Below are 144179 nucleotides of genomic sequence, written 5' to 3'. Positions count from 1 at the left end.
CTAGAGATCAATCAAACACTGTGTGGCACTCAGTCCACTACTCCACCCACATCGTTGCTACTGGAGGCTAGAGATCAATCAAACACTGTGTGGCACTCAGTCCACTACTCCACCCACATCGTTGCTACTGGAGGCTAGAGATCAATCAAACACTGTGTGGCACTCAGTCCACTACTCCACCCACATCGTTGCTACTGGAGGCTAGAGATCAATCAAACACTGTGTGGCACTCAGTCCACTACTCCACCCACATCGTTGCTACTGGAGGCTAGAGATCAATCAAACACTGTGTGGCACTCAGTCCACTACTCCACCCACATCGTTGCTACTGGAGGCTAGAGATCAATCAAACACTGTGTGGCTCAGGTTCACACTGACATAAAGCCTGGGCTTCTCCCCTCTCTGACATAAAGCCTGGGCTTCTCCCCTCTCTGACATAAAGCCTGGGCTTCTCCCCTCTCTGACATAAAGCCTGGGCTTCTCTTCTCTCTGACATAAAGACTGGGCTTCTCCTCTCTTTCTCTTATTTTCCTGTCTGTGCAGCTCCTGTCCTCCTCTCCTCCTGTCCTCCACACTGAGAAAACATTGTTTGAAGTAGGGACAGGAGGGAGGAGGGGTAAAGAATTGGGGAGAGGGGTAATGGACAGGGGGAGAGGGGTAATGGAGAGGGGGTAAGGGACAGGGGAGGGGTAATGGAGAGGGGTAAGGCATAGAGGGAGAGGGGTAATGGACAGGGGAGAGGGGTAATGGACAGGGGGAGAGGGGTAATGGAGAGGGGGTAAGGACAGGGGGAGGAGTAATGGACAGGGGGAAAGGGGTAATGGACAGGGGGAAAGGGGTAATGGACAGGGGAACGGGGTCATGGACAGGAGAAAGGGGTCATGGACAGGGGAAAGGGGTAATGGACAGGGGAGAGGGGTAATGGACATAGGGATAGGGGTAATGGACAGGGGGAGAGGGGTAATGGACAGGGGTGAGAAGGGGTAAGGAACAGGGGGATGAGGGTAAGGAACGGGGGAGGAAGGTAAGGAACGGGGGGGAGGAAGGTAAGGAACAGGGGGAGGAAGGTAAGGAACAGGGGGAGGAAGGTAAGGAACAGGGGGAGGAGGGTAAGGAACAGGGGGAGGAGGGTAATGAACAGGGGAGGAGGGTAATGAACAGGGGGAGAAGGGTAATGAACAGGGGAGGAGGGTAATGAACTGGGGAGGAGGGTAATGAACAGGGGGAGGAGGGTAAGGAAAGGGGGAGGTTGGTAATGAACAGGGGAGGAGGGTAATGAACAGGAGAGGAGGGTAATGAACAGGGGAGGAGGGTAATGAACAGGGGGAGGAGGGTAATGAACAGGGGAGGAGGGTAAGGAACAGGGGGAGGAGGGGGAGGAACAGGGGGAGGAGGGGAGGTACAGGGGGAGGAGGGTAATGAACAGGGGGAGGAGGGTAATGAACAGGGGAGGGGGTAATGAACAGGGGGAGGAGGGTAATGAACAGGGGGAGGAGGGTAATGAACAGGGGGAGGAGGATAATGAACAGGGGAGGAGGGTAATGAACAGGGGGAGGAGGGTAATGAACAGGGGGAGGAGGGGGGAACAGGGGAGGAGGGTAATGAACAGGGGGAGGATGGTAATGAACAGGGGGAGGAGGGTAATGAACAGGGGGAGGAGGGTAATGAACAGGGGAGGAGGGTAATGAACAGGGGAGGAGGGTAAGGAACAGGGGGAGGAGGGTAATGAACAGGGGGAGGAGGGTAATGAACAGGGGGAGGAGGGTAAGGAACAGGGGGAGGAGGGGGAGGAACAGGGGGAGGAGGGCAATGAACAGGGGGAGGAGGGTAATGAACAGGGGGAGGAGGGTAAGGAACAGGGGGAGGAGGGGAGGAACAGAGGGAGGAGGGTAAGGAAAGGGGGAGGATGGTAATGAACAGGGGAGGAGGGTAATGAACAGGGAGGAGGGTAATGAACAGGGGAGGAGGATAATGAACAGGGGAGGAGGGTAATGAACAGGGGGATGAGGGTAATGAACAGGGGGAGGGTAATGAACAGGGGGAGGATGGGGAGGAACAGGGGGAGGAGGGTAATGAACAGGGGGAGGAGGGGGAGGAACAGGGGGAGGAGGGTAAGGAACAGGGGGAGGGTAATGAACAGGGGGAGGAGGGTAAGGAACAGGGGGAGGGTAATGAACAGGGGGAGGAGGGTAAGGAACAGGGGAGAAGGGTAAGGAACAGGGGGAGGGTAATGAACAGGGGGAGGAGGGTAATGAACAGGGGGAGGAGGGTAATGAACAGGGGGAGGCGGGTAATGAACAGGGGGAGGAGGGTAAGGAACAGGGGGAGGGTAACAGGGGGAGGAGGGTAATGAACAGGGGGAGGAGGGTAATGAACAGGGGGAGGAGGGTAATGAACAGGGGGAGGAGGGTAATGAACAGGGGGAGGAGGGTAATGAACAGGGGGAGGAGGGTAATGAACAGGGTGGAGGAACGTAATGAACAGGGGGAGGAGGGTAATGAATAGGGGGGAGGAAGGTAAGGAAGGAGGGTAAAGCCGTCTGCAAGTTTCCATCTGAAACAGTCTACGCCCCTTCATCAGTGATTGGTCAACCGTAGGGATTCTTCAATCAAGTGTTTTATTGTCATTCAACGATAGAAGAATCGTTTTCATGAGAAAAAAAATTCACTTGAGAAATACTGCCAAACATCTTAGTTTGATGTAACTATTTTGAGGAAGTGTATACTGGCTATGGCGTCTCAAGAGGGACAAACAGTACTATTGCTGCTTTTAACTTGTTTTTTAAGCGACAGTGTTTTTAGGGGCGTGGCGAGACACAGACATTCACTTGGCCTGACTGAGTTCTGCTAGGAGCAAACCCAACCTAGTAGGTAGATGCCCTTAAGGGAGAAGGACGCGGTGGAAAGAGCTCTTCGCCTGAACTGAAACCTAGTCCGTATCTAAAATGGCACACTATTCACCTACATAGTGCTTTAGGCGCTGGTCAAACGTAGGGAATAGGAAGCAATTGGAGACGCAGGCCTTGCTTTCTCACACTGGGGAATGCAGAGCAGTCAGGCTGAGATAAAGAAAGGCCAATCTCCCAGGCACAGAATCACAAATGACCTGGAAATGATCTATAGTGAACTGTGGAGCAATGACAAGGACCTGGCTGGGGAACAGAGCAATGACAAGGACCTGGCTTCACTGCTTTTGAACCAGAACATGTCCCTGTTTATTTATGCATGCACACACACACACGCACACACACACACACACACACACACACACACACACACACACACACACACACACACACACACACACACACACACACACACACACACACACACACACGGAAGTAGAAGCACACACCTTGCATGGTCACATCATATAAGTCCCTAATTTGTTCTCTCCAATGGAACCAACCGAGCTAGTAGGGAGGGAAGCTGGAGTATAACATCACATGTATGGACTGGGGCTGGTGAGAGGATGGTCTGGGGCTGGTGAGAGGATGGTCTGGGGCTGGTGAGAGGATGGACTGGGGCTGGTGAGAGGATGGTCTGGGGCTGGTGAGAGGATGGTCTGGGGCTGGTGAGAGGATGGACTGGGGCTGGTGAGAGGATGGTCTGGGGGATGAGAGGATGGACTGGGGCTGGTGAGAGAGGATGGTCTGGGGCTGGTGAGAGGATGGACTGGGGCTGGTGAGAGGATGGTCTGGGGCTGGTGAGAGGATGGACTGGGGCTGGTGAGAGGATGGTCTGGGGGATGAGAGGATGGACTGGGGCTGGTGAGAGGATGGTCTGGGGCTGGTGGGAGGATGGTCTGGGGCTGGTGAGAGGATGGACTGGGGCTGGTGAGAGGATGGACTGGGGCTGGTGAGAGGATGGACTGGGGCTGGTGAGAGGATGGTCTGGGGCTGGTGAGAGGATGGACTGGGGCTGGTGAGAGGATGGTCTGGGGCTGGTGAGAGGATGGACTGGGGCTGGTGAGAGGATGGTCTGGGGCTGGTGAGAGGATGGTCTGGGGCTGGTGAGAGGATGGACTGGGGCTGGTGAGAGGATGGTCTGGGGGGATGAGAGGATGGACTGGGTCTGGTGAGAGGATGGTCTGGGGCTGGTGAGAGGATGGACTGGGGCTGGTGAGAGGATGGTCTGGGGCTGGTGAGAGGATGGACTGGGGCTGGTGAGAGGATGGACTGGGGCTGGTGAGAGGATGGTCTGGGGGATGAGAGGATGGACTGGGGCTGGTGAGAGGATGGTCTGGGGCTGGTGAGAGGATGGACTGGGGCTGGTGAGAGGATGGTCTGGGGCTGGTGAGAGGATGGACTGGGGCTGGTGAGAGGATGGACTGGGGCTGGTGAGAGGATGGTCTGGGGGGGGATGAGAGGATGGACTGGGGCTGGTGAGAGGATGATCTGGGGCTGGTGAGAGGATGGACTGGGGCTGGTGAGAGGATGGTCTGGGGCTGGTGAGAGGATGGTCTGGGGCTGGTGAGAGGATGGACTGGGGCTGGTGAGAGGATGGTCTGGGGCTGGTGAAAGGATGGACTGGGGCTGGTGAGAGGATGGACTGGGGCTGGTGAGAGGATGGTCTGGGGCTGGTGAGAGGATGGTCTGGGGCTGGTGAGAGGATGGACTGGGGCTGGTGAGAGGATGGACTGGGGCTGGTGAGAGGATGGATTGGGGCTGGTGAGAGGATGGACTGGGGCTGGTGAGAGGATGGTCTGGGGGATGGAGAGGATGGACTGGGGCTGGCGAGAGGATGGTCTGGGGCTGGTGAGAGGATGGTCTGGTGAGAGGATGGACTGGGGCTGGTGAGAGGATGGACTGGGGCTGGTGAGAGGATGGACTGGGGCTGGTGAGAGGATGGACTGGGGCTGGTGAGAGGAAGGACTGGGGCTGAGGAGAGGATGGACTGGGGCTGAGGAGAGGATGGACTGGGGCTGAGGAGAGCATGGACTGGGGCTGGTGAGAGGATGGACTGGGGCTGGTGAGAGGATGGTCTGGGGGGATGAGAGGATGGACTGGGGCTGGTGGGAGGATGGTCTGGTCAGAGGATGGACTGGGGCTGGTGAGAGGATGGACTGGGGGGGGTGAGAGGATGGACTGGGGCTGGTGAGAGGATGGACTGGGGGGGGATGAGAGGATGGACTGGGGCTGGTGAGAGGATGGACTGGGGCTGGTGAGAGGATGGTCTGGGGGGGATCAGAGGATGGACTGGGGCTGGTGAGAGGATGGACTGGGACTGGGGCTGGTGACAGGATTGTATCGAGGCACAGATCTAGGGAAGGGTACCAAAAAATGACTGCAGCATTGAATGTCCCCAAGAACACAGTCGCCTCTATCGTTCTTAAATTAAAGCAGTTTGGAACCACCAAGACTCTTCTTAGAGCTGGCCGGCCTGACAAATTGAGCAATCGGGGGAGAAGGGCCTTGTTCAGGGAGCAGACCAAGAACCCAATGGTTACTCTGACAGAGCTCCAGAGTTCCTCTGTTGCGATGGGAGAACCTTCCAGAAGGACAACCATCTCTGGTGCCCTCCACCAATCAGGTCTTTATGGTAGAGTGGCCAATTGGAAGCCACTCCTCAGTAAAAGGCACATGACATCCCGTTTGGAGTTTGCCAAAAGGACTCTCAGACCATGGAGAAACAAGAATCCAAGATTCCAAGATTTAAGTATTTGGCCTGAATGTTTCTGGAGGAAACCTGACACCATTCCTACGGTGAAGCATGGTGGCAGCATCATGCTGTTGAGATGGTTTTACAGGGACTGGGAAACTAGTCAGGATCAAGGAAAAGATGAACGGAGAAAAGTACGGAGGGATCCTTGATGAAATCCTGCTCCAGAATCTGTGATTTACTGACCTCAGACTAGGGTGAAGGTTAATCTTCCAACAGGACAACGACCCTAAGCACACAGCCAAGTTAATGATCCTAAGCACACAGCCAAGACAATGACCCTAAGCACACAGCCAAGACAATGACCCTAAGCACACAGCCAAGACAATGACCCTAGGCACACAGCCAAGACAATGACCCTAAGCACACAGCCAAGACAATGACCCTAAGCACACAGCCAAGACAATGCAGAAGTGGCTTTGGGATATGTCTCTGAATGTCCTTGAGTGGCCCAGTCAGAGCCTGGACCGGAACCCGATCTAACATCTCTGGAGACACACGGAAATAGCTGTGCAGCGACGCTCCCTATCCAACCTGACAGAGTTTGGGAGGATCTGTGGAGAAGAATGGGAGAAGCTCCCCAAATACAGGTGTGCCAAGCTTGTAGCGTGATACCCAAGAAGACTCAAGGCTGTAATCACTGCCAAAAGTAAAGGGTCTGAATACTTATGTAAATGTGATATTTCAGTTTCTTAAAAAAATGTGTAAACTGTTTTTGCTTAATCATTATAGGGAATTGTGCGTAGATTGACGAGGGGAAAAAATACAATATAATCCATTTCAGAATAAGGCTGTAACGTAACAAAATGTGGAAAAAGTCAAGGTGTCTGAATACTTTCCGAATGCACATCATTTACACATATGGAACCTCTCTGCTAGAAATCCATTGAAGTCACCCATGATGATAATAATCATTATAATGGGTATAATCATTAGTTTACACAGCTTCAAAGTCAATAGAAAAACAATGTCACAGAGTTTACTAGCTGCATTAACATTCAAAATGAATAATGCCTTTTATTTTTCACACGGGCTGCGTTTCAGAGGACTTAGATCCGTTGTTTGGCCCATCATCTCTGGCTGCTCATGTGGTTGGTTGCTTTGAGCTGGCGGAGGGTGGTTCCTGTATATATTGTTTAAATGCCTATTTATTTTTGTTTGTTGCTAAAATGGTAAATAGGTAATCCGTCACAGAGGTTGACATGACACACTGGTTGTACGCCATCGTGGAATTTTTATGTCACAGGAAGCGCCTGCTATTAATATGCTTCGTCAAATAGCTCAAAGACACATTTACATAGAGCGAGTTCCAAATGGTACCCTATTCTCCATAGGCACCCTATTCCCCATAGGGCTCTCGTCAAAAGTAGTGTACTACATAGGGAATAGGGTTCCTCTGTGGGAATAGGATGTAATTTGGGACGCACACATACATACACTTTCAGAAGACTGTGCTCCCAATGTGACAGCGAGGGGGAAAGATAAGGGACCACAACATTAGAAATATGCTGGAAGGCACCAAGCACAATATTATTGAGAACTGACTATTTGATCAAGACAAAATAACATTGAAATATTTCAAAGGATCTTATCTGACAACGTGCAAAGTGGAGGCACTTTATTTTTTTTGCTTTTCTAACTTATATCCATTATATGAAAACGAGGTCACTGTACTGATGAAGAATGTTCATTACTTTGTTTTTAACCTTGCAACATAATTTATGAGTCCATGTTACTTGGTAGGCCTTGAGGTCGATTATGAATGAGGAACAGGGTTTGGGGTCAGTTCCTTTTCAAATCCAGTCATTTCAGACTGTTCAGACCAAACTTCAATGCAACATTTTCCTCATTGAAAAAGCATTGAAGATCATTTAGAATGTCACTGTACTTCCTGAATTGGTACCAACTCTGCTGAACAATACAACAGCATAGAAAGGCCTCTACCCACCGGGATCCACCACATCATTTCAACGTGGATAACTGGGTCATGATTGGTTGAGACGCTGACGAATGAGATTACAACCTGTATTCCGGCCACATTAAAAGACAGCCAAGAGTTAGTTGAATTTCCCAATGTTTTATCACAGTTCTCTCAACATTCTAAAAGCACAACCAAATTCCAATAGAGAAAAAACTATTTTTAGATATTTTGTTTATTTATACGACAGATTCAAATCAAATTGTATTTGTCACCTGCTGTGTAATCAACAGGTGTAGAGTAACAGTGAAATGCTCCCTGACGGGTCCTTTCCCAACAATGCAGAGGGACAAATATAGAACAAATAATAACTTAAGGAATAAAAACACAATGAGTAACGATAACTTATTCATTAAAACCCCCTAGAGTCCACTGATGCACCCATGCCTCACACGGTGACTTCATTTTGAATATTGAATAGCTTCCCATGTGTTTATGCTAGAGCAGGGTTGCCCAACCCTCTTCCTGGAGATCTACTGTCCTGTGGGTTCAGCCCAACCCTCTTCCTGGAGATCTACCATCCTGTGGGTTCAGCCCAACCCTCTTCCTGGAGATCTACCATCCTGTGGGTTCAGCCCAACCCTCTTCCTGGAGATCTACCATCCTGTAGGTTTACAGCCCAACCCTCTTCCTGGAGATCTACCGTCCTGTAGGTTTACAGTCCAACCCTCTTCCTGGAGATCTACCATCCTGTGGGTTCAGCCCAACCCTCTTCCTGGAGATCTACCGTCCTGTAGGTTTACAGTCCAACCCTCTTCCTGGAGATCTACCATCCTGTGGGTTCAGCCCAACCCTCTTCCTGGAGATCTACCATCCTGTGGGTTCAGTCCAACCCTCTTCCTGGAGATCTACCATCCTGTGGGTTCAGCCCAACCCTCTTCCTGGAGATCTACCGTCCTGTAGGTTTACAGTCCAACCCTCTTCCTGGAGATCTACCGTCCTGTAGGTTTACAGTCCAACCCTCTTCCTGGAGATCTACTGTCCTGTGGGTTCAGCCCAACCCTCTTCCTGGAGATCTACCATCCTGTGGGTTCAGCCCAACCCTCTTCCTGGAGATCTACCATCCTGTGGGTTCAGCCCAACCCTCTTCCTGGAGATCTACCATCCTGTAGGTTTACAGTCCAACCCTCTTCCTGGAGATCTACCATCCTGTAGGTTTACAGTCCAACCCTCTTCCTGGAGATCTACCGTCCTGTAGGTTTACAGTCCAACCCTCTTCCTGGAGATCTACCGTCCTGTCGGTTTTACAGTCCAACCCTCTTCCTGGAGATCTACCATCCTGTGGGTTTTCAGTCCAACCCTCTTCCTGGAGATCTACCGTCCTGTAGGTTTACAGTCCAACCCTCTTCCTGGAGATCTACCGTCCTGTAGGTTTACAGTCCAACCCTCTTCCTGGAGATCTACCGTCCTGTAGGTTTACAGTCCAACCCTCTTCCTGGAGATCTACCATCCTGTAGGTTTACAGTCCAACCCTCTTCCTGGAGATCTACCATCCTGTAGGTTTACAGTCCAACCCTCTTCCTGGAGATCTACCATCCTGTAGGTTTACAGTCCAACCCTCTTCCTGGAGATCTACCGTCCTGTAGGTTTACAGTCCAACCCTCTTCCTGGAGATCTACCGTCCTGTAGGTTTACAGTCCAACCCTCTTCCTGGAGATCTACTGTCCTGTAGGTTTACAGTCCAACCCTCTTCCTGGAGATCTACCGTCCTGTGGGTTCAGTCCAACCCTCTTCCTGGAGATCTACCGTCCTGTAGGTTTACAGTCCAACCCTCTTCCTGGAGATCTACTGTCCTGTAGGTTTACAGTCCAACCCTCTTCCTGGAGATCTACCATCCTGTGGGTTCAGTCCAACCCTCTTCCTGGAGATCTACCGTCCTGTGGGTTCAGTCCAACCCTCTTCCTGGAGATCTACCATCCTGTGGGTTCAGTCCAACCCTCTTCCTGGAGATCTACCGTCCTGTGGGTTCAGTCCAACCCTCTTCCTGGAGATCTACCGTCCTGTAGGTTTACAGTCCAACCCTCTTCCTGGAGATCTACCGTCCTGTAGGTTTACAGTCCAACCCTCTTCCTGGAGATCTACCATCCTGTAGGTTTACAGTCCAACCCTCTTCCTGGAGTTCTACTATCCTGTAGGTTTACAGTCCAACCCTCTTCCTGGAGATCTACCATCCTGTAGGTTTACAGTCCAACCCTCTTCCTGGAGATCTACCGTCCTGTAGGTTTACAGTCCAACCCTCTTCCTGGAGATCTACCGTCCTGTAGGTTTACAGTCCAACCCTCTTCCTGGAGATCTACCGTCCTGTAGGTTTACAGTCCAACCCTCTTCCTGGAGATCTACCTTCCTGTAGGTTTACAGTCAAACCCTCTTCCTGGAGATCTACCGTCCTGTAGGTTTACAGTCCAAACCTCTTCCTGGAGATCTACCGTCCTGTAGGTTTACAGTCCAACCCTCTTCCTGGAGATCTACCGTCCTGTAGGTTTACAGTCCAACCCTCTTCCTGGAGATCTACCGTCCTGTAGGTTTACAGTCCAACCCTCTTCCTGGAGATCTACCGTCCTGTAGGTTTACAGTCCAACCCTCTTCCTGGAGATCTACCGTCCTGTAGGTTTACAGTCCAACCCTCTTCCTGGAGATCTACCGTCCTGTAGGTTTACAGTCCAACCCTCTTCCTGGAGATCTACTGTCCTGTAGGTTTACAGTCCAACCCTCTTCCTGGAGTTCTACCATCCTGTGGGTTCAGTCCAACCCTCTTCCTGGAGATCTACCGTCCTGTAGGTTTACAGTCCAACCCTCTTCCTGGAGATCTACCATCCTGTGGGTTCAGTCCAACCCTCTTCCTGGAGATCTACCATCCTGTGGGTTCAGTCCAACCCTCTTCCTGGAGATCTACCATCCTGTGGGTTCAGCCCAACCCTCTTCCTGGAGATCTACCATCCTGTAGGTTTACAGTCCAACCCTCTTCCTGGAGATCTACCATCCTGTAGGTTTACAGTCCAACCCTCTTCCTGGAGATCTACCATCCTGTGGGTTCAGTCCAACCCTCTTCCTGGAGATCTACCATCCTGTAGGTTTACAGTCCAACCCTCTTCCTGGAGATCTACCATCCTGTAGGTTTACAGTCCAACCCTCTTCCTGGAGATCTACCGTCCTGTAGGTTTACAGTCCAACCCTCTTCCTGGAGATCTACCATCCTGTGGGTTCAGTCCAACCCTCTTCCTGGAGATCTACCGTTCCTGTAGGTTTACAGTCCAACCCTCTTCCTGGAGATCTACCATCCTGTGGGTTCAGCCCAACCCTCTTCCTGGAGATCTACCATCCTGTAGGTTTACAGTCCAACCCTCTTCCTGGAGATCTACCATCCTGTAGGTTTACAGTCCAACCCTCTTCCTGGAGATCTACCGTCCTGTAGGTTTACAGTCCAACCCTCTTCCTGGAGATCTACCGTCCTGTCGGTTTTACAGTCCAACCCTCTTCCTGGAGATCTACCATCCTGTGGGTTTTCAGTCCAACCCTCTTCCTGGAGATCTACCGTCCTGTAGGTTTACAGTCCAACCCTCTTCCTGGAGATCTACCGTCCTGTAGGTTTACAGTCCAACCCTCTTCCTGGAGATCTACCGTCCTGTAGGTTTACAGTCCAACCCTCTTCCTGGAGATCTACCATCCTGTAGGTTTACAGTCCAACCCTCTTCCTGGAGATCTACCATCCTGTAGGTTTACAGTCCAACCCTCTTCCTGGAGATCTACCATCCTGTAGGTTTACAGTCCAACCCTCTTCCTGGAGATCTACCGTCCTGTAGGTTTACAGTCCAACCCTCTTCCTGGAGATCTACCGTCCTGTAGGTTTACAGTCCAACCCTCTTCCTGGAGATCTACTGTCCTGTAGGTTTACAGTCCAACCCTCTTCCTGGAGATCTACCGTCCTGTGGGTTCAGTCCAACCCTCTTCCTGGAGATCTACCGTCCTGTAGGTTTACAGTCCAACCCTCTTCCTGGAGATCTACTGTCCTGTAGGTTTACAGTCCAACCCTCTTCCTGGAGATCTACCATCCTGTGGGTTCAGTCCAACCCTCTTCCTGGAGATCTACCGTCCTGTGGGTTCAGTCCAACCCTCTTCCTGGAGATCTACCATCCTGTGGGTTCAGTCCAACCCTCTTCCTGGAGATCTACCGTCCTGTGGGTTCAGTCCAACCCTCTTCCTGGAGATCTACCGTCCTGTAGGTTTACAGTCCAACCTCTTCCTGGAGATCTACCGTCCTGTAGGTTTACAGTCCAACCCTCTTCCTGGAGATCTACCATCCTGTAGGTTTACAGTCCAACCCTCTTCCTGGAGTTCTACTATCCTGTAGGTTTACAGTCCAACCCTCTTCCTGGAGATCTACCATCCTGTAGGTTTACAGTCCAACCCTCTTCCTGGAGATCTACCGTCCTGTAGGTTTACAGTCCAACCCTCTTCCTGGAGATCTACCGTCCTGTAGGTTTACAGTCCAACCCTCTTCCTGGAGATCTACCGTCCTGTAGGTTTACAGTCCAACCCTCTTCCTGGAGATCTACCATCCTGTAGGTTTACAGTCAAACCTCTTCCTGGAGATCTACCGTCCTGTAGGTTTACAGTCCAAACCTCTTCCTGGAGATCTACCGTCCTGTAGGTTTACAGTCCAACCCTCTTCCTGGAGATCTACCGTCCTGTAGGTTTACAGTCCAACCCTCTTCCTGGAGATCTACCGTCCTGTAGGTTTACAGTCCAACCCTCTTCCTGGAGATCTACCGTCCTGTAGGTTTACAGTCCAACCCTCTTCCTGGAGATCTACCGTCCTGTAGGTTTACAGTCCAACCCTCTTCCTGGAGATCTACTGTCCTGTAGGTTTACAGTCCAACCCTCTTCCTGGAGATCTACCATCCTGTGGGTTCAGTCCAACCCTCTTCCTGGAGATCTACCGTCCTGTAGGTTTACAGTCCAACCCTCTTCCTGGAGATCTACCATCCTGTGGGTTCAGTCCAACCCTCTTCCTGGAGATCTACCATCCTGTGGGTTCAGTCCAACCCTCTTCCTGGAGATCTACCATCCTGTGGGTTCAGCCCAACCCTCTTCCTGGAGATCTACCATCCTGTAGGTTTACAGTCCAACCCTCTTCCTGGAGATCTACCATCCTGTAGGTTTACAGTCCAACCCTCTTCCTGGAGATCTACCATCCTGTGGGTTCAGTCCAACCCTCTTCCTGGAGATCTACCATCCTGTAGGTTTACAGTCCAACCCTCTTCCTGGAGATCTACCATCCTGTAGGTTTACAGTCCAACCCTCTTCCTGGAGATCTACCGTCCTGTAGGTTTACAGTCCAACCCTCTTCCTGGAGATCTACCATCCTGTGGGTTCAGTCCAACCCTCTTCCTGGAGATCTACCGTTCCTGTAGGTTTACAGTCCAACCCTCTTCCTGGAGATCTACTGTCCTGTGGGTTTCAGTCCAACCCTCTTCCTGGAGATCTACCGTCCTGTAGGTTTACAGTCCAACCCTCTTCCTGGAGATCTACCGTCCTGTAGGTTTACAGTCCAACCCTCTTCCTGGAGATCTACCATCCTGTAGGTGTACAGTCCAACCCTCTTCCTGGAGATCTACCGTCCTGTAGGTTTACAGTCCAACCCTCTTCCTGGAGATCTACCATCCTGTAGGTTCTAGTCCAACCCTCTTCCTGGAGATCTACCGTCCTGTAGGTTTACAGTCCAACCCTCTTCCTGGAGATCTACCATCCTGTGGGTTCAGTCCAACCCTCTTCCTGGAGATCTACCGTCCTGTAGGTTTACAGTCCAACCCTCTTCCTGGAGATCTACCATCCTGTGGGTTCAGTCCAACACTCTTCCTGGAGATCTACCATCCTGTGGGTTCAGTCCAACCCTCTTCCTGGAGATCTACCATCCTGTGGGTTCAGTCCAACCCTCTTCCTGGAGATCTACCATCCTGTGGGTTCAGTCCAACCCTCTTCCTGGAGATCTACCGTCCTGTGGGTTCAGTCCAACCCTCTTCCTGGAGATCTACCGTCCTGTAGGTTTACAGTCCAACCCTCTTCCTGGAGATCTACCGTCCTGTAGGTTTACAGTCCAACCCTCTTCCTGGAGATCTACCATCCTGTAGGTTTACAGTCCAACCCTCTTCCTGGAGTTCTACTATCCTGTAGGTTTACAGTCCAACCCTCTTCCTGGAGATCTACCATCCTGTAGGTTTACAGTCCAACCCTCTTCCTGGAGATCTACCGTCCTGTAGGTTTACAGTCCAACCCTCTTCCTGGAGATCTACCGTCCTGTAGGTTTACAGTCCAACCCTCTTCCTGGAGATCTACCGTCCTGTAGGTTTACAGTCCAACCCTCTTCCTGGAGATCTACCATCCTGTAGGTTTACAGTCAAACCCTCTTCCTGGAGATCTACCGTCCTGTAGGTTTACAGTCCAAACCTCTTCCTGGAGATCTACCGTCCTGTAGGTTTACAGTCCAACCCTCTTCCTGGAGATCTACCGTCCTGTAGGTTTACAGTCCAACCCTCTTCCTGGAGATCTACCGTCCTGTAGGTTTACAGTCCAACCCTCTTCCTGGAGATCTACCGTCCTGTAGGTTTACAGTCCAACCCTCTTCCTGGAGATCTACCGTCCTGTAGGTTTACAGTCCAACCTCTTCCTGGAGATCTACCGTCCTGTAGGTTTACAGTCCAACCCTCTTCCTGGAGATCTACTGTCCTGTAGGTTTACAGTCCAACCCTCTTCCTGGAGATCTACCATCCTGTGGGTTCAGTCCAACCCTCTTCCTGGAGATCTACCGTCCTGTAGGTTTACAGTCCAACCCTCTTCCTGGAGATCTACCATCCTGTGGGTTCAGTCCAACCCTCTTCCTGGAGATCTACCATCCTGTGGGTTCAGTCCAACCCTCTTCCTGGAGATCTACCATCCTGTGGGTTCAGCCCAACCCTCTTCCTGGAGATCTACCATCCTGTAGGTTTACAGTCCAACCCTCTTCCTGGAGATCTACCATCCTGTAGGTTTACAGTCCAACCCTCTTCCTGGAGATCTACCATCCTGTGGGTTCAGTCCAACCCTCTTCCTGGAGATCTACCATCCTGTAGGTTTACAGTCCAACCCTCTTCCTGGAGATCTACCATCCTGTAGGTTTACAGTCCAACCCTCTTCCTGGAGATCTACCGTCCTGTAGGTTTACAGTCCAACCCTCTTCCTGGAGATCTACCATCCTGTGGGTTCAGTCCAACCCTCTTCCTGGAGATCTACCGTTCCTGTAGGTTTACAGTCCAACCCTCTTCCTGGAGATCTACTGTCCTGTGGGTTCAGTCCAACCCTCTTCCTGGAGATCTACCGTCCTGTAGGTTTACAGTCCAACCCTCTTCCTGGAGATCTACCGTCCTGTAGGTTTACAGTCCAACCCTCTTCCTGGAGATCTACCATCCTGTAGGTGTACAGTCCAACCCTCTTCCTGGAGATCTACCGTCCTGTAGGTTTACAGTCCAACCCTCTTCCTGGAGATCTACCATCCTGTAGGTTCTAGTCCAACCCTCTTCCTGGAGATCTACCGTCCTGTAGGTTTACAGTCCAACCCTCTTCCTGGAGATCTACCATCCTGTGGGTTCAGTCCAACCCTCTTCCTGGAGATCTACCGTCCTGTAGGTTTACAGTCCAACCCTCTTCCTGGAGATCTACCATCCTGTGGGTTCAGTCCAACACTCTTCCTGGAGATCTACCATCCTGTGGGTTCAGTCCAACCCTCTTCCTGGAGATCTACCATCCTGTGGGTTCAGTCCAACCCTCTTCCTGGAGATCTACCATCCTGTGGGTTCAGTCCAACCCTCTTCCTGGAGATCTACCGTCCTGTAGGTTTTCAGTCCAACCCTCTTCCTGGAGATCTACTGTCCTGTAGGTTTACAGCCCAACCCTCTTCCTGGAGATCTACCGTCCTGTAGGTTTACAGTCCAACCCTCTTCCTGGAGATCTACCGTCCTGTAGGTTTACAGTCCAACCCTCTTCCTGGAGATCTACCGTCCTGTAGGTTTACAGTCCAACCCTCTTCCTGGAGATCTACCATCCTGTAGGTTTACAGTCCAACCCTCTTCCTGGAGATCTACCATCCTGTAGGTTTACAGTCCAACCCTCTTCCTGGAGATCTACCGTCCTGTCGGTTTTACAGTCCAACCCTCTTCCTGGAGATCTACCATCCTGTGGGTTCAGTCCAACCCTCTTCCTGGAGATCTACCGTCCTGTCGGTTTTACAGTCCAACCCTCTTCCTGGAGATCTACCGTCCTGTCGGTTTTACAGTCCAACCCTCTTCCTGGAGATCTACCGTCCTGTAGGTTTACAGTACATCTTGAATAGTGAAACGCCAGCATATATTCACTCAAGTCAAGTGAAATGGCTACACATTCTAAATGTCTCATACCTTTTAAGGTGAACATTGTAGTTTGCATCCTTGAACCTTTTGTGTTGGTTGTCGAGAGAAACACAAGCTTTAACTGTCCATCACGTGTATGTTCTCTGGCTCATTCTAAAAACAACCTTCATATCAGTTACCCATTATCCATTACCATACATCTGACAGGCCAAGTGCGCCCCCCTTCCTGTTCATACAACGACCAATAGAAGAATCCTTTAGCATCTATGGTTGCCTGGTCTTTGGCGCCACCTGGTGGTTGAAGTCTTCCTGTCCCCATTCCAAATGGAACCCTATTCAAATCTAATGTTATTTGTCACATGCGCTCAATACAACAGGTGTAATAGACTTCACTGTGAAATGCTTACTATCAAGCCCTTAACTAACAACGCAGTTCAAGAAATAGTTTAGAAAATATTTAGTAAATAAACTAAAGTAAAAATAAATATATATATATATATAAAAATTAACAAGAAATGTACCTATTCCCTGTGTAGTGCACTACTTTAGGGCCTGGTCAAAAGTAGTGCACTGCATTATATAAGGAATAGTTAGCCATTTGGGACTCCCTTTTGACTGGATGAAGCCCAATCAGTAGGGTGTGATGGAGGAACAAGAACGGAGAGATTCCAGGAGAAATGAAAGGATCCCAAGCCATCTCTCTCTCTCTCTCTGTCTCTCTCTTTCTCTGTCTCTCTCTCTCTCTCTCTCTCTCTCTCTAGCTCTCTCTCTCTCTGTCTCTCTCTGTCTCTCTCTCTGTCTCTCTCTGTCTGTCTGTCTCTCTCTCTCTCTCTCTCTCTCTCTCTCTCTCTCTCTCTCTCTCTCTCTCTCTGTCTCTCTCTCTCTCTAGTCACTCTCTCTTAGTCTCTCTTTGTTTTTCTCTCTGTTTCTTGTGTGTGTCTCAGTCTCCCCTCCCTCCATCTCTCCCTCCCTCCACCCCCATGCCCCCTGTCTCTATAGAGTGGGTTTGCCTGCTTTAATCACCACTATATATTTGCATTGTGGGATTCTGGAAGTGTTTTCAGGGACAGCCAGCGTGTGGCATGCCCACCTTGGCCAGCGCATCAGAGCAATACTAATACCTTCAGAAATACAATCAATCCAGAGCTATCCAGCTGGAAAAAGTCCCTTCCACTTGGAATCGAAAGTATTTTAATGGTTTTTAGGCACTGAATTCATTACGGGCCTCCGGAGAGACTTGGAAACTGAAATTGTGCGAAAGGGAGACACAGACTTTCGAGAGAGAAATCTTTGGCTGGAGGAAGAAAAAAAATGGAATCGTTTTTTTTTCTTGATGACAGTAAATCCCTTCCATTAGTTCTACACAATAAGGCAACACGGGGGATTTATAAAGAGTGTATCGTCTCAGCATTCCTCTTACAACTGAAAGGAATTTGAATTCCAAGCCGATGGAAAGCCATAGACGTCAGAAATATGGTCTTGTTAAAATTGAGGGCAGTTGACTGTTCATTTCTTTGTAAATATTTCAATATTAAGTCATCTATTCTTCAAGCCAAGGCGTAGCCTGTATGTCTTGTACTGTACTAGGAAATGAAGAGTCCTGGTTGGTTCCTGTCTGGTTACACTTCATCATAACACTAGACTCACATTCTCTCTCTCTCTATCCCTTTCTCTCCCTCGCTCTCCAACTCTCTCTCCTCCTTCACTGAATAATGGAAAAAAAATGGATGAATAGAAACTACTGAGAGAGACTAGAGAGCGAGAGACTAGGGAGAGAGAGAGAGAGACTAGAGAAACTAGAGAGGTCAGAGACTAGAGAGAGACTAGAGAGAGAGAGACAAGAGAGAGAGACTAGAGAAAGAGAGACTAGAGAGAGAGACACTAGAGAGAGAGACTAGAGAGAGAGACTAGAGAGAGAGACACTAGAGAGAGAGACACTAGAGAGAGAGAGACTAGAGAGAGAGACTAGAGAGAGAGACTAGAGAGAGAGACTAGAGAGAGCGAGAGACACTAGAGAGAGAGACTAGAGAGAGAGAGAGAGACTAGAGAAAGAGACTAGAGAGAGAGAGAGAGACTAGAGAGAGAGTCTAGAGAGAGAGACTAGAGAGAGACTAGAGAGAGAGAGGCTAGAGAGAGACTAGAGAGAGAGAGAGAGAGAGAGAGAGAGAGAGAGCGAGACAGAGAGAGAGAGATAGACTAGAGAGAGAGTCTAGAGAGAGAGACTAGAGAGAGACTAGAGAGAGAGAGGCTAGAGAGAGAGAGAGAGAGAGAGAGAGAGTTACCATACCATTACAACAGGGAGATGAAAGGGACCTTTTACTTAACGAACAGTAAGATATTTCTGTCCTGCTAGAGCTTGAAGCTGACAATTGATTTGTGTTGGTGATAAAAACCTAAAAGCTAGCATTCTATAGACAAGATGTGGGGTGTGTGTGACTCGAGATAGAGAGAGCCTGGAAGAGTTAAGAACAATGCCTCATTGTCTCATCTTCCTGGCATCTGGGAAACTAGGTAAAAGACCATCCTGTGTAGATAACCAATGTGGCTTATGGGAAGTTTAGAAGTGACTGACTAAGCAATCTTAGGTATCAGCTATATAAAAACTGTGCATCGTCTGTAAAGGCTAGACTCTCAGCCTAACATTCAGTCATGACTGGTGGGCCGACGGTCTCATTATTGCAATAATATATTATATTATTATAAATAAATATATTATAAATATATTATATTATATATGATATTAAATAAAGATGATTGTTTTAAAGAAATGACCAAGAGCTAGTCTCTCTCAGTGCTGAATTTCCACGACGGGAGAGACCATCGTCATCCTCTACACTAGGGGCACGACAGGAGAGACCATCGTCATCCTCTACACTAGGGGCACGACAGGAGAGACCATCGTCATCCTCTACACTAGGGGCACGACAGGAGAGACCATCGTCATCCTCTACACTAGGGGCACGACAGGAGAGACCATCGTCATCCTCTACACTAGGGGGCACGACAGGAGAGACCATCGTCATCCTCTACACTAGGGGGCACGACAGGAGAGACCATCGTCATCCTCTACACTAGGGGCACGACAGGAGAGACCATCGTCATCCTCTACACTAGGGGCATGACAGGAGAGACCATCGTCATCCTCTACACTAGGGGCACGACAGGAGAGACCATCGTCATCCTCTACACTAGGGGGCACGACAGGAGAGACCATCGTCATCCTCTACACTAGGGGCACGACAGGAGAGACCATCGTCATCCTCTACACTAGGGGCACGACAGGAGAGACCATCGTCATCCTCTACACTAGGGGCACGACAGGAGAGACCATCGTCATCCTCTACACTAGGGGCACGACAGGAGAGACCATCGTCATCCTCTACACTAGGGGCACGACAGGAGAGACCATCGTCATCCTCTACACTAGGGGCACGACAGGAGAGACCATCGTCACCCTCTACACTAGGGGCACGACAGGAGAGACCATCGTCATCCTCTACACTAGGGGCACGACAGGAGAGACCATCGTCATCCTCTACACTAGGGGCACGACAGGAGAGACCATCGTCATCCTCTACACTAGGGGCACGACAGGAGAGACCATCGTCATCCTCTACACTAGGGGCACGACAGGAGAGACCATCGTCATCCTCTACACTAGGGGCACGACAGGAGAGACCATCGTCATCCTCTACACTAGGGGCACGACAGGAGAGACCATCGTCATCCTCTACACTAGGGGCACGACAGGAGAGACCATCGTCATCCTCTACACTAGGGGCACGACAGGAGAGACCATCGTCATCCTCTACACTAGGGGCACGACAGGAGAGACCATCGTCACCCTCTACACTAGGGGCACGACAGGAGAGACCATCGTCATCCTCTACACTAGGGCACGACAGGAGAGACCATCGTCATCCTCTACCCTAGGGGCACGACAGGAGAGACCATCGTCATCCTCTACCCTAGGGGCACGACAGGAGAGACCATCGTCATCCTCTACACTAGGGGCACGACAGGAGAGACCATCGTCATCCTCTACACTAGGGGCATGACAGGAGAGACCATCGTCATCCTCTACACTAGGGGCACGACAGGAGAGACCATCGTCATCCTCTACACTAGGGGCACGACAGGAGAGACCATCGTCATCCTCTACACTAGGGGCTCGACAGGAGAGACCATCGTCACCCTCTACACTAGGGGCACGACAGGAGAGACCATCGTCACCCTCTACAATAGGGGCACGACAGGAGAGACCATCGTCATCCTCTACACTAGGGGCACGACAGGAGAGACCATCGTCATCCTCTACCCTAGGGGCACGACAGGAGAGACCATCGTCATCCTCTACCCTAGGGGCACGACAGGAGAGACCATCGTCATCCTCTACACTAGGGGCACGACAGGAGAGACCATCGTCATCCTCTACACTAGGGGCAGGACAGGAGAGACCATCGTCATCCTCTACACTAGGGGCACGACAGGAGAGACCATCGTCATCCTCTACACTAGGGGCACGACAGGAGAGACCATCGTCATCCTCTACACTAGGGGCTCGACAGGAGAGACCATCGTCACCCTCTACACTAGGGGCACGACAGGAGAGACCATCGTCACCCTCTACAATAGGGGCACGACAGGAGAGACCATCGTCACCCTCTAAACTAGGACGACAGGAGAGACCATCGTCACCCTCTACACTAGGGGCACGACAGGAGAGACCATCGTCACCCTCTACACTAGGGGCACGACAGGAGAGACCATCGTCATCCTCTACACTAGGGGCACGACAGGAGAGACCATCGTCATCCTCTACACTAGGGGCACGACAGGAGAGACCATCGTCACCCTCTACACTAGGGGCACGACAGGAGAGACCATCGTCACCCTCTACACTAGGGGCACGACAGGAGAGACCATCGTCATCCTCTACACTAGGGGCACGACAGGAGAGACCATCGTCATCCTCTACACTAGGGGCACGACAGGAGAGACCATCGTCATCCTCTACACTAGGGGCACGACAGGAGAGACCATCGTCATCCTCTACACTAGGGGCACGACAGGAGAGACCATCGTCATCCTCTACACTAGGGGCACGACAGGAGAGACCATCGTCATCCTCTACACTAGGGGCACGACAGGAGAGACCATCGTCATCCTCTACACTAGGGGCACGACAGGAGAGACCATTGTCATCCTCTACACTAGGGGCACGACAGGAGAGACTATCGTCATCCTCTACACTAGGGGCATGACAGGAGAGACTATCGTCATCCTCTACACTAGGGGCACGACAGGAGAGACCATCGTCATCCTCTACACTAGGGGCACGACAGGAGAGACCATCGTCATCCTCTACACTAGGGGCACGACAGGAGAGACCATCGTCATCCTCTACACTAGGGGCACGACAGGAGAGACCATCGTCATCCTCTACACTAGGGGCACGACAGGAGAGACCATCGTCATCCTCTACACTAGTGGTACGACAGGAGAGACCATCGTCATCCTCTACACTAGGGGCACGACAGGAGAGACCATCGTCACCCTCTACACTAGGGGCACGACAGGAGAGACCATCGTCACCCTCTACACTAGGGGCACGACAGGAGAGACCATCGTCATCCTCTACACTAGTGGTACGACAGGAGAGACCATCGTCATCCTCTACACTAGGGGCACGACAGGAGAGACCATCGTCACCCTCTACACTAGGGGCACGACAGGAGAGACCATCGTCATCCTCTACACTAGGGGCACGACAGGAGAGACCATCGTCATCCTCTACACTAGGGGCACGACAGGAGAGACCATCGTCACCCTCTACACTAGGGGCACGACAGGAGAGACCATCGTCACCCTCTACACTAGGGGCACGACAGGAGAGACCATCGTCATCCTCTACACTAGGGGCACGACAGGAGAGACCATCGTCATCCTCTACACTAGGGGCACGACAGGAGAGACCATCGTCATCCTCTACACTAGGGGCACGACAGGAGAGACCATCGTCATCCTCTACACTAGGGGCACGACAGGAGAGACCATCGTCATCCTCTACACTAGGGGCACGACAGGAGAGACCATCGTCATCCTCTACACTAGGGGCACGACAGGAGAGACCATCGTCATCCTCTACACTAGGGGCACGACAGGAGAGACCATCGTCATCCTCTACACTAGGGCACGACAGGAGAGACCATTGTCATCCTCTACACTAGGGGCACGACAGGAGAGACTATCGTCATCCTCTACACTAGGGGCACGACAGGAGAGACTATCGTCATCCTCTACACTAGGGGCACGACAGGAGAGACCATCGTCATCCTCTACACTAGGGGCACGACAGGAGAGACCATCGTCATCCTCTACACTAGGGGCACGACAGGAGAGACCATCGTCATCCTCTACACTAGGGGCACGACAGGAGAGACCATCGTCATCCTCTACACTAGGGGCACGACAGGAGAGACCATCGTCATCCTCTACACTAGTGGTACGACAGGAGAGACCATCGTCATCCTCTACACTAGGGGCACGACAGGAGAGACCATCGTCACCCTCTACACTAGGGGCACGACAGGAGAGACCATCGTCACCCTCTACACTAGGGGCACGACAGGAGAGACCATCGTCATCCTCTACACTAGTGGTACGACAGGAGAGACCATCGTCATCCTCTACACTAGGGGCACGACAGGAGAGACCATCGTCACCCTCTACACTAGGGGCACGACAGGAGAGACCATCGTCATCCTCTACACTAGGGGCACGACAGGAGAGACCATCGTCATCCTCTACACTAGGGGCACGACAGGAGAGACCATCGTCATCCTCTACACTAGGGGCACGACAGGAGAGACCATCGTCATCCTCTACACTAGGGGCACGACAGGAGAGACCATCGTCATCCTCTACACTAGGGGCACGACAGGAGAGACCATCGTCATCCTCTACACTAGTGGTACGACAGGAGAGACCATCGTCATCCTCTACACTAGTGGTACGACTAGGGGCTCCCTTTGAAGATCTAAACTGAAGCTGGGGTCATTTTCACTACTGTCACGCCTCCTGCTGCTCTCCCTCTCCAGGTCTCCACGTCACTGGTCTACTAACCACAGGTCCTGCAACCATCATCACACACACCTGGATCTCATCACCTCGATTCCCTTCCCTCTATCTAGTCCTCTGTAGTCATCAGTCATCACACACACCTGGATCTCATCACCTCGATTCCCTTCCCTCTATCTAGTCCTCTGTAGTCATCAGACAGTATTGGGTTACATTCATTACTCTGCTCCTGTTGAACTATTATCTAGTCCTCTGTAGTCATCAGACAGTATTGGGTTACGTTCATTACTCTGCTCCTGTTTAACTATTATCTAGCCCTCTGTAGTCATCAGACAGTATTGGGTTACATTCATTACTCTGCTCCTGTCTAACTATTATCTAGTCCTCTGTAGTCATCAGACAGTATTGGGTTACGTTCATTACTCTGCTCCTGTCTAACTATTATCTAGTCCTCTGTAGTCATCAGTCATCAGACAGTATTGGGTTACATTCATTACTCTGCTCCTATCTAACTATTATCTAGTCCTCTGTAGTCATCAGACAGTATTGGGTTACGTTCATTACTCTGCTCCTATCTAACTATTATCTAGTCCTCTGTAGTCATCAGACAGTATTGGGTTACATTCATTACTCTGCTCCTGTCTAACTATTATCTAGCCCTCTGTAACCTCAGTCATCAGACAGTATTGGGTTACGTTCATTACTCTGCTCCTGTCTAACTATTATCTAGTCCTCTGTAGTCATCAGACAGTATTGGGTTACGTTCATTACTCTGTTCCTGTCTAACTAGTATCTAGTCCTCTGTAGTCATCAGACAGTATTGGGTTACATTCATTACTCTGCTCCTGTCTAACTATTATCTAGCCCTCTGTAACCTCAGTCATCAGACAGTATTGGGTTACATTCATTACTCTGCTCCTGTCTAACTATTATCTAGTCCTCTGTAACCTCAGTCATCAGACAGTATTGGGTTACATTCATTACTCTGTTCCTGTCTAACTATTATCTAGTCCTCTGTAGTCATCAGACAGTATTGGGTTACGTTCATTACTCTGTTCCTGTCTAACTATTATCTAGTCCTCTGTAGCCTCAGTCATCAGACAGTATTGGGTTACGTTCATTACTCTGCTCCTGTCTAACTATTATCTAGTCCTCTGTAGTCATCAGACAGTATTGGGTTACATTCATTACTCTGCTCCTGTCTAACTATTATCTAGTCCTCTGTAGTCATCAGACAGTATTGGGTTACATTCATTACTCTGTTCCTGTCTAACTATTATCTAGTCCTCTGTAGTCATCAGTCATCACACACACCTGGATCTCATCACCTCGATTCCCTTCCCTTTATCTAGTCCTCTGTAGTCATCAGTCATCACACACACCTGGATCTCATCACCTCGATTCCCTTCCCTTTATCTAGTCCTCTGTAGTCATCAGACAGTATTGGGTTACGTTCATTACTCTGTTCCTGTCTAACTATTATCTAGTCCTCTGTAGCCTCAGTCATCAGACAGTATTGGGTTACGTTCATTACTCTGTTCCTGTCTAACTATTATCTAGTCCTCTGTAGTCATCAGACAGTATTGGGTTACATTCATTACTCTGTTCCTGTCTAACTATTATCTAGCCCTCTGTAGTCATCAGACAGTATTGGGTTACATTCATTACTCTGTTCCTGTCTAACTATTATCTAGTCCTCTGTAGTCATCAGACAGTATTGGGTTACGTTCATTACTCTGCTCCTGTCTAACTATTATCTAGCCCTCTGTAGTCATCAGACAGTATTGGGTTACGTTCATTACTCTGTTCCTGTTTAACTATTATCTAGTCCTCTGTAGTCATCAGACAGTATTGGGTTACATTCATTACTCTGCTCCTGTCTAACTATTATCTAGCCCTCTGTAACCTCAGTCATCAGACAGTATTGGGTTACGTTCATTACTCTGCTCCTGTCTAACTATTATCTAGTCCTCTGTAGTCATCAGACAGTATTGGGTTACGTTCATTACTCTGTTCCTGTCTAACTAGTATCTAGTCCTCTGTAGTCATCAGACAGTATTGGGTTACATTCATTACTCTGCTCCTGTCTAACTATTATCTAGCCCTCTGTAACCTCAGTCATCAGACAGTATTGGGTTACATTCATTACTCTGTTCCTGTCTAACTATTATCTAGTCCTCTGTAGTCATCAGACAGTATTGGGTTACATTCATTACTCTGCTCCTGTCTAACTATTATCTAGTCCTCTGTAGTCATCAGACAGTATTGGGTTACGTTCATTAAAGCAAGGAAAACTGACTCTGTAATGGCACTGGCAATCTTTGTGACAATTGAGAAACATATGTGCTATCTTGATTAGGAAAATCTAAATCAAGATATTTTAAATTTTTTAAGCTCCATCTCTGATCCTTCTAAATGTTGGAAAAACAGTAAATGCACTGAAACGTATAAATTCCTCCTCTTCCCTTCCTGAGCAAGTTCTGTCTCTGGCACCACAACTGAGAAGAATTAAAGAAGTGATGTTTTTAATGATAATTGTATCGTGGCAGGCGTTTTGTTTGAGAGAAACGGTGGTGTAATTGATCCTGGTCAGTCCATCTACTGGTCTTCCCACTGCCAGCCTCTCAGCTGACTCAACGGTTAACCCATCAACTTCTAGTGAATCTTTCTTTTCATTTCAACAATTTACTATCTGTGATGTGCTACATACCTTGATTAAGATGTATGTTTAAAACAGAATCCACTGGGGAGGATATGCTTGATCCGTTTTGCTGCAGCTCTCTGCCCCCGATTGCTGATTCATTAACCCATATTTTTTTACCTGATGATGATATCTGGTACTATCTGGTACTATCTGGTACTATCCAGATATCTGGTACTAATGTTTGGAAGGCGGCCCAAGGTGGTGAACCTTGTGACCTAAATAATTAATCTCCCTATATCTTTCTTGCCTCGCTAAAATATAAAAAATATTCATAGATTCTCAGCTAAGACCTTTCTTATCCTTGAAATGTATTGTAAATGTAAATCAGTCAGGTTTTAGACCAGGTCATAGCAGTCATCTCTGCTGCATCCCTAGTTAGAAATAACGTGGTCATAGCACTATCTCTGCTGCATCCCTAGTTAGAAATGACGTGGTCATAGCACTTTCTCTGCTGCATCCCTAGTTAGAAATGACGTGGTTAACTGTATGGATAAAAGGCAGGGCTCCGGGCAGCCGAGCGGAAATGGAGGAAAACTCGCCTCCCTGCGGACCTGGCATCCTTTCACTCCCTCCTCTCTACATTTTCCTCTTCTGTCTCTGCTGCTAAAGCCACTTTCTACCACTCTAAATTCCAAGCATCTGCCTCTAACCCTAGGAAGCTCTTTGCCACCTTCTCCTCCCTCCTGAATCCTCCTCTCCCCCCTCCTCCCTCTCTGCAGATGACTTCGTCAACCATTTTGAAAAGAAGGTCGGCGACATCCGATCCTTGTTTGCTAAGTCAAACGACACCGCTGGTTCTGCTCACACTGCCCTACCCTGTGCTCTGACCTCTTTCTCCCCTCTCTCTCCAGATGAAATCTCGCGTCTTGTGACGGCCGGCCGCCCAACAACCTGCCCGCTTGACCCTATCCCCTCCTCTCTTCTCCAGACCATTTCCGGAGACCTTCTCCCTTACCTCACCTCGCTCATCAACTCATCCCTGACCGCTGGCTACGTCCCTTCCGTCTTCAAGAGAGCGAGAGTTGCACCCCTTCTGAAAAAACCTACACTCGATCCCTCCGATGTCAACAACTACAGACCAGTATCCCTTCTTTCTTTTCTCTCCAAAACTCTTGAACGTGCCGTCCTTGGCCAGCTCTCCCGCTATCTCTCTCAGAATGACCTTCTTGATCCAAATCAGTCAGATTTCAAGACTAGTCATTCAACTGAGACAGGTCTTCTCTGTATCACGGAGGCGCTCCGCACTGCTAAAGCTAACTCTCTCTCCTCTGCTCTCATCCTTCTAGACCTATCGGCTGCCTTCGATACTGTGAACCATCAGATCCTCCTCTCCACCCTCTCCGAGTTGGGCATCTCCCGGCGCGGCCCACGCTTGGATTGCGTCCTACCTGACAGGTCGCTCCTACCAGGTGGCGTGGCGAGAATCTGTCTCCTCACCACGTGCTCTCACCACTGGTGTCCCCCAGGGCTCTGTTCTAGGCCCTCTCCTATTCTCGCTATATACCAAGTCACTTGGCTCTGTCATAACCTCACATGGTCTCTCCTATCATTGCTATGCAGACGACACACAATGAATCTTCTCCTTTCCCCCTTCTGATGACCAGGTGGCGAATCGCATCTCTGCATGTCTGGCAGACATATCAGTGTGGATGACGGATCACCACCTCAAGCTGAACCTCGGCAAGACGGAGCTGCTCTTCCTCCCGGGGAAAGACTGCCCGTTCCATGATCTCGCCATCACGGTTGACAACTCCATTGTGTCCTCCTCCCAGAGCGCTAAGAACCTTGGCGTGATCCTGGACAACACCCTGTCGTTCTCAACTAACATCAAGGCGGTGGCCCGTTCCTGTAGGTTCATGCTCTACAACATCCGCAGAGTACGACCCTGCCTCACACAGGAAGCGGCGCAGGTCCTAATCCAGGCACTTGTCATCTCCCGTCTGGATTACTGCAACTCGCTGTTGGCTGGGCTCCCTGCCTGTGCCATTAAACCCCTACAACTCATCCAGAACGCCGCAGCCCGTCTGGTGTTCAACCTTCCCAAGTTCTCTCACGTCACCCCGCTCCTCCGCTCTCTCCACTGGCTTCCAGTTGAAGCTCGCATCCGCTACAAGACCATGGTGCTTGCCTACGGAGCTGTGAGGGAACGGCACCTCAGTACCTCCAGGCTCTGATCAGGCCCTACACCCAAACAAGGGCACTGCGTTCATCCACCTCTGGCCTGCTCGCCTCCCTACCACTGAGGAAGTACAGTTCCCCGCTCAGCCCAGTCAAAACTGTTCGCTGCTCTGGCCCCCAATGGTGGAACAAACTCCCTCACGACGCCAGGACAGCGGAGTCAATCACCACCTTCCGGAGACACCTGAAACCCCACCTCTTTAAGGAATACCTAGGATAGGATAAAGTAATCCTTCTCCCCCCCCCCCCCCAAAAGACCTAGATGCACTATTGTAAAGTGGCTGTTCCACTGGATGTTACACCACAGCAGACGCTCTTTCTAGAGCTGTGGTAGCCAGAGGCTTTAACGAACACCACAGCAGACGCTCTTTCCAGAGCTGTGGTACCCAAAGGCGTTAGTGAACACCATAGCAGATGCTCTTTCTAGAGCTGTGGTACCCAGAGGCTTTAACGAACACCACAGCAGACGCTCTTTCTAGAGCTGTGGTACCCAGAGGCTTTAGAGAACACCACAGCAGACGCTCTTTCTAGAGCTGTGGTACCCTAAGGCGTTAGTGAACACCACCGCAGACGCTCTTTCTAGAGCTGTGGTACCCAGAGGCTTTAACGAACACCACAGCAGACGCTCTTTCTAGAGCTGTGGTACCCAGAGGCTTTAGAGAACACCACAGCAGACGCTCTTTCTAGAGCTGTGGTACCCAAAGGCGTTAGAGAACACCACAGCAGACGCTCTTTCTAGAGCTGTGGTACCCAAAGGCTTTAGAGAACACCACAGCAGACGCTCTTTCTAGAGCTGTGGTACCCAGAGGCGTTAGAGAACACCACAGCAGACGCTCTTTCTAGAGCTGTGGTACCAAAAGGCTTTAGAGAACACCACAGCAGACGCTCTTTCTAGAGCTGTGGTACCCAGAGGCTTTAACGAACACCACAGCAGACGCTCTTTCTAGAGCTGTGGTACCCAAAGGCGTTAGTGAACACCACAGCAGACGCTCTTTCTAGAGCTGTGGTACCCAGAGGATTTAACGAACACCACAGCAGACGCTCTTTCTAGAGCTGTGGTACCCAAAGGCGTTAACGAACACCACAGCAGACATTCTTTCTAGAGCTGTGGTACCCAGAGGCTTTAACGAACACCACAGCAGACGCTCTTTCTAGAGCTGTGGTACCCAAAGGCGTTAGAGAACACCACAGCAGACGCTCTTTCTAGAGCTGTGGTACCCAAAGGCTTTAGAGAACACCACAGCAGACGCTCTTTCTAGAGCTGTGGTACCCAGAGGTTTTAACGAACATCACAGCAGACGCTCTTTCTAGAGCTGTGGTACCCAAAGGCGTTAGTGAACACCACAGCAGACGCTCTTTCTAGAGCTGTGGTACCCAGAGGATTTAACGAACACCACAGCAGACGCTCTTTCTAGAGCTGTGGTATCCAAAGGCGTTAGTGAACACCACAGCAGACGCTCTTTCTAGAGCTGTGGTACCCTAAGGCGTTAGTGAACACCACAGCAGACGCTCTTTCCAGAGCTGGGGTACCCAAAGGCGTTAGTGAACACCACAGCAGACGCTCTTTCCAGAGCTGTGGTACCCAAAGGCGTTAGTGAACACCACAGCACCCCCACCCCCCTTCTCACCCCCACCCCCCCTTAAAAGATTTTGATGCACTATTGTAAAGTGGCTGTTCCACTGGATGTCATAAGGTGAATGCACCAATTTGTAAGTCGCTCTGGATAAGAGCGTCTGCTAAATGACTTAAATGTAATGTAAATGTAAATGCAATATTGTGCTGCTCTTTTCATTGACAAATCAAATCAAAATCAAATCAAATGTATTTATATAGCCCTTCGTACGTCAGCTGATATCTCAAAGTGCTGTACAGAAACACAGCTTAAAACCCCAAACAGCAAGCAATGCAGGTGTAGAAGCACATAGATTCTCAGCTAAGACCTTTCTTATCTTTGAAATGTATTGTAAATGTAAATCAGTCAGGTTTTAGACCAGGTCATAGCACTATCTCTGCTGCATCCCTAGTTATAAATGATGTGGTTAACTGTGTGGATAAAAGGCAACATTGTGATGCCCATCTTCATTGACCTGTCAAAGGTTTTCAACACTGTTGATCCCTCACTGCTAATTCAGAGGCTTTTCTTCAATTAGCCTAGACCAGGCTGCATGTAACTGGTTTAGAAATGACTTGACAGATAGAACTCAACGTGTATCTACTGATGGTGTTAAATCAGGTTTCCTGGACATTACTAAAGGTATCCCACAGGGGTCAGTTCTGGGTCCTGTACATTGGTGTTAAATCAGGTTTCCTGGACATTACTAAAGGTGTCCCGCAGGGGTCAGTTCTGGGTCCTGTACATTGGTGTTAAATCAGGTTTCCTGGACATTACTAAAGGTATCCCACAGGGGTCAGTTCTGGGTCCTGTACATTGGTGTTAAATCAGGTTTCCTGGACATTACTAAAGGTATCCCGCAGGGGTCAGTTCTGGGTCCTGTACATTGGTGTTAAATCAGGTTTCCTGGACATTACTAAAGGTATCCCGCAGGGGTCAGTTCTGGGTCCTGTACATTGGTGTTAAATCAGGTTTCCTGGACATTACTAAAGGTATCCCGCAGGGGTCAGTTCTGGGTCCTGTACATTGGTGTTAAATCAGGTTTCCTGGACATTACTAAAGGTATCCCGCAGGGGTCAGGTCTGGGTCCTGTACATTTGAGTGTTTACATTAACAATATCGACTTGTCTTTTTAAAAACAATGTAACCTGTACTTGTATGCCAATGATACTGTTGCGCCCATGGTTGACAAGGCTCTATCTGAACTACAGTCTGCCTTCGTTGTATTAGAGAAACACTTTATTGACCTAAAATTAGTTTTTGAATGCAGGTAAAACTAAGTATATGTTGTTCTCTAGAGTGCATAAAAATAACTCTGATTTCAGCATATGTACTTCGGATGGTGTCCATAATGATCGTGTCCCTGCTAACAAATGTCTGGGCATCTGGAACGATGAAAGGCTTAGTGAAGACCCTGAGAATAAAAATGGGCTCTTTTAACAGAAATAGGTCCTGCCTCTCACTAAATAGTAGAACGCATATGATTCAGTCAACGTTCCCGTCGATCCTAGACTATGGCCAATCAAAATGAGTTTTTCCCGGACAAAAAGGGCTTTATTTCAGACATAAATACTCGTCAGTTTCAGCAGTTGTCCGGGTGGCTGGTCTCAGACGATCCCGCAGATGAAGAAGCTGGATGTGGAGGTCCTGAGCTCATAGTGCACTGTGCTTTATTACGGGTGACAGGTTTAGTACTGCGTTCCCTGCGTTCTCTACCAGAACGTTGGTTAGACCTCTTTGATGTCACGTAGGTTGATACATTGCTATGTTTTAATGTATAAAGCTATTTTTACAAAAAGTCCCACTGTGACCCTAACATCATTACTACACTTTAGACATACGAGTCATCACACTCTGGAAATGCCTCTACTGAGTTCGGTAAATCAGATTTAAATTTTCTTGCACCTTATTTGTAGAACTATCTTTAAAATGTTCTGAAATGTGATGTTCTGGTGCCTCTTGGTGATTTCAGAAAGATGATTGAGGTTCTTATTACTGATGAATGTGATGTTCTGGCGCCTCTAGGTGAATTCAGAAAGATGATCGAGGTCCTTATTACTGACGAAGGTGATGTTCTGGCGCCTCTAGGTGAATTCAGAAAGATGATCGAGGTCCTTATTACTGATGAAGGTGATGTTCTGGCGCCTCTAGGTGAATTCAGAAAGATGATCGAGGTCCTTATTACTGATGAACGTGATGTTCTGGCGCCTCTAGGTGAATTCAGAAAGATGATCGAGGTCCTTATTACTGATGAAGGTGATGTTCTGGCGCCTCTAGGTGAATTCAGAAAGATGATCGAGGTCCTTATTACTGATGAACGTGATGTTCTGGCGCCTCTAGGTGAATTCAGAAAGATGATCGAGGTCCTTATTACTGATGAACGTGATGTTCTGGCGCCTCTATGTGAATTCAGAAAGATGATCGAGGTCCTTATTACTGATGAACGTGATGTTCTGGCGCCTCTAGGTGAATTCAGAAAGATGATCGAGGTCCTTATTACTGATGAATGTGATGTTCTGGCGCCTCTAGGTGAATTCAGAAAGATGATCGAGGTCCTTATGTTCTTTATACTAGCATGTTGTATTTATATTGATGTGTGTATTCTCTGTCCCTCAGGGCTCATTTGTAAAAGAGACCTTGGCCTCAGTATGAAACCCTGATAAAATAAAGGGCCAATACATTTTTTTTTTGAATACATGATGTTTCTATGGCTGGGCCTATGTCATGATATTTCTATGGCTGGGACTATGTCATGATATTTCTATGGCTGGGCCTATGTCATGATATTTCTATGGCTGGTCCTATGTCATGATATTTCTATGGCTGGTCCTATGTCATGATATTTCTATAAATGTCATGATATTTCTATGGCTGGGCCTATGTCATGATATTTCTATGGCTGGGCCTATGTCATGATATTTCTTTGGGCCTATGTCATGATATTTCTATGGCTGGGCCTATGTCATGATATTTCTATGGCTGGGCCTATGTCATGATATTTCTATGGCTGGTCCTATGTCATGATATTTCTATGGCTGGGCCTATGTCATGATATTTCTATGGCTGGGCCTATGTCATGATATTTCTATGGCTGGGCCTATGTCATGATATTTCTATGGCTGGGCCTATGTCATGATATTTCTATGGCTGGGCCTATGTCATGATATTTCTATGGCTGGTCCTATGTCATGATATTTCTATGGCTGGTCCTATGTCATGATATTTCTATGGCTGGGCCTATGTCATGATATTTCTATGGCTGGGCCTATGTCATGATATTTCTATGGCTCGGCCTATGTCATGATATTTCTATGGCTGGGCCTATGTCATGATATTTCTATGGCTGGGCCTATGTCATGATATTTCTATGGCTGGTCCTATGTCATGATATTTCTATGGCTGGGCCTATGTCATGATATTTCTATGGCTGGTCCTATGTCATGATATTTCTATGGCTGGGCCTATGTCATGATATTTCTATGGCTGGGCCTATGTCATGATATTTCTATGGCTGGGCCTATGTCATGATATTTCTATGGCTGGGCCTATGTCATGATATTTCTATGGCTGGGCCTATGTCATGATATTTCTATGGCTGGGCCTATGTCATGATATTTCTATGGCTGGGCCTATGTCATGATATTTCTATGGCTGGTCCTATGTCATGATATTTCTATGGCTGGGCCTATGTCATGATATTTCTATGGCTGGGCCTATGTCATGATATTTCTATGGCTGGGCCTATGTCATGATATTTCTATGGCTGGTCCTATGTCATGATATTTCTATGGCTGGGCCTATGTCATGATATTTCTATGGCTGGGCCTATGTCATGATATTTCTATGGCTGGGCCTATGTCATGATATTTCTATGGCTAGGCCTATGTCATGATATTTCTATGGCTGGGCCTATGTCATGATATTTCTATGGCTGGGCCTATGTCATGATATTTCTATGGCTAGGCCTATGTCATGATATTTCTATGGCTGGGCCTATGTCATGCTATTTCTATGGCTGGGCCTATGTCATGATATTTCTATGGCTGGGCCTATGTCATGATATTTCTATGGCTGGTCCTATGTCATGATATTTCTATGGCTGGGCCTATGTCATGATATTTCTATGGCTGGGCCTATGTCATGATATTTCTATGGCTGGGCCTATGTCATGATATTTCTATGGCTGGGCCTATGTCATGATATTTCTAATGCTGGGCCTATGTCATGATATTTCTATTGCTAAATAGTCCGATAAAACATCTGTTAATGTAATCATTCGCAATGCATCTTAATAAACCAATATCCCACAAGTCAAAGAAGGGGTGGAACAGTTGTTTTTTTACGGTGGTCTCCAGAGCTCATCCTCACGATTTGGGATGATATAAAAACTCTGGAGGGAGTCTGAATATATTGACACCACGGCATCATCACCGCCAGCTCTGAGGAAACAGACAGATGCATATTTATAGCACCGGCTGCAGACAGACGGGGTGATAGAGCTTCTCTGGAGGGGAGAGCGTTCTATTCTAAAGACCAATCATGTCTGGACTCTCGGAAACATATTCTGCATGGAAAAATGGCTCAATGTAATGAGCATAAACCTGAATAGCTGAATCACAACTGGTAATGAGAGCACTTATCCAACAGTAGCCTAAAGGATGGACATTTATTTCTGGAAGCTACACACACACACAGTACTGACACAAAACGTGTCTCTCTCTCTCTCTCTAAATGTTACTTCCTGTCTAGAAAGCTATTTGAGCTCATGACATCTTTATGAATTGATATACATTTTAATCATGGGTCTGCACTGCAATTTAGGATTTAACAACAGTAGAAATTCCACCATTCCGTACAAGATTCCGTCCTAAAACCAATCTAAACAAACAATGAAAAATGCATGCAAAGATGGGGTATATAGTGGAACAGATCTGCATTATAATATACACTGCTCAAAAAAATAAAGGGAACACTTAAACAACACAGTGTCAAATCAAACTGTCCACTTAGGAAGCAACACGGATTGACAATAAATGTCACATGCTGTTGTGCAAATGGAATAGACAACAGGTGGAAATTATAGGCAATTAGCAAGACACCCCCAATAAAGGAATGGTTCTGCAGGTGGGGACCACAGACCACTTCTCAGTTCCTATGCTTCCTGGCTGATGTTTTGGTCACTTTTGACTGCTGGCGGTGCTTTCACTCTAGTGGTAGCATGAGACGGAGTCTACAACCCACACAAGTGGCTCAGGTAGTGCAGCTCATCCAGGATGGCACATCAATGCGAGCTGTGGCAAGAAGGTTTGCTGTGTCTGTCAGCGTAGTGTCCAGAGCATGGAGGCGCTACCAGGAGACAGGCCAGTACATCAGGAGACCTGGAGGAGGCCCTAGGAGGGCAACAACCCAGCAGCAGGACCGCTACCTCCGCCTTTGTGCAAGGAGGAGCAGGAGGAGCACTGCCAGAGCCCTGCAAAATGACCTCCAGCAGGCCACAAATGTGCATGTGTCTGCTCAAACGGTCAGAAACAGACTCCATGAGGGTGGTATGAGGGCCCGACGTCCACAGGTGGGGGTTGTGCTTACAGCCCAACACCGTGCAGGATGTTTGGCATTTGCCATAGAACACCAAGATTGGCAAATTCGCCACTGGCACCTGTGCTCTTCACAGATGAAAGCAGGTTCACACTGAGCACATGTGACAGTCTGGAGATGCCGTGGAGAACGTTCTGCTGCCTGCAACATCCTCCAGCATGACCGGTTTGGCGGTGGGTCAGTCATGGTGTGGGGTGGCATTTCTTTGGGGGGCCGCACAGCCCTCCAGGTGCTCGCCAGAGGTAGCCTGACTGCCATTAGGTACCGAGATGAGATCCTCAGACCCTTTGTGAGACCATATGCTGGTGCGGTTGGCCCTGGGTTCCTCCTAATGCAAGACAATGCTAGACCTCATGTGGCTGGAGTGTGTCAGCAGTTCCTGCAAGAGGAAGGCATTGATGCTATGAACTGACCCGCGTGTTCCCCAGACCTGAATCCAATTGAGCACATCTGGGGCATCATGTCTCCCTCCATCCACCAATGATGCTTTAGTCCAGGTCTGGGAGGAGATCCCTCAGGAGAACATCCGCCACCTCATCAGGAGCATGCCCAGGCGTTGTAGGGAGGTCATAGAGGAATGTGGAGGCCACACACACTACTGAGCCTCATTTTTACTTGTTTTAAGGACATTACATCAAAGTTGGATCAGCCTGTAGTGTGGTTTTCCACTTTAATTTTGAGTGACTCCAAATCCAGACCTCCATGGGTTGATCAATTTGATTTCCATTGATAATTCTTGTGTGATTTTGTTGTCAGCACATTCAACTATGTAAAGAAAAAAGTATTTAAAAAGAATATTTCATTCATTCAGATCTAGGATGTGTTATTTTAGTGTTCCCTTAATTTTTTTGAGCAGTGTATATACAGGCCCAGTCACAACATGTTGTTGGGTTATTGGACAGACTAAATGAGTGCTCCACCTGGTGGTTGATCTGGGGAATTACACATTGGTGTCTAAACACATTATAAACACATATTAACATCTAACAGCATCTCTCTCTGTCAGCACTCACTAACAGGCAGCATCTCTCTCTGTCAGCAGTCACTAACAGGCAGCATCTCTCTCTGTCAGCAGTCACTAACAGGCAGCATCAATCTGTCAGCAGTCACTAACAGACAGCATCTCTCTCTGTCAGCACTCACTAACAGGCAGCATCTCTCTCTGTCAGCAGTCACTAACAGGCAGCATCTCTCTCTGTCAGCAGTCACTAACAGGCAGCATCAATCTGTCAGCAGTCACTAACAGACTGCATCTCTCTGTGTCAGCACTCACTAACAGACAGCATCGCTCTGTCAGCAGTCACTAACAGACAGCATCGCTCTGTCAGCAGTCACTAAAAGACAGCATCACTCTGTGTCAGCAGTCACTAAAAGACAGCATCTCTCTCTGTCAGCAGTCACTAAAAGACAGCATCACTCTGTGTCAGCAGTCACTAACAGACAGCATCTCTCTCTGTCAGCAGTCACTAACAGACAGCATCTCTCTCTGTCAGCAGTCACTAACAGACAGCATCTCTCTCTGTCAGCAGTCACTAAAAGACAGCATCTCTCTCTGTCAGCAGTCACTAAAAGACAGCATCACTCTGTGTCAGCAGTCACTAAAAGACAGCATCTCTCTCTGTCAGCAGTCACTAAAAGACAGCATCTCTCTGTCAGCAGTCACTAAAAGACAGCATCACTCTGTGTCAGCAGTCACTAACAGACAGCATCTCTCTCTGTCAGCAGTCACTAACAGACAGCATCTCTCTCTGTCAGCAGTCACTAACAGACAGCATCTCTCTGTGTCAGCAGTCACTAACAGACAGCATCTCTCTGTGTCAGCAGTCACTAACAGACAGCATCTCTCTGTGTCAGCAGTCACTAACAGACAGCATCTCTCTGTGTCAGCAGTCACTAACAGACAGCATCTCTCTGTGTCAGCAGTCACTAACAGACAGCATCTCTCTCTGTCAGCAGTCACTAACAGACAGCATCTCTCTGTCAGCACTCACTAACAGACAGCATCTCTCTCTGTCAGCACTCACTAACAGACAGCATCTCTCTCTGTCAGCACTCACTAACAAGCAGCATCGCTCTGTCAGCAGTCACTAACAGACAGCATCTCTCTGTCAGCAGTCACTAACAGACAGAATCTCTCTGTCAGCACTCACTAACAGACAGCATCTCTCTCTGTCAGCACTCACTAACAGACAGCATCTCTCTCTGTCAGCAGTCACTAACAGACAGCATCTCTCTGTCAGCAGTCACTAACAGACTGGAATAACAACATGGCAATCTGAGTGATTTGGTGGAGAGGAGACAGTCCTCCTGAGCAGTCGTGTGGAGAGAGGATGTGTGTGTGTGTGTGTGCTAGTGTTTGAGAAAGGGAGCAAGAGAGAGCTGTGTGTTGAGTAAATGCCATGGTATGTGAGGAGGCTGGGATGAGTAGAGGTGGAAGAGGAAATTGAGGAGGGGAGGAAGAGAAGGAGGAGGAGGGGAGGGAGGGAGAGAAGGAGGGTAACACAGGGCCTCAGTCAGTCACACAGTGGAGAACCAGAATTACTTCAGGAGACACACAGATGTTCTCCAAGTCAGGAGAGGAAAATGAGGAGGAGTAGGGAGGATGAGGGGAAGATGAGGGTGGCTGTTCAGCCCTAATGGCACCACCACTGTGTGTGTGTGTGTGTGTGTGTGTGTGTGTGTGTGTGTATCAGGTGAGGTGAGCACACGGACACCCGGCTCACCACCGGCAATTAATATGAATGCTTTGTTTACTTTCATTGACTCCGGTGTGCAGAGCACCGACCGACCCACCGACACACACTTCATTACCCAGAGACTGTGGCTGTGGGTCTCACTCTGGATAAATGAGGGCCCTGCCTTTCCAGCATATGACTACATGTAACACCATCTCTTCTGTATTAAGTGATTGTGCATGCTTAAATACATAAAGGTTCAAGTAATAAAAGGTTGAATGAATAAAGGTTCAAGTAATAAAATGTTGAATGAATAAAGGTTGAATAAATAAAGGTTCAAGTAATAAAATGTTGAATGAATAAAGGTTGAATAAATAAAGGTTGAATAAATAAAGGTTAAAAAGGTTAAATAATGGTTGAATAAATAAAGGCTAAAAAGGTTAAAGAAAGGTTGAATAAATAAAGGTTTAATTGGTGGTTCCAAAATGCTTCCATTTAAAAATGGAGGCCACTGTGTTCTTGAAGACCTTCAATGCTACAGAATGATGGAGGCCACTGTGTTCTTGGGTCCCTTCAATGCTGCAGACATGTTTAGGTACCCTTCCCCAGATCTGTGCCTCGACACAATCCTGTCTCGGAGCTCTACGGACATTTCCTTCGACCTCATGGCTTGGTTTTTGCTGTCAAGCACTGTCAACTGTGGAACCTTATATAGACAGGTAAGTGCCTTTCCAAATCATGTCCAATGAATTTAATTTACCACAGGTTAACTTCAATCAAGTTGTAGAAACATCTCAAGGATGATCAATGGAAACAGAAACACAACCAAGCCGCACTGCCTCTTAACACAGCATCCAACCCGGGAGCCAGCCGCCAGTCAGTGTAGGAGGAAACATCGTGCCCCTAGCGACCTGGTCAGCGCGCATCCAACCCGGGAGCCAGCCGCCAGTCAGTGTCGGAGGAAACACCTTGCCCCTAGCGACCTGGTCAGCGCGCATCCAACCCGGGAGCCAGCCGCCAGTCAGTGTCGGAGGAAACATCGTGCCCCTAGCGACCTGGTCAGCGCGCATCCAACCCGGGAGCCAGCCGCCAGTCAGTGTCGGAGGAAACACCTTGCCCCTAGCGACCTGGTCAGCGCGCATCCAACCCGGGAGCCAGCCGCCAGTCAGTGTCGGAGGAAACACCTTGCCCCTAGCGACCTGGTCAGCGCGCATCCAACCCGGGAGCCAGCCGCCAGTCAGTGTCGGAGGAAACACCTTGCCCCTAGCGACCTGGTCAGCGCGCATCCAACCCGGGAGCCAGCCGCCAGTCAGTGTCGGAGGAAACACCTTGCCCCTAGCGACCTGGTCAGCGCGCATCCAACCCGGGAGCCAGCCGCCAGTCAGTGTCGGAGGAAACACCTTGCCCCTAGCGACCTGGTCAGCGCGCATCCAACCCGGGAGCCAGCCGCCAGTCAGTGTCGGAGGAAACACCTTGCCCCTAGCGACCTGGTCAGCGCGCATCCAACCCGGGAGCCAGCCGCCAGTCAGTGTCGGAGGAAACACCTTGCCCCTAGCGACCTGGTCAGCGCGCATCCAACCCGGGAGCCAGCCGCCAGTCAGTGTCGGAGGAAACACCTTGCCCCTAGCGACCTGGTCAGCGCGCATCCAACCCGGGAGCCAGCCGCCAGTCAGTGTCGGAGGAAACATCGTGCCCCTAGCGACCTGGTCAGCGCGCATCCAACCCGGGAGCCAGCCGCCAGTCAGTGTCGGAGGAAACATCGTGCCCCTAGCGACCTGGTCAGCGCGCATCCAACCCGGGAGCCAGCCGCCAGTCAGTGTCGGAGGAAACACTTTGCCCCTAGCGACCTGGTCAGCGCGCATCCAACCCGGCCCGCTACAGGAGTCGCTAGTGTGCGATGAGACAAGAATATCCCTACCGGCCAATTCTTCCCTAACCCGGACGATGCTAGGCCAATTGTGCGTCGCGGCCGGCTGCGACAGAGCCTGGGCTCAAACCCAGTATCTGGAGGCACAGCTGGCGCTGCGATGGTCTGAATACTTTCTGAATGCACTGTAACCATGTAAATGTAAGAAAACGATAAACAACACAATCTATAGCAGGGGTTCACAAACGTTGTCACTCAGGCCCCGCCTTCCAGTACTGGGGAACATTCTGCGTGCACCACGCCCATCTCTATGGAGGGAAGGGAGGGGTCCAAGGATCTGTGCACCACGTCCATCTCTATGGAGGGAGGGGCCCAATGACCTGTGCACCACGTCCATCTCTATGGAGGGAGGGGCCCAATGACCTGTGCACCACGTCCATCTCTATGGAGGGAGGGGAGGGGCCCAATGACCTGTGCACCACGTCCATCTCTATGGAGGGAGGGGCCCAATGACCTGTGGAAGGGCTGCCAGTCTACTCATTATGTCATCATTGACTTGAATGGGGAGGCCACTTCTATGTATTTGCTCTAGCTGCTGTGTTCTAAGGTTCTAGTTCTTTGCTCTGACTGCAGTGTTCTCTAAGGTTCTAGTTCTTTGCTCTGACTGCTGTGTTCTAAGGTTCTAGTTCTTTGCTCTGACTGCAGTGTTCTCTAAGGTTCTAGTTCTTTGCTCTGACTGCTGTGTTCTAAGGTTCTAGTTCTTTGCTCTGACTGCTGTGTTCTTTAAGGTTGAAAAGACAAATAAGGAAACCAGTCAGGTAGCATCATGGATGACTTTATTATATTTGCAGCTGATGGCAGAATGCAGGTTGATCAATCAGGTTCATTTGGACACCTGAGCCATGTTCAGAAAAATCAATGGATGGATAATATAATGTATTTCAGAGAGGGGGAGAGAAGAGGGAAGAGGGTAGAGAAGAGGATAGAGAGGGGAATAGGATAGAGAGGGGAAGAGGAGGGTAGAGAGAGGAAGAGGAGGGTAGAGAGAGGAAGAGGAGGGTAGAGGGGGGAAGAGGAGGGTAGAGAGAAAGAGGAGGGTAGAGAGAAAGAGGAGGATAGAGAGGGGAAGAAGAGGGTAGAGAGAGGAAGAAGAGGGTAGAGGGAGGAAGAAGAGGGTAGAGAGAGGAAGAAGAGGGTAGAGAGAGGAAGAAGAGTGTAGAGAGGGGAAGAAGAGGGTAGAGAGAGGAAGAAGAGGGTAGAGAGAGGAAGAAGAGGGTAGAGAGAGGAAGAAGAGGGTAGAGAGGGGAAGGAAGAGTGCAGTAGTCCATAGCTCATTCCCATCACAGTAACAGTACTACAGGAATCTAGCATTCACCCCTCAGGACAGAAGAAAGGTCTCCACTGTCTTTAAGCTCCTGTAAAAACACAGAACACATGTCAATACAGGTCTGACCTGTAAAAACACAGAACACATGTCAATACAGGTCTGACCTGTAAAAACACAGAACACATGTCAATACAGGTCTGACCTGTAAAAACACAGAACACATGTCAATACAGGTCTGACCTTCATACCAGCTGATACCTGAGAAAATAACAGCCTACTGGACCTGTCATGTAACCTTCCAACAGCATCAGAAACAAATACTCCATTGATGCACAATAACTATAACAGAGGACTACTGTCTCATTAAACTAACTATGTATAGAGACACAGAGAACTCCTGTCTCATTAAACTAACTATGTATAGAGACACAGAACTACTGTCTCATTAAACTAACTATGTATAGAGACACAGAGAACTCATGTCTCATTAAACTAACTATGTATAGAGACACAGAACTACTGTCTCATTAAACTAACTATGTATAGAGACACAGAGAACTACTGTCTCATGAAACTAACTATGTATAGAGACACAGAACTACTGTCTCATTAAACTAACTATGTATAGAGACACAGAACTACTGTCTCATTAAACTAACTATGTATAGAGACACAGAGAACTACTGTCTCATGAAACTAACTATGTATAGAGACACAGAGAACTACTGTCTTATTAAACTAACTATGTATAGAGACACAGAGAACTACTGTCTCATTAAACTAACTATGTATAGATACCCAGAGAACTCCTGTCTCATTAAACTAACTATGAATAGAGACACAGAGAACTCCTGTCTCATTAAACTAACTATGTATAGAGACACAGAGCACTCCTGTCTCATTAAACTAACTATGTATAGATACCCAGAGAACTCCTGTCTCATTAAACTAACTATGAATAGAGACACAGAGAACTCCTGTCTCATTAAACTAACTATGTATAGAGACACAGAGAACTACTGTCTCATTAAACTAACTATGTATAGAGACACAGAACTACTGTCTCATTAAACTAACTATGAATAGAGACACAGAGAACTACTGTCTTATTAAACTAACTATGAATAGAGACACAGAGAACTACTGTCTCATTAAACTAACTATGTATAGAGACACAGAGAACTACTGTCTCATTAAACTAACTATGTATAGAGACACAGAGAACTCCTGTCTCATTAAACTAACTATGTATAGAGACACAGAGAACTACTGTCTTATTAAACTAACTATGAATAGAGACACAGAGAACTCCTGTCTCATTAAACTAACTATGTATAGAGACACAGAGAACTACTGTCTCATTAAACTAACTATGTATAGAGACACAGAGAACTCCTGTCTCATTAAACTAACTATGTATAGAGACACAGAGAACTACTGTCTCATTAAACTAACTATGTATAGAGACACAGAACTACTGTCTCATTAAACTAACTATGAATAGAGACACAGAGAACTCCTGTCTCATTAAACTAACTATGAATAGAGACACAGAGAACTCCTGTCTCATTAAACTAACTATGAATAGAGACACAGAGCACTCCTGTCTCATTAAACTAACTATGAATAGATACACAGAGAACTCCTGTCTCATTAAACTAACTATGTATAGAGACACAGATAACTCCTGTCTCATTAAACTAACTATGTATAGATACACAGAGAACTCCTGTCTCATTAAACTAACTATGTATAGAGACACAGATAACTCCTGTCTCATTAAACTAACTATGAATAGAGACACAGAGAACTACTGTCTCATTAAACTAACTATGAATAGAGACACAGAGAACTCCTGTCTCATTAAACTAACTATGAATAGAGACACAGAGAACTCCTGTCTCATTAAACTAACTATGAATAGAGACACAGAGAACTCCTGTCTCATTAAACTAACTATGTATAGATACACAGAGAACTCCTGTCTCATTAAACTAACTATGTATAGAGACACAGATAACTCCTGTCTCATTAAACTAACTATGAATAGAGACACAGAGAACTACTGTCTCATTAAACTAACTATGTATAGATACCCACAGAACTCCTGTCTCATTAAACTAACTATGTATAGAGACACAGAGGACTACTGTCTCATTAAACTAACTATGTATAGAGACACAGACAACTCCTGTCTCATGAAACCCAGTGACATGTTGTCACAATGCAGTCCTCATAAAGAACAGTGACATGTTGTCACAATGCAGTCCTCATAAAGAACAGTGACATGTTATCACAATGCAGTCCTCATAAAGAACAGTGACATGTTATCACAATGCAGTCCTCATAAAGAACAGTGACATGTTATCACAATGCAGTCCTCATAAAGAACAGTGACATGTTGTCACAATGCAGTCCTCATAAAGAACAGTGACATGTTATCACAATGCAGTCCTCATAAAGAACAGTGACATGTTGTCACAATGCAGTCCTCATAAAGAACAGTGACATGTTGTCACAATGCAGTCCTCATAAAGAACAGTGACATGTTGTCACAATGCAGTCCTCATAAAGAACAGTGACATGTTGTCACAATGCAGTCCTCATAAAGAACAGTGACATGTTGTCACAATGCAGTCCTCATAAAGAACAGTGACATGTTGTCACAATGCAGTCCTCATAAAGAACAGTGACATGTTATCACAATGCAGTCCTCATAAAGAACAGTGACATGTTGTCACAATGCAGTCCTCATAAAGAACAGTGACATGTTATCACAATGCAGTCCTCATAAAGAACAGTGACATGTTGTCACAATGCAGTCCTCATAAAGAACAGTGACATGTTGTCACAATGCAGTCCTCATAAAGAACAGTGACATGTTATCACAATGCAGTCCTTATAAAGAACCGTGATTGACAGGTGATCTATTAACACTGAACTCCAGCTGACATCACTAGCCACTACTGGGAAATACACTGTTTTAAACCCACCCGGACTACAGGCCTAGTTTATGCAAAGCAAGGCCCTTGGTGAAATAAGTAGGCATATCTAACAGAGGATTACTGTTAGACACACACTGGGGACCTTACTATCTCAATGTTGTCTAGACACACTGGGGACCTTACTATCTCAATGTTGTCTAGACACACTGGGGACCTTACTATCTCAATGTTGTCTAGACACACTGGGGACCTTACTATCTCAATGTTGTCTAGACACACACTGGGGACCTTACTATCTCAATGTTGTCTAGACACACTGGGGACCTTACTAATCTCAATGTTGTCTAGACACACTGGGGACCTTACTATCTCAATGTTGTCTAGACACACTGGGGACCTTACTATCTCAATGTTGTGTAGACACACACTGGGGACCTTACTATCTCAATGTTGTCTAGACACACTGGGGACCTTACTATCTCAATGTTGTCTAGACACACTGGGGACCTTACTATCTCAATGTTGTGTAGACACACTGGGGACCTTACTATCTCAATGTTGTCTAGACACACTGGGGACCTTACTATCTCAATGTTGTCTAGACACACTGGGGACTATACTATCTCAATGTTGTGTAACCTTCCCTTAGCCATGGTTTAATGTAGTTCACTAAGAAACCTGGGTATTTACATTACACCAATCTTTTCCTCTGTGCTTTTTTTACTACCGAGGATGACCCCCCCCCCCCCTTCATGCTGCCTGTCTGACTGCACATGGCATGACGACATTAAGCAGGCTAAGAAAACAGAACGCGGTGCTTTAGTGACACCTGGTGGAGAGTCTGTGGTACTGCTGTTGCCTCTGTCTATGACACTGTGACATGCCTGGCTGATCCTATAAGGGTTGGTTTTCCCCAGACACAGATTCAGCCTAGTTTAGGACTAAAAAGCTATTTTAAATGGACGATCTCCATTGTAAATGGTTTATAGACATATTCAGACTAGTCCAGAACTAAGTGGAGGTAATAAGCGCAATTATGGTCAATTCTCACCTTCACAATGTCCAGCCCGCCAATGAGTTCTCCATTGACGTATAGCTGAGGGTACGTTGGCCAGTTTGAGTATGTCTTCAGACCCTGTCTAACCTGGACATCGGTGATTGGAAGATAAAGGAAGAAAACCACGTCAACATGTAGAAAAACATCTTTAGGTTTCACCAACATGGTTTTGCAAATGTCATAGACAGATACAGCCTCTTTTACCTCCTCATCTTCCAGGATATCAAAGGTGCTGTATTCCACCCTGCAAACAGGAAACACAGGCAAGATATTAACCATTATTATAAACAGACCAGATATTAACCATCATTATAAACAGACCAGATATTAACCATTATTATAAACAGACCAGATATTAACCATCATTATAAACAGACCAGATATTAACCATCATATTATAAACAGACCAGATATTAACCATTATTATAAACAGACCAGATATTAACCATCATATTATAAACAGACCAGATATTAACCATTATTATAAACAGACCAGATATTAACCATTATTATAAACAGACCAGATATTAACCATTATTATAAACAGACCAGATATTAACCATCATATTATAAACAGACCAGATATTAACCATTATTATAAAACAGACCAGATATTAACCATTATTATAAACAGACCAGATATTAACCATTATTATAAACAGACCAGATATTAACCATCATATTATAAACAGACCAGATAATTAACCATCATATTATAAACAGACCAGATTAACCATCATATTATAAACAGACCAGATATTAACCATCATATCAAAGGTGCTGTATTCCACCCTGCAAACAGGAAACACAGACAAGATACTAACCATCATGATCATGATATAGTGGTGTTACCTCACCCTGTGCTGTTCATTATCCCCAGTATCATGATATAGTGGTGTTACCTCACCCTGATCTGTTCATTATCTCCAGTATCATGATATAGTGGTGTTACCTCACCCTGTTCATGATCATGATATAGTGGTGTTACCTCACCCTGATCTGTTCATTATCCCCAGTATCATGATATAGTGGTGTTACCTCACCCTGATCTGTTCATTATCTCCAGTATCATGATATAGTGGTGTTACCTCACCCTGATCTGTTCATTATCTCCAGTATTGTGATATAGTGGTGTTACCTCACCCTGATCTGTTCATTATCTCCAGTATCATGATATAGTGGTGTTACCTCACCCTGATCTGTTCATTATCTCCAGTATCATGATATAGTGGTGTTACCTCACCCTGATCTGTTCATTATCTCCAGTATCGTGATATAGTGGTGTTACCTCACCCTGTTCATGATATAGTGGTGTTACCTCACCCTGAGCTGTTCATTATCTCCAGTATTGTGATATAGTGGTGTTACCTCACCCTGATCTGTTCATTATCTCCAGTATTGTGATATAGTGGTGTTACCTCACCCTGATCTGTTCATTATCTCCAGTATCATGATATAGTGGTGTTACCTCACCCTGATCTGTTCATTATCTCCAGTATTGTGATATAGTGGTGTTACCTCACCCTGATCTGTTCATTATCTCCAGTATTGTGATATAGTGGTGTTACCTCACCCTGATCTGTTCATTATCTCCAGTATCATGATATAGTGGTGTTACCTCACCCTGATCTGTTCATTATCTCCAGTATTGTGATATAGTGGTGTTACCTCACCCTGATCTGTTCATTATCTCCAGTATTGTGATATAGTGGTGTTACCTCACCCTGATCTGTTCATTATCTCCAGTATTGTGATATAGTGGTGTTACCTCACCCTGATCTGTTCATTATCTCCAGTATCATGATATAGTGGTGTTACCTCACCCTGATCTGTTCATTATCTCTAGTATCGTGATATAGTGGTGTTACCTCACCCTGTTCATGATATAGTGTTGTTACCTCACCCTGATCTATTCATTATCTCCAGTATCGTGATATAGTGGTGTTACCTCACCCTGATCTATTCATTATCTCCAGTATCATGATATAGTGGTGTTACCTCACCCTGATCTGTTCATTATCTCTAGTATCGTGATATAGTGGTGTTACCTCACCCTGTTCATGATATAGTGTTGTTACCTCACCCTGATCTATTCATTATCTCCAGTATCGTGATATAGTGGTGTTACCTCACCCTGATCTATTCATTATCTCCAGTATCGTGATATAGTGGTGTTACCTCACCCTGAGCTGTTCATTATCTCCAGTATCGTGATATAGTGGTGTTACCTCACCCTGAGCTGTTCATTATCTCCAGTATCGTGATATAGTTGTGTTCTCACCCTGAGCTGTTCATTATCTCCAGTATCGTGATATAGTTGTGTTCTCACCCTGATCTGTTCATTATCTCCAGTATCGTGATATAGTTGTGTTCTCACCCTGATCTGTTCATTATCTCCAGTATCGTGATATAGTTGTGTTCTCACCCTGAGCTGTTCATTATCTCCAGTATCATGATATAGTGGTGTTACCTCACCCTGAGCTGTTCATTATCTCCAGTATCGTGATATAGTGGTGTTACCTCACCCTGAGCTGTTCATTATCTCCAGTATCATGATATAGTGGTGTTCTCACCCTGAGCTGATCATGATATAGTGGTGTTACCTCACCCTGAGCTGTTCATTATCTCCAGTATCGTGATATTGTGGTGTTCTCACCCTGAGCTGTTCGTTTTCTCCAGTATCGTGATATAGTGGTGTTCTCACCCTGAGCTGTTCATTTTCTCCATATAGTTGTGTTCTCACCCTGTATCGTGATATAGTTGTGTTCTCACCCTGATCTGTTCATTATCTCCAGTATCGTGATATAGTTGTGTTCTCACCGTGAGCTGTTCATTATCTCCAGTATCGTGATATAGTTGTGTTCTCACCCTGAGCTGTTCATTAGCTCCAGTATCGTGATATAGTTGTGTTCTCACCCGGAGCTGTTCATTATCTCCAGTATCGTGATATAGTTGTGTTACCTGACCCTGAGCTGTTCATTATCTCCAGTATCGTGATATAGTGGTGTTACCTCACCCTGTTCATTATCTCCAGTATCGTGATAGTGTTTTTACCTCACCCTGATCTTTTCATTATCTCCAGTATCATGATATAGTGGTGTTACCTCACCCTGTTCATTATCTCCAGTATCGTGATATAGTGGTGTTACCTCACCCTGAGCTGTTCATTATCTCCAGTATTGTGATATAGTGGTGTTACCTCACCCTGATCTGTTCATTATCTCTAGTATCGTGATATAGTGGTGTTACCTCACCCTGTTCATGATATAGTGTTGTTACCTCACCCTGATCTATTCATTATCTCCAGTATCGTGATATAGTGGTGTTACCTCACCCTGATCTATTCATTATCTCCAGTATCGTGATATAGTGGTGTTACCTCACCCTGAGCTGTTCATTATCTCCAGTATCGTGATATAGTGGTGTTACCTCACCCTGAGCTGTTCATTATCTCCAGTATCGTGATATAGTTGTGTTCTCACCCTGATCTGTTCATTATCTCCAGTATCGTGATATAGTTGTGTTCTCACCCTGAGCTGTTCATTATCTCCAGTATCGTGATATAGTTGTGTTCTCACCCTGATCTGTTCATTATCTCCAGTATCGTGATATAGTTGTGTTCTCACCCTGAGCTGTTCATTATCTCCAGTATCGTGATATAGTTGTGTTCTCACCCTGAGCTGTTCATTATCTCCAGTATCATGATATAGTGGTGTTACCTCACCCTGAGCTGTTCATTATCTCCAGTATCGTGATATAGTTGTGTTCTCACCCTGAGCTGTTCATTAGCTCCAGTATCGTGATATAGTTGTGTTCTCACCCGGAGCTGTTCATTATCTCCAGTATCGTGATATAGTTGTGTTACCTGACCCTGAGCTGTTCATTATCTCCAGTATCGTGATATAGTGGTGTTACCTCACCCTGTTCATTATCTCCAGTATCGTGATAGTGTTTTTACCTCACCCTGATATTTTCATTATCTCCAGTATCATGATATAGTGGTGTTACCTCACCCTGTTCATTATCTCCAGTATCGTGATATAGTGGTGTTACCTCACCCTGAGCTGTTCATTATCTCCAGTATTGTGATATAGTGGTGTTACCTCACCCTGATCTGTTCATTATCTCCAGTATCGTGATATAGTGGTGTTACCTCACCCTGATCTGTTCATTATCTCCAGTATCGTGATATAGTGGTGTTACCTCACCCTGAGCTGTTCATTATCTCCAGTATCGTGATATAGTGGTGTTACCTCACCCTGAGCTGTTCATTATCTCCAGTATCATGATATAGTTGTGTTCTCACCCTGAGCTGTTCATTATCTCCAATATCATGATATAGTGGTGTTACCTCACCCTAAGCTGTTCATTATCTCCAGTATCGTGATATAGTTGTGTTCTCACCCTGAGCTGTTCATTATCTCCAGTATCGTGATATAGTTGTGTTTTCACCCTGATCTGTTCATTATCTCCAGTATTGTGATATAGTTGTGTTCTCACCCTGATCTGTTCATTATCTCCAGTATCGTGATATAGTTGTGTTCTCACCCTGAGCTGTTCATTATCTCCAGTATCGTGATATAGTGGTGTTACCTCACCCTGAGCTGTTCATTATCTCCAGTATCGTGATATAGTTGTGTTCTCACCCTGATCTGTTCATTAGCTCCAGTATCGTGATATAGTTGTGTTCTCACCCTGAGCTGTTCATTATCTCCAGTATCGTGATATAGTTGTGTTCTCACCCTGATCTGTTCATTATCTCCAGTATCGTGATATAGTTGTGTTCTCACCCTGAGCTGTTCATTATCTCCAGTATCGTGATATAGTTGTATTCTCACCCTGAGCTGTTCATTATCTCCAGTATCGTGATATAGTTGTGTTCTCACCCTGAGCTGTTCAATATCTCCAGTATCGTGATATAGTGGTGTTACCTCACCCTGTTCATGATCATGATATAGTGGTGTTACCTCACCCTGTTCATGATCATGATATAGTGGTGTTACCTCACCCTGAGCTGTTCATTATCTCCAGTATCATGATATAGTGGTGTTACCTCACCCTGTTCATGATCATGATATAGTGGTGTTACCTCACCCTGAGCTGTTCATTATCTCTAGTATCATGATATAGTGGTGTTACCTCACCCTGATCTGTTCATTATCTCCAGTATCGTGATATAGTGGTGTTACCTCACCCTGATCTGTTCATTATCTCCAGTATCATGATATAGTGGTGTTACCTCACCCTGATCTGTTCATTATCTCCAGTATCATGATATAGTGGTGTTCTCTCACCCTGAGCTGTTCATTATCTCCAGTATCGTGATATAGTGGTGTTCTCTCACCCTGAGCTGTTCATTATCTCCAGTATCATGATATAGTGGTGTTCTCTCACCCTGAGCTGTTCATTATCTCCAGTATCGTGATATAGTGGTGTTACCTCACCCTGAGCTGTTCATTATCTCCAGTATCATGATATAGTGGTGTTCTCACCCTGCGCTGATCATGATAGTGGTGTTCTCACCCTGAGCTGTTCATTATCTCCAGTATCGTGATATTGTGGTGTTCTCACCCTGATCTGTTCATTTTCTCCAGTATCGTGATATAGTTGTGTTCTCACCCTGATCTGTTCATTATCTCCAGTATCGTGATATAGTTGTGTTCTCACCCTGAGCTTTTCATTATCTCCAGTATCATGATATAGTGGTGTTACCTCACCCTGTTCATGATCATGATATAGTGGTGTTACCTCACCCTGAGCTGTTCATTATCTCTAGTTTCATGATATAGTGGTGTTACCTCACCCTGATCTGTTCATTATCTCCAGTATCGTGATATAGTGGTGTTACCTCACCTGATCTGTTCATTATCTCCAGTATCATGATATAGTGGTGTTACCTCACCCTGATCTGTTCATTATCTCCAGTATCATGATATAGTGGTGTTCTCTCACCCTGAGCTGTTCATTATCTCCAGTATCGTGATATAGTGGTGTTCTCTCACCCTGAGCTGTTCATTATCTCCAGTATCGTGATATAGTGGTGTTCTCACCCTGAGCTGTGCATTATCTCCAATATCATGATATAGTGGTGTTACCTCACCCTAAGCTGTTCATTATCTCCAGTATTGTGATATAGTGGTGTTACCTCACCCTGAGCTGTTCATTATCTCCAGTATCGTGATATAGTGGTGTTACCTCACCCTGAGCTGTTCATTATCTCCAGTATCATGATATAGTGGTGTTACCTCACCCTGATCTGTTCATTATCTCCAGTATCGTGATATAGTGGTGTTCTCACCCTGATCAGTTCATTATCTCCAGTATCGTGATATCGGTGTGTTCTCACCCTGAGCTGTTCATTATCTCCAGTATCGTGATATAGTTGTGTTCTCACCCTGATCTGTTCATTATCTCCAGTATTGTGATATAGTTGTGTTCTCACCCTGATCTGTTCATTATCTCCAGTATCTCCAGTGATATAGTTGTGTTCTCACCCTGAGCTGTTCATTATCTCCAGTATCGTGATATAGTGGTGTTACCTCACCCTGAGCTGTTCATTATCTCCAGTATCGTGATATAGTGGTGTTCTCACCCTGAGCTGATCATGATATAGTGGTGTTCTCACCCTGAGCTGTTCATTATCTCCAGTATCGTGATATTGTGGTGTTCTCACCCTGAGCTGTTCATTATCTCCAGTATCGTGATATAGTTGTATTCTCACCCTGAGCTGTTCATTATCTCCAGTATCGTGATATAGTTGTGTTCTCACCCTGAGCTTTTCATTATCTCCAGTATCGTGATATAGTGGTGTTACCTCACCCTGAGCTGTTCATTATCTCCAGTATCATGATATAGTGGTGTTACCTCACCCTGTTCATGATCATGATATAGTGGTGTTACCTCACCCTGAGCTGTTCATTATCTCTAGTATCATGATATAGTGGTGTTACTTCACCCTGATCTGTTCATTATCTCCAGTATCGTGATATAGTGGTGTTCTCTCACCCTGAGCTGTTCATTATCTCCAGTATCGTGATATAGTGGTGTTCTCTCACCCTGAGCTGTTCATTATCTCCAGTATCGTGATATAGTGGTGTTCTCTCACCCTGAGCTGTTCATTATCTCCAGTATCGTGATATAGTGGTGTTCTCTCACCCTGAGCTGTTCATTATCTCCAGTATCGTGATATAGTGGTGTTACCTCACCCTGAGCTGTTCATTATCTCCAGTATCATGATATAGTGGTGTTCTCACCCTGAGCTGATCATGATATAGTGGTGTTCTCACCCTGAGCTGTTCATTATCTCCAGTATCGTGATATAGTGGTGTTACCTCACCCTGAGCTGTTCATTATCTCCAGTATCGTGATATAGTGGTGTTCTCACCCTGAGCTGTTCATTATCTCCAGTATCATGATATAGTGGTGTTCTCTCACCCTGAGCTGTTCATTATCTCCAGTATCGTGATATAGTGGTGTTACCTCACCCTGAGCTGTTCATTATCTCCAGTATCATGATATAGTGGTGTTCTCACCCTGAGCTGTTCATTATCTCCAGTATCGTGATATAGTGGTGTTCTCACCCTGATCTGTTCATTATCTCCAGTATCATGATATAGTGGTGTTCTCTCACCCTGAGCTGTTCATTATCTCCAGTATCGTGATATAGTGGTGTTACCTCACCCTGAGCTGTTCATTATCTCCAGTATCTGAAGACTGAATCCACACTTGGCTTGCTACAGATACAGGAAGAAAAACAGACTTTAGAAACCAAACAGATAACATAATCATACCCATGCCAGTATCTTAACAAAGAACATACACTTTATAATCAACATATTAACTCAATTCAGATCCTTCAATGGGTGAGTCCACACAAAACCATTTTATTGCAGAACAAAATCACAGGAAGCAATGTTTCTTTTTAAGACAAAGATCTTTTCAAATAGCTAATATACAAAATGGTGTTTTCTGAGTGAGTAGGAGAAATGCTTTCAAGATAACACATGGTTTTAAATGGCGGCCTAGTGGTTAGAGCGTTGGGCCAGTAAACCGAAAGGTTGCCGGATCGAATCCCCAAGCTAACGAGGTAAAAAATATGTCATTCTGAACAAGGCACTGTTCCTAGGCCTTCAATGTAAATAAGAATTTGTTCTTAACCGACTTGCCTAGTTAAGCAGGAGGAGTTAGGACTTCTTCCCTCCAGGAATGAAACCAAACTCAAGCTTTCATTGAGCAAGTTTCAACTTGCTATTGGTTTCACAGGACCCCACTTAGAAACGGTCTTTTAAGAAATGGAGGGAAAAGGAAATAAAGATCCGTGTCTCCAGATAGAACCAAAGGGAGAGAAGGGATTCACAGAGGAGCTGGGTGAAACTACTCTGAAGATATGTCTTCATCTGAGAGCAGCAGCCATCAATATGAAGAGGTAGGAGGGGGGGGTACTGAACCATTAGTGTCTGGGGGTACTCCTGAACCATTAGTGTCTGGGGGGGGTACTCTGAACCATTAGTGTCTGGGGGGGGGGGTACTCCTGAACCATTAGTGTCTGGGGGTACTCCTGAACCATTAGTGTCTGGGGGGGTACTCCTGAACCATTAGTGTCTGGGGGGGGGTCCTGAACCATTAGTGTCTGGGGGGGGTACTCCTGAACCATTAGTGTCTGGGGGGGTACTCCTGAACCATTAGTGTCTGGGGGGGTACTCCTGAACCATTAGTGTCTGGGGGTACTCCTGAACCATTAGTGTCTGGGGGGGGTACTCCTGAACCATTAGTGTCTGGGGGTACTCCTGAACCATTAGTGTCTGGGGGGGGTACTCCTGAACCATTAGTGTCTGGGGGTACTCCTGAACCATTCGTGTCTGTGTGTGTGTGTGTGTGTGTCTGGGGGCAGAATTGGGGTACTCTGAACCATTAGTGTCTGGGGGGGGTTGGGGTACTCCTGAACCATTAGTGTGTGTCTGTGTGTGTGTGTGTGAGGGGGTTTGGGGTACTCCTGAACCATTAGTGTGTGTGTCTGTGTGTGTGTGTGTGAGAAGGGGGGGGGATCCCACTGCTCTGTGAGGTGCAGAATATTATTGATTTCAGATTAGCCTCAACTCTGTTGAAATGTATGCAATACCAATTGTCCTTATCTACTAGATTGGCAGAGTATATAGGCCAACTGTACTATATTATATACTATATATTATATAGAGTATATACTGGAGTTATATTAGAATAGTAGTATATAGGCCAACTGTACTATATTATATACTATATATTATATAGAGTATATACTGGAGTTATATTAGAATAGTATTATATAGTAGTATATAGGCCAACTGGTACCTCTTGAAGTAATGTACTAGAGTTATATTAGAATAGTATTATATAGTAGTATATAGGCCAACTGTACTATATTATATACTATATATTATATTAGAATAGTATTATATAGTAGTATATAGGCCAACTGTACCATATTATATACTATATATTATATAGAGTATATACTGGAGTTATATTAGAATAGTATTATATAGTAGTATATAGGCCAACTGAAGTAATGTACTGGAGTTATATTGGAATAGTATTATATAGTAGTATATAGGCCAACTGGTACCTCTTGAAGTAATGTACTGGAGTTATATTAGAATAGTATTATGTAGGCCAACTGGTACCTCTTGAAGTAATGTACTGGAGTTATATTAGAATAGTATTATGTAGGCCAAACACAAGCCTCAGTTTATTGTCCATGTATGTTTCTGCAGCATTTATTTATGATTAACTGCAATTATATTCAAGTCCTATTCTCCTTTTCTATTCCATTTTATTATATGTATATTTTTTTTAATCTTTATTTAATTAGGCAAGTCAGCTAAGAACAAATTCTTATTGACAATGATGGCCTAGGAACAGTTGGGTTAACTGCCTTGTTCAGGGGCAGAATGACAGATTTTTACCTTGTCAGCTCGGGGTTCGACCTAGCAACCTTTCGGTTACAAGTCCAACGCTCTAACGACTAGGCTACCTGCTGCCCCCATTCTATTCCATTAAGTACACAGACCAAACAAACACACAGGTTTATTGACCTGTTATACAGTGACACCTACATACCTCTTTATTGTCCTGTTATATAGTGACACCTACGTACCTCTTTATTGTCCTGTTATATAGTGACACCTACGTACCTCTTTATTGTCCTGTTATATAGTGACACCTCTTTATTGTCCTGTTATATAGTGACACCTACGTACCTCTTTATTGTCCTGTTATATAGTGACACCTACGTACCTCTTTATTGTCCTGTTATGATATAGTGACACCTCTTCTTTATTGTCCTGTTATATAGTGACACCTACGTACCTCTTTATTGTCCTGTTATATAGTGACACCTACGTACCTCTTTATTGTCCTGTTATATAGTGACACCTACGTACCTCTTTATTGTCCTGTTATACAGTGACACCTACGTAACTCTTTATTGTCCTGTTATATAGTGACACCTCTTTATTGTCCTGTTATATAGTGACACCTACGTACCTCTTTATTGTCCTGTTATATAGTGACACCTACGTACCTCTTTATTGTCCTGTTATACAGTGACACCTACGTACCTCTTTATTGTCCTGTTATATAGTGACACCTACGTACCTCTTTATTGTCCTGTTATACAGTGACACCTACGTACCTCTTTATTGTCCTGTTATATAGTGACACCTACGTAACTCTTTATTGTCCTGTTATATAGTGACACCTACGTACCTCTTTATTGTCCTGTTATATAGTGACACCTACGTACCTCTATTGTCCTGTTATACAGTGACACCTACGTAACTCTTTATTGTCCTGTTATACAGTGACACCTACGTACCTCTTTATTGCCCTTCATGAACAGCATGACTGGACTCCTGTTGATGGTCGACTTCAACCTGGAGGTTATAAGGACAGTCCATAAGTCACACAATACAACGTGCCATCTTCCACGTGTGTGTGTGTGTGTGTATATAAAGGTGTGTTTTACCTGTGCTCCAGTGTGACAGCCTTGGGACAGGTCTTCTCCAGCTCTCCAGATTCAGCTAGTTCCTACAACAGGTATCAACACTGAGATGGGTCACTGGGTCACTGCAGAAGCCCTTCGTTCTACTGTACCTACACACTAACACACACACCTACAGTCTGAATCACACTAAAACACACACCTACAGTCTGAATCACACTAACACACACACCTACATTCTAAATCACACTAAAACACACACCCTACAGTCTGAATCACACTAACACACACACCTACAGTCTGAATCACACTAACACACACACCTACAGTCTGAATCACACTAAAACACACACCTAGTCTGAATCACACTAACACACACCTACAGTCAATCAAACTAAAACACACACTTACAGTCTGAATCACACTAACACACACACCTACAGTCTGAATCACACTAACACACACACACACACACACCTACAGTCTGGACACACTAACACACACACACACACACCTACAGTCTGAATCACACAACACAGTCTGAATCACACTAACACACACCTACAGTCTGAATCACACTAACACACACACCTACAGTCTGAATCACACTAACACACACCTACAGTCTGAATCACACTAACACACACACCTACAGTCTGAATCACACTAACACACACACACACACACACACACACACACACACACACACACACACACACACACACACACACACACAATACCGTTCAAAAGTTTGTGGTCACTTAGAAATGTCCTTGTTTTTTAAAGAAAAGCTACATTTTTGCCCATTAAAATAACATAAAATTGATCAGAAATACAGTGTAGACATTGTTAATGTTGTAAATGACTACTGTAGCTGGAAACGGCAGATTTTTTATGGAATATCTACAGAGGCCCATCATCAGCAACCATCACTCCTGTGTTCCAATGACACGTTGTGTTAGCTAATCCAAGTTCATCATTTTAAAAGGCTAATTGATCATTAAAAAAACCTTTTGCAATTATGTTAGCACAGCTGAAAACGGTCGTCCTGATTAAAGAAGCAATAAAACTGGCCTTCTTTAGACTAGTTGAGTATCTGGAGCATCAGCATTTGTAGGTTCGATTACAGGCTCAAAATGGCCAGAAACAAATAACTGTCTTCTGAAACTCGTCAGTCGTCAGAAATTGCCAAGAAACTGAAGATCTCGTACAACGCTGTTCACAGAACAGCACAAACTGGCTCTAACCAGAATAGAACGAGGAGTGGGAGGCCCCGGTGCACAACTGAGCAAGAGGACAAGTGCATTAGAGTGTCTAGTTTGAGAAACAAGTCCTCAACTGGCAGCTTCATTAAATAGTACCCACAAAACACCAGTCTCAACATCAACAGTGAAGAGACGACCATCCGGGATGCTGGTCTGATGTCCATAGACTTGTCGTTACAACATCAACTTGTCGCTGTGACAAGTAGTTTTGTCCATCTGTGACCACGAGGAAGTGGTCTTGTCCGTCTGTGACCACAAGGAAGTGGTCTTGTCTTGTCCGTCTGTGACCACAAAGTGGTCTTGTCCGTCTGTGACCACAAGGAAGTGGTCTTGTCCGTCTGTGACCACAAGGAAGTGGTCTTGTCCGTCTGTGACCACAAGGAAGTGGTCTTGTCCGTCTGTGACCACGAGGAAGTGGTCTTGTCCGTCTGTGACCACAAGGAAGTGGTCTTGTCCGTCTGTGACCACGAGGAAGTGGTCTTGTCCGTCTGTGACCACAAGGAAGTGGTCTTGTCCGTCTGTGACCACAAGGAAGTGGTCTTGTCCGTCTGTGACCACGAGGAAGTGGTCCACGAGGAAGTGGTCTTGTCCGTCTGTGACCACAAGGAAGTGGTCTTGTCCGTCTGTGACCACAAGGAAGTGGTCTTGTCCGTCTGTGACCACTTGTCCGGAAGTGGTCTTGTCCGTCTGTGACCACGAGGAAGTGGTCTTGTCCGTCTGTGACCACGAGGAAGTGGTCTTGTCCGTCTGTGACCACGAGGAAGTGGTCTTGTCCGTCTGTGACCACGAGGAAGTGGTCTTGTCCGTCTGTGACCACGAGGAAGTGGTCTTGTCCGTCTGTGACCACGAGGAAGTGGTCTTGTCCCGTCTGTGACCACGAGGAAGTGGTCTTGTCCGTCTGTGACCACGACTTGTCCGTCTGTGACCACGAGGAAGTGGTCTTGTCCGTCTGTGACCACGAGGAAGTGGTCTTGTCCGTCTGTGACCACGAGGAAGTGGTCTTGTCCGTCTGTGACCACGAGGAAGTGGTCTTGTCCGTCTGTGACCACGAGGAAGTGGTCTTGTCCGTCTGTGACCACGAGGAAGTGGTCTTGTCCGTCTGTGACCACGAGGAAGTGGTCTTGTCCGTCTGTAACCACGAGGAAGTGGTCTTGTCCGTCTGTAACCACGAGGAAGTGGTCTTGTCCGTCTGTGACCACGAGGAAGTGGTCTTGTCCGTCTGTAACCACGAGGAAGTGGTCTTGTCCGTCTGTGACCACGAGGAAGTGGTCTTGTCCGTCTGTAACCACGAGGAAGTGGTCTTGTCCGTCTGTGACCACGAGGAAGTGGTCTTGTCCGTCTGTGACCACGAGGAAGTGGTCTTGTCCGTCTGTGACCACGAGGAAGTGGTCTTGTCCGTCTGTGACCACGAGGAAGTGGTCTTGTCCGTCTGTGACCACGAGGAAAGTGGTCTTGTCCGTCTGTGACCACGAGGAAGTGGTCTTGTCCGTCTGTGACCACGAGGAAGTGGTCTTGTCCGTCTGTGACCACGAGGAAGTGGTCTTGACCACGAGGAAGTGGTCTTGTCTGTGACCACGAGGAAGTGGTCTTGTCCGTCTGTGACCACGAGGAAGTGGTCTTGTCAATGTATTTATTTTTTAAAATGTTTTTATTACCTTTATTTAACTAGCCAAGTCAGTTAAGAACAAATTCTTATTTTCAATGACGGCCTAGGAACAGTGGGTTAACTGCCTGTTCAGGGGCAGAACGACAGATTTGTACCTTGTCAGCTTGGGGATTTGAACTTGCAACCTTCCGGTTACTAGTCCAACGCTCTAACCACTAGGCTACCCTGCCGCCCCATGCTGTCAATAGTGCTATCCAACTGCTGAAACCAATGTAGTTCATTAGAAGGGTATCCTGACCAGGACTCAAACCCTGGTCTCTGTCATTCTAAAACCACTACATCAAAAGGCTCAAATCTCTTGGTGAGGTCTCTAGGTGTTATACCAAGGTGTTATACCAAGGTGTTATACCAAGGTGTTCTACATACCAAGGTGTTATACCAAGGTGTTATACCAAGGTGTTATACATACCAAGGTGTTATACCAAGGTGTTATTCTTATCGGCAGACTCAATAGCCTCGGTTTTTCGGATGACTGCCTTGCCTGGTTCACCAATTACTTTGCAGACAGAGTTCAGTGTGTCAAATCGGAGGGCATGCTGTCCGGTCCTCTGGCAGTCTCTATGGGGGTGCCACAGGGTTCAATTCTCGGGCCGACTCTTTTCTCTGTATATATCAATGATGTTGCTCTTGCTGCGGGCGATTCCCTGATCCACCTCTACGCAGACGACACCATTCTATATACTTTCGGCCCGTCATTGGACACTGTGCTATCTAACCTCCAAAAGAGCTTCAATGCCATACAGCACTCCTTCCGTGGCCTCCAACTGCTCTTAAACGCGAGTAAAACCAAATGCATGTTTTTCAACCGATCGCTGCCTGCACCCGCATGCCCGACTAGCATCACCACCCTGGATGGTTCCGACCTTGAATATGTGGACATCTATAAGTACCTAGGTGTCTGGCTAGACTGCAAACTCTCCTTCCAGACTCACATCAAACATCTCCAATCGAAAATCAAATCAAGACTCGGCTTCTATTCCGCAACAAAGCCTCCTTCACTCACGCCGCCAAGCTTACCCTAGTAAAACTGACTATCCTACCGATCCTCGACTTCGGCGATGTCATCTACAAAATGGCTTCCAACACTCTACTCAGCAAACTGGATGCAGTCTATCACAGTGCCATCCGTTTTGTCACTAAAGCACCTTACACCACCTACCACTGCGACTTGTATGCTCTAGTCGGCTGGCCCTCGCTACATATTCGTCGCCAGACCCACTGGCTCCAGGTCATCTACAAGTCCATGCTAGGTAAAGCTCCGCCTTATCTCAGTTCACTGGTCACGATGGCAACACCCATCCGTAGCACGCGCTCCAGCAGGTGTATCTCACTGATCATCCCTAAAGCCAACACCTCATTTGGCCGCCTTTCGTTCCAGTACTCTGCTGCCTGTGACTGGAACGAATTGCAAAAATCGCTGAAGTTGGAGACTTTTATCTCCCTCACCAACTTCAAACATCAGCTATCCGAGCAGCTATCCGATCGCTGCAGCTGTACATAGTCTATTGGTAAATAGCCCACCCATTTTCACCTACCTCATCCCCATACTGTTTTTATACTGTTTTTTATTTATTTACTTTTCTGCTCTTTAGCACACCAATATCTCTACCTGTACATGACCATCTGATCATTTATCACTCCAGTGTTAATCTGCAAAATTGTATTATTTGCCTACCTCCTCATGCCTTTTGCACACATTGTATATAGACTGCCCATTTTTTTTCTACTGTGTTATTGACTTGTTAATTGTTTACTCCATGTGTAACTCTGTGTTGTCTGTTCACACTGCTATGCTTTATCTTGGCCAGGTCGCAGTTGCAAATGAGAACTTGTTCTCAACTAGCCTACCTGGTTAAATAAAGGTGTTCTCAACTAGCCTACCTGGTTAAATAAAGGTGTTCTCAACTAGCCTACCTGGTTAAATAAAGGTGTTCTCAACTAGCCTACCTGGTTAAATAAAGGTGTTCTCAACTAGCCTACCTGGTTAAATAAAGGTGTTCTCAACTAGCCTACCTGGTTAAATAAAGGTGTTCTCAACTAGCCTACCTGGTTAAATAAAGGTGTTCTCAACTAGCCTACCTGGTTAAATAAAGGTGTTCTCAACTAGCCTACCTGGTTAAATAAAGGTGTTCTCAACTAGCCTACCTGGTTAAATAAAGGTGTTCTCAACTAGCCTACCTGGTTAAATAAAGGTGTTCTCAACTAGCCTACCTGGTTAAATAAAGGTGTTCTCAACTAGCCTACCTGGTTGAATAAAGGTGTTCTCAACTAGCCTACCTGGTTAAATAAAGGTGTTCTCAACTAGCCTACCTGGTTAAATAAAGGTGTTCTCAACTAGCCTACCTGGTTAAATAAAGGTGTTCTCAACTAGCCTACCTGGTTAAATAAAGGTGTTCTCAACTGGCCTACCTGGTTAAATAAAGGTGAAATAAAAAAATAAAAAATAAAAAATACCAAGGTGTTATACCAAGGTGTTATACCAAGGTGTTATACCAAGGTGTTATACCAAGGTGTTATACCAAAGTTATTTAGTATTTTTTTTACAAGGGTTACATTTATCATTTTTGTTGTTGTTGATGTTTGTTTTGTTTTCGCTCACTCGCCTCAGTTCTCTGGAAAAGAAAAATATGTGTTTAACATGACTCACCTTGACAATGTCCAGTCCCCCTACGAGTTCTCCGTTAACGTAAACCTGAGGGTAGGTGGGCCAGTTGGAGAAGGTCTTCAGCCCCCCTCTCACTTCCTCGTCTGACAGGATGTCAAAACTGCTGAACTGGATAGCATGGTCCTTGAAAAGCGCCACTATCTGACGGCTGAAACCTGGGTGATGGGGAGAACACAGTGTGTTTGTAAACCTAGTATAAGACACAGCTGTTATACTGGATAGCATGGTACTTCAACAGAACTACAATCTGATGGCTGAAACCTGGGTGATGGGGAGAACACAGTGTGTTTGTAAACCTAGTATAAGACACGGCTGTATTACTGGATAGCATGGTACTTCAATAGAACTACAATCTGATGGCTGAAACCTGGGTGATGGGGAGAACACAGTGTGTTTGTAAACCTAGTATAAGACACAGCTGTTATATTGGATAGCATGGTACTTCAATAGAACTACAATCTGATGGCTGAAACCTGGGTGATGGGGAGAACACACTGTGTTTGTAAACCTAGTATAAGACACGGCTGTTATACTGGATAGCATGGTCCTTCAACAGAACTACAATCTGACGGCTGAAACCTGGGTGATGGGGAGAACACACTGTGTTTGTAAACATAGTACAAGACACGGCTGTTATACTGGATAGCATGGTCCTTCAACAGAACTACAATCTGACGGCTGAAACCTGGGTGATGGGGAGAACACAGTGTGTTTGTAAACCTAGTATAAGACACGGCTGTATTACTGGATAGCATGGTACTTCAATAGAACTACAATCTGACGGCTGAGGAGAAATCAACGGGTTGTTAGTTCAATGTTATTGTATGTTAATACCCCATAATGACATCACAATACCTCATAATGACATCACAATACCCCATAATGACATCACAATACATCAATGACATCACAATACCCCATAATGACATGACAATACCCCATAATGACATCACAATACCCCATATGAACAACAGAGTCAGGATATAAAATCAGGTTGTTAGTTCAATGTTATTGTATGTTAACAGGAACAGAGTCAGGATATTAAATCAGGTTGTTAGTTCAATGTTATTGTATGTTAACAGGAACAGAGTCAGGATATTAAGTCAGGAGATAATTGCAGATGAGTTTGTTCAGCAGCATGTTTGTTACCCTCATATAAAAAGGGCCATTTGGAAACACATGAACAAGACATGAAGTTAAAAGCTAAAATAAAGATGGTCCCAAACTCTAGCCTGGTATCATCACATTCATTTTAAGTAATACAAAGTGTGTATATACATACATACAGTGGGGAGAACCAGTATTTGATACACTGCCGATTTTGCAGGTTTTCCTACTTATACAAAGCATGTAGAGGTCTGTAATTTTTACCATAGGTACACTTCAACTGTGAGAGACGGAATCTAAAACAAAAATCCAGAAAATCACATTGTATGATTTTTAAGTAATTTTCCTCCCAAGAACACAGTGGCCTCCATCATTCTTAAATGGAAGAAGTTTGGAACCACAAAGACTCTTCCTAGAGCTGGCCGCTCAGCCAAACTGAGCAATCAGGGGAGAAGAGCCTTGGTCAGGGAGGTGACCAAGAACCCAATGGTCACTCTGACAGAGCTCCTCTGTGGAGATGGGAGAACCTTCCAGAAGGACAGCCATCTCTGCAGTACTCCACCAAATCAGGCCTTTATGGTAGAGTGTCCAGATGGGGCGGCAGGGTAGCCTAGTGGTTAGAGCGTTGGACTAGTAACCGGAAGGTTGCGAGTTTAAACCCCCGAGCTGACAAGGTACAAATCTGTCGTTCTGCCCCTGAACAGGCAGTTAACCCACTGTTCCCAGGCCGTCATTGAAAATAAGAATTTGTTCTTAACTGACTTGCCTGGTTAAAAAGAAGAAAAAAAAAAAAGAGAAAGGAGAAAGAGGGAGAGGAGAAAGAGAGAGAGGGAGAGGAGAAAGAGAGAGAGGAGAGGAGAAAGAGAGAGAGGAGAGGAGAAAGAGAGAGAGGAGAGGAGAAAGAGAGAGAGGAGAGGAGAAAGAGAGAGAACCCCCACTGAGAGGAGAAAGAGAGAGAAGAGGAGAAGTTAACCCAGAGAGAGGAGAGGAGAAAGAGAGAACCCAGGAGAGGAGAAAGAGAGAGAGGGAGAGGAGAAAGAAGAGAGAGGAGAGGAGAAGAGGAACCCCCACTGAGAAGAGGGAGAGGAGAAAGAGAGAGAGGGAGAGGAGAAAGAGAGGAGAAAGAGAGAGAGGGAGAGGAGAAAGAGAGGAGAAAGAAGAGAGGGAGAGGAGAAAGAGAAGAGGGAGAGGAGAAAAGAGAGAGGAGAGGAGAAAGAGAGAGAGAGAGGAGAAAGAGAGAGAGGAGAGGAGAAAGAGAGAGAGGGAGAGGAGAAAGAGAGAGAGGAGAGAGAAAGAGAGAGGAGAAAGAGAGAGAGGAGAGGAGAAAGAGAGAGAGGGAGAGGAGAAAGAGAGAGAGGAGAGGAGAAAGAGAGAGAGGAGAGGAGAAAGAGAGAGAGGAGAAAGAGAGAGGAGAGGAGAGGAGAGAGATCCTTCAAAAAACCTGCTCCAGAGGAGAGAGAGAGGGGAGAGGAGAAAGAGAGAGAGGGAGAGGAGAAAGAGAGAGAGTCTCTGAGAGGAGAAAGAGGGAGAGGAGAAAGAGAGAGAGGAGAGGAGAAAGCTGAGAGAGAGGAGAGGAGAAAGAGAGAGAGAGCTTGAGAGGAGAAAGAGAGAGAGGGAGAGGAGAAAGAGAGAGAGGAGAGGAGAAAAAGAAGAGAAAGAGAGAGAGGAGAGGAGAAAGAGAGAGAGGAGAGGAGAAAGAGAATAGGAGAAAGAGAGAGAGAGAGAGATAGATAGAGAGGGAGAGGAGAAAGAGAGAGAGGAGAAAGAGAGAGAGGGTCTGAGAGGAGAAAGAGAGAGAGGAGGGGAGAAAAAGAGAGAGGGAGAGGAGAAAGAGAGAGAGGAGAGAGGGAGAGGAGAAAGAGAGAAAGGGAAAGGAGAAAGAGAGAGAGAGAGAGAAAGAGAGGAGAAAGAGAGAGAGGGAGAGGAGAAAGAGAAAAGAGAGGGAGAGGAGAAAGAGAGAGAGGGAGAGGAGAAAGAGAGAGAGGGAGAGGAGAAAGAGAGAGAGGGAGAGGAGAAAGAGAGAGAGAGGGAGAAAGAGAAGATGGAAAGAGAGAGGAGGGAGGAGAAAGAGAGAGAGGAGAGAAAGGAGAGAGAGGAGAAAGAGAGAAGGGAGAGGAGAAAGAGAGAGAGGGGAGAGGAGAAAGAGAGAGAGGGAGAGGAGAAAGAGAGAGAGAGAGAGGAGAAAGAGAGAGAGGGAGAGGAGAAAGAGAGAGAGAGGTAGAGAGGAGAAAGAGAGGAGAAAGAGAGAGAGGAGAGAGAGAGAGAGAAAGAGAGGGAGAGGAGAGGAGAAAGAGAGAGAGGGAGAGGAGAAAGAGAGAGAGGAGAGGAGAAAGAGAGAGAGGAGAGGAGAAAGAGAGAGAGGGAGAGGAGAAAGAGAGAGAGGAGAGGAGAAAGAGAGAGAGGAGAGGAGAAAGAGAGAGAGGGAGAGGAGAAAGAGAGAGAGAGAGAGGAGAAAGAGGGAGAGAGGAGAAAGAGGGGCGAAAGAGGGAGAGAGGAGAAAGAGGGGCGAAAGAGGGAGAGAGGAGAAAGAGGGAGAGAAGAGAAAGAGGGAGAGAGGAGAAAGAGAGGAAGAGAGGAGAAAGGAGAGTGAGCGAGCGATCAAGAAAGAAAGCGAGAGAGGCAGAGAAAAAGAGAAGAGAACAGAAAGAGAGAACAGGAGTAGAGGAGGGGTGATATGTTGCCTGCATGTAGAGCCTGCAGTGAAACTCTCATTCTGATACTCCATTCATTCATGGGGGAATTCATTATAAAACAGCTAGAGGCCCCTAACTAATGGTTATTCAGCTACATGCCACTATATTAACTTGTTTCTACTACACCAGGCCCAGCTGCTTTCTCTGGCTAGAGGCTCTCTATCCTAGACCCAGACGCACGATTGATTGGCGAGCGGTTGTTGCCCCTCTCCCCTTCTCCTAAAGGGTCAGGGGGGGGTCGCGCACCGCAGACACACCATACAGCTCCAGGAAAAAGGAACATAAAAAAAGCTGATTTCTTATTTCAAGGAAAGTTAGGTTATTATGCGCACACACACACACAGAGACACACACAGAGACACACACACACACGCACACACACGAGACAAACACACAGAAACACAAACGCACACACACACGCACGCATACTCAGACACAGACACACTCAGACACAGACACACTCAGACGCACACACACACACACACACACACACACACACACACACACACACACACACACACACACACTCAGACACACACTCAGACACACACACACTCAGACACACACACTCACAGACACACACACACGCACAAAGAGTGTGTAATGTGTTAGGAGCATGTGTTTAACATGGTGTATGAGTGTGTAACCTTTAAATTCAGGTTTCGAGGGCTTCTTTAAAGAACTAGCAAGGTCGCAGTCACAGCCTCACGTGGCTTGGTGGGGATTACATTAAACGAGAGTTCACAAACACTACAACTTGGCTTCTTTATAAAGATGAAAAATATTTAGAGATACATTTCAGGATGAGGTGAAAAATAACTAATGGGTTTAGATTTTAAACTCAAATGTTTCAGATGTTTGCAAACTGCCTTGAACCTGATACTGATACTGAACCTGATACTGAACCTGATCCTGATACTGAACCTGATACTGAACCTGATAATCAGCGGCGTGGTTGGGAACCTCAACCCCTTACAGTGTAATGTCCTCCTCCACCACCAGGCCTGCCTCTCCACCACCACCAGGCCTGCCTCTCCTCCACCACCACCAGGCCTGCCTCTCCTCCTCCACCACCAGGCCTGCCTCTCCTCCTCCTCCACCACCAGGCCTGCCTCTCCTCCTCCTCCTCCACTACCAGGCCTGCCTCTCCTCCACCACCACCAGGCCTGCCTCTCCTCCACCACCACCAGGCCTGCCTCTCCTCCACCACCACCAGGCCTGCCTCTCCTCCTCCACCACCAGGCCTGCCTCTCCTCCTCCACCACCAGGCCTGCCTCTCCTCCTCCACCACCAGGCCTGCCTCTCCTCCTCCTCCACTACCAGGCCTGCCTCTCCTCCTCCTCCATTACCAGTCCTGCCTCTCCTCCACTACCAGGCCTGCCTCTCCTCCACTACCAGGCCTGCCTCTCCTCCACTACCAGGCCTGCCTCTCCTCCACCACCAGGCCTGCCTCTCCTCCAACACCAGGCCTGCCTCTCCTCCACTACCAGGCCTGCCTCTCCTCCACCACCAGGCCTGCCTCTCCTCCACCACCAGGCCTGCCTCTCCTCCACCACCAGGCCTGCCTCTCCTCCACTACCAGGCCTGCCTCTCCTCCACCACCAGGCCTGCCTCTCCTCCACCACCAGGCCTGCCTCTCCTCCTCCTCCACCACCAGGCCTGCCTCTCCTCCTCCTCCACCACCAGGCCTGCCTCTCCTCCTCCTCCACTACCAGGCCTGCCTCTCCTCCACTACCAGGCCTGCCTCTCCTCCACCACCACCACCAATCCCCCTGTCTTTCTCTAATTACCAGGCCTGGTCCCTGTGTGTTTTCCACAGCGGGAGCCTGTTCATGAAGACCACACCCCCACACTCTCTCTCTTTACCACAGCGGGGTTCCTGGGGGGATCCCTTCATGAAGAGCATGCAGGGTGCTGCGTTGATCAGTCTCTTCAGACGCTCATTAAGGTCCTCTTTAGGGGGCTCCGCCCCTGGCCCGCCCAGCCCCCCCGAGCTGACCGACAGCCTCTGGACCTTACTGGTCAGCTCTGGGGCATGAGCGCCGTCCAGCCTGTCAATCTTCTGGCCACCCTGAGACCCACCAGAGGATGGGGGAGAAAGGAAAATAACATTAATATTTTAACGTAATGGTTTTTCTTTCTGTTTGCATGTTTGTATTATTCTAGAGGAGGAGGTTTGAGAGAGAGAGAGATCCAAGACAGAGAGAGAGGCCGAGAAAAAGAGAGCCGAGAAAGAGATTCAAGGACAGGCGTCCTCTCCCAGTTTAATGTTTGGCATGTTAAATCATCAGTGAAGTGATGTGATGGTACTGACTGTGGAGAAGCTATATAAACTAGGTTATTATGGTACTAACTGTGGAGAAGCTATATAAACTAGGTTATTATGGTACTAACTGTGGAGAAGCTGTAAACTAGGTTATTATGGTACTAACTGTGGAGAAGCTATAAACTAGGTTATTATGGTACTGTGGAGAAGCTATAAACTAGGTTATTATGGTACTGACTGTGGAGAAGCTGTAAACTAGGTTATTATGGTACTAACTGTGGAGAAGCTATAAACTAGGTTATTATGGTACTGTGGAGAAGCTATAAACTAGGTTATTATGGTACTGTGGAGAAGCTATATAAACTAGGTTATTATGGTACTGACTGTGGAGAAGCTATAAACTAGGTTATTATGGTACTAACTGTGGAGAAGCTATAAACTAGGTTATTATGGTACTGACTGTGGAGAAGCTGTAAACTAGGTTATTATGGTACTGACTGTAGAGAAGCTATATAAACTAGGTTATTATGGTACTGACTGTGGAGAAGCTATATAAACTAGGTTATTATGGTACTGACTGTGGAGAAGCTATATAAACTAGGTTATTATGGTACTGACTGTGGAGAAGCTATATAAACTAGGTTATTATGGTACTAACTGTGGAGAAGCTATAAACTAGGTTATTATGGTACTGACTGTGGAGAAGCTATATAAACTAGGTTATTATGGTACTGACTGTGGAGAAGCTATAAACTAGGTTATTATGGTACTAACTGTGGAGAAGCTATAAACTAGGTTTTATTCTCCTACTGATCCTGATACCGTGTGTGTTACTCTCCTAACAGACAGGCACTTACCAGCAGCCTCGGAGGCTGATAGAGGCATCTCAAGGGCAGCATGTTACTTACCAGCAGCCTCGGAGGCTGATAGAGGCATCCCAAGGGCAGCATGTTACTTACCAGCAGCCTCGGAGGCTGATAGAGGCATCTCAAGGGCAGCATGTTACTTACCAGCAGCCTCGGAGGCTGATAGAGGCATCCCAAGGGCAGCATGTTACTTACCAGCAGCCTCGGAGGCTGATAGAGGCATCCCAGGGGCAGCATGTTACTTACCAGCAGCCTCGGAGGCTGATAGAGGCATCCCAAGGGCAGCATGTTACTTACCAGCAGCCTCGGAGGCTGATAGAGGCATCCCAAGGGCAGCATGTTACTTACCAGCAGCCTCGGAGGCTGATAGAGGCATCCCAAGGGCAGCATGTTACTTACCAGCAGCCTCGGAGGCTGATAGAGGCATCCCAAGGGCAGCATGTTACTTACCAGCAGCCTCAGAGGCTGATAGAGGCATCCCAAGGGAGGCATGTTACTTACCAGCAGCCTCGGAGGCTGATAGAGGCATCCCAAGGGAGGCATGTTACTTACCAGCAGCCTCGGAGGCTGATAGAGGCATCCCAAGGGCAGCATGTTACTTACCAGCAGCCTCGGAGGCTGATAGAGGCATCCCAAGGGCAGCATGTTACTTACCAGCAGCCTCGGAGGCTGATAGAGGCATCCCAAGGGCAGCATGTTACTTACCAGCAGCCTCGGAGGCTGATAGAGGCATCCCAAGGGAGGCATGTTACTTACCAGCAGCCTCGGAGGCTGATAGAGGCATCCCAAGGGCAGCATGTTACTTACCAGCAGCCTCGGAGGCTGATAGAGGCATCCCAAGGGAGGCATGTTACTTACCAGCAGCCTCGGAGGCTGATAGAGGCATCCCAAGGGAGGCATGTTACTTACCAGCAGCCTCGGAGGCTGATAGAGGCATCCCAAGGGCGGCATGTTACTTACCAGCAGCCTCGGAGGCTGATAGAGGCATCCCAAGGGCAGCATGTTACTTACCAGCAGCCTCGGAGGCTGATAGAGGCATCCCAAGGGCAGCATGTTACTTACCAGCAGCCTCGGAGGCTGATAGAGGCATCCCAAGGGAGGCATGTTACTTACCAGCAGCCTCAGAGGCTGATAGAGGCATCCCAAGGGAGGCATGTTACTTACCATACTGTACAAAAAAATGAATAAAAGAACTAATGAACTTGACACAGTAAATGTGTATTTCAAACACTTGTTTTTTTTCTTCCAGTTTTCCGTTATAAAACGACAAGAAAAATTAATTAAAAAACTACACAACAAATGCAGCTGTGCTGCCAGCAGCGGTTTGGGTCTCACGGTGAGTCTCTTTCAGACCTGGGTCTCACGGTGAGTCTCTTTCAGACCTGGGTCTCACGGTGCGTCCCGTTCAGACGGTGAAGCATTCTACCTGCTCTACTATTACTGAACCTCAATCCACCTCACAAAGTCTGCATTTCCTTCTCATGTCCTTCTACCCTGGGGCGGCAGGGTAGTCTAGTGGTTAGAGCGTTGGACTAGTAACTGGAAGGTTGCAAGTTCAAATCCCCGAGCTGACAAGGTACAAATCTGTCGTTCTGCCCCTGAACAGGCAGTTTAACCCACTGTTCCAAAGCCGTCATTGAAAATAAGAATTTGTTCTTAACTTCGAGATAGGGGGCGCTCTTTTAATTTTTGGATAAAAAACGTTCCCGTTTTAAACAAGATATTTTGTCAGGAAAAGATGCTCGACTATGCATGTAATTGACAGCTTTGGAAAGAAAAAACTCTGATGTTTCCAAAACTGCAAAGATATTATCTGTGAGTGCCCCAGAACTAATGCTACAGGGGAAACCAAGATGAAGTTTGATACAGGAAATGCCCCAGATTCTGAAGACGCTGTGTTCCAATGTCTCCTTATATGGCTGTGAATGCGCCAGGAATGAGCCTGCCCTTTCTGTCGTTTCTCCAAGGTGTCTGCAGCATTGTGATGTATTTGTAGGCATATCATTGGAAGATTGACCATAAGAGACTACATTTACCAGGTGTCCGCCCGGTGTCCTGTGTCGAAATTATTGCGTAATCTCTAGGTCCATGCACGTTCCATTTCTTCAGAAGAGAAAGTCAACTGCCACGAAGGATTTATCATCGATAGATATGTGAAAAACACCTTGAGGATTGATTCTAAACATCGGTTTGCCATGTTTCTGTCGATATTATGGAGTTAATTTCGAAAAAAGTTTGCGTTTTAATGACTTAATTATTATTATTTTTATTTTATTATTTCTTTCTTACCCAAACGTGATGAAGAAAACGGAGCGATTTATCAACACAAATAATATTTTTGTAAAAACTGAACATTTTCTATCTAACAGAGTCTCCTCATTGAAAACATCTGAAGTTCTTCAAAGGTAAATGATTTTATTTGAATGCTTTTCTGGTTTTTGTGAAAATGTTTCCTGCTAAATGCTATGCTAAATGCTACGCTAGCTATCAATACTGTTACACAAATGCTTGTTTTGCTATGGTTGAGAAGCATATTTTGAAAATCTGAGATGACAGTGTTGTTAACAAAAGGCTAAGCTTGAGAGCTAGCATTTTTATTTCATTTCATTTGCGATTTTCATGAATAGTTTAACGTTGCGTTATGGTAATGGGCTTGAGGCTGATAGATTTACACAATCCTGGATCCAGGATTTTTCGTAGCTAAACGAAGTTAACTGACTTGCCTAGTTAAAAATAAAGGTAAAAACATGTAAATTAAGTCTTCTCAAAGTATTGTCAAATGATTTTAGAACTGCTGGTCTTTCTCTGCCATTTGTCCAACTGTATCAATACTGTTACACAAATGACTTGTTTTGCTATGGTTGAGAAGCAAGAAAATCTGAGATGACAGTGTTGTTAACAAAATAAGTTGATTCCTTTTTATTTCATTTCATGTCGACTTTCATATTTTAACGGGGGTGTCAAGATTAAATCCCGGATCCAGGAATGGCTCGATTTCAGGGGCCTAGTGTAAAGGTAAAAAATGTAAATTCAACTTCCAAAGTATTGTCCAGAACTCTGACTTTGTCCTATTTCAGGGGGTGTCAAGATTCAATTCCGCCAGGAATCGACTCCTATTTCAGGGGGTGTCAAGATTCAATTCCGCCAGGAATCGACTCTATTTCAGGGGGTGTCAAGATTCAATTCCGCCAGGAATCGACTCCTATTTCAGGGGTGCCAAGATTAAATTCCGCCAGGAATCGACTCCTATTTCAGGAGGTGTCAAGATTCAATTCCGCCAGGAATCGACTCCTATTTCAGGGGTGTCAAGATTCAATTCCGCCAGGAATCGACTCCTATTTCAGGGGGTGTCAAGATTCAATTCCGCCAGGAATCGACTCCTATTTCAGGGGGTGTCAAGATTCAATTCCACCAGGAATCGACTCCTAAGATCCAGCATTTTTTGGAATGGAGGAGATGTGATTAGTTGTCGTACTTGAGAACACAAAACACTGGAATCTTTCATAGCGAGCTAGTGAGGGACGGAGCGAGAGGGCAGACAGGCCTACTGCACGGTTCTGACTCTATCAGCAATCAAAAGTTGTAGCTCGCAACGGAATAATGTTGCTTGCAATGTCTCGCAAGTTCAGTAAAGCAAGTGATCAGAATATGTGAGAACTCCTTCAAGACTGTTGGAAAAGCATTCCACGTGAAGCTGGTTGAGAGAATACCAAGAGTGCGCAAAGCTGTCATCAAGGCAAAGGGTGGCTATTTTGAATAATCTCAAATATTTTTAGATTTGTTTACCATTTTTTTTTTTGGTTACTACATGATTCCATGTGTTATTTCATCATTTTGATGTCTTCACTATTATTCTACAATGTAGAAAATAGTAAAAATAAAGAAAAACCCACAAAGTTGGAAGCACAGAATCATCTAGAATGTTACTGTATGCTGCATGGTTAAGATTTCCCTTCACTTGGACTAAGGGGCCCGAACTATGAAAAACAGACCATTATTCCTCCTCCACCAGACTTTACAGTTGGCACTATGCATTGGTGCAGGTAGCGTTCTCCTGGCATTCGCCAAACCCAGATTTGTCTGTCGGACTGCCAGATGGTGAAGAGTGATTCATCACTCCAGAGAACACGTTTCCACTGCTCCAGAGTCCAATGGCGGTGAGCTTTACACCACTCCAGCCGACGCTTGGCGTTGCGCATGGTGATCTTAGGCTTGTGTGCGGCTGCTCAACCACGGAAACCCATTTCATGAAGCTCCCGACGAACAGATATTGTGCTGACGTTGCCTCCAGAGGCAGTTTTAAACTCGGTAGTGAGTGTTTCAACTGAGGATAGATGATTTTTACGCATTACAGCACTCGACGGTCCTGTTCTGTGAGCTTGTGTGGCCTACCACTTCACGGCTGAGCCGCTGTTGCTCCTAGACGTTTCCATATCTCAATAACAGCACTTACAGTAGACCGGGCGGCTCTAGCAGGGCAGAAATGTGACCAACTGACTTGTTGGAAAGGTGACATTCTATGACGGTGCCACATTGAAAGTCACTGAGCTCTTCAGTAAGGCCATTCTACTGCCCGTGTTTGTCTATGGAGATTGCATGGCTGTGTGCTTGATTTTATACACCTGTATAAATAATAGCCGAATCCAATAATACTTTTGGCCAAGTAGTGGAACTTAGTATTTACACTACTTGACTCATCTTAAAGAACAGGAAGGTCGGGACTGAGGTAATAAGATTCACCTTAAAGAGGAAGGTCGGGACTGAGGTAATAAGACTCACCTTAAAGAACAGGAAGGTCGGGACTGGGGTAATAAGACTCACCTTAAAGAAGAGGAAGGTAGGGACTGAGGTAATAAGACTCACCTTAAAGAAGAGGAAGGTCGGGACTGAGTTAATAAGACTCACCTTAAAGAAGAGGAAGGTTGGGACTGAGGTAATAAGACTCACCTTAAAGAAGAGGAAGGTCGGGGCTGAGGTAATAAGACTCACCTTAAAGAAGAGGAAGGTCGGGACTGAGGTAATGAGACTCACTTTAAAGAAGAGGAAGGTCGGGACTGAGGTAATAAGACTCACCTTAAAGAAGAGGAAGGTAGGGACTGAGGTAATAAGACTCACCTTAAAGAAGAGGAAGGTCGGGACTGAGGTAATAAAGACTCACCTTAAAGAAGAGGAAGGTCGGGACTGAGGTAATAAGACTCACCTTAAAGAAGAGGAAGGTAGGGACTGAGGTAATCTCATATTTCTCTGATACCTCTGGCACTGCTTCTGCCTCTAGCTGTAAGACAGAGAGGAGGGTAGGAGGGAGGAGGGGGTGGAGGGAGGGAGAGAGGAGGGAGGGAGGAGGGGGTGGAGGGAGGGAGGGAGGAAGGGGTGGAGGGAGAGAGAGGGAGGGAAGGAGGGAGGAAGGGGTGGAGGGAGAGAGAGAGGAGGGGTGGAGGGAGAGAGAGAGGAGGGGTGAAGGGGTGGAGGGAGAGAGAGAGGAGGGGGAGGGGTGGAGGGAGAGAGAGAGAGAGTGGAGGGGGAAGGGGTGGAGGGAGAGGGAGGAGGGGGGGAGGGAGGAAGGGTGAGAGAGAGGAGAGGGAAGAAGGGTGGAGGGAGAGAGAGGAGGGAAGAAGGGTGAGAGAGAGGGAAGGAGGAAGGGTGAGAAAGAGGAGGGGGAAGGGGTAGAGGGAGAGAGGAGAGAAAGGGGGGGGGGGAGGGAGAGAGAGAGAGAGAGAGGGAGGGGGAGGGAGGGAGAGAGGGAGAGGAGGGAGGAAGGGGTGGAGGGAGAGAGAGAGAGGGAGGGAGGAAGGGGTGGAGGGAGAGAGAGAGAGGAGGGAAGGAGGGAGGAAGGGTGAGAGAGAGGAGGGAAGGAGGAAGGGTGAGAGAGAGGAGGGAAGGAGGGAGGAAGGGTGAGAGAGAGAGGGAAGGCGGGGTGGAGGGAGAGAGAGAGGAGGGGGAGGAAGGGGTGGAGGGAGAGAGAGAGGAGGGGGAGGAAGGGGTGGAGGGAGAGGGAGAGGAGGGGGAAGAAGGGGTGGAGGGAGGGAGAGGAGGGGGAGGAAGGGGTGGAGGGAGAGGGAGGAAGGGTGAGAAAGAGGAGGGGGAAGGGGTAGAGGGAGAGAGAGAAGAGGGGGAGGGGTGGAGGGAGAGAGAGAGGGAGAGGAGGGAGGAAGGGGTGGAGGGAGAGAGAGAGAGGAGGGAGGAAGGGGTGGAGGGAGAGAGAGAGGAGGGAGGAAGGGGTGGAGGGAGAGAGAGAGAGGAGGGAAGGAGGGAGGGGTGAAGAGAGGAGGGAAGGAGGAAGGGTGAGAGAGAGGAGGGAAGGAGGAAGGGTGAGAGAGAGGAGGGAAGGAGGGAGGAAGGGTGAGAGAGAGGAGGGAAGGCGGGGTGGAGGGAGAGAGAGGAGGGAAGGAGGGAGGGAGGAAGGAGGGAAGACGGGGTGGAGGGAGAGAGGAGGGAAGGAGGGAAGACGGGGTGGAGGGAGAGAGAGGAGGGAAGGAGGGAGGAAGGGTGAGAGAGAGGAGTGAGGAAGGGATGGGGAGAGAAAGGGAAGGGATGGAGGGAGGGATGGAGGGAGAGAGAGGAGAGAGGAAGGGATGGAGGGAGAGAGAGGAGAGAAGGAGAGAGGAAGGGATGGAGGGAGAGAGGAGAGAAGGAGAGAGGTAGGGATGGAGGGAGAGAGAGGAGAGAAGAAGGGATGGAGGGAGAGAGAGGAGAGAAGGAGAGAGGAAGGGATGGAGGGAGAGAGAGGAGAGAGGAAGGGATGAGGGAGAGAGAGGAGGGAAGGAGGGAGGAAGGGATGGAGGGAGAGAGGAGAGAGAGGAGAGAGGAAGGGATGGAGGGAGAGAGAGAAGGAGAGAGGAAGGGATGGAGGGAGAGAGAGGAGAGAGAGGAGAGAGGAAGGGATGGAGGGAGAGAGAGAGGAAGGGAAGAGGAAGGGAGAAAGAGATGGAGTGAATGAGGGATCATCCACATAAATGTTCATACCCCTTTGTTCCCTTTCCAAGCCATCAAACAATGTCTGCATCCACACATGAAGAACCCCACTGCACCCTGCTGAGTTTCCCTCAACACTGGGTTTATTTAGCCAGGAGGCATCACCCTTCAGGGAGAAAATAAAGCACACATTCACCACTTTGATATGTCTAACAAGCAGGACAAATGAGAGAGCAGAACAGCACCATCTCCTGCTCTGCTCGGGGTGCTGTGATCTATGATTGGTGATGGATAGTTGCTTTGTTCTTGACAGTGGTAATCCACCAGGATCAAATTAAAGGAACTAGTGTGGACCACACACACCTCAAACTAACAGAGGAATAAAAAACTAACAGAGGAATAAAATAGTTCCAAGTTTTCATTTACTTTACAATCATTAAATATATATAAATATTTCTCACATGTTCAAGTCAATTTAATGTGTAAAAAAAACAATAGGCTCCATGTGAGGAAACACACTGATGTTTCTGATATCAACAGGGGTTCAAGTTAGCTACCGTCCTACACTGGAGCATCACACAAACAGGGCTTTAGAAGCTACACTGGAGCACCACACAAACAGGGCTTTAGAAGCTACACTGGAGCATCACACAAACAGGGCTTTTGAAGCTACACTGGAGCATCACACAAACAGGGCTTTAGAAGCTACACTGGAGCATCACACAAACAGGGCTTTAGAAGCTACACTGGAGCACCACACAAACAGGGCTTTAGAAGCTACACTGGAGCATCACACAAACAGGGCTTTAGAAGCTACACTGGAGAATCACACAAACAGGGCTTTAGAAGTTACACTGGAGAATCACACAAACAGGGCTTTAGAAGCTACACTGGAGCATCACAAACAGGGCTTTAGAAGCTACAACAGAGCATCACACAAACAGGGCTTTTGAAGGTTTGTAATTTCACCATGATTTTCCAGAAACACTGGAGCATCACACAAACAGGCAGAGGAAAGAAACAAACATTGATGCACAAATTGATCACACAAACAGGGATTGTTCAATCATATTTAGCACCACATATTGGGCTCCATAAATCACTGATCACAAACAGGGCTTTAGAAGCTACACCAGCATCACACAAACAGGGCTTTTGAAGACAGGCATCACAGAAACAGGCCTTAAGACACTGGCACCACACAGACAGGGCTTTACAGACAGGCCATCACACAAACAGGCCTTTACAGACAGGCATCACACAAACAGGCCTTTAGAGCTACACTGGAGCACCACAGAAACAGGGCTTTACAGACAGGAATCACACAAACAGGGCTTTAGAGACAGGCCATGAATTTCAGAAACAGGCCATTACAGACAGAGGAAAGAAAACAAACAGGCCAAATTGACAGAGAGATTGTTCAATCATATTTAGCAGACATATTGTAATCCATAAATCACTGACAGGCCCTTACAGACAGGCCATTACAGACAGGCCATTACAGACAGGCCATTACAGACAGGCCATTACAGACAGGCCATTACAGACAGGCCATTACAGACAGGCCATTACAGACAGGTGAATACAGACAGGCCATTACAGACAGGCCATTACAGACAGGCCATTACAGACAGGCCATTACAGACAGGCCATTACAGACAGGTGAATACAAACAGGCCATTACAGACAGGCCATTACAGACAGGTCATTACAGACAGGCCATTACAGACAGGCCATTACAGACAGGCCATTACAGACAGGTGAATACAGACAGGCCATTACAGACAGGCCATTACAGACAGGCCCTTACAGACAGGCCATTACAGACAGGCCATTACAGACAGGCCATTACAGACAGGCCATTACAGACAGGCCATTACAGACAGGCCAATACAGACAGGCCATTACAGACAGGCCATTACAGACAGGCCATTACAGACAGGCCATTACAGACAGGCCATTACAGACAGGCCATTACAGACAGGCCATTACAGACAGGTGAATACAGACAGGCCATTACAGACAGGCCATTACAGACAGGCCATTACAGACAGGCCATTACAGACAGGCCATTACAGACAGGCCATTACAGACAGGTGAATACAGACAGGCCATTACAGACAGGCCATTACAGACAGGCCATTACAGACAGGCCATTACAGACAGGCCATTACAGACAGGCCATTACAGACAGGCCATTACAGACAGGCCATTACAGACAGGCCATTACAGACAGGCCATTACAGACAGGCCATTACAGACAGGCCATTACAGACAGGCCATTACAGACAGGCCATTACAGGCTTGTTTCCTGCCTGGAGCAGCTGAACTCTGCTGCTGGTTCTCCTGATCCCATGAGGCATTATGGCTGACAGACACTTATAGGCCATATGAACACAACCTACACCAACACAGTGAAATACTGCTATGAGAATGGAAACACATAGACACTCAATATTTATAGTAAAATGCTTGTTTCCATGTGACCCGGGTAAGAACAGTGCTATTGATTGTTTAGAGACAAGCTGGGCTGCTACAGGAACTGCAGACTCCTATTGGAATATGTAGGAATATTGTTCATCATTTGGAAGAGAGAAAAAACATAACTTGAAACACAAATTAAGAAACAAAAAAAGGTGTTTTACAGTGTACAATATGTAGGATGAAATATCAATCTACTGCTCGTCTAACTATTCATACATTCTCAATTCCTTTACTTTACTTCTGTGTGTTGTGTGTATTTGTTGTGAAATTGTTAAGATATTACTGCACTGTTGGGAGCTAGAAACACAAGCATTTCGCTACACCCGCAATAACATCTGCTAAACATGTGTATTGTGACAAATGACATTTGACAAATAGCATGTGATTTAAAATGACACCATATTCCCTTATATAGTTTTAGTGTACAACATTGTACCCGTGGGCTCTGGTCAAAAGCAGTGAACTATGAACGTAAATTATACATCTCTTCAGAATACTCTAAAATCTCAGGATATAAAATAACTCCCTCCTACCCTGCACATGCTTTGGTTGTACCCAACTTGCCAACTACCATCAGGTCCTAATGACCTGGTACTCAGGGCTCTATTGTCCCTCCATCAGGTCCTAATGGCCTGGTACTCAGGGCTCTATTGTCCCTCCATCAGGTCCTAATGGCCTGGTACTCAGGGCTCTATTGTCCCTCCATCAGGTCCTAATGGCCTGGTACTCAGGGCTACAATGTCCCTCCATCATGTCCTAATGGCCTGGTACTCAGGGCTACAATGTCCCTCCATCAGGACCTAATGGCCTGGTACTCAGGGCTCTACTGTCCCTCCATCAGGTCCTAATGGCCTGGTACTCAGGGCTCTACTGTCCCTCCATCAGGTCCTAATGGCCTGGTACTCAGGGCTCTACTGTCCCTCCATCAGGTCCTAATGGCCTGGTACTCAGGGCTCTACTGTCCCTCCATCAGGTCCTAATGGCCTGGTACTCAGGGCTCTACTGTCCTCAGCGATGCTGTTGGTTCATTGATTGTGCAGGGCGGCTTACAGTTAGCCTACAATTAGTGAATTTGTATTTGAATAGTCTACTAATAGGGAACGTTTTATATTTTTTTTCCATAATTAATCGGGTGACATATTACCTTTAGCTCTACAGAATATCAATATCTCACCGCCGTGCGCTTCCATCTCCTCCCCTCTCGCCTTTAATCCTTCCCAGAGCGCACAGACGGGCTGTCAACAGGTTGGTGAAAAGTGTTTCCTTGCCTGTGGCGTACAGAGTTTGTGTAGAATATCACTGGGTAGCTGCAGGAACAAGGTTGGAGAGCCTGTGGCTTAGAGAGTTTGTGTAGAATATCACTGGGTAGCTGCAGGAACAAGGTTGGAGAGCCTGTGGCTTAGAGAGTTTGTGTAGAATATCACTGGGTAGCTGCAGGAACAAGGTTGCAGAGCCCGTGGCTTATAGAGTTTGGGTAGGATATCACTGGGTAGCTGCAGGAACAAGGTTGCAGAGCCCGTGGCTTATAGAGTTTGGGTAGGATATCACTGGGTAGCTGCAGGAACAAGGTTGGAGAGCCCGTGGCTTACAGAGTTTGGGTAGAATATCACTGGGTAGCTGCAGGAACAAGGTTGCAGAGCCCGTGGCTTATAGAGTTTGGGTAGGATATCACTGGGTAGCTGCAGGAACAAGGTTGGAGAGCCCATGGCGTACAGAGTTTGGGTAGGATATCACTGGGTAGCTGCAGGAACAAGGTTGGAGAGCCCGTGGCATACAGAGTTTGGGTAGGATATCACTGGGTAGCTGCAGGAACAAGGTTGCAGAGCCCGTGGCTTATAGAGTTTGGGTAGGATATCACTGGGTAGCTGCAGGAACAAGGTTGGAGAGCCCATGGCTTATAGAGTTTGGGTAGGATATCACTGGGTAGCTGCAGGAACAAGGTTGGAGAGCCCGTGGCGTACAGAGTTTGGGTAGGATATCACTGGGTAGCTGCAGGAACAAGGTCGGAGAGCCCGTGGCATACAGAGTTTGGGTAGGATATCACTGGGTAGCTGCAGGAACAAGGTTGGAGAGCCCGTGGCGTACAGAGTTTGGGTAGGATATCACTGGGTAGCTGCAGGAACAAGGTTGGAGAGCCCATGGCTTATAGAGTTTGGGTAGAATATCACTGGGTAGCTGCAGGAACAAGGTTGGAGAGCCTGTGGCTTACAGAGTTTGGGTACAATATCACTGGGTAGCTGCAGGAACAAGGTTGGAGAGCCCGTGGCTTATAGAGTTTGGGTAGAATATCACTGGGTAGCTGCAGGAACAAGGTTGGAGAGCCCATGGCTTATAGAGTTTGGGTAGAATATCACTGGGTAGCTGCAGGAACAAGGTTGGAGAGCCCGTGGCTTACAGAGTTTGGGTAGAATATCACTGGGTAGCTGCAGGAACAAGGTTGGAGAGCCCGTGGCTTATAGAGTTTGGGTAGAATATCACTGGGTAGCTGCAGGAACAAGGTTGGAGAGCCCATGGCTTATAGAGTTTGGGTAGAATATCACTGGGTAGCTGCAGGAACAAGGTTGGAGAGCCCATGGCTTATAGAGTTTGGGTAGAATATCACTGGGTAGCTGCAGGAACAAGGTTGGAGAGCCCGTGGCTTATAGAGTTTGGGTAGAATATCACTGGGTAGCTGCAGGAACAAGGTTGGAGAGCCCGTGGCTTATAGAGTTTGGGTAGAATATCACTGGGTAGCTGCAGGAACAAGGTTGGAGAGCCCGTGGCTTATAGAGTTTGGGTGGAATATCACTTGTCGCTGCAGGAACACATGCAAACAGTGGAGTAAATAAGTTTGTTATATGTATTTCTCAGCTGCTCATTTATGCTCTGCTTATAAAACCCAAGAATATCAGACAAAAGGAACAAGGTGGGAAAGCTGGTGGTTCTCCATTCACTGGGTTAGATCACTACAGCTGCAGGAACAAGGTTGGAGAGCCCGTTCCTGTTCCCTGTTCCTGGGTCCCTATCCCTTGTTCCTGCCCCCTGTTCCATGCCCCCAGTGGAGTGAAATAAGTGTTGTCCCCTGTTTTCCCCTGTCCCATTTATCCTGTCCCCAAGTTCCTGCCAAAACCTGTTCCTGTTCCCTGTTCCATTCCCCTGTTCCTGTCCCCTGCAGATCATGTCCCCTGCCCCCTGTTCCTGCCCCCTGTTCCTGCCCCTGTTCCTGCCCCCTGTTCCTGTCCCCTGTTCCTGTCCCCTGTTCCTGCCCCCCTGTTCCTGCCCCTGTTCCTGTCCCCTGCCCCCTGTTCCTGCCCCCTGTTCCTGCCCCCTGTTCCTGTTCCCCCTGTTCCTGTTCCTGTTCCTGTTCCCTGTTCCTGTCCCCTGTTCCTGTTCCTGCCCCCTGTTCCTGCCCCTGTTCCTCCCCCTGTTCCTGTTCCTGTTCCTGTTCCTGTCCCCTGTTCCCGTCCCCTGTTCCTGTCCCTGTTCCTGTTCCTGCCCCCTGTTCCCTGTTCCTGTTCCCGTCCCCTGTTCCTGCCCCCTATTCCTGTTCCTGCCCCCTGTTCCCGTCCCCTGTTCCTGCCCCGTTTCTGCCCCCTGCTCCTGCCCCCTGCTCCTGTCCCCTGCCCCCTGTTCCTGTTCCCTGACCCCTGTTCCTGCCCCCTGTTCCCTGTTCCTGCCCCCTTCTCCTGCCCCCTGTTCCTGCCCCTGTTCCTGCCCCTGTTCCTGCCCCCTGTTCCTGTTCCTGTCCCCCCTGCCCCCTGTTCCTGCCCCCTGTTCCTGGCCCCTGCCCTGTTCCTGCCCCCTGTTCCTGTTCCTGTCCCCTGCCCCCTGTTCCTGCCCCCCTGTCCCCTGTTCCTGTACCCTGCTCCCTGCTCCTGTTCCCTGTTCCTGCCCCCTTCTCCTGCCCCCTGTTCCTGCCCCCTGCTCCTGTCCCCTGTTCCTGTCCCCTGCTCCTGCCCCCTGTTCCTGCCCCCTGTTCCTGCCCCCTGCTCCTGCCCCCTGCTCCTTCCCCCTGCCTCCTGTTCCTGTACCCTGCTCCTGCCCCCTGCTCCTGTTCCCTGTTCCTGCCCCCTGCTCCTGCCCCCTGCTCCTGTCCCCTGTTCCTGTCCCCTGCTCCTGCCCCCTGTTCCTGCCCCCTGTTCCTGCCCCCTGCTCCTGTCCCCTGTTCCCCTGCCCCTGCTCCTGCCCCCTGCTCCTGCCCCCTGCTCCTGTTCCCTGTCCCCTGCTCCTGCCCCCTGTTCCTGCCCCCTGCTCCTGTCCCCTGTTCCTGTCCCCTGCTCCTGTTCCCTGTTCCTGCCCCTGTTCCTGCCCCCTGTTCCTGCCCCCTGTTCCTGCCCCCTGCTCCTGCCCCCTGCTCCTGCCCCTGCTCCTGCCCCCTGCTCCTTCCCCCCTGTTCCTGCCCCCTGTTCCTGCCCCCTGTTCCTGCCCCCTGTTCCTGCCCCCTGCTCCTACCCCCTGTTCCTGCCCCCTGCTCCTACCCCCTGTTCCTGCCCCTTGATAATGGGCCATTCTAAATCGAAAGTCATTTGACATATTAGTAAAGACCAGATTAAATTGAGAACAGTCTGGTGGGTGAAAACATGACCACTTGATGAGAGAACAGCTGTGCAGCCTGAGGCAAAGAACTACGAGCACAAGCTTTTTCCCTCAACTTTCTCAACTCATCAATAGTCTATTGTCCCATCATGCAGCCTATTTATGTTTTGATTTCTAAGACGATCTAAAGTTTGTATCATTCACAACTACAGCTGCTGAAGAACTCTAAATCTAGTGTTTAGGACCTGTTTCAAATGGTCACTTTTACACTCAACAAAGCCACTTCCTATTTATTTGTTGTTGAAATAGCCACTTCCAAAGTAATTTTTTTTAAATTTAATTAAAAATTTTAAAAAACTTTATTAGTATGGCATGTTCAATAGAAACAAAGGCATTTTAATGAATCACATGAAAAGCGCCTTGGTCCTCCTCTCTTTTTGATGAGCAATTGACCCCTTTACCAAAGAGCCCCTTCTGTCTACCATATTGTACTATTGTATACCTTAGAGCCCCTTCTATCTACTTCCTTAGTATCACTTCCTTCCTTTCTACTACCAAAGAGCCCCTTCTATCTACCATAATGTACCATAATGTACCTTAGTAGCGCTTCCTTCCTCCTCTCTACTACCAAAGAGCCCCTTCTATCTACCATAATGTACCATAATGTACCTTAGTATCGCTTCCCTGCCTCCTCTTTCTACTACCAAAGAGCCCCTTCTATCTACCATAATGTACCATAATGTACCTTAGTATCACTTCCCTGCCTCCTCTTTCTACTACCAAAGAGCCCCTTCTATCTACCATAATGTACCTTAGTATCGCTTCCCTGCCTCCTCTTTCTACTACCAAAGAGCCCCTTCTGTCTCCCACAATGTACCATAATGTACCTTAGTAGCGCTTCCCTTCCTCTTTCTACTACCAAAGAGCCCCTTCTATCTACCATAATGTACCATAATGTACCTTAGTAGCGCTTCCCTTCCTCTTTCTACTACCAAAGAGACCCTTCTATCTACCATAATGTACCTTAGTATCGCTTCCCTGCCTCCTCTTTCTACTACCAAAGAGCCCCTTCTATCTACCATAATGTACCTTAGTATCACTTCCCTTCCTCTTTCTACTACCAAAGAGCCCCTTCTATCTACCATAATGTACCATAATGTACCTTAGTAGCGCTTCCCTTCCTCCTCTTTCTACTACCAAAGAGCCCCTTCTATCTACCATAATGTACCATAATGTACCTTAGTATCGCTTCCCTGCCTCCTCTTTCTACTACCAAAGAGCCCCTTCTATCTACCATAATGTACCATAATGTACCTTAGTATCACTTCCCTGCCTCCTCTTTCTACTACCAAAGAGCCCTTCTATCTACCAAAGAGCCCCCCTTCTGTCTACTACCAAAGAGCCCCTTCTGTCTCCCACAATGTACCATAATGTACCTTAGTAGCGCTTCCCTTCCTCTTTCTACTACCAAAGAGCCCCTTCTATCTACCATAATGTACCATAATGTACCTTAGTAGCGCTTCCCTTCCTCTTTCTACTACCAAAGAGACCCTTCTATCTACCATAATGTACCTTAGTATCGCTTCCCTGCCTCCTCTTTCTACTACCAAAGAGACCCTTCTATCTACCATAATGTACCTTAGTAGCGCTTCCCTTCCTCTTTCTACTACCAAAGAGACCCTTCTATCTACCATAATGTACCTTAGTATCGCTTCCCTGCCTCCTCTTTCTACTACCAAAGAGACCCTTCTATCTACCATAATGTACCTTAGTAGCGCTTCCCTTCCTCTTTCTACTACCAAAGAGACCCTTCTATCTACCATAATGTACCTTAGTAGCGCTTCCCTTCCTCCTCTTTCTACTAGTTATAGCCACTTCCTATGTCCACTCTATCTACTAGTTATAGCCACTTCCTATGTCCACTCTTTCTACTAGTTATAGCCACTTCCTATGTCCACTCTATCTACTAGTTATAGCCACTTCCTATGTCCACTCTATCTACTAGTTATAGCCACTTCCTATGTCCACTCTTTCTACTAGTTATAGCCACTTCCTATGTCCACTCAATCTACTAGTTATAGCCACTTCCTATGTCCACTCTATCTACTAGTTATAGCCACTTCCTATGTCCACTCTTTCTACTAGTTATAGTCACTTCCTATGTCCACTCTTTCTACTAGTTATAGTCACTTCCTATGTCCACTCTATCTACTAGTTATAGCCACTTCCTATGTCCACTCTTTCTACTAGTTATAGTCACTTCCTATGTCCACTCTATCTACTAGTTATAGCCACTTCCTGTGCCCACTCGCTCCATAACGGGAAACACATCCGTCTTAATGTATTCAGATAACGTCAATTATATTCTTCTTACTACTAAATCATATAATATAAAATAATAGCACAGGACTTATAAATATATATTGTCTGCTAAATGAACTAGCTGACTTTGGCACGGAGCAGAATCAGATCACAGCCAGTAGACCAACTCATACACTGTTCTTCTGAAATACATTTCCTTCATATCATCATGTTTCTTTAGACCTGAATATAAAATAAATCCTGGATTTATTGTGACAGTGTAATATCACATGTATTTATTAGCCTTTTTTTTATGTGTGATGTTTCAATGGCGCATCAGTGGCTTGTATGATGGAGGCCTGGAGATGCTCAACGTGTTGAATGTGTCATGACTGCCACAGCCAGAACACAGCCAGAACCAAGGCTTAAAAATAACAGATGTTGGAGGGAATTTTGGAACATAACTCACAAAATAACTTGTATGCTTAAATTCAGTACAAACTAAAAATGTATAGAATTCATTATACAAGAGACAAAAAGGCATCAATTCTACAGCACAACGGCAGAGTCACGTCTTTAAAGTGTAACACTAATTAATGACTCAATAATCCTTCTGGGAATGTTATGATGTCATAAAGGGATGGGCGGAGACAGAATGTTGGCTGTCAGAGGTATTGTCAATGTAAATGTACTTTTAATTCGTCTGTCTGCATATTTTAAACCATGTCAGATTAGGGGGCAGTGAGATGCCCGATGGGTTGTACTATACTCTTCTCGTTGAACTATTTTCAAAACACGCATATTTCAAACCTGGAAATCAAGCTTTGATTGTTGTTAAGACAATGGAAAAATAATATGCTTCATTATCTACCCATTGAAAGAGTGTGGGCGATGTAGAGAAACAAAATGGCGGAGAGTAGAGAACAGGTGGTTCTGGGCAGGAGTGATGTTGTTCATGTTTGTCAATGGCATTATTTAGGATGCTTAAGACAGAAGCTTATACTATACTGAATAAAACAATTTAACAGTGCCGAAAGTGTGGTTTCACATTTTAAAAATATTTTTTTTTAAAGTGTGCCTTCTAACGGGATTCGACCTCACGACATTCAGTTACCTGACTGTCCCCATAGTTCCCTACTCTACCTGCTACACTACCGCTCAGCTGAAACTATATTTCTAAGTACGGTGTCCAATAGAGGTCAGTGTGTTTGAAAGCAGCTTTGAGTAGAAGAAAACACCGGAACCACGGCGAAATCAGTGGGATCTCACACTCTGCAACACACGGTGTGAAAAAGCAAGTGATCAAACGATGCTTCGGATATTGATGACGCACTTCTGAAAAAAGAGATGGACGCCTCGACACACTGACCTCGACACACTGACCTCGACACACTGACCTCGACACACTGACCTCGACACACTGACCTCGACACACTGACCTCGACACACTGACCTCGACACACTGACCTCGACACACTGTGCTTCAAAGTTAGCTGCTTCGCGAAAACGACTCGAAGCTCTGGTATCCAATTCAACATCACTGTATACTATGTGTATCAGGCATCGTGTAACATCCAGTATGTGTATCAGGCATCATGTAACCTCCATCACAAGGTATAGTATGTGTATCAGGCATCATGTAACCTCCATCACAAGGTATAGTATGTGTATCAGGCATCGTGTAACCTCCATCACAAGATATAGTATGTGTATCAGGCATCATGTAACCTCCATCACAAGGTATAGTATGTGTATCAGACATCATGTAACCTCCATCACAAGGTATAGTATGTGTATCAGGCATCATGTTACCTCCAGTATGTGTATCAGGCATCGTGTAACCATCACAAGGTATAGTATGTGTATCAGGCATCGTGTAACCTCCATCACAAGGTATAGTATGTGTATCAGGCATCATGTTACCTCCAGTATGTGTATCAGGCATCATGTAACCTCCATCACAAGGTATAGTATGTGTCTCAGGCATCATGTAACCTCCATCACAAGGTATAGTATGTGTATCAGGCATCATGTTACCTCCAGTATGTGTATCAGGCATCGTGTAACCTCCATCACAAGGTATAGTATGTGTATCAGGCATCGTGTAACCTCCATCACAAGGTATAGTATGTGTATCAGGCATCATGTTACCTCCAGTATGTGTATCAGGCATCATGTAACCTCCATCACAAGGTATAGTATGTGTATCAGGCATCATGTAACCTCCATCACAAGGTATAGTATGTGTATCAGGCATCATGTTACCTCCAGTATGTGTATCAGGCATCATGTAACCTCCATCACAAGGTATAGTATGTGTATCAGGCATCATGTAACCTCCATCACAAGGTATAGTATGTGTATCAGGCATCATGTTACCTCCAGTATGTGTATCAGGCATCATGTAACCTCCATCACAAGGTATAGTATGTGTATCAGGCATCATGTAACCTCCATCACAAGGTATAGTATGTGTATCAGGCATCATGTAACCTCCATCACAAGGTATAGTATGTGTATCAGGCATCGTGTAACCTCCATCACAAGATATAGTATGTGTATCAGGCATCATGTAACCTCCATCACAAGGTATAGTATGTGTATCAGACATCATGTAACCTCCATCACAAGGTATAGTATGTGTATCAGGCATCATGTTACCTCCAGTATGTGTATCAGGCATCGTGTAACCTCCATCACAAGGTATAGTATGTGTATCAGGCATCGTGTAACCTCCATCACAAGGTATAGTATGTGTATCAGGCATCATGTTACCTCCAGTATGTGTATCAGGCATCATGTAACCTCCATCACAAGGTATAGTATGTGTATCAGGCATCATGTAACCTCCATCACAAGGTATAGTATGTGTATCAGGCATCATGTTACCTCCAGTATGTGTATCAGGCATCATGTAACCTCCATCACAAGGTATAGTATGTGTATCAGGCATCATGTAACCTCCATCACAAGGTATAGTATGTGTATCAGGCATCATGTTACCTCCATCACAAGGTATAGTATGTGTATCAGGCATCATGTTACCTCCAGTATGTGTATCAGGCATCGTGTAACCTCCATCACAAGGTATAGTATGTGTATCAGGCATCGTGTAACCTCCATCACAAGGTATAGTATGTGTATCAGACATCATGTAAACCTCAATCACAAGGTATAGTATGTGTATCAGGCATCGTGTAACCTCCATCACAAGGTATAGTATGTGTATCAGGCATCATGTAACCTCCATCACAAGGTATAGTATGTGTATCAGGCATCATGTAACCTCCATCACAAGGTATAGTATGTGTATCAGGCATCATGTTACCTCCAGTATGTGTATCAGGCATCATGTAACCTCCATCACAAGGTATAGTATGTGTATCAGGCATCATGTAACCTCCATCACAAGGTATAGTATGTGTATCAGGCATCATGTTACCTCCAGTATGTGTATCAGGCATCATGTAACCTCCATCACAAGGTATAGTATGTGTATCAGGCATCATGTAACCTCCATCACAAGGTATAGTATGTGTATCAGGCATCATGTTACCTCCATCACAAGGTATAGTATGTGTATCAGGCATCATGTTACCTCCAGTATGTGTATCAGGCATCGTGTAACCTCCATCACAAGGTATAGTATGTGTATCAGGCATCGTGTAACCTCCATCACAAGGTATAGTATGTGTATCAGACATCATGTAAACCTCAATCACAAGGTATAGTATGTGTATCAGGCATCGTGTAACCTCCATCACAAGGTATAGTATGTGTATCAGGCATCATGTAACCTCCAGTATGTGTATCAGGCATCATGTAACCTCCATCACAAGGTATAGTATGTGTATCAGGCATCATGTTACCTCCAGTATGTGTATCAGGCATCGTGTAACCTCCATCACAAGGTATAGTATGTGTATCAGGCATCATGTAACCTCCATCACAAGGTATAGTATGTGTATCAGGCATCATGTAACCTCCATCACAAGGTATAGTATGTGTATCAGACATCATGTAAACCTCCATCACAAGGTATAGTATGTGTATCAGGCATCATGTAACCTCCATCACAAGGTATAGTATGTATATCAGGCATCATGTAACCTCCATCACAAGGTATAGTATGTGTATCAGGCATCATGTAACCTCCAGTATGTGTATCAGGCATCATGTAACCTCCATCACAAGGTATAGTATGTGTATCAGGCATCATGTAACCTCCATCACAAGGTATAGTATGTGTATCAGACATCATGTAAACCTCCATCACAAGGTATAGTATGTGTATCAGGCATCATGTAACCTCCATCACAAGGTATAGTATGTGTATCAGACATGTAAACCTCCATCACAAGGTATAGTATGTATATCAGGCATCATGTAACCTCCATCACAAGGTATAGTATGTGTATCAGGCATCATGTAACCTCCAGTATGTGTATCAGGCATCATGTAACCTCCATCACAAGGTATAGTATGTGTATCAGGCATCATGTAACCTCCATCACAAGGTATAGTATGTGTATCAGGCATCATGTTACCTCCAGTATGTGTATCAGGCATCATGTAACCTCCATCACAAGGTATAGTATGTGTATCAGGCATCATGTAACCTCCATCACAAGGTATAGTATGTGTATCAGGCATCATGTTACCTCCATCACAAGGTATAGTATGTGTATCAGGCATCATGTTACCTCCAGTATGTGTATCAGGCATCGTGTAACCTCCATCACAAGGTATAGTATGTGTATCAGGCATCGTGTAACCTCCATCACAAGGTATAGTATGTGTATCAGACATCATGTAAACCTCAATCACAAGGTATAGTATGTGTATCAGGCATCGTGTAACCTCCATCACAAGGTATAGTATGTGTATCAGGCATCATGTAACCTCCAGTATGTGTATCAGGCATCATGTAACCTCCATCACAAGGTATAGTATGTGTATCAGGCATCATGTTACCTCCAGTATGTGTATCAGGCATCATGTAACCTCCATCACAAGGTATAGTATGTGTATCAGGCATCATGTAACCTCCATCACAAGGTATAGTATGTGTATCAGGCATCATGTTACCTCCAGTATGTGTATCAGGCATCATGTAACCTCCATCACAAGGTATAGTATGTGTATCAGGCATCATGTAACCTCCATCACAAGGTATAGTATGTGTATCAGGCATCATGTTACCTCCATCACAAGGTATAGTATGTGTATCAGGCATCATGTTACCTCCAGTATGTGTATCAGGCATCGTGTAACCTCCATCACAAGGTATAGTATGTGTATCAGGCATCGTGTAACCTCCATCACAAGGTATAGTATGTGTATCAGACATCATGTAACCTCCATCACAAGGTATAGTATGTGTATCAGGCATCATGTTACCTCCAGTATGTGTATCAGGCATCGTGTAACCTCCATCACAAGGTATAGTATGTGTATCAGGCATCGTGTAACCTCCATCACAAGGTATAGTATGTGTATCAGACATCATGTAAACCTCAATCACAAGGTATAGTATGTGTATCAGGCATCGTGTAACCTCCATCACAAGGTATAGTATGTGTATCAGGCATCATGTAACCTCCAGTATGTGTATCAGGCATCATGTAACCTCCATCACAAGGTATAGTATGTGTATCAGGCATCATGTTACCTCCAGTATGTGTATCAGGCATCGTGTAACCTCCATCACAAGGTATAGTATGTGTATCAGGCATCATGTAACCTCCATCACAAGGTATAGTATGTGTATCAGGCATCATGTAACCTCCATCACAAGGTATAGTATGTGTATCAGACATCATGTAAACCTCCATCACAAGGTATAGTATGTGTATCAGGCATCATGTAACCTCCATCACAAGGTATAGTATGTATATCAGGCATCATGTAACCTCCATCACAAGGTATAGTATGTGTATCAGGCATCATGTAACCTCCAGTATGTGTATCAGGCATCATGTAACCTCCATCACAAGGTATAGTATGTGTATCAGGCATCATGTAACCTCCATCACAAGGTATAGTATGTGTATCAGACATCATGTAAACCTCCATCACAAGGTATAGTATGTGTATCAGGCATCATGTAACCTCCATCACAAGGTATAGTATGTGTATCAGACATGTAAACCTCCATCACAAGGTATAGTATGTATATCAGGCATCATGTAACCTCCATCACAAGGTATAGTATGTGTATCAGGCATCATGTAACCTCCAGTATGTGTATCAGGCATCATGTAACCTCCATCACAAGGTATAGTATGTGTATCAGGCATCATGTAACCTCCATCACAAGGTATAGTATGTGTATCAGGCATCATGTTACCTCCAGTATGTGTATCAGGCATCATGTAACCTCCATCACAAGGTATAGTATGTGTATCAGGCATCATGTAACCTCCATCACAAGGTATAGTATGTGTATCAGGCATCATGTTACCTCCATCACAAGGTATAGTATGTGTATCAGGCATCATGTTACCTCCAGTATGTGTATCAGGCATCGTGTAACCTCCATCACAAGGTATAGTATGTGTATCAGGCATCGTGTAACCTCCATCACAAGGTATAGTATGTGTATCAGACATCATGTAAACCTCAATCACAAGGTATAGTATGTGTATCAGGCATCGTGTAACCTCCATCACAAGGTATAGTATGTGTATCAGGCATCATGTAACCTCCAGTATGTGTATCAGGCATCATGTAACCTCCATCACAAGGTATAGTATGTGTATCAGGCATCATGTTACCTCCAGTATGTGTATCAGGCATCATGTAACCTCCATCACAAGGTATAGTATGTGTATCAGGCATCATGTAACCTCCATCACAAGGTATAGTATGTGTATCAGGCATCATGTTACCTCCAGTATGTGTATCAGGCATCATGTAACCTCCATCACAAGGTATAGTATGTGTATCAGGCATCATGTAACCTCCATCACAAGGTATAGTATGTGTATCAGGCATCATGTTACCTCCATCACAAGGTATAGTATGTGTATCAGGCATCATGTTACCTCCAGTATGTGTATCAGGCATCGTGTAACCTCCATCACAAGGTATAGTATGTGTATCAGGCATCGTGTAACCTCCATCACAAGGTATAGTATGTGTATCAGACATCATGTAAACCTCAATCACAAGGTATAGTATGTGTATCAGGCATCGTGTAACCTCCATCACAAGGTATAGTATGTGTATCAGGCATCATGTAATCTCCAGTATGTGTATCAGGCATCATGTAACCTCCATCACAAGGTATAGTATGTGTATCAGGCATCATGTTACCTCCAGTATGTGTATCAGGCATCGTGTAACCTCCATCACAAGGTATAGTATGTGTATCAGGCATCATGTAACCTCCATCACAAGGTATAGTATGTGTATCAGGCATCATGTAACCTCCATCACAAGGTATAGTATGTGTATCAGACATCATGTAAACCTCCATCACAAGGTATAGTATGTGTATCAGGCATCATGTAACCTCCATCACAAGGTATATCATGTATATCAGGCATCATGTAACCTCCATCACAAGGTATAGTATGTGTATCAGGCATCATGTAACCTCCAGTATGTGTATCAGGCATCATGTAACCTCCATCACAAGGTATAGTATGTGTATCAGGCATCATGTAACCTCCATCACAAGGTATAGTATGTGTATCAGACATCATGTAAACCTCCATCACAAGGTATAGTATGTGTATCAGGCATCATGTAACCTCCATCACAAGGTATAGTATGTGTATCAGACATGTAAACCTCCATCACAAGGTATAGTATGTATATCAGGCATCATGTAACCTCCATCACAAGGTATAGTATGTGTATCAGGCATCATGTAACCTCCAGTATGTGTATCAGGCATCATGTAACCTCCATCACAAGGTATAGTATGTGTATCAGGCATCATGTTACCTCCAGTATGTGTATCAGGCATCGTGTAACCTCCATCACAAGGTATAGTATGTGTATCAGGCATCATGTAACCTCCATCACAAGGTATAGTATGTGTATCAGGCATCATGTAACCTCCATCACAAGGTATAGTATGTGTATCAGACATCATGTAACCTCCATCACAAGGTATAGTATGTGTATCAGGCATCATGTAACCTCCATCACAAGGTATAGTATGTATATCAGGCATCATGTAACCTCCATCACAAGGTATAGTATGTGTATCAGGCATCATGTAACCTCCAGTATGTGTATCAGGCATCATGTAACCTCCATCACAAGGTATAGTATGTGTATCAGGCATCATGTAACCTCCATCACAAGGTATAGTATGTGTATCAGACATCATGTAAACCTCCATCACAAGGTATAGTATGTGTATCAGGCATCATGTAACCTCCATCACAAGGTATAGTATGTGTATCAGACATGTAAACCTCCATCACAAGGTATAGTATGTATATCAGGCATCATGTAACCTCCATCACAAGGTATAGTATGTGTATCAGGCATCATCTAACCTCCATCACAAGGTATAGTATGTACCTTGATAAACATGGTGTGTTTGTTCTCCTTTGCCAGCTCTCCCATCACATCGTTCATCTGACTGCACTGAGGGGCCCATGCTGCCTGGAAGTGGACCACCGTCAAGAACCTGGTGGAACAGAGAAGTCCCATTAGATTGGAACGGTGATGTTGAGTTGGTCAGTGATCTCGTGCATGATCATCGTTGTATGGGAAGTAAGAATGAACGGATATCAGTTAGCTCGGCCTATTGATGGTAGACAGTAGCTGGCACGTGTGCATGCATGTCCTACATCTTTAGTGCACCGGTGAGGCTCAAGGAAGAGACAGGGGTCAGATCTCAGCATAGCAATAGGTCTAAAATAGCACAACTTTATAGTGACCCACAGATTCACATGCTAAAGATGTAGGGCATTCATGCAAACTTGCCAGCTACTGTCTACCATCAATAGGCCGAGCTGACTGACATCCAGTTCATTCTTACTTCCCATACACCAACTCAACATCACATGACTAGGACACTGGATCACAACAGGTCTTCTGGAATTAAACATTATTTTTATAGCCTACTTGTAAATGATGGATTTCAAAAGCATAATGGACCTAGTTAGCAACCGAATTCTGAAATGGGCAGGCACCTGATGTGATGTAGGATAACAGTAGTCATGTCTGATAAAGGGACGTTAACCTCTCCCTTTCATATAAGGGCTAAACCTAACGTTACATTATCAGGCATAGAATATAATGTCTGCCTAATAGAAAAGGTCGCCTAGCCCTGCCATGTCGTGACAAGAAATCCACATGAGTTCAAGACACAAGAGCCTGACTGTTTATATCAGGTGACACACATCAGCATGTATTACAATTATCAATTGCATTCACACCATGTACAATAAACATGTATGTTATTAGCTAGCATACAAAAGCAAATATCCGCTAAAATAGCTAACTAGTTAGTTGCACTTTCATTTGGAGCAGCTAGACAACATTAACTAGTTATCATTCCCTCTAACATGGGGATGCTACATCACGCTAGCTAACGCTAGATTTCGATATAACAGAAAAGTAGCTATCACAGTAAGCTAAATATCACACGGGGCCTATTTGAATGAAAATCATTCAATGGCTAATGGCTTCAATGTCATGTTATGAAATGATACACATACTTTCCAGCCTTTGATAGCAAGTCCTCAAACTGCTGCGATGATGTTGCCTCCACTAAAGTCGCCATGTTTTCAGACGTGTGTAATCGCTCACCGAGTGATGGTTTTCTATGTGGATTTCCAAGAAGACACAAACCTTACTGTTCTTTCAGACGTGTGTAATCGCTCACCGAGTGATGGTTTTCTATGTGGATTTCCAAGAAGACACAAACCTTACTGTTCTTTCAGACGTGTGTAATCGCTCACCGAGTGATGGTTTTCTATGTGGATTTCCAGAAGACACAAACCTTACTGTTCTTTCAGACGTGTGTAATCGCTCACCGAGTGATGGTTTTCTATGTGGATTTCCAAGAAGACACAAACCTTACTGTTCTTTCAGACGTGTGTAATCGCTCACCGAGTGATGGTTTTCTATGTGGATTTCCAGAAGACACAAACCTTACTGTTCTTTCAGACGTGTGTAATCGCTCACCGGGTGATTGTGTTCTATGAGGATTTCCAGCTGATACAAACCTTACTGTTTATGCTTGTTAACGCTGAGCTGAACCGGGGGGTCGGAACGCAATATCACGGTTAATATGAAAAACACAGTGAAACCCTGCGCTAGATATGAGTCTGAAAACGTACCTCCATGCGGGGGATATGTACGACACTGTACAACAGTGGCATATCACATCCCATGCATAGAGGTACATTTTCCCGAACCATATCTCACCTGGCTCCAAAGTGAATGTAACGATGACTTTGTTCCGACCCCAGTGCAGCTCAGTGTAAACAAGCTAATGGTACAGTCGGTATATTCTAGCAACTATATGGATGGAACGAGACATAACTACCTACACAGAGTCGGTCTATGACTGATCTATGAACTAAAATGAATAACCAACATATACAATATTATTATAATAATAAATATAATTATAATGGAGAAAATGAATGTGTTGAGTATGCATTTGGTAGCGGGGGGTAATTTGTCCTCATATCCCACAAATAAATAAAATCAATCGTATTTAATAACGCGCTTTTTACATCAGTCACTGTCACAAAGTGCTGTCCAGAAAGGCCCCCCGCTACTTGGAAACGGGGACGACACTTTGAAGAGTCAGAAGCAGAGAAATCAAAAGGACGGTTGTCGTGTCCTTGCGGTAGAAAAGCGAACTGAAAGTGAAATAGTGAACCAGCTAACAAGGTAGCCAGAGATTGAACCGTTTTCTAGCCACTTCTCTAGTTGCAATTTCATTGATTTTTGATATCGCCGCCGGACGTTTCTGAAAAGACCTCGTTAGTATGTAACTAGTTAGCGACACTGGACGTGTTGTATATGTTTGCTTGCCAGATATCTAACGTTACTGTTACCTTTTGACATTTTGTTATTAAATTCAGTCGATAGATACTAAAACTAGGTGTAATAATCTTCCACAACCATGGAATATATGACAGCCCTCCAGAAGAAGAGACGCCACGAAGGAGACCTTCAATCCCGGAAAGATTGCCAAGCGGTATGACGGTAACCGTCCTTATTAAAAACTAGTTTATAGCCTTGAAATCCGACGTTGAATTGCATTGAACGATTAACGATGAAATACAATTCTATTAAACAACATTGTTGATTGTAGAGAGGCCGTGAGAGGAAACTTTCCTGATTCAAGCGCTCATTTCTGTCCGGCGAAGAATTCAATGCAATTCAACGTCGGGTTTCCAATGTTAAACAGTAACCTTTTTGCTTTAGTGGAAACATTATTGCTATTGGTGTATTTTTATAGTTTACCTAACACCAGTCTAGCTATCTGGCTATTGAAATAGCTGTCCAGTTGGCTTGTTGCTATTTTTAGGCTAAATCAGTTAATAGTGATTTATTGGTTATCACGTGTGCATGTATTTGTGATTGCTACTCGTTTAGCTAACCTTGCATGGATATGTGGTTGTATGGGAGCTAGCTAAGCTAAGCTAACTCATAGGGAACTAACGTGTTTACAAAACGTAGAAGCACGTGTCACTATGAATACGTGCTACACAGTCTCTCATGAAGAAACGTTTTCTTAGTACATTAGCTAAGTGCACGCATGCCTATAACCACTTAGCTAACTGGATCGATCATTACCTGTCACGTTACACAACTATGCTGCATTGTTTGAATCCTCAGAAACGACTGTGCAACGGAGCGGGAGTCTGCGTCCAGGTTGAACATGGCGGGATGGTGACTGACGATGTCATGGATGCCAGCATGCAACAGCAGGGTGTCCCAAACAGCGGTGTGGGCATCAACCACCCAGCTTCTAACATGGTAGATATGCGTATTCAATTATTTTGGAATATATATATATTTTTGGGGGTCATATTCATCTATTTTGGATACTTTTGTTGCTACAGTCTAGGCCTATATTTGAAAGGAGTTGGCCTCCCACATACATTGCAGGAGTGTTTTTACGGTCCATGTTTTCCTCCTTGAATGATGATGACGCTGGAGTCGTAATAAAGGTTCATAGGTCAAGCAGTAATGGACACTAGGTGTATCCATGACAACATGCTTCCTCAATATCTTTGTCTCTCTAAGGTGTAGTAGCCTTGACTATCTTTACGGCAGTTTTTTTCCTCAATGCTGGTGATGTCAAGGAAGCAATCAAACTATTTGGGAAATTGCATCTCATCCTTACCCAAGGAATGTGGCTTAGTGCCATACTGTTGACATTTTATATTTGTATATCTTTTCACTCCACTGTGGAATTGTCCTTCTGTCATAATTCGTTTGACTTTGAATAGTCTTGTCTTCTATGCAGTGTTTATCCTCAAAAATGTTTTATTGCAGAACTACAATATGACAATCCATTAAATTAATTGAGTGTAATTATTGCCATAGTAACCCTCCAGGCTCTTGTTGTCTCTTGTACAGGTCTATGCAGTCCAAGGCAGCCAATGTTGTAATCGGTGCCTGGCAGGGGAGCCCGTAAGTAGTGTCCTGATTTTTGCCTGAACATATCCCAGTAGTGACTGATATCACATGTCAGTGTCTAGGCCTATAACCCAGCATTTTGTACAAGCCATCCAGAAACACCTAAACAAATGTCTCATGAGTGGCAATTGTGGATTTAACAGCTATAGCACATATAGTCAAACATTCCTTATGCTAATATGGGATATTATGTCACTTTGGGGACAATTGTTGCACCTATAAAATCAACATAATAAAAGATACAAATCAAATCAAATGACCATGGATTTTTTCTTCATATAGCCCTGGACTTTCTAATGTTAAACGGGTTAATCAGTCCCTCCGAATTATTTTTATTTATTTATTTATTGCTAAATCAAAGTGCTTGTAAAGAAATCACTGCACTCTTTCCACGCAACAGTCAAACCCACATAAACAGCAAACAATCGCCCGGTGTACAAAAATAGCTTCCAAATTTCAACCAATCGGAGTAGCATTTACTGCATAATGTGTTTAAATGAAGCCATACATCAAAAATCTTATCCCCCTCGTCAGCGCAGTTTCCTGACAAATTGGACTAAATCATAGCATATTGCCATGCAAAATGTCAGGGTTGCCGCAGAAAAATGGCACTCTGCAAAAATCCCATCAAAATGCTGGAGGGACTGATTAATGAACATGACATGGGGTCAGTCCCAAATGGCACCCTATTCCCTATATAGTGCACTACCCTATTCCCCATGTAGTGCACTACCCTGTTCCCCACGTAGTGCACTATATAGTGGAGAGGGTGCCATTTGGAATGCTACCATCATGTAAACTGTTTATTCCATAAAGATTACCTGTGTCACATAATGAGTCTCTTCTCAGGGCCACATTAACCACATCATGGGGTATTGATCGGTTATCGTCATGATCAGAGATCGTTTGAAGACCTGAAGGATCCTTGAGGATGAAGAGAATGATCGATTGATTGAGTGCTTGATCAAGCCATTGTGCCTTGCCTTTTCTAGCTGTTATTAACCACAAGCACTGTACTGCTTCATGTATAGCCTCGCATGTTTACACTACCTAACACTGGTATGGGGGAAATGGCTACTAACCAGACAGTAGACATGGTGATTTCATACCGTCTTACTAACATTCTGTCTGAATGGAAAGATAACCACTACAGTGTAGTCTACACACAACCATAAGGAAGGAGCCATCAAGCCACAATTAAAACTGTAACTTTACACTGTAATGTGGATACTCCTTTAAAGTCAATGGATGTATTAAAAAATCTATATATACTTATTGTCCCAGTATCAAGACTGCTTTCTAAAGCTGCCAGAAAATACATGTAAATAGTAATATTGATAAGTAAAAAAACGTTTTAAAGTTATATAATTGTTAACCTTTTTTGAAATGGATAATCCTGTCTGCAAATCTATTTTTGTGAAATAAATATTTTATATATTTTTCTAAAAATGTAATTGGCTGAATATAAAATAAGAATATTTGTGCTAATCGTTTCATTTTTGGATCGTGTCCTGAATTGTGTTAATCTCATGAACATTTTCAGATAGTTTTTCAATAGTTTGATCTACACTTGAAACGTAGAGCCGTTTTGACAATGATTTGTCTGTTTCCCACTAGATGTGGTTTTGTGTCGTCTTAGAATGATTTGTCTGTTTCCCTAGATGTGGTTGTGTGTCTAGAATGATTTGTTGTTTCCACTAGATGTGGTTTTGTGTCGTCTTAGAATGATTTGTCTGTTTCCCACTAGATGTGGTTGTGTGTCGTCTTAGAATGATTTGTCTGTTTCCCACTAGATGTGGTTGTGTGTCGTCTTAGAATGATTTGTCTGTTTCCCACTAGATGTGGTTTTGTGTCGTCTTAGAATGATTTGTCTGTTTTGATGTGGTTTTGTGTCGTCTTAGAATGATTTGTCTGTTTCCCACTAGATGTGGTTGTGTGTCGTCTTAGAACGATTTGAAGCCAGTTTCCACCTTGCCAAGCAGTGCGTTTTATAGTTGATGCTGTTAAATTTCAGGTTATGACTCAATGTAATAGTTTATTTTTAGTACAAGGAAAAAACAACTTTCAATAAAGTATGATTTGATGAACAATGTGTGGACATTTAGATGTGTTTTTGTGACTACTGTTTCTTCATTGTTATTCAAAAAGTGTTTTCTATGAAGCTTATTTCCAGATGTCATCTGTTCACGGGCTCCTGCTGCCTGCTGTACATTGTGGATCTTTACCCTTCGGCAGTCTGGTATGTTTACTAGTGAATTATATGTGAACCGCATTTATTCACTTTCATTTGAGTCTCTCTTTGAGTTTGTTTTATTCCATATTACTGCTGGCTGTGTTTGGTTCTCATGTCAGGAAGTAGCTTCTACTGTAGCTAACATCCCCATTCTTATCCATGGAGTTGAACTAGATCACACATTGTCAGGAGGAGCTTCTACTGTAGCTGGAGTTGAACTAGATCACACATTGTCAGGAGGGGAGCATCTAACATCCCCATTCTTATCCATGGAGTTGAACTAGATCACACATTGTCAGGAGGGAGCTTCTACTGTAGCTAACATCCCCATTCTTATCCATGGAGTTGAACTAGATCACACATTGTCAGGAGCTTCTAGAATCCCCATTCTTATCCATGGAGTTGAACTAGAATTGTCAGTCCGTATCCCCCATTCTTATCCATGGAGTTTAACTAGAACACATTTTCAGGCCATGCTCCCTGCTTTCTGTATCCTGTCCTTTGGAACGTTAGCATGCTCTCTGTATCCTGTCCTTTGGAACGTTAGCATGCTCTCTCTGTATCCTGTCCTTTGGAACGTTAGCATGCTCTCTCTGTATCCTGTCCTTTGGAACGTTAGCATGCTCTCTCTGTATCCTATCCTTCTAGAACGTTAGCATGTATCCTATCCTATCCTGCTAGAACGTTAGCATGCTCTCTGTATCCTATCCTTCTAGAACGTTAGCATGCTCCCCCTGTATCCTATCCTTCTAGAACGTTAGCATGCTCTCTCTGTATCCTATCCTTCTAGAACGTTAGCATGCTCTCAGTATCCTATCCTTCTAGAACGTTAGCATGCTCCCCCTGTATCCTATCCTTCTAGAACGTTAGCATGCTCTCTGTATCCTGTCCTTTTAGCATGCTCTCTGTATCCTGTCCTTTGGAACGTTAGCATGCTCTCTCTGTAACGTCCTGTATCCTATCCTCTAGAACGTTAGCATGCTCTCTCTGTATCCTATCCTTCTAGAACGTTAGCATGCTCCCTTTGGAACGTTAGCATGCTCTCTCTCCTATCCTTCTAGAACGTTAGCATGCTCTCTGTCCTATCCTTTGGAACGTTAGCATGCTCCTGTATCTCTGTATCCTGTCCTTTGGAACGTTAGCATGCTCTCTCTGTATCCTGTCCTTTGGAACATTAGCATGCTCTCTCTGTATCCTATCCTGCTAGAACGTTAGCATGCTCTCTCTGTATCCTATCCTTCTAGAACGTTAGCATGCTCCCCCTGTATCCTATCCTTCTAGAATGTTAGCATGCTCTCTCTCTGTATCCTATCCTGCTAGAACATTAGCATGCTCTCTCTGTATCCTATCCTGCTAGAACGTTAGCATGCTCTCTGTATCCTATCCTTCTAGAACGTTAGAATGCTCTCTGTATCTGAACGTTATTCTATCCTCCGTCTAGAACATTCTGATAGTTTCCAGTCCACCTCATATGATACGAAGTCATTGGCAGTCATAATGCCATGATGTATAATATATGCATAAATGTCAGGGTATCATCATGGCTCAACAGATGCAATAGGGGAGGGCTAAAGTTTTGAGGAAAGTCAACCAGGATGGATTAATGAGTATTACCCTTACAATATCCCCTGTCCTCCCCCTGTACAGCCCAGTGTACTAGCAAGAGAAATCCATGTGTTCTCACACAAAGCTAGACCTGGGGGAAATGGCTCCGAGGGCCTAGATTTTCAATAATGTAAGACAATAAAGCATAAGCTTGAAACCTGCTGCAATATGCTACAAGTGTAAAGAGCTTAGCTGCTAATAAAATGGAAAAGAGAAATACCCTCCAACTCATATTGGGAGATCAAGTGTGCCCCAGAAGAGCCCTTCATGAAGACGTAATGAGCAGGGTGATGATATAGACTGCGTCAAAAATGGTACCTACATAAGTGCACTACTTTGGACCAGGGCCCATAGGGCTATGGTCCAAAGTAGTGTACTATGTAGGATATAGGGTGCCATTTGGGATGGATGCAGGCTTCACGCAGACCAACCATGACAAGTATCATTTTATGGATGTGGAATTATTTTGATTTCCTTGGGGATGTTTTGGACAATTGCACTTTTCATGTTCCCTTTCGGTCCCCTCTACTTTCTCCTGATCATCTGACTGCTACTGACACTCTGGTCTGACTGCTACTGACACTCTGGTCTACTGACACCCTGGTCTGACTGACTACTGCTACTGACACCCTGGTCTGACTGCTACTGACACCCTGGTCTGACTGCTACTGACACCCTGGTCTGACTGCTACTGACACCCTGGTCTGACTGCCACTGACACCCTCGTCTGACTGCCACTGACACCCACGCCACTGACTGACTGCCACTGACACCCACGTCTGACTGGTCTGACTGACACCCTGGTCTGAATGCCACTGCCACTCTTGCCTGACTGCCACTGACACCCTCGTCTGACTGCCACTGACACCCTCGTCTGACTGGTCTGACTGCTACTGACAACCTGGTCTGAATGCCACTGACACCCTCGTCTGACTGGTCTGACTGCTACTGACACCCTCGTCTGACTGCCACTGACACCCTCGTCTGGCTGCCACTGACACCCTCGTCTGGCTGCCACTGACACCCTCGTCTGGCTGAGTTGCCACTCCACAGACACCCTCTGCTGAACAGCACTGGCTGCTCACTGACCTGCTTCTCCACCCAGACAGATGAAATGGTTTCTCTGCTGAACAGCACTAGGTCAGACTCCTGGAATCTGACCTGCTTCTCCACAGGGAACCAGACAGATGTAATGGTTTCTCTGCTGAACAGCACTAGGTCAGACTCCTGGAATCTGACCTGCTTCTCCACAGGGAACCAGACAGATGTAATGGTTTCTCTGCTGAACAGCACTAGGTCAGACTCCTGGAATCTCGTCAGCTGATGTACAAATCATCATGGACTAACTTTGCAGGACATTAACATGTTATTGCTTATTTTATTGCCTTGTGCTGTATATACATGTATACATATATATACTGTAGCATTTGAGTTTTAGTTTTCAATATTTTTTATCTGTGTTTTAGATATAGTGAATCATTAAAGAATAAGAGATGCTAAGAAAGGTGACAGTTTCTCTTCCTGCTCTTTCTTGAACTCTGACCTCTTCCCCTTTATGAATGTGTCCTTCACTGGATCCCATCTTACAGCACGTCCACCTACTTTGGTTCAGGCTTTGATCCACAATATTGCATTTAAAGTTCCACCCATGTCGTGCCAGGTGACCCCGCTCTCCATTCTTCCCTATGGGAACTCTATACTCGTGGAGACCTTTCTTGTCCTTACTCCAAAAAGTAGTCCCCTTCAGTAACCAGAGTTCTACAGAGATGCAGAACAAAAGGTCATGCACAGAGACAGACTTTTCTACAGCCTTGGTGGGATTGGTGCTCTGTTGAACTGTTACAAAATGCCGTTTCAGTGTTTTGAAGCAAGGCGAAGAGAAACCAATAACTCTTAACGGCTCTATTAATTATTCATAGTGCTGAACGATTAGTGCTTTTTTTTTTTTTTTTTAGGCCTGTTTAAGTTCGATAATTAAAATATAATCAGTTTTCGGTTTCGGGACAAATATACGTTTTTTATTTATTTTTTACGCTATGCATTATGTGGGTTGAATGCTGTAACATAATATAGCAATTAATAATTGCCATCATTCCATGATGGTAGGGGACTGCTCATTACTGCTTATCACCCATTAACCATTATTTATTCACATTATTTTAATAAAATATTTCAGTTTTTGTGTATATTAAATGTTTTATTTAATGACTTTATTTCATTCTAAGTCATCTCATCTCTGTAGCGCTGCTGCCCATGCTTTCTGACAAAATCACGATTTAAGTAGTTCTTCAAAGTAATTAAGGCATACTTTTATGACTCCTGAATATCAACTATCAATCACTTATATCATGTATTTTCAGGTAGAGATTCCTCCGAAGAAACTGCATTCTCTTATGTGACATGCGGACAAGTAGGCACGCAATGGATTATGGTCATTGTAGTTAACTACCACGATTTATGCGTTAAACTATGTAGAGTATTGGCCTGTTGGAAACTACAACTCCCTACCACATCACACAGTTCGGGCTGGATCTGATTTATCTCTACAGAAACTGCAATGTGCATATTGAGCTCACAGAAGAAGAAACAGAAGGAAATGGAATTCTAATAATTGAACCGACGTTGGTCAATTATAGTTTTTTTAAAAAGAGAAGAAAAATCCCCCAAAAGTAGGTTAATCGCTCAGCACTAGTAATTAAAAATGATATGGTTCCGTCCGACATCGAATTGAACAAAGTAAATATTCCCAATGCGAAGTGTAAAGTGGCTTCAATTTTACTGAGCCAATTTGTTCTAATTCACTATTGTATACAAACACTTAACCCTGTCATGGTCATACCTATATAATGAGTGTTTTGAAGTACACCTTGAGTTCCCCTCTTATTTGAAGTGAACCCACAACCAAGGAGGAAACAGTTTATAGCGAATTCAAAGGTCATAAACTGTTAAACGACCAGCTGAAAGACAACAGAATATTGAAGCTAAATTCTTAGTTGCTACGTCCATTTTTGGACATAAATTTATGATATATACCTATTGATGCTTAAAGAATAGCACTTATAAATGATTGCAGTTCAACTGTCGTACTCCATCAAAGGCCAAAATATATGATTTTTTTACTCCAATGTCTGTAAACAACATAAATGTAAAGATGTATATATAGTTGAAGTCGGAAGTTTACATACACTTAGGTTGGAGTCATTAAAACTCGTTTTTCTACCACTCCACAAATTTCTTGTTAACAAACTATAGTTTTAGCAAGTCAGTTAGGACATCTACTTTGTGCATGACAACAAGTAATTTTTCCAACAATTGTCTACAAACAGATTATTTCACTTATAATTCAATGTATCACAATTCCAGTGGGTCAGAAGTTTACATACACTAAGTTGACTGTGCCTTTAAACAGCTTTGAAAATTCCAGAAAATGATGTCATGACTTTAGAAGCTTCTGGTAGGCTAATCCAAATAATTTGAGTCAATTGGAGGTGTACTTGTGGATGTATGTCAAGGCCTACCTTCAAACTCAGTGTCTCTTTGCTTGACATCATGGGAAAATCAAAAGAAATCAGTCAAGACCTCAGAAAAAAAATTGTAGACCTCCACAAGACTGGTTCATCCTTGGGAGCAATTTCCAAACGCCTGAAGGTACCCCGTTCATCTGTACAAACAATAGTAAGCAAGTATATACACCATGGGACCACACAGCCGTCATACCGCTCAGGAAGGAGACGTGTTCTGTCTCCTAGAGATTAACGTACTTTGGTGTGGAAAGTGTAAATCAATCCCAGAACAACACCAAAAGACATTGTGAAGATGCTGGAGGAAACAGGTACAAAAGTATCTATATCCACAGTAAAACGAGTCCTATATCGACATAACCTGATAAGCCGCTCAGCAAGGAAGAAGCCACTGCTCCAAAACCGCCATAAAAAAGCCAGGCTATGGTTTTCAACCAGACATGGGGAAAAATATCGTACTTTTTGGAGAAATGTCCTCTGGTCTGATGAAACAAAAATAGAACTGTTAGCCATAATGACCATTGTTATGTTTGGGGGAAAAAGGGAGGCTTGCAAGCCAAAGAACAGCATCCCAACCTTGAAGCACGGGGTGGCAGCATCATGTTGTGGGGTGCTTTGCTGCATGAGGGACTGGTGCACTTCACAAAATAGATGGTATCATGAGGTAGGAAAATGATGTGGATATATTGGAGCAACATCTCAAGACATCAGTCAGGAAGTTAAAGCTTGGTAAATGGGTCTTCCAAATCGACAATGACCCCAAGCATACTTCCAGAGTTGTGGCAAAATGGCTTAAGGACAACAAAGTCAAGGTATTGGAGTCGCCATCACAAAGCCCTGACCACTATCCTATAGAACATGTGTGGCAGAACTGAAAAGCAGTGCAAGCAAGGAGGCCTACAAACCTGACTCCAGTTGCACCAGCTCTGTTTGGAGGAATAGGCCAAAATTCACCCAACTTATTGTGGGAAGCTTGTGGAAGGCTACCTGAAATGTTTGACCCAAGTTTTAAAAATTCAGGGCAATGCTACCAAATACTAATTGAGTGTATGTACACTTCTGACCCACTGGGAATGTGGTGAAAGAAATCAAATCTGAAATTAATCATTCTCTCTACTATTATTCTGACATTTCACATTCTTAAAATGAAGTGGTGATCCTAACTGACCTAAGAGAGGGAATTTTTACTAGAATTAAATGTCAGGAATTGCGAAACACTGGGTTTAAATGTATTTGGCTAAGGTGTATGTAAACCTCCGACTTCAACTGTATATATACATATATATGGTCTCGAGCCTTGTTAAAACTATAATTCTGATATCATTACATTTCTCCCTCAGCTCTTTACCAAAACAATGGTGGCTTTGTCTGCTTTGTTATTGTTTTTCAACTGTATATATACATATATATGGTCTCGAGCCTTGTTAAAACCATAATTCTGATATCATTACATTTCTCTAGGCTCCATCCCTCAGCTCTTTACCAAAACAATGGTGGCTTTGTCTGCTTTGTTATTGTTTTTCAACTGCAGATTCTAGCTTTACAGCAATATTTTTTTATTGTGTTTTATGAATTAAAAGGTGACACTTTTCATTTGTATACTACTGCAACCTCTCTGTTCATTTTTTATTGTTCCTCAGAACATCCCCTAATCCCTCCAGGAAATAAAACCAGACAAACATTGATACTGTTTTATGTTAAAGGTTATGTACTTTAACTGAAATCACCGTTGTCTCTTGCTGTGCTCTTGACAGTAGCTCCCATTACTCATTGTGCCCAACGGAACCCCTCAAGCCTTCCTGCAACGCACACGGTACCACGAAACTAGTTAAGTGGCGTGCCTGTGTCGACCTGTCAGTCACCACCGGTCACATACGACTAACGGCGGAGCCGCTGGAAGGGTTACCAAACACATGAGGGGACCTCCTCTCAGAGAGATATCTTACTGTCAGGCTGAGTGGTAGGACTGGAAGGGTTACCAAACACATGAGGGAACCTCCTCTCAGAGAGATATCTTACTGTCAGGCTGAGTGGTAGGACTGGAAGGGTTACCAAACACATGAGGGACCTCCTCTCAAACACATGACGGAACCTCCTCTCTCAGAGAGATATCTTACTGTCAGGCTGAGTGGTAGGACTGGAAGGGTTACCAAACACATGAGGAACCTCCTCTCAGAGAGATATCTTACTGTCAGGCTGAGTGGTAGGACTGGAAGGGTTACCAAACACATGAAAGAACCTCCTCTCAGAGAGATATCTTACTGTCAGGCTGAGTGGTAGGACTGGAAGGGTTACCAAACACATGAGGAACCTCCTCTCAGAGAGATATCTTACTGTCAGGCTGAGTGGTAGGACTGGAAGGGTTACCAAACACATGAAAGAACCTCCTCTCAGAGAGATATCTTACTGTCAGGCTGAGTGGTAGGACTGGAAGGGTTACCAAACACATGAAAGAACCTCCTCTCAGAGAGATATCTTACTGTCAGGCTGAGTGGTAGGACTGGAAGGGTTACCAAACACATGAGGAACCTCCTCTCAGAGAGATATCTTACTGTCAGGCTGAGTGGTCCTCTCAGGACTGGAAGGGTTACCAAACACATGAGGAACCTCCTCTCAGAGAGATATCTTACTGTCAGGCTGAGTGGTAGGACTGGAAGGGTTACCAAACACATGAAGAACCTCCTCTCAGAGATATCTTACTGTCAGGCTGAGTGGTAGGACTGGAAGGGTTACCAAACACATGAAAGAACCTCCTCTCAGAGAGATATCTTACTGTCAGGCTGAGTGGTAGGACTGGAAGGGTTACCAAACACATGAGGGAACAGGACTCCTCTCAGAGAGATATCTTACTGTCAGGCTGAGTGTCAGGACAGGAAGGGTTACCAAACACATGAGGGAACCTCCTCTCAGAGAGATATCTTACTGTCAGGCTGAGTGGTCTGTAAGGACAGGAAGGACAGGAAGGGTTACCAAACACATGAGGGAACAGGACTTCTCTCAGAGAGATATCTAACTGTCAGGCAGGAATAGGTGCTGTAGTTTGGAACAAAAGCTTCAGAGAGGTAAGGCCAAACAGTGGAGGAGAGGAGAGGAGAGGAGAGGAGAGGAGAGGAGAGGGAGGGGAGAGGAGAGGAGGAGAGAGGAGAGGAGAGGAGGGAGGAGATAGGAGAGGAGAGGAGAGGGGAGGGGAGGAGATGAGATGAGAGGAGAGGAGAGGAGAGGAGATAGGAGAGGGAGAGAGAGGAGAGGAGAGGAGAGGAGGAGAGGGAGAGGAGAGAGAGGAGAGGAGAGAGAGGAGAGGAGAGGGAGGGAGGGGAGGAGAGGAGAGGAGAGGAGAGGAGAGGAGAGACAGAGACTGTTAATGCCTAGTGTTTTATCTGATCCCAAGGCCTCCATAACGAATAATAAATATATTATATGAAATATATTATGAATTAACAACGTCTTGTGGCGTTCACCTCTGCTCTGCGTTCGGTTGCTTGTTTGCCTCTGAGCCTCTGCTTGTACATGAGTTTGGAGGTGTTTGCAGAGGCTTGCCGACGGTGCACCTTGCTGTTGTTTAAATGTTAAATCAGATCTGTGTCAACGAGGGAGAAGCTGCGTGCGCGGGGCTCCCCGGGAGAGGGTGAGAGGTTAAGGGCGTTAAGATACTCTGAGGGGAGATGTTTTATCACCTGTCATTCCACTACGTGTCTAACTAACCTCATTCACCATCTAACTAACCTCATTCACCATCTAACTAACCTCATTCACCATCTAACTAACCTCATTCACCATCTAACTAACCTCATTCACCATCTAACTAACCTCATTCACCATCTAACTAACCTCATTCACCATCTCATTAACGTGTCTAACTAACCTCATTCACCATCTAACTAACCTCATTCACAATCTAACTAACCTCATTCACCATCTAACTAACCTCATTCACCATCTAAATAACCTCATTCACCATCTAACTAACCTCATTCACCATCTCATTAACGTGTCTAACTAACCTCATTCACCATCTAACTAACCTCATTCACCATCTAACTAACCTCATTCACCATCTCATTAACGTGTCTAACTAACCTCATTCACCATCTAACTAACCTCATTCACCATCTAACTAACCTCATTCACCATCTAACTAACCTCATTCACCATCTAACTAACCTCATTCACCATCTCATCAACGTGTCTAACTAACCTCATTCACCATCTCATTAACATGTCTAACTAACCTCATTCACCATCTCATCTGCGTGTCTAACTAACCTCATTCACCATCTCATTAACGTGTCTAACTAACCTCATTCACCATCTAACTAACCTCATTCGCCATCTCATTAACGTGTCTAACTAACCTCATTCGCCATCTAACTAACCTCATTCACCATCTAACTAACCTCATTCACCATCTCATCAACGTGTCTAACTAACCTAATTCACCATCTCATTAACGTGTCTAACTAACCTCATTCACCATCTAACTAACCTCATTCGCCATCTCATTAACGTGTCTAACTAACCTCATTCACCATCTAACTAACCTCATTCACCATCTAACTAACCTCATTCACCATCTCATCAACGTGTCTAACTAACCTCATTCACCATCTCATTAACGTGTCCAACTAACCTCATTCACCATCTCATTAACGTGTCTAACTAACCTCATTCACCATCTCATTAACGTGTCTAACTAACCTCATTCACCATCTCATTAACGTGTCTAACTAACCTCATTCACCATCTCATTAACGTGTCTAACTAACCTCATTCACCATCTCATCTGTGTGTCTAACTAACCTCATTCACCATCTCATTAACGTGTCTAACTAACCTCATTCACCATCTAACTAACCTCATTCACCATCTAACTAACCTCATTCACCATCTCATTAACCTGTTCTAACTAACCTCAACTAACCTCATTCACCATCTCATCTGTGTGTCTAACTAACCTCATTCACCATCTCATTAACGTGTCTAACTAACCTCATTCACCATCTAACTAACCTCATTCACCATCTAACTAACCTCATTCACCATCTCATTAACGTGTCTAACTAACCTCATTCACCATCTCATCTGTGTGTCTAACTAACCTCATTCACCATCTCATTAACGTGTCTAACTAACCTCATTCACCATCTAACTAACCTCATTCGCCATCTCATTAACGTGTCTAACTAACCTCATTCGCCATCTAACTAACCTCATTCACCATCTAACTAACCTCATTCACCATCTCATCAACGTGTCTAACTAACCTCATTCACCATCTCATTAACGTGTCTAACTAACCTCATTCACCATCTAACTAACCTCATTCGCCATCTCATTAACGTGTCTAACTAACCTCATTCACCATCTAACTAACCTCATTCACCATCTAACTAACCTCATTCACCATCTCATCAACGTGTCTAACTAACCTCATTCACCATCTCATTAACGTGTCTAACTAACCTCATTCACCATCTCATTAACGTGTCTAACTAACCTCATTCACCATCTCATTAACGTGTCCAACTAACCTCATTCACCATCTCATTAACGTTCACCATCTAACTAACCTCATTCACCATCTCATTAACGTGTCTAACTAACCTCATTCACCATCTCATCTAACTGTGTCTAACTAACCTCATTCACCATCTCATTAACGTGTCTAACTAACCTCATTCACCATCTAACTAACCATCATTCACCATCTAACTAACCTCATTCACCATCTCATTAACGTGTCTAACTAACCTCATTCACCATCTCATCTGTGTGTCTAACTAACCTCATTCACCATCTCATTAACGTGTCTAACTAACCTCATTCACCATCTCATCAACTTGTCTAACTAACCTCTATTCACCATCTAACTAACCTCATTCACCATCTAACTAACCTCATTCACCATCCTCATTCACCATAACTAACCTCATTCACCATCTCATTAACGTGTCTAACTAACCTCATTCACCATCAACTAACCTCATTCACCATCTAACTAACCTCATTCACCATCTAACTAACCTCATTCACCATCTAACTAACCTCATTCACCATCTAACTAACCTCATTCACCATCTAATCAACGTGTCTAACTAACCTCATTCACCATCTCATTAACGTGTCTAACTAACCTCATTCACCATCTCATCTAACGTGTCTAACTAACCTCATTCACCATCTAACTAACCTCATTCGCCATCTCATTCATTACGTGTCTAACTAACCTCATTCGCCATCTAACTAACCTCATTCACCATCTAACTAACCTCATTCACCATCTCATCAACGTGTCTAACTAACCTCATTCACCATCTCATCTGCGTGTCTAACTAACCTCATTCACCATCTAACTAACCTCATTCGCCATCTCATTAACGTGTCTAACTAACCTCATTCACCATCTAACTAACCTCATTCACCATCTAACTAACCTCATTCACCATCTCATCAACGTGTCTAACTAACCTCATTCACCATCTAACTAACCTCATTCACCATCTAACTAACCTCATTCGCCATCTCATTAACGTGTCTAACTAACCTCATTCACCATCTAACTAACCTAACCTCATTCACCATCTAACTAACCTCATTCACCATCTAACTAACCTCATTCACCATCTCATTAACGTGTCTAACTATTCACCATCTAACCTCATTCACCATCTAACTAACCTCATTCACCATCTAACTAACCTCATTCACCATCTCATTAACGTGTCTAACTAACCTCATTCACCATCTAACTAACTAACTCATTCACCATCTCATCAACGTGTCTAACTAACCTCATTCACCATCTCATTAACGTGTCTAACTAACCTCATTCACCATCTCATCTGCGTGTCTAACTAACCTCATTCACCATCTCATTAACGTGTCTAACTAACCTCATTCACCATCTAACTAACCTCATTCACCATCTCATTAACGTGTCTAACTAACCTCATTCACCATCTAACTAACCTCATTCACCATCTAACTAACCTCATTCACCATCTCATCAACGTGTCTAACTAACCTCATTCACCATCTCATTAACGTGTCTAACTAACCTCATTCACCATCTAACTAACCTCATTCACCATCTAACTAACTAACTAACCTCATTCACCATCTAACTAACCTCATTCACCATCTAACTAACCTCATTCACCATCTCATTAACGTGTCTAACTAACCTCATTCACCATCTCATTAACGTGTCTAACTAACCTCATTCACCATCTCATTAACGTGTCTCAACTATCTCATTCACCATCTAACTAACCTCATTCACCATCTCATTAACGTGTCTAACTAACCTCATTCACCATCTAACTAACCTCATTCACCATCTAACTAACCTCATTCACCATCTCATTCAATCTCATTAACGTGTCTAACTAACCTCATTCACCATCTCATTAACGTGTCTAACTAACCTCATTCACCATCTAACTAACCTCATTCACCATCTCATTAACGTGTCTAACTAACCTCATTCACCATCTAACTAACCTCATTCACCATCTAACTAACCTCATTCACCATCTCATTAACGTGTCTAACTAACCTCATTCACCATCTAACTAACCTCATTCACCATCTAACTAACCTCATTCACCATCTAACTAACCTCATTCACCATCTAACTAACCTCATTCACCATCTCATTAACGTGTCTAACTAACCTCATTCACCATCTAACTAACCTCATTCACCATTCAACCTCATCTCTAACTAACCTCATTCACCATCTCATCTACGTGTCTAACTAACCTCATTCACCATCTAACTAACCTCATTCACCATCTAATCAACGTGTCTAACTAACCTCATTCACCATCTCATTAACGTGTCTAACTAACCTCATTCACCATCTCATCTGCGTGTCTAACTAACCTCATTCACCATCTCATTAACGTGTCTAACTAACCTCATTCACCATCTAACTAACCTCATTCACCATCTCATTAACGTGTCTAACTAACCTCATTCACCATCTAACTAACCTCATTCACCATCTAACTAACCTCATTCACCATCTCATCAACGTGTCTAACTAACCTCATTCACCATCTCATTAACGTGTCTAACTAACCTCATTCACCATCTAACTAACCTCATTCACCATCTCATTAACGTGTCTAACTAACCTCATTCACCATCTAACTAACCTCATTCACCATCTAACTAACCTCATTCACCATCTAACTAACCTCATTCACCATCTAAATAACCTCATTCACCATCTAACTAACCTCATTCACCATCTCATTAACGTGTCTAACTAACCTCATTCACCATCTAACTAACCTCATTCACCATCTAACTAACCTCATTCACCATCTAACTAACCTCATTCACCATCTAACTAACCTCATTCACCATCTCATAACCTCTAACTCACCATCTTCACCATCTAAACCTCATTCACCATCTAACTAACCTCATTCACCATCTCATTAACGTGTCTAACTAACCTCATTCACCATCTCATTAACGTGTCTAACTAACCTCATTCACCATCTCATCTAACGTGTCTAACTAACCTCATTCACCATCTCATTAACGTGTCTAACTAACCTCATTCACCATCTAACTAACCTCATTCCCATCTCATTAACGTGTCTAACTAACCTCATTCACCATCTAACTAACCTCATTCACCATCTAACTAACCTCATTCACCATCTCATCAACGTGTCTAACTAACCTCATTCACCATCTCATTAACGTGTCTAACTAACCTCATTCACCATCTAACTAACCTCATTCACCATCTCATTAACCTCATCTAACTAACCTCATTCACCATCTAACTAACCTCATTCACCATCTAACTAACCTCATTCACCATCTCATCATAACGTTCACCATCTAACTAACCTCATTCACCATCTCAACTGTCTAACTAACCTCATTCACCATCTCATTAACGTGTCTAACTAACCTCATTCACCATCTCATTAACGTGTCTAACTAACCTCATTCACCATCTCATTAACGTGTCTAACTAACCTCATTCACCATCTCATTAACGTGTCTAACTAACCTCATTCACCATCTAACTAACCTCATTCACCATCTCATTAACGTGTCTAACTAACCTCATTCACCATCTCATCTGTGTGTCTAACTAACCTCATTCACCATCTCATTAACGTGTCTAACTAACCTCATTCACCATCTAACTAACCTCATTCACCATCTAACTAACCTCATTCACCATCTCATTCACCAATTAACGTGTCTAACTAACCTCATTCACCATCTCATCTAACGTGTCTAACTAACCTCATTCACCATCTCATTAACGTGTCTAACTAACCTCATTCACCATCTCATCTGCGTGTCTAACTAACCTCATTCACCATCTCATTAACGTGTCTAACTAACCTCATTCACCATCTAACTAACCTCATTCGCCATCTCATTAACGTGTCTAACTAACCTCATTCACCATCTCATTAACGTGTCTAACTAACCTCATTCACCATCTAACTAACCTCATTCGCCATCTCATTAACGTGTCTAACTAACCTCATTCACCATCTAACTAACCTCATTCGCCATCTCATTAACGTGTCTAACTAACCTCATTCACCATCTAACTAACCTCATTCACCATCTAACTAACCTCATTCACCATCTCATCAACGTGTCTAACTAACCTCATTCACCATCTAACTAACCTCATTCACCATCTAACTAACCTCATTCACCATCTCATTAACGTGTCTAACTAACCTCATTCACCATCTAACTAACCTCATTCACCATCTAACTAACCTCATTCACCATCTAACTAACCTCATTCACCATCTAACTAACCTCATTCACCATCTCATTAACGTGTCTAACTAACCTCATTCACCATCTCAACTCATTCACCATCTAACTAACCTCATTCACCATCTCATTAACTAACCTCATTCACCATCTCACTAACCTCATTCACCATCTAACTAACCTCATTCACCATCTCAAACGTGTATAACTAACCTCATTCACCATCTCATTAACATGTCTAACTAACCTCATTCACCATCTCATCTGCGTGTCTAACTAACCTCATTCACCATCTCATTAACGTGTCTAACTAACCTCATTCACCATCTAACTAACCTCATTCACCATCTCATTAACGTGTCTAACTAACCTCATTCACCATCTAACTAACCTTATTCACCATCTAACTAACCTCATTCACCATCTCATCAACGTGTCTAACTAACCTCATTCACCATCTCATTAACGTGTCTAACTAACCTCATTCACCATCTAACTAACCTCATTCACCATCTCATTAACGTGTCTAACTAACCTCATTCACCATCTAACTAACCTCATTCACCATCTAACTAACCTCATTCACCATCTCATCAACGTGTCTAACTAACCTCATTCACCATCTCATTAACGTGTCTAACTAACCTCATTCACCATCTCATTAACGTGTCTAACTAACCTCATTCACCATCTAACTAACCTCATTCGCCATCTCATTAACGTGTCTAACTAACCTCATTCACCATCTAACTAACCTCATTCACCATCTAACTAACCTCATTCACCATCTCATCAACGTGTCTAACTAACCTCATTCACCATCTCATTAACGTGTCTAACTAACCTCATTCACCATCTAACTAACCTCATTCGCCATCTCATTAACGTGTCTAACTAACCTCATTCACCATCTAACTAACCTCATTCACCATCTAACTAACCTCATTCACCATCTCATCAACGTGTCTAACTAACCTCATTCACCATCTAACTAACCTCATTCACCATCTAACTAACCTCATTCACCATCTCATTAACGTGTCTAACTAACCTCATTCACCATCTAACTAACCTCATTCACCATCTAACTAACCTCATTCACCATCTAACTAACCTCATTCACCATCTAACTAACCTCATTCACCATCTCATTAACGTGTCTAACTAACCTCATTCACCATCTAACTAACCTCATTCACCATCTAACTAACCTCATTCACCATCTCATTAACTTGTCTAACTAACCTCATTCACCATCTAACAAACCCCATTCACCATCTCATCAACGTGTATAACTAACCTCATTCACCATCTCATTCAACATCTCATTAACGTCTAACTAACCTCATTCACCATCTCATCTGCGTGTCTAACTAACCTCATTCACCATCTCATTAACGTGTCTAACTAACCTCATTCACCATCTCATTCCTCTAACTAACCTCATTCACCATCTCATTAACGTGTCTAACTAACCTCATTCACCATCTAACTAACCTCATTCACCATCTAACTAACCTCATTCACCATCTCATCAACGTGTCTAACTAACCTCATTCACCATCTCATTAACGTGTCTAACTAACCTCATTCACCATCTAACTAACCTCATTCACCATCTCATTAACGTGTCTAACTAACCTCATTCACCATCTAACCTCATAACCTCATCTAACTAACCTCATTCACCATCTAACTAACCTCATTCACCATCTAACTAACCTCATTCACCATCTAACTAACCTCATTCACCATCTCATTAACGTGTCTAACTAACCTCATTCACCATCTAACTAACCTCATTCACCATCTAACTAACCTCATTCACCATCTAACTAACCTCATTCACCATCTAACTAACCTCATTCACCATCTAACTAACCTCATTCACCATCTCATTAACGTGTCTAACTAACCTCATTCACCATCTAACTAACCTCATTCACCATCTCATCAACGTGTCTAACTAACCTCATTCACCATCTCATTAACATGTCTAACTAACCTCATTCACCATCTCATCTGCGTGTCTAACTAACCTCATTCACCATCTCATTAACGTGTCTAACTAACCTCATTCACCATCTAACTAACCTCATTCGCCATCTCATTAACGTGTCTAACTAACCTCATTCGCCATCTAACTAACCTCATTCACCATCTAACTAACCTCATTCACCATCTCATCAACGTGTCTAACTAACCTCATTCACCATCTCATTAACGTGTCTAACTAACCTCATTCACCATCTAACTAACCTCATTCGCCATCTCATTAACGTGTCTAACTAACCTCATTCACCATCTAACTCATTCACCATCTAACTAACCTCATTCACCATCTCATCATTCACGTGTCTAACTAACCTCATTCACCATCTCATTAACGTGTCTAACTAACCTCATTCACCATCTCATTAACGTGTCTAACTAACCTCATTCACCATCTCATTAACGTGTCTAACTAACCTCATTCACCATCTCATTAACGTGTCTAACTAACCTCATTCACCATCTCATTAACGTGTCTAACTAACCTCATTCACCATCTCATTAACGTGTCTAACTAACCTCATTCACCATCTCATTAACGTGTCTAACTAACCTCATTCACCATCTCATCTGTGTGTCTAACTAACCTCATTCACCATCTCATTAACGTGTCTAACTAACCTCATTCACCATCTAACTAACCTCATTCACACCATCTCATCTAACTAACCTCATTCTAACTAACCTCATTCACCATCTCATCTGTGTGTCTAACTAACCTCATTCACCATCTCATTAACGTGTCTAACTAACCTCATTCACCATCTCATCTGCGTGTCTAACTAACCTCATTCACCATCTCATTAACGTGTCTAACTAACCTCATTCACCATCTAACTAACCTCATTCACCATCTCATTAACGTGTCTAACTAACCTCATTCACCATCTCATTAACGTGTCTAACTAACCTCATTCACCATCTAACTAACCTCATTCGCCATCTCATTAACGTGTCTAACTAACCTCATTCACCATCTAACTAACCTCATTCACCATCTAACTAACCTCATTCACCATCTCATCAACGTGTCTAACTAACCTCATTCACCATCTAACTAACCTCATTCACCATCTAACTAACCTCATTCACCATCTCATTAACGTGTCTAACTAACCTCATTCACCATCTAACTAACCTCATTCACCATCTAACTAACCTCATTCACCATCTAACTGTCTAACTAACCTCATTCACCATCTCATTAACGTGTCTAACTAACCTCATTCACCATCTAACTAACCTCATTCACCATCTAACTAACCTCATTCACCATCTCATTAACGTGTCTAACTAACCTCATTCACCATCTAACTAACCTCATTCGCCATCTCATTAACGTGTCTAACTAACCTCATTCACCATCTAACTAACCTCATTCACCATCTAACTAACCTCATTCACCATCTCATCAACGTGTCTAACTAACCTCATTCACCATCTAACTAACCTCATCTCATCTAACTAACCTCATAACTAACTAACCTCATTCACCATCTCATTAACGTGTCTAACTAACCTCATTCACCATCTAACTAACCTCATTCACCATCTAACTAACCTCATTCACCATCTAACTAACCTCATTCACCATCTAACTAACCTCATTCACCATCTCATTAACGTGTCTAACTAACCTCATTCACCATCTAACTAACCTCATTCACCATCTAACTAACCTCATTCACCATCTAACTAACCTCATTCACCATCTCATTAACGTGTCTAACTAACCTCATTCACCATCTAACTAACCTCATTCACCATCTCATCAACGTGTCTAACTAACCTCATTCACCATCTCATTAACGTGTCTAACTAACCTCATTCACCATCTCATCTGCGTGTCTAACTAACCTCATTCACCATCTCATTAACGTGTCTAACTAACCTCATTCACCATCTAACTAACCTCATTCGCCATCTCATTAACGTGTCTAACTAACCTCATTCACCATCTAACTAACCTCATTCACCATCTAACTAACCTCATTCACCATCTCATCAACGTGTCTAACTAACCTCATTCACCATCTCATTAACTGTCTAACTAACTCATTCACCATCTAACTAACCTCATTCATCTCATTAACGTGTCTAACTAACCTCATTCACCATCTAACTAACCTCATTCACCATAACTCATTCAATCTAACTAACTCATTCACCATCTCATCTACGTGTCTAACTAACCTCATTCACCATCTCATTAACGTGTCTAACTAACCTCATTCACCATCTCATTAACGTGTCTAACTAACCTCATTCACCATCTCATCATAACGTGTCTAACTAACCTCATTCACCATTCTAACTAACCATCTCATCTAACGTGTCTAACTAACCTCATTCACCATCTCATTAACGTGTCTAACTAACCTCATTCACCATCTCATCAACGTGTCTAACTAACCTCATTCACCATCTAACTAACCTCATTCACCATCTAACTAACCTCATTCACCATCTCATTAACGTGTCTAACTAACCTCATTCACCATCTCATTAACGTGTCTAACTAACCTCATTCACCATCTAACTTCATTCACCATCTCATTAACGTGTCTAACTAACCTCATTCACCATCTCAACTAACCTCATTCACCATCTAACTAACCTCATTCACCATCTCATCAACGTGTCTAACTAACCTCATTCACCATCTAACTAACCTCATTCACCATCTCAACTAAACCTCATTCACCATCTAACTAACCTCATTCAATCTCATCATTCAATCTCATTCACCATGTCTAACTAACCTCATTCACCATCTAACTAACCTCATTCACCATCTAACTAACCTCATTCACCATCTAACTAACCTCATTCACCATCTAACTAACCTCATTCACCATCTCATTAACGTGTCTAACTAACCTCATTCACCATCTAACTAACCTCATTCACCATCTAACTAACCTCATTCACCATCTCATTAACGTGTCTAACTAACCTCATTCACCATCTAACTAACCTCATTCACCATCTCATTAACGTGTCTAACTAACCTCATTCACCATCTAACTAACCTCATTCACCATCTAACTAACCTCATTCACCATCTCATTAACGTGTCTAACTAACCTCATTCACCATCTAACTAACCTCATTCACCATCTAACTAACCTCATTCACCATCTAACTAACCTCATTCACCATCTCATTAACGTGTCTAACTAACCTCATTCACCATCTAACTAACCTCATTCACCATCTAACTAACCTCATTCACCATCTAACTAACCTCATTCACCATCTAACTAACCTCATTCACCATCTCATTAACCATCTAACTAACCTCATTCACCATCTAACTAACCTCATTCACCATCTAACTAACCTCATTCACCATCTCATAACTAACCTCATTCACCATCTCATTAACGTGTCTAACTAACCTCATTCACCATCTAACTAACCTCATTCACCATCTCATCAACGTGTCTAACTAACCTCATTCACCATCTCATTAACATGTCTAACTAACCTCATTCACCATCTCATCTGCGTGTCTAACTAACCTCATTCACCATCTCATCTAACGTGTCTAACTAACCTCATTCACCATCTAACTAACCTCATTCTAACATCTCATTAACGTGTCTAACTAACCTCATTCGCCATCTAACTAACCTCATTCACCATCTAACTAACCTCATTCACCATCTCATCAACGTGTCTAACTAACCTCATTCACCATCTCATTAACGTGTCTAACTAACCTCATTCACCATCTAACTAACCTCATTCACCATCTCATTAACGTGTCTAACTAACCTCATTCACCATCTAACTAACCTCATTCACCATCTAACTAACCTCATTCACCATCTCATCAACGTGTCTAACTAACCTCATTCACCATCTAATTAACGTGTCAACTAACTCATTCACCATCTCATTAACGTGTCTAACTAACCTCATTCACCATCTCATCTAACTAACCTCATTCACCATCTCATTAACACCATCTAACTAACCTCATTCACCATCTCATTAACGTGTCTAACTAACCTCATTCACCATCTAACTAACCTCATTCACCATCTAACTAACCTCATTCACCATCTAACTAACCTCATTCTCAACTAACCTCATTCACCATCTAACTAACCTCATTCACCATCTCATTAACGTGTCTAACTAACCTCATTCACCATCTCATTAACGTGTCTAACTAACCTCATTCACCATCTCATTAACGTGTCTAACTAACCTCATTCACCATCTCATTAACGTGTCTAACTAACCTCATTCACCATCTAACTAACCTCATTCACCATCTAACTAACCTCATTCACCATCTATTACTAACCTCATTCACCATCTAACTAACCTCATTCTCTAACTAACCTCATTCACCATCTAACTAACCTCATTCACCATCTAACTAACCTCATTCACCATCTCATTAACGTGTCTAACTAACCTCATTCACCATCTAACTAACCTCATTCATCCATCTAACTAACCTCATTCACCATCTAACTAACCTCATTCAATCTAACCTCATTCACCATCTAACGTGTCTAACATTCACCATCTCATCAACGTGTCTAACTAACCTCATTCACCATCTAACTAACCTCATTCACCATCTCAACTAACCTCATTCACCATCTCATCATTCACCATCTCATTAACGTGTCTAACTAACCTCATTCACCATCTAACAACCTCATTCACGTGTCTAACTAACCTCATTCACCATCTAACTAACCTCACTAACCTCATTCACCATCTAACTAACCTCATTCACCATCTAACTAACCTCATTCACCATCTAACTAACCTCATTCACCATCTCCATCTAACTAACCATCTAAACTAACCTCATTCACCATCTCATTAACTGTCTAACTAACCTCATTCACCATCTAACTAACCTCATTCATTCACATCTAACTAACCTCATTCATCCATCCATCTAACTAACCTCATTCACCATCTCATTAACGTGTCTAACTAACCTCATTCACCATCTAACTAACCTCATTCACCATCTCATTAACGTGTCTAACTAACCTCATTCACCATCTCATCAACGTGTCTAACTAACCTCATTCACCATCTCATCTACGTGTCTAACTAACCTCATTCACCATCTCATCAACGTGTCTAACTAACCTCATTCACCATCTCATTAACTAACTAACCTCATTCACCATCTAACTAACCTCATTCTATCTAACCTCATTCATCATCTAACTAACCTCATTCACCATCTAACTAACCTCATTCACCATCTCATCTACGTGTCTAACTAACCTCATTCACCATCTCATCAACGTGTCTAACTAACCTCATTCACCATCTAACTAACCTCATTCACCATCTCATCAACGTGTCTAACTAACCTCATTCACCATCTAACTAACCTCATTCACCATCTAACTAACCTCATTCACCATCTCATCAACGTGTCTAACTAACCTCATTCACCATCTCATTAACGTGTCTAACTAACCTCATTCACCATCTCATTTCAACGTGTCTAACTAACCTCATTCACCATCTCATTAACGTGTCTAACTAACCTCATTCACCATCTCATTAACGTGTCTAACTAACCTCATTCACCATCTCATTAACGTGTCTAACTAACCTCATTCACCATCTAACTAACCTCATTCACATCTAACTAACCTCATTCACCATCTAACTAACCTCATTCACCATCTAACTAACCTCATTCACCATCTAATTAACGTGTCTAACTAACCTCATTCACCATCTCATTAACGTGTCTAACTAACCTCATTCACCATCTATTAACGTGTCTAACTAACCTCATTCACCATCTCATTAACGTGTCTAACTAACCTCATTCACCATCTAACTAACCTCTAACTAACCTCATTCACCATCTATCTCAACCATCTAACCTCATTCACCATTCACTCTCATTAACGTGTCTAACTAACCTCATTCACCATCTCATTAACGTGTCTAACTTTCACCATCTATCTCATTCAACCTCATTCACCATCATTAACGTGTCTAACTAACCTCATTCACCATCTCATTAACGTGTCTTCAATCTAACCTCATTCACCATCTCATTAACCTCATTCAATCTAACTAACCTCATTCACCATCTAACTAACCTCATTCACCATCTAACGTGTCTAACTAACCTCATTCACCATCTCATTAACGTGTCTAACTAACCTCATTCACCATCTAACTAACCTCATTCACCATCTCATCTAACTGTCTAACTAACCTCATTCACCATCTAACTAACCTCATTCACCATCTAACTAACCTCATTCACCATCTCATCAACGTGTCTAACTAACCTCATTCACCATCTAAACTAACTAACCTCATTCACCATCTCAACTAACCTCATTCACCATCTAACTAACTAACTCATCTCATCAACGTGTCTAACTAACCTCATTCACCATCTCATCTGCGTGTCTAACTAACCTCATTCACCATCTAAACTGTCTAACTAACCTCATTCACCATCTAACTAACCTCATTCACCATCTAACTAACCTCATTCACCATCTAACTAACCTCATTCACCATCTAACTAACCTCATTCACCATCTAACTAACCTCATTCACCATCTCATTAACGTGTCTAACCTCATTCACCATCTCATTAACGTGTCTAACTAACCTCATTCACCATCTCATTAACGTGTCTAACTAACCTCATTCACCATCTCATTAACGTGTCTAACTAACCTCATTCACCATCTCATTACGTGTCTAACTAACCTCATTCACCATCTCATTAACGTGTCTAACTAACCTCATTCAACCCTCATCTCCATCTCATCAACTGTCTAACTAACCTCATTCACCATCTAACTAACCTCATTCACCATCTAACTAACCTCATTCACCATCTCATTAACGTGTCTAACTAACCTCATTCACCATCTAACTAACCTCATTCACCATCTAACTAACCTCATTCACCATCTAACTAACCTCATTCACCATCTAACCTCATTCACCATCTCATCAACGTGTCTAACTAACCTCATTCACCATCTCATTAACGTGTCTAACTAACCTCATTCACCATCTCATCTCGTGTCTAACTAACCTCATTCACCATCTCATTAACGTGTCTAACTAACCTCATTCACCATCTAACTAACCTCATTCACCATCTCATTAACGTGTCTAACTAACCTCATTCACCATCTAACTAACCTCATTCACCATCTAACTAACCTCATTCACCATCTAACTAACCTCATTCACCATCTCATTAACGTGTCTAACTAACCTCATTCACCATCTAACTAACCTCATTCACCATCTCATTAACGTGTCTAACTAACCTCATTCACCATCTAACTAACCTCATTCACCATCTAACTAACCTCATTCACCATCTCATCAACGTGTCTAACTAACCTCATTCACCATCTAACTAACCTCATTCACCATCTAACTAACCTCATTCGCCATCTCATTAACGTGTCTAACTAACCTCATTCACCATCTAACTAACCTCATTCACCATCTAACTAACCTCATTCACCATCTCATCAACTAACTAACCTCATTCACCATCTAACTATTCACCATCATTCATTCACCCATCTCATTAACTAACTAACCTCATTCACCATCTAACATCCTCATTCACGTGTCTAACTAACCTCATTCACCATCTCATCTAACGTGTCTAACTAACCTCATTCACCATCTATTAACTAACTAACCTCATTCACCATCTCATTAACGTGTCTAACTAACCTCATTCACCATCTCATTAACGTGTCTAACTAACCTCATTCACCATCTCATTAACGTGTCTAACTAACCTCATTCACCATCTCATTAACGTGTCTAACTAACCTCATTCACCATCTCATTGTGTGTCTAACTAACCTCATTCACCATCTCATTAACTGTCTAACTAACTCATTCACCATCTCATCAACGTGTCTAACTAACCTCATTCACCATCTAACTAACCTCAACCATCTAACTAACCTCATTCACCATCTAATTAACCTCATTCTAACTAACCTCATTCACCATCTAACTAACCTCATTCTAACTAACCTCATTCACCATCTAACTAACCTCATTCACCATCTAAACGTAACCTCATTCACCATCTCAAACTAACCTCATTCACCATCTCAAACTAACTAACTCATTCACCATCTAACTAACCTCATTCAACTAACCTCATTCATTACGTGTCTAACTAACCTCATTCACCATCTAACTAACCTCATTCATTCCATCTCATTAACGTGTCTAACTAACCTCATTCACCATCTAACTAACCTCATTCACCATCTAACTAACCTCATTCATCCATCTCATTCACCATGTCTAACTAACCTCATTCATCTCATTCACCATCTAACTAACCTCATTCACCATCTCATTCACCATCTAACTAACCTCATTCACCATCTAACATTCATTGTCTAACTAACCTCATTCACCATCTATCCTCATTCACGTGTCTAACTAACCTCATTCACCATCTCATCCGTGTCTAACTAACCTCATTCACCATCTCATTAACGTGTCTAATCTCATAACCTCATTCTAACTAACATTCTCATTAACGTGTCTAACTAACCTCATTCATCTCATCTAACTAACCTCATTCACCATCCATCTAACTAACCTCATTCACCATCTAACTAACTAACCTCATTCACCATCTCATTAACGTGTCTAACTAACCTCATTCACCATCTCATCTCATTCACCATCTAACTAACCTCATTCACCATCTAACTAACCTCATTCACCATCTCATTAACTTGTCTAACTAACCTCATTCACCATCTAACTAACCTCATTCACCATCTAACTAACCTCATTCACCATCTAACTAACCTCATTCACCATCTAACTAACCTCATTCACCATCTAACTAACCTCATTCACCATCTCATCTACGTGTCTAACTAACCTCATTCACCATCTCATTAACGTGTCCAACTAACCTCATTCACCATCTCATTAACGTGTCTAACTAACCTCATTCACCATCTCATTAACGTGTCTAACTAACCTCATTCACCATCTAACTAACCTCATTCACCATCTCATTAACGTGTCTAACTAACCTCATTCACCATCTAACTAACCTCATTCACCATCTAACTAACCTCATTCACCATCTCATTAACGTGTCTAACTAACCTCATTCACCATCATAACTAACCTCATTCAATCTAACTAACCTCATTCATTCACCATCTCATCAACTAACTAACCTCATTAACTAACCTCATTCACCATCTAACTAACCTCATTCACCATCTAACTAACCTCATTCACCATCTAACTAACCTCATTCACCATCTCATCGTGTCTAACTAACCTCATTCACCATCTAACTATTCACCTCATTGTCTAACTAACCTCATTCACCATCTCATTAATCTGTCTAACTAACCTCATTCACCATCTAACTAACCTCATTCACCATCTAACTAACCTCATTCACCATCTCATCAACGTGTCTAACTAACCTCATTCACCATCTCATTAACGTGTCTAACTAACCTCATTCACCATCTCATTACTAACTAACCTCATTCACCATCTCATTAACGTGTCTAACTAACCTCATTCACCATCTAACTAACCTCATTCACCATCTCATCTGTGTGTCTAACTAACCTCATTCACCATCTCATTAACGTGTCTAACTAACCTCATTCACCATCTCATCAACTTGTCTAACTAACCTCATTCACCATCTAACTAACCTCATTCACCATCTAACTAACCTCATTCACCATCTAACTAACCTCATTCACCATCTAACTAACCTCATTCTCTCATCTCAACGTGTCTAACTAACCTCATTCACCATCTCATTAACGTGTCTAACTAACCTCATTCACCATCTCATTAACGTGTCTAACTAACCTCATTCACCATCTCATTCATTCACGTGTCTAACTAACCTCATTCACCATCTCATTAACGTGTCTAACTAACCTCATTCACCATCTCATCTGTGTGTCTAACTAACCTCATTCACCATCTCATTAACGTGTCTAACTAACCTCATTCACCATCTAACTAACCTCATTCACCATCTAACTAACCTCATTCACCATCTAACTAACCTCATTCACCATCTCATTAACGTGTCTAACTAACCTCATTCACCATCTAACTAACCTCATTCACCATCTAACTAACCTCATTCACCATCTAACAACCTCATTCACCATCTAACTAACCTCATTCACCTCATCTAATCAACGTCTAACTAACCTCATTCACCATCTCATTAACGTGTCTAACTAACCTCATTCACCATCTCATCTGCGTGTCTAACTAACCTCATTCACCATCTCATTAACGTGTCTAACTAACCTCATTCACCATCTAACTATCATTCATCTAATTAACCTGTCTAACTAACTCATTCACCATCTAACTAACCTCATTCACCATCTAACTAACCTCATTCACCATCTAACTAACCTCATTCACCATCTAACTAACCTCATTAATCTAACTAACCTCATTCACCATCTCATCAACGTGTCTAACTAACCTCATTCACCATCTAACTCTAACTAACCTCATTCACCATCTCATCAACTGTCTAACTAACCTCATTCACCATCTAACTAACCTCATTCTAACTAACCTCATTCATCTCATTAACGTGTCTAACTAACCTCATTCACCATCTAACTAACCTCATTCACCATCTAACTAACCTCATTCACCATCTCATCTAACGTCATCTAACTAACCTCATTCACCATCTCAAACGTGTCTAACCTCATTCACCATCTAACTAACTAACTCATTCACCATCTCATTAACGTGTCTAACTAACCTCATTCACCATCTAACTAACCTTATTCACCATCTAACTAACCTCATTCACCATCTCATCAACGTGTCTAACTAACCTCATTCACCATCTAAACTAACCTCATTCACCATCTCATTAACGTGTCTAACTAACCTCATTCACCATCTCATTAACGTGTCTAACTAACCTCATTCACCATCTCATCTAACGTGTCTAACTAACCTCATTCACCATCTAACTGTCTAACTAACTCATTCACCATCTCATTAACGTGTCTAACTAACCTCATTCACCATCTCATTAACGTGTCTAACTAACCTCATTCACCATCTAACTAACCTCATTCACCATCTAACTAACCTCATTCACCATCTAACTAACCTCATTCACCATCTAACTAACCTCATTCACCATCTCATTAACGTGTCTCTAACCTCATTCACATCTAAACTAACCTCATTCACCATCTCATTAACGTGTCTAACTAACCTCATTCACCATCTCATTAACGTGTCTAACTAACCTCATTCACCATCTCATTAACGTGTCTAACTAACCTCATTCACCATCTCATTAACGTGTCTAACTAACCTCATTCACCATCTCATTAACGTGTGTCTAACCTCATTCACCTCATTCACCATCTAACATTCAACTAACTAACATTCACCATCTCATCCTCATTCACATTCATCTAACTAACCTCATTCACCATCTCATCAACGTGTCTAACTAACCTCATTCACCAACTCTCATTCACGTGTCTAACTAACCTCATTCACCATCTCATCTGCGTGTCTAACTAACCTCATTCACCATCTCATTAACGTGTCTAACTAACCTCATTCACCATCTCATCAACTGTCTAACTAACCTCATTCACCATCTAACTAACCTCATTCACCATCTAACTAACCTCATTCACCATCTCATCATTCACCATCTAACTAACCTCATTCACCATCTAACTAACCTCATTCACCATCTAACTAACCTCATTCACCATCTCATCAACGTGTCTAACTAACCTCATTCACCATCTCATTAACGTGTCTAACTAACCTCATTCACCATCTCATCTAACGTGTCTAACTAACCTCATTCACCATCTCATTAACGTGTCTAACTAACCTCATTCACCATCTAACTAACCTCATTCACCATCTCATTAACGTGTCTAACTAACCTCATTCATCTAACATCATTCACCATCTAACTAACCTAACTAACATTCACCATCTCATAACTAACCTCATTCACCATCTCATTAACGTGTCTAACTAACCTCATTCACCATCTAACTAACCTCATTCACCATCTAACTAACTCATTCACCATCTCATCAACGTGTCTAACTAACCTCATTCACCATCTAACTAACATCTAACTAACCTCATTCACCATCTAACTAACCTCATTCACCATCTCATTAACGTGTCTAACTAACCTCATTCACCATCTAACTAACCTCATTCACCATCTAACTAACCTCATTCACCATCTCATTAACGTGTCTAACTAACCTCATTCACCATCTAACTAACCTCATTCACCATCTAACTAACCTCATTCACCATCTCATCAACGTGTCTAACTAACCTCATTCACCATCTCATTAACGTGTCTAACTAACCTCATTCACCATCTCATTAACGTGTCTAACTAACCTCATTCACCATCTCATTAACGTGTCTAACTAACCTCATTCACCATCTCATCCTCATTGTCTAACTAACCTCATTCACCATCTCATCTGTGTGTCTAACTAACCTCATTCACCATCTCATTAACGTGTCTAACTAACCTCATTCACCATCTCATCAACTTGTCTAACTAACCTCATTCACCATCTAACTAACCTCATTCACCATCTAACTAACCTCATTCACCATCTAACTAACCTCATTCACCATCTAACTAACCTCATTCACCATCTCATTAACGTGTCCAACTAACCTCATTCACCATCTCATTAACGTGTCTAACTAACCTCATTCACCATCTCATTAACGTGTCTAACTAACCTCATTCACCATCTCATTAACGTGTCTAACTAACCTCATTCACCATCTCATTAACGTGTCTAACTAACCTCATTCACCATCTCATCTGTGTGTCTAACTAACCTCATTCACCATCTCATTAACGTGTCTAACTAACCTCATTCACCATCTCATCAACGTGTCTAACTAACCTCATTCACCATCTAACTAACCTCATTCACCATCTAACTAACCTCATTCACCATCTCATTAACGTGTCTAACTAACCTCATTCACCATCTAACTCATTCACCATCTAACTAACCTCATTCACCATCTAACTAACCTCATTCACCATCTAACTAACCTCATTCACCATCTAACTAACCTCATTCACCATCTAATCAACGTGTCTAACTAACCTCATTCACCATCTCATTAACGTGTCTAACTAACCTCATTCACCATCTCATTAACGTGTCTAACTAACCTCATTCACCATCTCATTAACGTGTCTAACTAACCTCATTCACCATCTAACTAACCTCATTCACCATCTCATTAACGTGTCTAACTAACCTCATTCACCATCTAACTAACCTCATTCACCATCTAACTAACCTCATTCACCATCTCATCAACGTGTCTAACTAACCTCATTCACCATCTAACTAACCTCATTCACCATCTAACTAACCTCATTCACCATCTCATTAACGTGTCTAACTAACCTCATTCACCATCTAACTAACCTCATTCACCATCTAACTAACCTCATTCACCATCTCATCAACGTGTCTAACTAACCTCATTCACCATCTAACTATCCTCATTCGCCATCTCATTAACGTGTCTAACTAACCTCATTCACCATCTAACAAACCTCATTCACCATCTAACTAACCTCATTCACCATCTCATCTAACGTGTCTAACTAACCTCATTCATCTCATTAATCTAACTAACCTCATTCACCATCTAAACGTGTCTAACTAACCTCATTCACCATCTCATTAACGTGTCTAACTAACCTCATTCACCATCTAACTAACCTCATTCACCATCTAACTAACCTCATTCACCATCTCATCAACGTGTCTAACTAACCTCATTCACCATCTCATTAACGTGTCCAACTAACCTCATTCACCATCTAACTAACCTCATTCACCATCTCATTAACGTGTCTAACTAACCTCATTCACCATCTCATTAACGTGTCTAACTAACCTCATTCACCATCTCATCTGTGTGTCTAACTAACCTCATTCACCATCTCATTAACGTGTCTAACTAACCTCATTCACCATCTCATCAACGTGTCTAACTAACCTCATTCACCATCTCATTAACCTCATTCACCATCTAACTAACCTCATTCACCATCTAACTAACCTCATTCACCATCTAACTAACCTCATTCACCATCTCATTAACGTGTCTAACTAACCTCATTCACCATCTAACTAACCTAAACATCATTCACCATCTCATCATAACGTGTCTAACTAACCTCATTCACCATCTCATCTAACTAACCTCATTCACCATCTCATTAACGTGTCTAACTAACCTCATTCACCATCTCATTAACGTGTCTAACTAACCTCATTCACCATCTCATCAACATCTAACTAACCTCATTCACCATCTAACTAACCTCATCTCACCCTCATCACCATCTAACTAACCTCATTCAATCTAACTAACCTCATTCACCATCTAACTAACCTCATTCACCATCTAACTAACCTCATTCACCATCTAATCAACGTGTCTAACTAACCTCATTCACCATCTCATTAACGTGTCTAACTAACCTCATTCACCATCTCATCTACGTGTCTAACTAACCTCATTCACCATCTCATTAACGTGTCTAACTAACCTCATTCACCATCTAACTAACCTCATTCGCCATCTCATTAACGTTTCTAACTAACCTCATTCACCATCTAACTAACCTCATTCACCATCTAACTAACCTCATTCACCATCTCATCAACGTGTCTAACTAACCTCATTCACCATCTCATTAACTGTCTAACTAACCTCATTCACCATCTAACTAACCTCATTCACCATCTCATTAACGTGTCTAACTAACCTCATTCACCATCTGTCTCAACTAACCTCATTCACCATCTCATCAACGTGTCTAACTAACCTCATTCACCATCTAACTAACCTCATTCACCATCTAACTAACCTCATTCACCATCTCATTAACGTGTCTAACTAACCTCATTCACCATCTAACTCTCATTCACCATCTAACTAACCTCATTCACCATCTCATCAACGTGTCTAACTAACCTCATTCACCATCTAACTAACCTCATTCACCATCTAACTAACCTCATTCACCATCTCATAACTAACCTCATTCACCATCTAACTAACTAACCTCATTCACCATCTAACTGTCTAACCTCATTCACCATCTCATTAACGTGTCTAACTAACCTCATTCACCATCTCATTAACGTGTCTAACTAACCTCATTCACCATCTCATTAACGTGTCTAACTAACCTCATTCACCATCTCATTAACTAACTAACCTCATTCACCATCTCATTAACTAACCTCATTCACCATCTCATTAACCTCATTCACCATCACCATAACTAACCTCATTCTCATTCAACTAACATCTAACTAACCTCATTCACCATCTAACTAACCTCATTCACCATCTAATCTCTAACTAACCTCATTCACCATCTCATTAACGTCTAACTAACCTCATTCACCATCTCATCTAACGTGTCTAACTAACCTCATTCACCATCTCATTAACGTGTCTAACTAACCTCATTCACCATCTAACTAACCTCATTCATCTCATTAACTGTCTAACTAACCTCATTCACCATCTAACTAACCTCATTCACCATCTAACTAACCTCATTCACCATCTCATCAACGTGTCTAACTAACCTCATTCACCATCTCATTAACGTGTCTAACTAACCTCATTCACCATCTAACTAACCTCATTCACCATCTAACCTCATTACCATCTCATTAACGTGTCTAACTAACCTCATTCACCATCTAACTAACCTCATTCACCATCTAACTAACCTCATTCACCATCTCATCAACGTGTCTAACTAACCTCATTCACCATCTCATTAACCATCTAACTAACCTCATTCACCATCTCATTAACGTGTCTAACTAACCTCATTCACCATCTCATTAACGTGTCTAACTAACCTCATTCACCATCTCATCACCATCTGTCTAACTAACCTCATTCACCATCTCATTAACGTGTCTAACTAACCTCATTCACCATCTCATTAACGTGTCTAACTAACCTCATTCACCATCTATCTAACTCATTCACCATCTAACTAACCTCATTCACCATCTCATTAACGTGTCTAACTAACCTCATTCACCATCTAACTAACCTCATTCAACTAACCTCATTCACCATCTAAACGTGTCTAACCCTCATTCACCATCTCATTAACGTGTCTAACTAACCTCATTCACCATCTATCTACTGTCTAACTAACCTCATTCACCATCTCATTAACGTGTCTAACTAACCTCATTCACCATCTCATCAACGTGTCTAACTAACCTCATTCACCATCTAACTAACCTCATTCACCATCTAACTAACCTCATTCACCATCTAACTAACCTCCGTGTCTAACTAACCTCATTCACCATCTAACTAACCTCATTCACCATCTAACTAACCTCATTCACCATCTCATCAACGTGTCTAACTAACCTCATTCACCATCTCATTAACGTGTCTAACTAACCTCATTCACCATCTCATCTAACGTGTCTAACTAACCTCATTTCACCATCTCATTAACGTGTCTAACTAACCTCATTCACCATCTAACTAACCTCATTCACCATCTCATTAACGTGTCTAACTAACCTCATTCACCATCTAACTAACCTCATTCACCATCTAACTAACCTCATTCACCATCTCATTAACGTGTCTAACTAACTCATTCACCATCTCATTAACGTGTCTAACTAACCTCATTCACCATCTAACTAACCTCATTCACCATCTAAACTAACCTCATTCACCATCTAACTAACCTCAACTTCACCATCTCATCAACGTGTCTAACTAACCTCATTCACCATCTAACTAACCTCATTCACCATCTAACTAACCTCATTCACCATCTCATAACCTCATTCAATCGTGTCTAACTAACCTCATTCACCATCTCATTAACGTGTCTAACTAACCTCATTCACCATCTAACTAACCTCATTCACCATCTCATTAACGTGTCTAACTAACCTCATTCACCATCTAACTAACCTCATTCACCATCTAACTAACCTCATTCACCATCTCATCAACGTGTCTAACTAACCTCATTCACCATCTCATTAACGTGTCTAACTAACCTCATTCACCATCTAACTAACCTCATTCTCTCAACTAACCTCATTCACCATCTCATTAACGTGTCTAACTAACCTCATTCACCATCTCATCTCGTGTCTAACCTCATTCACCATCTCATCTGTTGTCTAACTAACCTCATTCACCATCTCATTAACGTGTCTAACTAACCTCATTCACCATCTCATCAACTTGTCTAACTAACCTCATTCACCATCTAACTAACCTCATTCACCATCTAACTAACCTCATTCACCATCTAACTAACCTCATTCACCATCTAACTAACCTCATTCACCATCTCATTAACGTGTCTAACTAACCTCATTCACCATCTCATTAACGTGTCTAACTAACCTCATTCACCATCTCATTAACGTGTCTAACTAACCATCATTCACCATCTCATCTAAACGTGTCTAACTAACCTCATTCACCATCTCATTAACGTGTCTAACTAACCTCATTCACCATCTCATCTGTGTGTCTAACTAACCTCATTCACCATCTCATTAACGTGTCTAACTAACCTCATTCACCATCTCATCAACCTCATTCTAACTAACCTCATTCACCATCTAACTAACCTCATTCACCATCTAACTAACCTCATTCACCATCTAAACGTGTCTAACTAACCTCATTCACCATCTAACTAACCTCATTCACCATCTAACTAACCTCATTCACCATCTAACTAACCTCATTCACCATCTAACTAACCTCATTCACCATCTTCATCTAACGTGTCTAACTAACCTCATTCACCATCTCATTAACGTGTCTAACTAACCTCATTCACCATCTCATCTGCGTGTCTAACTAACCTCATTCACCATCTCATTAACGTGTCTAACTAACCTCATTCACCATCTAACTAACCTCATTCGCCATCTCATTAACGTGTCTAACTAACCTCATTCACCATCTAACTAACCTCATTCACCATCTAACTAACCTCATTCACCATCTCATCAACGTGTCTAACTAACCTCATTCAATCTAACTAACCTCATTCACCATCTAACTAACCTCATTCACCATCTCAACTAACTCATTCTCATTCCATCTAACAACCTCATTCACCATCTAACTAACCTCATTCACCATCTCATCAACGTGTCTAACTAACCTCATTCACCATCTCATTAACTGTCTAACTAACCTCATTCACCATCTAACTAACCTCATTCACCATCTCATTAACGTGTCTAACTAACCTCATTCACCATCTAACTAACCTCATTCACCATCTAACTAACCTCATTCACCATCTCATCATTCACTCATTAACGTGTCTAACTAACCTCATTCACCATCTAACTAACCTCATTCACCATCTAACTAACCTCATCTAACCCTCATTCACCATCTCATTAACGTGTCTAACTAACCTCATTCACCATCTAACTAACCTCATTCACCATCTAACTAACCTCATTCACCATCTCATCAACGTGTCTAACTAACCTCATTCACCATCTCATAACGTAACTAACCTCATTCACCATCTCAAACGTGTCTAACCTCATTCACCATCTCATTAACGTGTCTAACTAACCTCATTCACCATCTAACTAACCTCATTCACCATCTAACTAACCTCATTCACCATCTCATCAACGTGTCTAACTAACTCATTCACCATCTCATCTAACTAACCTCATTCACCATCTAACCCTCATTCTCTAACTAACCTCATTCACCATCTAACTAACCTCATTCACCATCTAACTAACCTCATTCACCATCTAACTAACCTCATTCACCATCTCATTAACGTGTCTAACTAACCTCATTCACCATCTCATTAACGTGTCTAACTAACCTCATTCATCTAATCTCATTCACCATCTAACTAACCTCATTCACCATCTCATTAACGTGTCTAACTAACCTCATTCACCATCTCATCTAACTAACCTCATTCACCATCTCATTAACGTGTCTAACTAACCTCATTCACCATCTAACCTCTCTCAAACTAACCTCATTCACCATCTAACTAACCTCATTCACCATCTAACTAACCTCATTCACCATCTCATTAACCTCTAACTAACCTTTCACCATCTAACTAACCTCATTCACCATCTAACTAACCTCATTCACCATCTAACTAACCTCATTCACCATCTCATTAACGTGTCTAACTAACCTCATTCACCATCTCATTAACGTGTCTAACTAACCTCATTCACCATCTCATTCTCTCATTAACGTGTCTAACTAACCTCATTCACCATCTCATTAACGTGTCTAACTAACCTCATTCACCATCTAACTAACCTCATTCACCATCTCATCTAACTAACCTCATTCACCATCTAACTAACCTCATTCACCATCTAACTAACCTCATTCACCATCTCATCAACGTCTAACTAACCTCATTCACCATCTCATTAACGTGTCTAACTAACCTCATTCACCATCTAACTAACCTCATTCATCTCATCGTGTCTAACTAACCTCATTCACCATCTAACTAACCTCATTCACCATCTAACCTCATTCAACATCTCATCTAACTAACCTCATTCACCATCTAACTAACCTCATTCACCATCTCATCAACGTGTCTAACTAACCTCATTCACCATCTATCATTCACCATGTCTAACTAACTCATTCACCATCTAACTAACCTCATCTAACTAACCTCATTCACCATCTCATCAACGTGTCTAACTAACCTCATTCACCATCTAACTAACCTCATTCACCATCTAACTAACCTCATTCACCATCTCATTAACGTGTCTAACTAACCTCATTCACCATCTAACTAACCTCATTCACCATCTAACTAACCTCATTCACCATCTCATTAACGTGTCTAACTAACCTCATTCACCATCTCATTAACTCATTCACCATCTCATTAACTCTAACTAACCTCATTCACCATCTCATCTGTGTGTCTAACTAACCTCATTCACCATCTCATTAACGTGTCTAACTAACCTCATTCACCATCTCATCAACGTGTCTAATCTAACCTCATTCACCATCTAACTAACCTCATTCACCATCTAACTAACCTCATTCACCATCTCATTAACTAACCTCATTCACCATCTAACTAACATCTGTCTAACTAACCTCATTCACCATCTCATTAACGTGTCTAACAACCTCATTCACCATCTCATTAACCTAACTAACCTCATTCACCATCTCATTAACGTGTCTAACTAACCTCATTCACCATCTAACTAACCTCATTCACCATCTCATTAACGTGTCTAACTAACCTCATTCGCCATCTAACTAACCTCATTCACCATCTAACTAACCTCATTCACCATCTCATCAACGTGTCTAACTAACCTCATTCACCATCTCATTAACGTGTCTAACTAACCTCATTCACCATCTAACTAACCTCATTTACCATCTCATTAACGTGTCTAACTAACCTCATTCACCATCTAACTAACCTCATTCACCATCTAACTAACCTCATTCACCATCTCATCAACGTGTCTAACTAACCTCATTCACCATCTAACTAACCTCATTCACCATCTAACTAACCTCATTCGCCATCTCATTAACGTGTCTAACTAACCTCATTCACCATCTAACTAACCTCATTCACCATCTAACTAACCTCATTCACCATCTCATCAACGTGTCTAACTAACCTCATTCACCATCTAACTAACCCTCATTCACCATCTAACTAACCTCATTCACCATCTCATCATTCACCATCTAACTAACCTCATTCACCATCTAACTAACCTCATTCACCATCTCATCTACGTGTCTAACTAACCTCATTCACCATCTCATTAACGTGTCTAACTAACCTCATTCACCATCTCATTAACGTGTCTAACTAACCTCATTCACCATCTCATTAACGTGTCTAACTAACCTCATTCACCATCTCATTAACGTGTCTAACTAACCTCATTCACCATCTCATTAACGTGTCTAACTAACCTCATTCACCATCTCATCTGTGTGTCTAACTAACCTCATTCATCTCATCTCTAATTAACCTGTTCTCTAACTAACCTCATTCACCATCTCATCTAACTAACCTGTCTAACTAACCTCATTCACCATCTAACTAACCTCATTCACCATCTAACTAACCTCAACTTCATTCACATCTCATTAACGTGTCTAACTAACCTCATTCACCATCTAACTAACCTGTCTAATAACCTCATCTAACAACCATTCATCTCTAACTAACCTCATTCACCATCTCATTCACCATAACGTGTCTAACTAACCTCATTCACCATCTCATTAACGTGTCTAACTAACCTCATTCACCATCTAACTAACCTCATTCACCATCTAACTAACCTCATTCACCATCTAACTAACCTCATTCACCATCTCATTAACGTGTCTAACTAACCTCATTCACCATCTAACTAACCTCATTCGCCATCTCATTAACGTGTCTAACTAACCTCATTCACCATCTAACTAACCTCATTCACCATCTAACTAACCTCATTCACCATCTCATCAACGTGTCTAACTAATCTCATTCACCATCTAACTAACCTCATTCACCATCTAACTAACCTCATTCGCCATCTCATTAACGTGTCTAACTAACCTCATTCACCATCTAACTAACCTCATTCACCATCTAACTAACCTCATTCACCATCTCATCAACGTGTCTAACTAACCTCATTCACCATCTAACTAACCTCATTCACCATCTAACTAACCTCATTCGCCATCTCATTAACGTGTCTAACTAACCTCATTCACCATCTAACTAACCTCATTCACCATCTAACTAACCTCATTCACCATCTCATCTACGTGTCTAACTAACCTCATTCACCATCTCATTAACGTGTCCAACTAACCTCATTCACCATCTCATTAACGTGTCTAACTAACCTCATTCACCATCTCATTAACGTGTCTAACTAACCTCATTCACCATCTCATTAACGTGTCTAACTAACCTCATTCACCATCTCATTAACGTGTCTAACTAACCTCATTCACCATCTCATCAACTTGTCTAACTAACCTCATTCACCATCTAACTAACCTCATTCACCATCTAACTAACCTCATTCACCATCTAACTAACCTCATTCACCATCTCATTAACGTGTCTAACTAACCTCATTCACCATCTAACTAACCTCATTCACCATCTAACTAACCTCATTCACCATCTAACTAACCTCATTCACCATCTAACTAACCTCATTCACCATCTCATTAACGTGTCCAACTAACCTCATTCACCATCTCATTAACGTGTCTAACTAACCTCATTCACCATCTAACTAACCTCATTCACCATCTAACTAACCTCATTCACCATCTAACTAACCTCATTCACCATCTCATTAACGTGTCTAACTAACCTCATTCACCATCTAACTAACCTCATTCGCCATCTCATTAACGTGTCTAACTAACCTCATTCACCATCTAACTAACCTCATTCACCATCTAACTAACCTCATTCACCATCTCATCAACGTGTCTAACTAATCTCATTCACCATCTAACTAACCTCATTCACCATCTAACTAACCTCATTCGCCATCTCATTAACGTGTCTAACTAACCTCATTCACCATCTAACTAACCTCATTCACCATCTAACTAACCTCATTCACCATCTCATCAACGTGTCTAACTAACCTCATTCACCATCTAACTAACCTCATTCACCATCTAACTAACCTCATTCGCCATCTCATTAACGTGTCTAACTAACCTCATTCACCATCTAACTAACCTCATTCACCATCTAACTAACCTCATTCACCATCTCATCTACGTGTCTAACTAACCTCATTCACCATCTCATCAACGTGTCTAACTAACCTCATTCACCATCTCATTAACGTGTCTAACTAACCTCATTCACCATCTCATTAACGTGTCTAACTAACCTCATTCACCATCTCATTAACGTGTCTAACTAACCTCATTCACCATCTCATCTGTGTGTCTAACTAACCTCATTCACCATCTCATTAACGTGTCTAACTAACCTCATTCACCATCTCATTAACGTGTCTAACTAACCTCATTCACCATCTCATCAACGTGTCTAACTAACCTCATTCACCATCTAACTAACCTCATTCACCATCTAACTAACCTCATTCACCATCTCATTAACGTGTCTAACTAACCTCATTCACCATCTAACTAACCTCATTCACCATCTAACTAACCTCATTCACCATCTAACTAACCTCATTCACCATCTAACTAACCTCATTCACCATCTCATTAACGTGTCCAACTAACCTCATTCACCATCTCATTAACGTGTCATCTCATCTAACGTGTCTAACTAACCTCATTCACCATCTCAACTAACCTCATTCACCATCTAACTAACCTCATTCACCATCTAACTAACCTCATTCACCATGTCTAACTAACCTCATTCACCATCATCTCAACTAACCTCATTCACCATCTAACTAACCTCATTCACCATCTCATCAACGTGTCTAACTAACCTCATTCACCATCTAACTAACCTCATTCACCATCTAACTAACCTCATTCATCTCATTAACGTGTCTAACTAACTAACCTCATTCACCATCTCATTAACGTGTCTAACTAACCTCATTCACCATCTAACTAACCTCATTCACCATCTAACTAACCTCATTCCATCTCATTCACGTGTCTAACTAACCTCATTCACCATCTAACTAACCTCATTCACCATCTAACCTCATTCACCATCTCACCTCTAACTTCATTCACCATCTCATTAACATGTCTAACTAACCTCATTCACCATCTCATTAACGTGTCTAACTAACCTCATTCACCATCTCATTAACGTGTCTAACTAACCTCATTCACCATCTAACTAACCTCATTCACCATCTCAACGTGTCTAACTAACCTCATTCACCATCTAACTAACCTCATTCACCATCTAACTAACCTCATTCACCATCTCATCAACGTGTCTAACTAACCTCATTCACCATCTCATTAACGTGTCTAACTAACCTCATTCACCATCTAACTAACCTCATTCGCCATCTCATTAACGTGTCTAACTAACCTCATTCACCATCTAACTAACCTCATTCACCATCTAACTAACCTCATTCACCATCCATCTCATCATTCACCATCTCATTAACGTCTAACTAACCTCATTCACCATCTAACTAACCTCATTCACCATCTAACTAACCTCATTCACCATCTCATTAACGTGTCTAACTAACCTCATTCACCATCTAACTAACCTCATTCACCATCTAACTAACCTCATTCACCATCTCATCAACGTGTCTAACTAACCTCATTCACCATCTAACTAACCTCATTCACCATCTAACTAACCTCATTCACCATCTCATTAACGTGTCTAACTAACCTCATTCACCATCTAACTAACCTCATTCAATCTAACTAACCTCATTCACCATCTCATCATTGTCTAACTAACCTCATTCACCATCTCATTAACGTGTCTAACTAACTCATTCACCATCTCATTAACATTCACCATCTAACTAACCTCATTCACCATCTCATTAACGTGTCTAACTAACCTCATTCACCATCTCATTAACGTGTCTAACTAACCTCATTCACCATCTCATCTGTGTGTCTAACTAACCTCATTCACCATCTCAACGTGTCTAACTAACCTCATTCACCATCTCATCAAACGTGTCTAACTAACCTCATTCACCATCTAACTAACTAACCTCATTCACCATCTAACTAACCTCATTCACCATCTCATTAACCATCTAACTAACCTCATTCATCTCATTAACGTCATTCACCATCTAACTAACCTCATTCACCATTCACCATCTCATCTAACATCTAACTAACCTCATTCACCATCTAACTAACCTCATTCACCATCTCATTAACGTGTCTAACTAACCTCATTCACCATCTAACTCATTCACCATCTAACATCTCATTCAATCTCATTAATGTCTAACTAACCTCATTCACCATCTAACTAACCTCATTCACCATCTAACTAACCTCATTCACCATCTAACTAACCTCATTCACTAACTCCTCATTCACCATCTAACTAACCTCATTCTCACCATCTAACTAACCTCATTCACCATCTCATTAACGTGTCTAACTAACCTCATTCACCATCTAACTAACCTCATTCACCATCTAACTAACCTCATTCACCATCTCATCAACGTGTCTAACTAACCTCATTCACCATCTCACCATCTAACTAACCTCATTCACCATCTAACTAACCTCATTCACCATCTCATTAACGTGTCTAACTAACCTCATTCACCATCTAACTAACCTCAACCTCATCGTGTCTAACTAACCTCATTCATCTCAACATCTAACTAACCTCATTCACCATCTCATCATTCGTGTCTAACTAACCTCATTCACCATCTCATTAACGTGTCTAACTAACCTCATTCACCATCTAACTAACCTCATTCACCATCTCATTAACCTCATTCACCATCTAACTAACCTCATTCACCATCTCATTAACGTGTCTAACTAACCTCATTCACCATCTCATTAACGTCTAACTAACCTCATTCACCATCTCATCAACGTGTCTAACTAACCTCATTCACCATCTCATTAACGTGTCTAACCTCATTCACCATCTCATTAACGTCATTCACCATCTAACTAACCTCATTCACCATCTCATTAACGTGTCTAACTAACCTCATTCACCATCTCATTAACGTGTCTAACTAACCTCATTCACCATCTCATCATCTCATAACGTGTCTAACTAACCTCATTCACCATCTAACTAACCTCATTCACCATCTAACTAACCTCATTCACCATTAACTGTCTAACTAACCTCATTCACCATCTAACTAACCTCATCTAACTAACCTCATTCACCATCTAACTAACCTCATTCACCATCTCATTAACGTGTCTAACTAACCTCATTCACCATCTCATTAACGTGTCTAACTAACCTCATTCACCATCTAACGTGTCTCTAACCTCATTCACCATCTCATTAACGTGTCTAACTAACCTCATTCACCATCTAACTAACCTCATTCACCATCTAACTAACCTCATTCACCATCTCATCAACGTTAACCTCATTCACCATCTAACTAACCTCATTCACCATCTAACTAACCTCATTCACCATCTCATTAACGTGTCTAACTAACCTCATTCACCATCTAACTAACCTCATTCACCATCTAACTAACCTCATTCACCATCTCATCAACGTGTCTAACTAACCTCATTCACCATCTAACTAACCTCATTCACCATCTAACTAACCTCATTCGCCATCTCATTAACGTGTCTAACTAACCTCATTCACCATCTCATTACTGTCTAACTAACTCATTCACCATCTAACTAACCTCATTCACCATCTTCAACGTGTCTAACTAACCTCATTCATCTAACTAACCTCATTCACCATCTAACTAACCATCTCATTCACCATCTCATTAACGTGTCTAACTAACCTCATTCACCATCTAACTAACCTCATTCATCCATCTAACTAACCTCATTCACCATCTCATTAACGTGTCTAACTAACCTCATTCACCATCTAACTAACCTAACGTGTCTAACTAACCTCATTCACCATCTCATTAACGTGTCTAACTAACCTCATTCACCATCTAACTATTATTCACCATCTCATCCATGTCTAACTAACCTCATTCACCATCTCATCAATTCACCCGTGTCTAACTAACCTCATTCACCATCTAACTAACCTCATTCACCATCTAACTAACCTCATTCACCATCTCATCAACGTGTCTAACTAACCTCATTCTACCATCTCATTAACGTGTCTAACTAACCTCATTCACCATCTCATTAACGTGTCTAACTAACCTCATTCACCATCTAACGTGTCTAACCTCATTCACCATCTAACTAACCTCATTCACCATCTCATTAACGTGTCTAACTAACCTCATTCACCATCTAACTAACCTCATTCACCATCTAACTAACCTCATTCACCATCTAATGTCTAACTAACCTCATTCACCATCTCATAACTATTCACCATCTCATGTCTAACTAACCTCATTCACCATCTCATCAACCATCTAACTAACCTCATTCACCATCTCATAACGTCTATTCAACCATCTAACTAACCTCATCTCATTACGTGTCTATCTAACCTCATTCACCATCTAACTAACCTCATTCACCATCTAACTAACCTCATTCACCATCTAACTAACCTCATTCACCATCTAACATTACCTCATTCGTGTCTAACTAACCTCATTCACCATCTCATAACCTCATTCACCATCTAACTAACCTCATTCACCATCTCATCAACGTGTCTAACTAACTCATTCACCATCTAACATCATTCACCATCTAACTAACCTCATTCACCATCTCATTA

General features: G+C 44.1%; 1 protein-coding gene across 2 annotated transcripts; it reads right to left on the bottom strand.

Annotated features, from left to right (window-relative positions):
- Positions 1 to 40547: 40547 nt before the first annotated feature.
- On the bottom strand, positions 40548 to 94621 carry LOC115122588 (glutaredoxin 3-like). Of its 2 annotated transcripts, XM_065022943.1 has the most exons (11): positions 94462 to 94621; positions 93317 to 93425; positions 73764 to 73838; positions 67298 to 67502; positions 61614 to 61786; positions 56060 to 56121; positions 55910 to 55967; positions 52738 to 52790; positions 45262 to 45301; positions 45052 to 45144; positions 40548 to 41143 (listed from the first exon to the last, which is right to left on the bottom strand). In XM_065022943.1, exons 1-11 carry the CDS (start codon positions 94524 to 94526, stop codon positions 41093 to 41095), a joined length of 984 nt encoding a protein of 327 aa, XP_064879015.1. In that variant the 5' UTR covers positions 94527 to 94621; the 3' UTR covers positions 40548 to 41092. The 2 variants fall into 2 exon arrangements, with proteins under 2 accessions (XP_064879015.1, XP_064879016.1); XM_065022944.1 differs by lacking the exons at positions 73764 to 73838; positions 93317 to 93425; positions 94462 to 94621 and adding an exon at positions 73385 to 73418.
- Between the last annotated feature and the right edge of the window lie 49558 nt (positions 94622 to 144179).

Source organism: Oncorhynchus nerka, linkage group LG10 (genome assembly GCF_034236695.1).
Source record: "Oncorhynchus nerka isolate Pitt River linkage group LG10, Oner_Uvic_2.0, whole genome shotgun sequence".
Classification (NCBI taxonomy): Eukaryota; Metazoa; Chordata; class Actinopteri; order Salmoniformes; family Salmonidae; genus Oncorhynchus; species Oncorhynchus nerka.
The sequence above is the reverse complement of the archived record's forward strand: the minus strand, read 5'-3'. Positions and strand labels throughout refer to the sequence as shown.

Bases quoted from the DNA above. Each gene is read 5' to 3' on its own strand.
- LOC115122588 (XM_065022943.1), bottom strand. From the start codon at position 94,526: ATGGCGACTTTAGTGGAGGCAACATCATCGCAGCAGTTTGAGGACTTG. The intron at 67,503-73,763 runs GTGAGTCTTATT...GGTGGGTCTCAG, and splicing joins CTACCTTCCTCTTCTTTAAG to GGTGGCCAGAAGATTGACAG. The intron at 41,144-45,051 runs GTGAGAATTGAC...GTGTTTTTACAG, and splicing joins GCGGGCTGGACATTGTGAAG to GAGCTTAAAGACAGTGGAGA.